The sequence below is a fragment of the Bufo bufo genome, chromosome 3, assembly GCF_905171765.1.
Source record: "Bufo bufo chromosome 3, aBufBuf1.1, whole genome shotgun sequence".
NCBI classification, from domain to species: domain Eukaryota; kingdom Metazoa; phylum Chordata; class Amphibia; order Anura; family Bufonidae; genus Bufo; species Bufo bufo.
The window spans coordinates 632,251,199-632,395,377 of NC_053391.1; the positions used below are offsets into that span (position 1 = coordinate 632,251,199).

The 144,179-nt window shown below is 44.3% G+C and overlaps 1 protein-coding gene and 1 long non-coding RNA gene across 2 annotated transcripts; one reads left to right on the forward strand and one right to left on the reverse strand.

Annotated features, from left to right (window-relative positions):
• Positions 1–19,039: 19,039 nt before the first annotated feature.
• LOC120994145 lies at positions 19,040–40,498 on the reverse strand. The gene is made up of 3 exons (XR_005777335.1): positions 40,403–40,498; positions 26,271–26,276; positions 19,040–19,050 (listed from the first exon to the last, which is right to left on the reverse strand). It is a non-coding gene; the product is annotated as an uncharacterized LOC120994145 (long non-coding RNA).
• On the forward strand, positions 37,427–104,770 carry KATNAL1 (katanin catalytic subunit A1 like 1). Its single transcript, XM_040422599.1, has 10 exons — positions 37,427–37,594; positions 42,887–43,047; positions 61,410–61,575; positions 68,952–69,079; positions 79,306–79,411; positions 81,520–81,678; positions 83,330–83,456; positions 89,472–89,606; positions 101,411–101,537; positions 104,530–104,770. The coding sequence occupies exons 1-10, from the start codon at positions 37,433–37,435 to the stop codon at positions 104,726–104,728; spliced, it is 1,470 nt and encodes a 489-aa protein (XP_040278533.1). The 5' UTR covers positions 37,427–37,432; the 3' UTR covers positions 104,729–104,770.
• The last annotated feature ends 39,409 nt before the right edge of the window (positions 104,771–144,179 follow it).

A 144,179-nucleotide genomic window follows, 5' to 3' on the forward strand; every position in this document is an offset into this window, starting at 1 on the left:
GTTAGACAGATAGATGTATTCAGGGTGGATTGGAGAGGAAAGAGTTTAGTGAGGGGGAGACCAATGAACAGGGAATGGGAAAAATAAGAGTTTTTGTTGTTTCCAGTGTAAGAAAAGGACGAATTCTAGAGATGTTTTTGAGGTGCAGGCGGCATGAACGGATGAGAGGTTGAATATAGGAGGTGAAGGAAAGATCAGTGTTGCACATGACACAGAGACAGAGGGCGTGCTGCCTAGACATTATGGATTGGCTGGCTGAATGGCATTATGGGTGATCTTGCATTCCCAGGCTTCTTAGTTCCAATCTGTAACACATGCAGCCTCTATTTTAGGAAGTTTCTCCTAAACTTTGGACTGAATTCTGCTTTGCATGCTTCGCTTCACTCAACACTAGTCATCAGCACAGAGATGGTAATGAGAACCAAATCTACTGATAGTTTGTCCGATAGTGGTTGTGTAGAGAGAAAAGAAGAGAGGATCTAGGGCTGAACCCTGAGGAACCCCAATAGCAAGAGGAAGAGGATAATTAGAGCCAGCAAATGACACTGTCACGCTCGTCTGTGGGAGGAAAACACCACACCGAGCATAGGAGGGAAAGGGGATACCGGAATAAAGCCTGGAAACTAGGGACGGAAGATAGACACCTCCTAGAGAAGTCCCTAACTCCATTCCTGACAGACTACCAGTATGAACAGGCCCCAAAGGTAGACAAGTTCATACACTGGATAATCCTATCTCTCCCTATAGGACTCTGGAACTAATGTCAGGACTGAGTCTACCAGTTCCTCCAAAGGGAAGAACGAACAGGAGTCTCAAGAGAATGGTCCGCATCCGTGATGTAGGGTGCACACAGCCGGTGCCCGCATATTTTGGACCCGCTGTTTTCGTGCCTCAATACGGCAATGGCCAGACAACGGCTGTGTGCATGAGGCCTTATAATTTATTATAAATATTTTTTATTAAATATTAGTCCTCTTGCACACTATCGTGTGCTGCCCGTTGCTGTATTGCAGCCAGCAAACAGCAGGTCCGCTATATACGGGCACCGGTCCGTGTGCATTTAGCATCACGGATGTGGATCCATTCACTTGAATGGGTCCGCAATCACGGTGCTGTGGAATTGACGGATTATGGACCTATTCAAGTTGAATAGGTCTGGATCCGTCCCAGCTGCCGCACGGACGTTCTCCGTGCATTGGGGACCGCAAATTGCGGTCCCCAATGCACGGAGCAGACGCAGAACATTCGTGTGCATCGGCCCTTTTTTAATAATAATGACCTAAACAGATAATAGGACATCAATATTAAATACAAACATACCTTTTTAAATTTAAGCCTTTGTAAAGTGTAAGAAGGTACCTGGAATCATCGTGGATGGCAGGTATGTGTCACCGAGGTTCCTGGCCTCGGTGAAGTAAGATCCGGTATTTTATGTGTCAGCAGCAGCTATTGCTAACTGACATCTTGAGATTTAGCATGGCTGTCATAGCTGATCCGGGACGGCTCTTACTGAGAGTAGTCAAAGTACTGGGTGGGTGACTATTCCCCATGTTCCAGGCCGGGTTTTGCCAGGCATAAAAACCAGCCAGCACTGCCAGGTGTGTGGATTTACCTCCCTCTGACAGTGGAGCTCAGGAGTCTGTGTGCTGTGAACTGAGGGCTGTGCTGGGATTTGAGGTTTGAGCCGGACTGGAGGACTCGGGCCCCTCTAAAAGCGAACAGGCCGCCTATGTACTTGATGAGGCTGAACTGCTAACAGGGTGTGAATTAAAACCTAGGAAAAAAGGTGACTTTTATTGTTTATAGACTTTTCTTGTGTGTGAACAAACACCAAGCCACCTGCGTTTTGTGATACACCTTATCTGCATTTTGTTATACACCAATGTGTGAATAAACACCGCTGTTTGATTTAAGAACTGTGTACTTTGCCTCTATACTGCATACGCTAGTCCTAACTACCAGAGCGAATCCACACAAAAGATAAAATAGAAACAACATATTAACAATGTAAAAAGTTTTATTAAATTTAAAGATCGTATAATTCCCTCATGAAAGGGCCAGGGGTATTAAAGATAGGGGGATCAGGACGATTCAGACGGGAAGGAGGGGTAACAAGATTAAGCATTTGATCCCTTGATTTTTCGATATAATTAACAACGTGATGTGGCTCCTGAGGCCTTGCAAACTGATTGATCACCAGCGCAAGAGTTGAAATGCACCGTGTTTGCCATTCATCTGGCACATGACGCAAGAAAGGAGCTAGCCCTTATAAAGACAATTCTTCCTTGCTGTCAGATAGATTTCGGTTTAGATATTCGAGTACCATAGTATCTACCTGGCCTAGAAGATCTAAACTGGAATCAATCATGACACGTCGCCCTCGGCTGCCAAATGAACGGTAAACTGGTGCAGCTGCTGCTACTGGGCTGACCTCAGGGATTGGCTCTACAGCTTCTTGATTTATATCTATTTCCTCCGAAGGCTGCAGTGCATGTGAAAAGGATGCTTCCCCCGAGGCCTCCTGGTCTTCATCCTCAACTTCTTTTGCCTTCACTTCAGTGGACGGTCCTTGAGAAGCACCACCTTCTGAGAGGTTGTCAACAGTTCTGTAAAAAAAAATATTAAATTATTTTATATAAAAATTTATTTCAATATTAAAAATATAATATAAAAATTACTTACGTTCTTATTTCCATTATTTGTTTAAGAAATTGCAGCTGTCGCGTGTACATATATAGTTTTTTTTTTTTTTCACTGTCACCGCTCCTCTGCTTAGTGTTAAGTTCCCTGCGGAACTGGTCCCGGCATGTGTACCAGCATTTTTTATTTGTTGTACTGAAAAGATAATAATAATAAAAAAAAATTGATTAGAATTTATTATTATTAATACAAATTTACTAGGCAAAATTTGATTAAAAGCTCCAAGTGAGATTTTGCTCACTTGCACACAATCTATGCTGTTCTGTGACATACGGCCTGCTCACAGACCATGTGTCTCAAAGGGCATACGGTCGTGTGTATGAGGGATGATACAAACATCCTTCTAGTATTAGGGCTCATGCACATGGCTGTTGCACGGCTGTGTCCATATTGCGGCCCGCATACGGCACTCCCTAATGCACAGAATGACCACTTAACGGCCATTTCCTAATAATTGATTCCTAATAATCAATTTAGTGAAAGAGGCCTATTATCAATTAATATCTAAGGGTACTTTCACACTAGCGTTTTTCTTTTCCGGCGCTGAGTTCCGTCCTAGGGGCTCAAATCCGGAAAAGAACCGATCAGTTTTATCCCCATGCATTCTGAATGGAGAGTCAGTCCTTCAGGATGCATCAGGATGTCTAAAGTTCAGTCTTTTTGACTGATCAGGCTTTTCAGAAAAACGTAGCATGCAGTATTTTTACCTCCGGCCAAAAAGCCTGAACACTTTGACTGAACGCCGGATCAGGCCTTTTTCCCATTGACTTGCATTAACGCCGGATCTGGCACTGTGTGTTCAGTCAAAACGGATCCGGCTTTTGCATGTTAAACCCGAAAAATGTGAAAAAAGGGTTAAAGTCCATAAATGGCGGATCCGTTTTTTCCAATGCATTTTTTCATTGTGATCAAAATCCTGATCAGGATTCAAATGTAATCCGTTTTCACACGTTTTTCCAGGTCCGGCGGGCAGTTCCGGTGTCGGAATTGAACGCCGGATTAAAATAACGCTAGTGTGAAAGTAGCCTAAGAAATTTAGAAATATAGAATCAAAAATATGGTTATTAAAGTTAAAAAAAAATTTTTTATAATGTATGCTATGCCAGACATTTTCTGACTAGGCCTCTTGCACAAAATCTATATAATTGACAATATTTACACAAAAGTGAGTTGGCATCAGTCATGAAGAAGCATAGAATATGTGCAAATGAGTACACTATCTATGCTGTTCGGACATATGGGCCACTCACGGAACATAAGGTGTCACGCACACATCTGTGGAGCACGGTGCGTGTAAACCCCGCCTGCCATGCTGCTGAGTGCAGGAGCGCACGGCGTCATAGCACGGCAGGCCGGGTTTATTGCTCCATGGATGTGTGTATGAAGCAATTTAAAATACACATACTTTTTAATAAAATTTAAATACTCACAAATTTTTTCTTTCTTATGCACTGATGCTGAGGTCCATGCAGTGGCAAGTAATTCCTTCCCAACTTCTTCCCACGACCGGTCTTATCTAGTGAGATCATGGTACACCTCAGCTCTGGTGTCCAATAGGGCTGGGCGCTCATGGATGAGCACTATTAGGTTCTCTACATCAAATGATGCCATAATCACCTCTATCTGCTCTTCTTCTAACTTCTGCAATACTTTCCCTGGTTCTGAAGGTCACAGGGGGCAGGCCTATTTTTTTTCTATTTCCTGCGGATCCGGTATTGCGGATGACATTTGCCACCTTCCCGCATGTCATCCACATGCGGGCCACGGACCGCAATTTGCGGCCAAAAGTAGGACGTGCTCTATTTTTTATTTTTTTCGGATCCGCATAACCCAACTGCGGATTCGGACAGCATACTGATTGCTGTCCCCATCTTCTGCGGCCCCATAGAAATGAATGGGTGCGCAATTCTGTTCCGCAAAATGCGGACGTGTGGATGCAGTGTTCCACTTAGTGAGATGCGTGGGCACTCTAAACTGTGTATTTGATATTTGCAATTTATCTACCCTGTATATCCCAATAACAGGTGGTGGTCATTACGTAGACAGAACAGGAAGGAGTTGGAGAGGAGTCAGGAGAGGAGCAGTTCAGCCCTACTCCAAGATGTAGCTGCCTACCTTTCCTCTGGGCCCTGATTAAGCCTGGAGAGGACAGACCAATTAGTCACAGCAGCCCAGCACAAGATAGTAAGTCTAAGTATGAATATAAAGCAAGTCTAGTGAAGATTAGAGCTGAGTCTAGCCAAGGGACTTCACAAGTACCAGTGACCAGGAGGAACTTAAAGGTACCTGGACACAACTGGATGATTAAAGGCCATAATTTCACTAAATGCCTTCAGGGACATAGTGAACCTTAATATTTCAGGAGAGCATCCTGCATCAAATAATGTAACAGAGAATTTGCCTGCCACGAGAGAGAACGCCCTTATTGGATTGCTCAACATAAGTAAGGAAACTATTATATTCAGTACCTGACTGCTAAAGCAAAGACTAGATATAGAGAGAAGAAAACTGCTTAAAGTACATTTACCAAGCCTGTTATAGGATTGCAGTGGATATTATTGGGATTATCAACTTTACCATCTAAATGAACTGTACCAGCTGTCCTGAGACTATTGATTCAGTAAACGTTCCACTGTTTTATTACAACTGACTCCTCATCCTTTCCACTACTCTCAAAATTTGCACCTTACGGGACTGGCGTCACCAATACAAGGGCCCAGCTGCAAAAGCACCTTACACCCATTACCATCAAGGGCACCTCAATTTCCATCTGGCTGGTGTTCCCCGCAACAGAGAGTGCCCCGGACGATTTAGTGCTGTCTTCCCCTTCACTGCACTCCAGCCCAGGGAGGCTCTGCTAACTGTGAGTACAACTACTACCCTCATTCGGCACACCACCGTAAAACTCACTATCCCCTGTGGCCCGGTCGCTGCATGAATGGAGCCTTATAGTTCCTTAGTGTAAACTTATAATGGAGGAAATCTTCTGGCGTATGAGATTTTCTCCACAGATGTTCAGCACTCCTAGAGAATAGATGAAGACATCGAGTTTGAGGTGTGTGACAAGTTTGCTTTCTTCTGTGTTGGGGGCGCTACTTCACCCAGGGGGCTTCTGACTCTGAGTGTATGATTGTAGTGTTTTGCAGGAGAGTGAAGAGATTGGCGACAATGATGACTGTAGAGCGTCTGTAAGTTTCTTAGTGTCAACGGCATGAAGATTTCTGAATATGAGATAAGTAGGAGGGTGTCGGCAATGGCAACAGCTGGGGATCAGTGGAGGGAAGGATTCTTTGTTAATTTTAACATATTCTGCCCTGTTTTTTTAAAATAACAATTCCACCCAGAAAACCCTTTTAAACAATTTTAGCTAATAACACGGGTTTATTTTTATTTTTTAAATGCTACAGCAATATCCATTACCTCAAAACCAGGATTCTACCTAATTCACCACCAAACTGGATACTCAGCAGTTCAGTGCCACCCAGTGGAGAGAAGCGGTGTCATGCAAGGCTATTCACGTTGTCCGAAATTATGCAATAAATGTGAGGAACATCAGGCAAGATTCTTGTCAACATCTTTTAGGGTTAGTTTACAAATGGTATTTTTGGAGTGTTTTTTTTTAATTTATTTATTTTAGATTTGCATAAATTATCAAGTTCCAAATGTTGGAGCAATTTCTTCTCACTTCTCTAGTTAATATTCAAAAAGAGCAGAATGAACAACTGGTAAGAATACTGAATGTAAGAGACAATGGGGTAGATTTTTGTTGGCTGAACTATCGTTAGGTCAAGTTATGCCACATTTTGTTGCAATTTACCTCAAAATCTAGGTGCATACACATCAATAAATGTGGGCCATTGACTTTTAATGTATTAAATACACTGTACTTTAATTGTACTCCTTCAGTTTTGCACTTTTGAGTTCCCAATTATAAAAATGAGTTTTCTTGTATTGTTTTGAGCATATTTTCCCTTCAAAGAAGGTTCAAACACTGCCACGATAAATGAAGAATAATGTGCACACTTTAGAATACCTGGCCTGTCTGCAGTTTCCTAACAACCTATGATTCCTTAGATCTTAAGATCTGAGGACCAGAACTATATTTAATACTGCGTTGTCCATTACAATTCTCTCCAGTTTCTGAACAGAGATGAAAGGGGGATGAAGCATTTGATCAATGCATTTAAAAGAAGTTCCTCCGGTCTGTCATTTCTGGCTTCACATATGCACACACTAAGGCCTCGTGCACACGACCGTTGTTGTGTTCCGTTCCGCAAAATGGGGTTCCGTTGTTCAGTGATCCGTTTCCGTTTTTTGTTTCCGTGTGTCTTCCTTTATTTTTGGAGGATCACCAGACATGAAGGAAAGTTAAAAAAAAATCTAAGACAGGTCTGCCACGCAAATGATAGTAAAAAAGCGGACGCGGACACGGATGACAATCTTGTGTGCCTCCGTGTTTTTTAGCGGTCCCATTGACTTGAATGGGTCCGCAAACCGTTTTCCGCCAAAAAAATAGGACAGTTATATTTTTTTGACGGACTGGAACCACGGATCACGGGCGCGGATGACAAACGGTGCATTAGCCGAGTTTAACGGACCCATTGACAGTCAATGGGTCCGCAGAAAATCACGAAAAACGGAACAACGGACACGGAATAAAACAACGGTCGTGTGCATGAGGCCTTATCCTAAGCACACGTCCTATGTGTTGGTGACACCTGTGAAGAAAATGTACTGTGTCCACCAGTGTAACCCTAGACCTAATAACGGACCATACTCTAGGATGGAATATGAGAGTAAGCTTGAGTAAATTTACGCCAACCGGGGCACAATGCATGGTGGTACAAACATTGGGGGTTACAGGGTCTATTGCAAGGCACAGAGTTTGGCCATTACTACTAGCAATGGACCAGTCTTTCAGTGTAAGCACACAGCATATTGGTTACAGTCTCTCTTAGGGTACACATCGCATATTGGTTACAGTCTCTCTTAGGGTACACATTGCATATTGGTTACAGTCTCTCTTAGGGTACACATCGTATATTGGTTACATCTCTCTTAGGGTACACATCGCATATTGGTTACAGTCTCTCTTAAGGGACACACCACATATTGGTTATGGTCTCTATTAGAAGACACAACGCTTATTGGTTACATTCTCTCTTAGGAAGCACACTGTGTAATGGTTACAGTCTCTCTTAGGGGACACACCGGATATTGGTTATGGTCTCTCTTAGAAGACACACTACTGATTGGTTACATTCTCTCTTAGGGGATACACTGCATACTGTTTACAATCTCTCTTAGGGGACACACCGGATATTCGTTACAACCTCTGTTGGGGTGGCACTGCATATTGGTTACATTCTCTCTTCAAAGGCACAACACTTATTGGTTACATTCTCTCTTAGAGGACACATAGTGTCCAGGAGTAACTCACACTTAGGCCTCATGCACACGAACGTATTTTCATTCCATGTCCATTCTGGATTTTTTTGCGGACCGTATACGGAACCATTCATTTCCGTATGTCTGTATTTCCGTTCCGCAGTTCTCCATGTCGTATTTTTATTCCAGCCCCCTCTCAGCATGTTTTCCGTGCTGCCGCCGTAACTCTGCCTTGCCCCCATTATAGTCAATGGGGCTGGAGCGGTAGTCCGGGGACACGCGTGCACTAGCGGCAGCATGGATCCGACAGGCTGTTCACCCGCCGGAAAAGCCTGCTGGAGTTCCTTGCCGCTAGTGTGAAAGTACCCTAATGCTTCCAGAAACATCTTCAGTTTAGCGTTCTCCTCAAACATGGCAGTCCCAGGTTGACAGGGCAGCAATTCATCTCTCAAGATCAACAGCTTGAGGGCAGCTCATTGGCCGGACCCCTCTCCTCTCTCACAGACTAGGTTGGTTTGCTGCTGCAGCTCACCATCAGCATTGTGCAGCCTGTCGCAGCTACACCTGACACATTGCACAATACTACTTTACAAGCTATGCTCACCACAAGGCGCGAAAAGCTACCTATCAACACAATCCATGTGCTGTTACGCTTCAACATCTGCACCAGTGACCGTTCACAACGGCTTGGCCAAACGTGTATTTAATGGGGAAGGCAGAGGTACATCCGTGAAGCCTGGTTGAGCTGCTGGAATTTTGGCGATTTGGGGATGTTGTGGCAACTTGTGAGTTGTGGTGTGAACTCATAATTCATTTACATTGCTGCGCTGCTACACAGTGGTCATTGGTCAGGTGTTGTGGCCAGGATTGCTGTGTAGACCCAGCTTATGGTGTACGAAATGACAGAAATCAGACCCAAGCAGCTCTTTTTAACTAGTCCAAGTCCAGGAAATTTTGGGCCTTCAGGACCAGACACATTGTACCTCTTTTAGAAGACGGTACTTGAATGGCTATAATTTTTTTCCTAACGTAATTATGCAGAGTTTTCAAAAAGGGCCCTTTCAATACAGTTCAGTCATAAACTATTCAGGATTAGTAGATCACCTTTTGGATAACTTTGTTTATTGCCTTTTTCTTCAACAGTAATACAATAGATGACCATCACCCATGTTATTTGTACACAGCTGATATCTTTTACTGTAATCCTGCCTAATGATAATGAGATGACTGCTCAAAAGTGATCTGTACAGAACAGTAAGTCTCAACATATTATTAGGCTTAGTGATCAGTGTGATCTTTTTAAAATGTAGATAACGACATGGAAAATTAGAAATAACATCACCAACAATTCTTAAACATATGTTTAAAATAAAACCTTGACTTTATACAATAGGTATTTTTTTCTATGAGACATTCCCTTTCCCTTTTTTTTTATCCAAAAGTCATAAATTTTTTTCTGTTGATGTAACTGTTTATTGTTTTTGCATTTTTTTTGTTTAACATACAGTAAAAATAACGATCACTTTTTATACAGTTCGGTACAAATGTTTTCTTTGAGCTTTAGTGCTGTTTCACAATAAAAAGTCATTTTCTTGTTGCCATACTCTGAGCCTTAATTTTATGATATTTCTGTTGACATAGCCCTATGAGGGCCTGGTTGTTTTGTAGGATGAGTTATATGTTGTGATTGGTACTATTTGGGGATAATAAAATATATTTACTGACTCATTTTTTTATTTTTGTGGAAAAAAATCCCCTATCATTTTTTTTTATGTCAAAATGTTGGTGCAATTTTGTTGCCCCTAGTTGCATTTTAAACCATGCAGTTAAAAGTTAGCCTATTAGCAGACTATCCCTCCTTAGTTCCGTCAGCTGACGGATTATGTGAAGCCTTATCTTTGACCTCATAAACACTCAGAAGACCATCCATTGAGAAGACCCTAACAGATTTTTTCTGTGTCCAAGTTTTCTTCCCATTATACCCTATAGATGCTGCCACTCTATAAGCAGAGCACCCCCATTCCAACCACAGACTACTTTTTTTTAGCACATTTTTCAGTTGGAACCCCTTTGAGAAGACCGTACATTGGACAAACACACACTGCAAATCATCTGATCTGTGCTGCATCAACAGACTGGAGTGAGCAGGAGCAGGAGACCTGCGAGGGACCTCAGGGGAGTGGAGGAGAAACATTTCCACAGAGCATCACTGGAGGAGGAAAACGTTGTCGGAGAAGAGGAGGGTGCAGCCAATGTCATGCTGCACTGAGCAGCCTTCACAATTGCTGAAAAAGGGAACCCACAGACCGCCACTGAGGTGTCAAGGTTTTAGCAATAATAGGGGAAAATGGAGTGGCCATGTTGGGGACCAGGAGTGAGAGGAGACCCACGCAGGGACCAAAAATTTTAGGAGTGTAATACTGGAGACCAAAGATGATGGGGCCATCTTGAACTGCGAAAGGGAGTGGATTGAGAAACAGATGGGGCCACCTATGATTGCACGTATAGGATGGGGCAACTTACTGTATGTACAGTATGACAGCTGTTGTATTAGTTCTAGTCTTAGAGTAGTTTCACACTAGCGTTATTCTTTTCCAGTATTGAGTTCCGTCCTAGGGGCTCAATACCGGAAAAAAACGCTTCAGTTTTATCCTAATGCATTCTGAATGGAAATCATCAGGATGCATCAGTTCAGTCCCTCTTACGGTATTTCGATATAGAAGAAAGACAGCTCATCACCTTGTAAATTCGCTTGCACGGGAAGGGATCGCTCCCACTATAAAATCAGAATAAATCCCAGCAGGCGTATCGATTTTTCTTCAATGCTTTATTGATCCATACACAGATTAATCCATACACAGGAGTTGAGGAAGGCTGGACGGGCCGAACCCGTCCTGTGTCTGGATCAATCTGTGTATGGATCAATAAAGCATTGAAGAAAAATCGATACGCCTGCTGGGATTTATTCTGACCTCTTACGGTATTTGGCCGGAGAAAATACTGCAGCATGCTGCGGTATTTTCTCCGGCCAAAATTCCGGAACACTTGCCGGAATGCAAACATTTAATTTCCATTGAAATGTATTAATGCTGGTATCTGCAGACCTTTAAAAATGTGAAAAACATAATAACCAGATAAGTTTTTCCGGATGACACGGGAGAGACGGATACGGAATTTCAATGCATTTGTCAGACGGATCCGCATCCGGATCCGTCTACATACGGATTTCCGGATCCAGCAGGCAGTTCCGGCAATGGAACTGCCTGCCGGATCCTCACAACGCAAGTGTGAAAGTACCCTTAGCCTCCTTCTGTGTGATAGGCTGATGTGATGCCAAGCATAGAAAACATGATTTTTAGCTCTTTCATCATTATTTGTGTTTATACATATTTGCTGACATAAGCATTCTGTATAATTCTATCTTTTAGAGGACCACCCCCACAAAAGACAATTTTTTTCTAGCATAGGGTATGAATTTATTTTGCCGTCCGAACAAGGGACCGCTTGTTAGACAATTGGCACCACATGCGGAAATGCAAACCAAGGGATATGGGACAAGGTATAGAACATAATAAAACCTGGCTGGAAGAAATAGCCTACGGGGAAAACTCTCCAAAAGACCACTTATTGGAGAAGACCTTATCCAGACCAGCAGGGAGCTGACGACTGAGGAACGTGGGGAAGGTGAGCATTTACAGCGGAGGCAATGTGAGGCAGCACTCCATGGGGGTCTCAAGGAGGCATCACTCTGCAGTCTTTAGATGAGGGCATAAGGGAGCACTTAAGAGAGCATCACTGTGAAGGGGCATTTAAGAGGGCATCGTATTCTGTGGGAAGCCACTTAAGGGGGCATCACTGTCAGGGACCTACGTAAGGGTGCATTGCTCTGTGTAGGGGACCACTTAAGGGGGTATCACTCTGTGAGGGGGGCACTAAAGGGACATTACTGTGTGGGACCCATCTAAGAGGACAGCATACTGTAAGAGGATACCACTGTGAGGAGGCACTTAAGAGGGCATCATATTGTGTGGAAGCCACTTAAGGGGTCATCAGTCTGTGAGAAGACATTATGGAAGAAGTGGCCACTTATGGGGGCGTCACTATCTGTGGGGGCCACTTAAGGGAACATCATACTGTGTCCCGGGAACTGAGAGTGCACCACTTTGTGTGTGGACATTTTGGGGCCTCATCCTGTGTCAGGGCATTTAAAGGCTATGTACACCTTTAGGGACAATTTTTTAAAATTATTATTGCATTATACTGATTTTGAGCTAAAAATATATTTTTTTAAATTGGTCTTTATGAAACATTTTGAACTCTCTGGTAGCAGGTTCTGAATTTTCTCTCTGTTCCGTCAGGCAGCTCAGCTGACGGGCTCCTTATCTATGACCTCCTAAACACTCATCATAGCTCAATTCTTGTCTTACTGATAAGAATGTGGCATAAATGTTTATTACCTCTTAGTAATTTAGAGATAAATGGAGTCAAGTAGAACTGGCTTAGTTACCTATAGCAACCAATCAGATTCCTCCTTTCATTTTGGACAGATTCTGATTGGTTGCTATGGGCAACTAAGCCAGTTCTACGTTAAACCAATTTGATAAATGACCACAAAAGTTTATTAGATGACTGGCACAAAGTGAAAATGAAAAGTACGATACACACAGTTAGAAAAACAGTTAACTTTTTGTGACAGAACGGTTCAATATTTTTAATAAAGACCAATTGAAAAAAAGATTTTTAGGCCAAAATAAATAAAATGCAAGCATAAAGATAAATTGCCCTGGAGGTGTACATAGCCTTCAAATGATCATCCTGCTATCATACTGCATAGGAGTACTAAGGGGGCATCATACTGTGTATAACGGAACGCCTAGCACCCCGACCGGGTACTTCCGTCGATAGGTGCTCCTAGTGCTTCCAGAGGACTCCAAGCACTCCACTTGACACCGTCAGCGCTGCAGACCCCACGAACCGCCGAAGTTTGGTTGAGGTCTCGCCGTCTCCTACCCACCCTGGACCTACGACAAGGCTCCAGGCTCCAGTGGGTGAACCTCTCCTAAATCCAGAGACAGGAACCAGGAGCAAGCTCTTACAAGAGCTTATACTCAGGGGAGTATTGTGATATAGCAATCCCCAAGAGTGTAGTTATCCCATTCCCCAAACATGAGCCAAAACTTCATGAAGGTATAAAAACAGGAACTCCCTTTATTTTAACACACAAGCATTTTATACACATCTTCCAACAAGGTTACCACCCACAGGGTTTTGTAAAAACAGCCAATAACCACGTACAATACACTCAGACACTCCCACACAAAATCCTCCCCTCTGCCCGTGATAGAATTACCTCACACTGGGTTGATGCAATCATCACAGGCAGGCGAATACACAATATCCTCTGTCCTGGAGACAACCGAGAAGTAATTCAATTATCTCTCAGGACAAAGGACATCGCCAATACACACAGAGAGACAATGGAACAGACCTCCCTACTCAACGTATACAATGTCCCACCCTTTTCAATACACATAGACATTTAACATCCTAAAATGGCACGAATTAGACCAGGGTTCAAGTTAGTCCAAGTCCTTTGTGAACAAATGAGGCCTGGCTGATGAGAGGGCCCATAATCCTGGGGCAAGAGGCTAGTAGCCAGGCCCCTCCAAAACCCAGTGGCGAGGTTGGTTTCGCCACACTGTGTGAAAAGGCACTAAGAGGCATCATTACTGTCTAGAGGGGGCGACTGAGGGCAACACTATTGTGAGGTGGCACTAAGGGGACATTCTTATTGTGTTGGGGCTCTAAAAGGATTGGGTGGGATTACAGGCTGGTGTTATATCTCCTTAAATTTGTGGCTCGGACCTTCACCCAACGGTAGACCCAGGTATGTGGACCTTTAGAAGAAGTATTTGAGGATCCCTGGATGTTTTATTGCAAAGAATATTCCTATTAGCAGGTATACATTGAGCTTGGACTGGTTTGCCTTGGTTTCTAGGGGTAAGTTGCTAGTACAGTGTATTTTTTGACTTGTGCTTCTGATTATTAGTTCTTACTTGTTACAACATGGATGGCTGCCAAATGCTGAACCTAGAAAATGATCTACTAATGAAGTGTTCAGCGCGGAGAATGCACTGGATGGCAGATATTCAATGCTTCCTAGTGCCGTCTGGGATCTCCAGAGCTACTGGATTCTGTGGTTTGAAGTATTCCATGTAACGCGCTGACTGCAGATGAATCTGTGACGGCATCCAGACTGCCTCACCGCAGAGCTCCGCTTCATATTGATTCATTTGTTCTTCAGAGTCTTAGCTGCCAGCCATCTATAATAGCCGGGCAGGGGTGTTTCTAGCCTTCTTTGAGGTCTGAGTCAACAAGTGAAATGGTGCTCATCCTCCTCCCTCTGAAAAATTGCAGATATTAAAGTTCATGGATATATATTTGCAGTGCTGCCCCCTACAGGTAGGGAAAGGTGTCACCTGAGACAAACCTTTCATCTCACTCACCGATGGACTCTCTCAGGGGTTAATATCATTGATTATTTTGGGGTTACTTAAAGGGGTCATGTCACAAAACATATTCTACATTTTTCAAACCAGCACCTGGATCTGAATACTTTTGTAATTGCATGTACCGTATTTTTCGCTTTATAAGACGCACCTGATGATAAGACGCACCTAGGTTTTTGAGGAGGAAAATAAGAAAAAATATAGCTTTTGAACTAATGGTGGTCTGTGGATGATGTACTGTTATGGGGATCTGTGGATGACACTGTTATGGGGGGGATCTGTGGATGACACTGATGGGGGATCTGTGGATGACACTGAGGGGGGATCTGTGGATGACACTGAGGGGGGATCTGTGCATTACACTGAGGGGGGATCTGTGCATTACACTGAGGGGGGATCTGTGCATGACACTGAGGGGGATCTGTGCATGACACTGAGGGGGGATCTGTGCATGATACTGAGGGGGGATTTGTGGATGACACTGAGGGGGGATCTGTGCATTACACTGAGGGGGGATCTGTGCATGACACTGAGGGGGGATCTGTGGATGATACTGAGGGGGGATCTGTGCATTACACTGAGGGGGGATCTGTGCATGACACTGAGGGGGATCTGTGCATGACACTGAGGGGGGATCTGTGCATGATACTGAGGGGGGATTTGTGGATGACACTGAGGGGGGATCTGTGCATTACACTGAGGGGGGATCTGTGCATGACACTGAGGGGGGATCTGTGCATTACACTGAGGCGGGATCTGTGCATGACACTGAGGGGGGATCTGTGGATGACACTGAGGGGGGATCTGTGCATTACACTGATGGGGGATCTGTGCATTACACTGAGGGGGGATCTGTGCATGACACTGATGGGGGATCTGTGGATGACACTTATGTCATCCACAGATCCCCCATCAGATGCATCAGTGTGGAGGGAGGAGGCGGAGACACTCATGGCGGGGCCCGTGCAGTGACTCTACTCTAATACACCAGGCCCCGCAACTGTTAAACATTCAATCTGATCTATATCTAATAGTATATGCTCTGTACGGCTCTTACTGTAGTACCGTAAGTATAGCGCAGACAGGCATCTCCATCGGTCATGCGCCGCTTGCCGCACCTCCCTCCTCATGCGCCGTCTGCTCCAGCTCCCTCCTCATGCGCCGCCTGCCTGTTCATTCATAAAGTGAGATAAGCAGGCAGGCGGCGCATGACAGAGGGAGCTGGAGCAGACGGGCGCATGAGGAGGGAGGTGCGGCAAGCAGCGCATGACCGATGGAGATGCCGGTCTGCGCTATACTTACGGTACTACAGTAAGAGCCGTACAGAGCATATACTATTAGATATAGATCAGATTGAATGTTTAACAGTTGCGGGGCCCGGTGTATTAGAGTAGAGTCACTGCACCGGGCCCCGCCTCCTCCCTCCACACTGTCACTGTTACTTCGCTGGCCGCGCTGTGCAGAATAGCGGCCAGCGAAGTAATCGCTTTATAAGACGCACGGCCATTTCCCCCCCACTTTTGGGGGGAAAAAAGTGCATCTTATAAAGCGAAAAATACGGTAATTAAAAATGTAGTATAGCCAGTGAGCTATTCAATAAAACGTATCTGTATAGCGCCACCTGCTGTTTGTTCTTTACCTTATTTTCTGTCCGTCTCACTGAGCTGGTCGAACATGCTCAGTTTAAATCTTTTACTGCCACCAACTATATGTTCTATTAGAAGTTGTGGCAGTTAAAGAGAGAGAGAGAGAGCTGCAGCAGAAAGGACACACTCCTGAGCTGCAGCAGAAAGGACACCCCCCCCTGCACGGCAGTAGAAAGGACCCCCCCCCCCCCCTGAGCTGCAGCAGAAAGGACACCCCCCCCTGAGCTGCCAGGCTGAAGATAATCTAGCAGAACAATTGGAGCAGTGAATGGGGAGATCTCTGGATCCATGTGAGGTACAGGGCTGGTTCTAGCTTTGTTAGAAAGGTATTGCTATGTACTATGTGATGTCTGATTTAATTTTTTTACATTTATAATAGGATAACCCTTGTAATAGTGCAAATTTTATTTTTTTGTCTTGAGAATTGTACCAAAAAAATGAGTGCAAACTGGTGCTATGATATAAGAATTTGGTGCAAGTTACTGATGGAAGAGGAGGCACGGATGTGACTACTGGGACAAAGAGATGAGAAGCACTACTGTGACCACTCCAGACAGAAGGTGGCGCTGTGAGTGCTAAGGATAAAGCCTCATTCACACGTCAGTGATTCACGGACGTGTGCTCTACGTGTTCTCCACGGACAGCACACGTCCCCATTCATTTTAATGTGTGTAGTCACACATCCATTTTTTAGCACGGTCCGTGGTTTTAGAACGGAAGCATGCTTAATTGTGTCTGTGTTCATGGATCCATCACGCCCATTATAGTCTATGGGTCCATGACAAACACGGATGCAACACGGCTGCCATCCCTGTTTCATCAGGGTTTCGCAGACCATTAGAAGGAGAGGCTATAAAAATTCATTTTCAGCTGTGCAGTGTACGTGAAATACGGATGACTCACGGAAGGCAAAAAACGGACACGCGGACCAAACAGGGATCCTTCACGGACATCTTCACAGATGCATCACTGACCATCTTATCACGGATTTCATCACGGACACATAAGGGAGGCTGAAGTGACTACTGCGAAAAGGGAATCACTGCTGGACACTGCCACGGTTACTGCTTGGGTAAGTACACACATGGCACTCGCATGTTGACCGGATTTCTCTGACTGTCCCATTCATGTGAATGGAGCTTGTAAAAAAACCATGTGCTTGCTGCTGAAATAACCTCAATCACATGATTACTGCAACACATCTGCTGTGTGAATATGCCCTTTAAGGTATGTGTGGGGGGGGGGGCTGCAAATGAGGCATAGATTCAGGTGCAAAGATGTGGCCGACCTGCGTGTCTGTTTAGCTATCAAGACCAAGTGCCGTATATGTACGGTGATTGGTGCTGGGCTTTAATCCTTTGAGGACACGGCGACTTTCCGTTTTTGTTACTCCCTGCCTTCACAAAGCCTTAACTTTTTTATTTTTCCGTTCATAACTGTATGAGGGCTTGTTTTTTTTTTTGTACTTTCTAATATCCCTATTTACTATTGCTTACAATGTAGTGGGAGGCTGGAAAATAAAATTCTAAATGGGGTGGAATTGGAAAAAAATGCAATTCCACCAGTTTTATGTGTTTTTTTTTTTACAGTGTTCCCCATGTGGTAAAACTGACCTGTGCCCTTCATTCTCCAGGACAGTGCAATATCATATTTATATTGTTTTTATCATGTATCAATACTTTAAAAACAATAGAAACTTTGGAAAATAATTATTTTTTCATTGTATCGTCGTATTCTGATGCCCATAACTTAGTTGTTTTTTAATGCGGGCACATATGAACATGGGACCAACAACACAGATGTCTTTTGCCAAGCGCACATGTAACAGGTCAGCCGGTGTCATAGGCGCAAACCTGCTGACAGATGTGTCACTTCAGCAAATAGCATTCATCATGTAGAGGAAGTTAATACCAGGCTCTTACTAATGTATCGTGATTGTCCATATTGCCTCCTTTGCTGGCTGGATTAGTTTTTCCCCCATATTATACACTGCTCGTTTCCATTTGCAATCCAGCAGCAGTGGTCGTGCTTACACACTATAGGAAAAGGCGGTGGCCTACGTGAGCTCCCACAGTCCCGGCCACCAGAGAGGCTGGGGCTTTTTCTTATGTTGTGCAAGTACAACCACCACTGCTGGATTGCAGGGTGGTCTGTAACCATGGAAACGAGCAGTGTATAATGTGATGGAGAAATGAATCCAGCCAGCAAAGGAGACAATATGGACAATCACAATACATTAGTAAGTGCCTTGTATTAACTTTCTCTATATGATAAATGCCACTTGCTGGAGTGAGACAACCCCTTTCATTAAGGGGTTAAGTAAGTTTTCTTTAGGAAATCATCTGCTCCGGGGGTTAGTTGTTAAAGGGACATCACTGATATGATTAGGTGCCAGTTAGTGGCAGATGGTATGACACATGTCGGCACTGTATCAAATTTTATATGAACAGATATAATTAAAGGGTTTGTCCAGGATTAGACAAACAAGGCTGCTTTATTCCACACACCTGTCCATGGTCTGGTATTGCAGTTTATCTCCATCGAAGTGAATTCTAATACCGAACACAACCTGTCGGTAAGGCCTCATCACACGATCATTCTGTTTTTTCCGGTCCGCAAATTGCGGATCCGCAAAACACGGAAGCCGCCCGTGTGCCTTCCGTAATTTGCGGAACGGTACAGGCGGCCCATTGTAGAAATGCCTATTCTTGTCTGCAAAACGGACAAGAATAGGACATATTATATTTTTTTTCCGGGGCTACGTAACGGAGCAACGGATGCGGACAGCACACGGAGTCTGTCCGCATCTTTTGTGGCCCCATTGAGGTGAATGGGTCCGCACCCGAGCCGCAAAAACTGCGGCTCGGATGCAGACCAGAACAACGGTCGTGTGCATGAGGCCTAAGAGTGGTTCTGTTTATGAAAGAAAGCGGCCATCTTTTTCTAGTGCTGGACAACCCCTTTAAGATGATTCATATTTTCCAACTCAAGAGGTAGGGATTGACCGATTATCGGAGTTACCGATATTATCGGGCGATATTCATGATTTTTAAAGTTACCGGTATCGGCATCTAACCTTGCCGATATGCTGATAATGCGTCCAGTGCTGCTGTCAGCGCACCATGTTCCCTCAGCAGCGCAGAGGAGAAGGAGTCACTCTCTCCCTCCCCCCTGTGCTGCGCTGCCAATGAGAGACAGGAGGAGGAGGGGCGGACGCACTGCGCCACCAATGATAATTAACGTCTAACGGACAAGAATAGGACATGCTATATTTTTTTTGCTGGGTTACGTAACGGAGCAACGGATGCGGACAGCACACGGAGTGGTGTCCACATCTTTTGCGGCCCCATTGAAATGAATGGGTCCGCACCCGAGCCTATGGTCATGTGCATGAGGCCTAATCCTGGGGCTCTGATCAGTTACCATGGCAGCCAGGACGCTACTGAAGCCCTGGCTGCCATGGTAATCTTCCTGCTGCTGTGTTCACTATGCACAGGGCAGAGAGTGGGAGAGTGGAGAGTGTGAGGTCCTATTCACCCTAATAGAGCTCTGTCAGGGTGAATAGGACAAAGGATGAAAAGATCCCAGGTTCTAGCCCCTAAGGGGGAAATAGTTATTAAATAAAAAAATAAAAAATAAAAAAAGTTTAACAAAACACACCAAGTATAAATCACCCCCTTTCCCAATTTTACCTATAAAATATATAAACAATAAATAAATAAACATATCACATATTGCCACATCCAAAAAGTCCAAACTATTAATATATATTTAAAAAAATCTCCTATTTGGTGAACGCCATAACGGAAATTTTTTTTTTCAAAAATGAAAATGCACAGAATATCGGTATAAGTTATCGGCTATTGGCCTGAAAGTTCACAGGTTATTAGTATCGGCTCTAAAAAAATCTATATCGGTCGATCCCTATCATGAAGTGCTTAGGAGGGAGCAATCTGTACCTATGTCCCTCAGCCCAGCACTAGTGATCTCAGCGCCCCCTGGAGGACGCAGCAGTAGCTGCAGGATAAGACGCTCCTCCTCCAGCTCTGTGCCCTGCATCCGCCCGCAGCCATGACAACGCCGCAAACACAACATGGTAACGGCTGAGGCGGGGAACCTATCACGCTGAAAATAAAGAGCTGGGCTGGACCCCTAAACCCGGGCGGGAGACCCCCGCTGTACCGGCCATTAGTCCGCCTGAACGCTGCTGGCATCACCCAGTGCCATACAATCAGCTGTATCACTTACCCCCTGAATCGGGCGCGCAAGGCATGCCGGGGTATGTAGTTTGTTCCTTACTGGTGGAGTAAGGAACCAATAGGTGCAGAACTACAAGTCCCAAGATCCCAGGTCTCTTTCAGGGATTCTCCATCCTTATCCCTCTGTTCATTTATCCCTATTGTAGTGGATACACTGGATCAACCACCCAGGCTGGAATAAAAGGGCGAGCACTGGAAGGTGAGTGAGGTGGTCGGCCCGAGGAGCAGGCGGCCATGATCATGTAACATGGGGTGTGAGGGGCTTATTATACGGGGCCTGGTGCTCTCAGTAATGTGTCTGCCTAAAGTCTGTGTTATTCCCTTTGTAATGCTGCAGTGTATTATAATTGTATCTAGAAAAGTAGCTCTGCAACTTGTAGTCCTCCAGCTAAAGGGGTACTACAACTCCTAGCATGCTCTGCCTGTGGCTGGCGTCTTCCAGTGCAACACACACCTATAATGCAGGGATGGGTGCTAGCCGTGGCGGGTTTCCATGGTAGTCACCCACCCGCCACATCCCAGCTGATCAATATACAGTGGGGCAATGGGGTTATTCAATGCAAAGTTTTATCGTCAGCCTAACCACTGGTTAGAATGGGAAATTCCTGGTGTTACTGGAGTACCCCTTTAAGGGAAGTGCGGTTTGGTAAAATTGTGTGACAGTGGGAATTGACATGATTTAAAGAGCATAACCGCGACGTGAGACTCCATTCGCAGGATATCCCTGCGCCCAGGCCCTCTCAGGTTGGAGTCGTAGCGGAGGTTTGGTAATTGTGCTTTATTTTATGTCGAGAAATTGTCTTTTTTTTTTTTTTTTGTACAAATGACAACAGGAAGTGCGGCCATGTTGGCTTTCTGTTTGAAGTGGTATGTACAGCTCGACAAATGTGGCGTATCCCTGCCGTAAATGTCTGGTAGGGCACGTCCCACCCCAGAGACGCCCATCTGTCTTGAGAACAAAGCCTGGTCTCTCGGGAAGCTGTGAACGGGAGTTCCAGAAAATAGTCAAAGGTGGGACCCGGAGCTGCCGGGCGGTTTATCCTGTGGACATGCCAGAAATGTCGAGATGAGAGAATACCCCTTTACGGAGTCTACGAAGATGAGCAGAGTCAGCCAAACCCTCCGATTTCATAGATACCAGTAATGTGAAAGGGGTTCTCCGCCGTTATTTTTTTTACTGATGATCTATGATTTGGATAGTTCATCAGCATCTGATCAGTGGGGGTCCCGAGTGTCATCTGCGCCCAGGCCACGTGCCACAGCCGTGACGCCACTGGCCTGTGGAAGCAGCGAGAAGGCCGCGGTGCTACTGTGAGCGCTGGTGCCCTCTCAAACAGCTGAAAGGCAGGAATCCCGGGTGGCGGAGCCGTGACAATCAGATGCTGGTGACCTATTCAGAAGATAGATCATCAGTAAGAAAAAGGCGGAGAACCCCTTTAAGGGTGGAGTACTCTATCTCTCTCTCTGTGGTGCTAAGCTAGAAGAGGGAAGGCACCCTGATGGAGGTCAGGTCACACCGTGCTGTAGAATCATCCGACCAATTTATTAAAAGGGTTTTCTGGGATTAGAATATGGATGACCTGTCCTCAGGATAGGTCATCAATATGTGAACGGTGGCGCTCCGACCCCACATAGTAATGGGATCCAGCAGGGATCTGGTGGCTTTCTAGTATAAATGTTAGCTTTTAGCCAGACACTTTTACGCCGGAAAGCCGGCATGCAGTACTTTTAGTCTGGCTGCCTCTCGGCGTGCGCTGCCGTGCTGCCGCCGGAACTCCGCCCCCATTATAGTCAATGGGGACGAAGCGGCAGTCCGGGGACACACGTGAACTAGCGTCAGGACGGATTCGACAGGTTGTTCACCTGCTGGAGTCCCCTGCCGCTAGTGTGAAACTAGCCTAAGACTTGTAACGTCCTAAAAAATAAACTGACATTTACAAAATTAGGCTACATGCACGCGAACGATGTTTGTTTCCGTGTCCGTTCCGTTTTTTTCGGCGGATAGGATGCGGTCCCATTCATTTCAATGGGTCCGCAAAAAATGCGGACAGCACACCGTGTGTTGTCCGTTCCGTAACCCCGCAAAAAAAAATAGAACATGTCCTATTCTTGTCCGTTTTAGGCATTGTTACAATGGATCCGCAAAAAAAATAAAACGATGGCATACGGATGGAATTTTTTTTTTTGCGGATCCGCAATTTGCAGACCGCAAAACACATACGGTCGTGTGCATGTAGCCTTATGACAACATAAAGTAGACATATGAGAAATGTTAAGTAATAACTATATTTTAGAAGGTATTACTATCCTTCTTAAAAGCAGTTTCATATTCCAAATTTCCAAATTCTTTTGGGCAATTTAGAATTTTTTTTTTTTTATAAAAAAAAGATAACTTATCGACTCAAATTTACCAGTAAGGCTACTTTCACACCTGCGTTAGGTGCGGATCCGTCTGGTATCTGCACAGACGGATCCGCACCTATAATGCAAACTCTTGTATCCGTTCAGAACGGATCAGTTTGCATTACCATGAACAAAAAACAAAATTTTTTGACTAACACTGAAAGTCAATGGGAGGCGGATCCATTTTCAATTGCACCATATTGCGTCAGTGAAAACGGACCCTTCCCATTGACTTGCATTGTAATTCAGGACGGATCCGTTTGGCTCCGCATCGTCAGGCGGACATCAAAACGCTGCAAGCAGCATTTTGGTGTCCGCCTCCAGAGCGGAATGAGGCGGAACGGAAGCAAACTGATGCATTCTGAGCGGATCCTTATCCATTCAGAATGCATTGGGGCTGAACTGATCCGTTTTGGGACGCTTGTGAGAGCCCTGAAACGGATCTCACAGGCGGACCCAGAAACGCCAGCGTGAAAGTAGCCTAACTTGAAGTATGACCTGTCAAGAGAAAACAATCTCAGAATTGGTTGGATGAGTTAAAACATTCCAAAGATATTATCACATAACGTGACACATGTCAGATTTCCAAAATTTGGCCTCAGTCCTGAAGGGGTTAAAGAAGTTATCGAGATGCTTTGCGATCCCAGGCAGCCGCCACTTCTGGGATCATGTACCCAATGTATGTACATTGGGTATGTGATCCGAGCCTGGGATTACAACCAGCAGGACAAGCATGAGTCTGAATCTTTTGCCAAAGCGCTTGCGAGAGATTCAGACTCGCACATGTGCAGCGGGTTCTGACCCCAGGCTGGGATGACCAGTGTGCGTCACGTGATTTTGGAACTGGTGGCTGCGCGGAATTTTTTTTGCAGGGCAAAGGAACGGACATACTGATGTGGACAGCACACACCGTTCAGCTTTCCATTCTTATGATCCATCAGAAGAAGAGAGAGAAAAAAAAAAACAGGATCCTGTTGCATCAGTTGTTGGCTGTTTAAATCATTTTCGTCTGAGATCCGTTTTTTATTTTAGACCGGAAAAAAAAGAACTTCATGCTTTGTTTCCATCCCAAAAAAAACTGATCTGAGATGGAAATGGCTCAAATGGATGACAACTGATGTAACAGGATCCTTTTTTTTCTTTCTCTCTCTCTCTCTTCTTCTGACGGATCAGAAGAACGGAAAGCTAAACAGTGGTGTGAATGCAGCCTAAAAAAAATTTTATGTTAAAAATCTCTATATCCCATAAAAAAATGTTGCAAAAATGATTTTGGTAGTCTAACAAATAAAAAATTTAACCTGTTAAACCATCACCAAGTCATGAAAAATTTGTCTGGTCATTAAAAAGGTTTTCCAAGATCTTAATACTGATGGCCTGTCTTTTGGATAGGTGATCAGTATCTGATCGGTGGGGGTCCGACACCCGGGACCCCCATGATCAGCTGTTTTGAGAAGGCATTGGTGCTCCCGTGCCTTCTCACAGCTTACCAATTACAGCGCCGTACATTTTATAGCAGTTGTTCTTGGTATCCCGGCTCAGCCCCATTCACTTCTATGGAGCTGAGCTGCGCCTAGGCCTCGTGACCGATGAACGTGTCATCACTCGGCCTAGGGAAAGCTGAGAAAAAGCCACGGTGCTACTGCAAGTGCCGGCGCCTTCTCAAACAGCTGATTGGTTGGGGTCCCGGTTGTCGAACCCCACCAGTTAGATACCGATGACCCATCCAGAGGACAGGTCATCCAGTATTCAAATCTCAGAAAACCCCTTTGTAACGGACCGTTTCAGCAGACAAGGGGTTAAAATTCGTTTAGGCGATATGCCCCTTTCTGAGAGACAGGCACAGCTACTGCAGAACACCAAACTCCCGAACTGGATACAAAATAGCACTCCAAACTGGAACCTCACGAATAGCTGCTGGCAGACGAACAGGAATAAGCTTACACTCCTGGCAATCAGTCTCTAACAGCATACAGTGGATCCCCCCCCAATAACGAGACAAGGCTCCGTGTTGAGGGTCAAGCAGTGGTCTGACTGTACTTCAAGTACAGCCTCTTTTATTCACAAAAAACAAACATAGTACTGCCCACAGGGTTTTGAAATACAACCAATCAGTATATTACAACACATACAATGTAAGTACAGCAACCAATCGTTCAAACGCCGATCAGCCGGTAAAGGAACAATCACTCGTTAGTCGGCTGATTTACATCTTTTATCAGGATGATAGATGTATAATAATCGTCGGCACGTCTCCCTGTGTAATCAGGAATGTGCTGCCGATAGTCAATAGAACTGACCGTGGTAGTGATCATTCCTCCCCCATTCACTTTGCATTAGCCAATGCAAATGAGCGCCGATCTACATTTTTCGCAGCCCCTTGAACTGTGACGATGCAGCGGGCCGGACCAGTAGAAGTTTGTGCTCCTCTGCTTTAGTTGGTTTTTAAGGCGAGTGCCATTGAGTACCAAATGGGGGATGACCCACAGCTCTGTACTACTTTCTGATACGTCCTCCCGTCACCAAGACCTAGTTACTGACAGCAACAATAGAGAAAAGGAGTAAAACTCATAGGCTGCTCATTTCTTCTCTTGCGCTTTGGGCAGATTTCGGTGTGCCGAGACTTCTAGCGTCTTGACTCCAGTTCCGAGCCAGAACGCTATAATCCGTGCCTTACATGAAGAACATGGTGAGGCGGACATCAGTCATATCAGAGCTCAGCGATGGGGCCTTTTCTTGCGGCTAAATGGTTGCCCCATGACGGAAACGTTAGGATTTCAATTATTCAGTGCAGTGATAGAAACAGATCCAGCTTCTCTAACCCCCGTAAATCTGGAAGCCATGTATGTTCAGCCATACATCTCCAGTACACCTCAGCCGTTATGGTGACTGGCCCGTTATGTCATTTGTGGGTGGGCTGTACCTGTCAGAGCACAGTTTAAAAAAAGATCAGGACGGGCCAAAACTCATCCATTAAATTGGTTTTCCGGGACTAAAATATTTGGTCCTCCTGCTGATCCGCTGGTACTCTGTGAGCCCTGCAGCCTCTTTCCAAGGCCTTTGGTGTCACATCCATCGGTCACATGGCGTAGGGACAGTTCAGACCCATTCAAGTGAGTGGGGCTGCGCTGCAATACCAAGTACAGCCACTATGTAATGTAGGGCGCTGTGCTTGGTGAGCTGAGAGGAGGCGCTGCAGCCTCTTCAAACAGCTGATCCATGGCGGTGCCCAGTGTTGGAACCCCACCAATCAGATATTGATGACCTATCCGGAGGGTAAGTCTTCAATATTTTACTCCTGGAAAACCCCTTTAATCTTTATGCATCAATATAAGTAAGTTAAAAAGAACAGCTGAGATTCTTTCTACGGGGGCCTCCCCTTCCATGTGCATCGCCACTGCCTGTGTGCCGACCGCTGGAATCTTACTACCATTGTCAGAGCCCGAACTGCTCTTAAAGAGGTATAAGCTATTCAGAATCTGCACTCAAATCCGCAGGTGTTTACAGGGAAATCCTTGCGGACAATCCACATCGATTGGTGCGGATTTTCCTCTTCTCATTGAAGTGAATGGAGAAAATCCGGTTAGGAAAAATAAAATAAATTGACATGCTACGGATTTTAAAATCCACAACAGGTTAAAATCTGCACAGAAAAAAAATCTGCATCGCGTGCGTGAGAATTTCAATGGTAAATCCACACGCAATCCTGATCGTGTTCATTTAGCCTTATACTTTTACTACTATGCTAGGCGGATTCTCTACTGCTGTTTTGGAGGCAGGTACTATGCTACTTTCCATAGTACCCACCTCCAAAATGGCCTGCGGCAATGCTACAGACCACTCATCTGTGCCAGTGACTTCACCGGTCACATTGCTAGGCAGGAGTCTCCACCTAGCATAGTGAGGAGAATCCCGGTATGTCACCGGCAGTAAACAAACAGTCCTTGCGCTGTGCAATGCAACACAAGGCATGGGGGAGCATCAGATCAAGGGAATGCTCCAGTGCTCCACTCATGTGTAGTAAGAGGGAAGAATAGCTTATATCCGGGTTCAGCCCCGAACCCCAGAGAACCCCTTTGAGTGACACTCTGTCTCAGAGAGAAGGGTCCTTTGTGAAGGTCCCTTCTCTCATGTCCCTTTGCCCTACAGGGCATGTGTACAGGGGTGGTCAAACCCACTAATATCCTATTGCTGCGTATGGTAGGTCTGGACCAATCTCCAGCTTCACTTGGAAGCCTTTTCCAAATGTATCCAACAAGCAATGACAAACCGTAGGGCTTGGTCCGCACTAGAACCGCAGATTTACTGGCTGGGGTTCCGTGGCGAGTCAAAGAACCGCTCTTGTTGGTAACTACACTTTCCACCCAAAATGGATTTTGTAAACTAGACAACACCTTAAGGCTAAGTTCACACAAACGTGTGTGATCCGTGGCCGTATTGCGGCCCGCAAATCGCGGGCCGCAATACACGGCCACATTTCCGTGTGCATTCCGCATCACGGATGCGGACCCATTCACTTCAATGGGTCCGCAAATCCGGAATCGCGGAACGGCCGCACGGGACGGGACCCCTCGGAAGCACTACGGAGTGCTTCCGTGGGGTTACGTCCCGTACTTCCGTTCCGCAAAAAGATAGGACATGTTCTATCTTTTAGCAGAATGGGCGGATCGCGGACCCATTAAAGTGAATGGGTCCGCGATCCGATGCGGCTGCCCCACGGCCAGCGATCGTGCATTGTGGCCCGCAATTTGTGGGCCGAAGCACGGGCACGGGTCACACACTTTCGTGTGAACTCGGCCTAAGCGATATGAAAGGTTGGGTAACATTGGGCAGGTTGTACTTTTTTGGCCTACACACAAGTGACCACCCAACTGATGGCTCAAACATCTGTTGTTGGTGACCTCAGATATTCGGTAGAGGTAGAGAAAAGTTGCACCAGATGGTAACTTTGGCGTGTTGGCACAGGTTTCATCCTATAGAAGAAACTGGCTCTTTGATTTGATGTAGGGAATTTTTTTGTTGTTTGTTTTCTATTTTTTATTTATTTTTATTGATTTAATGGTGAACAGAAAAATAATTTTACAAGACTCAAAATTGTATGAAATTGCTTTGTAAACCTTTTGTGCGACTTTTACTCAGTACCTCTTGTTTTTCACCTGAAGATCTTCCGTTCAGCATGATAGAGTCAGAAGTAACGACGGGAAGCGGAGGCGTATCCCACAAGCTCTTATGATCTTTTCATCATATAATACAATTTTCCTGTTTCTTTTAATATTTCGAGTAGATTACGTTTCGATTGACATCAGTCTCTTAAGAAAGAAACCTGGTTTTTACCCTTTCATCTTGGACTCCTACGCGTCGTATACAGAGCAGCGTCCTCTAATTGAGGAAGTGGGGAGGAAAAATAGAAATCTGCTTTTAGCTTGCCAAAAACGAGACGGAGGAGAGCACTTAGAAGGAACATTTATTATGTAGTTCTTCTTGTAAGGAACCCAAATGTAGATTTGCAGGTTTTGTCTGTCAGTGTTTTTGTTCAGGAAGACTCACATTTTATAAAACTAGAACACAGAATAAGGTCTAGTTCACACGACCGTATGGCTTATATTGTTTTTTGCGGTCCGTTTTTCACGGATCCGTTGTTCCGTTTTTGAGTTCCGTTGTGTTTCCGTTTCCTTTCCGTTTTTCCGTATGCCATGTACAGTATACAGTAATTACATAGAAAAAATTGGGCTGGCCATAACATTTTCAATAAATGTTTCAGAAAAAACGGAACGGAACCGGAAGACATACGGATGCATTTCCGTATGTGTTCAGGTTTTTTTTTTTGTGGACCCATTGACTTGAATGGAGCCACGACCCGTGATTTACGGCCAAATATAGGACAAGCTCTATCTTTCAACGGAACGGAAAAACGGAAATACGGAAACGGAATGCATACGGAACACATTCCGGTTTTTTTTGCGGAACCATTGAAATGAATGGTTCCGTATATGGAACACAAAAAACAGCCCGTACACTTGCAAGAAAACCGTTCGTGTGAACTAGGCCTAATGCAGCGCCTGTTCCTCCGCGTCTCTATTATTATTCAGCTCATGATCTTCGAGATCCTCATTATTTGGTGTCGTCAAATTGATTTCAACTCCTACATGTGAATAATGTTCCTTCTAGCTTTTCAGTGCACGTCTGGACAGATATTGACCAGGTTTAGGAGCCGGCAGAGGGATGCTGTAAGGCTAGGTACAGTGTCCAGCACATAAGGATGTGTGACTGTGGCCTTACGCCTGACTTGCGCCTCTTTCACACATCTGTGGTCCTCTCAGAACGCTTACGTATCCGTTGATTTTAATGCGTTTATTCACACACCATTAAAGCATGCCCTATTTTTTGGCGTGATTATGGATCCCTCACGCATATTATTGTCTATGGGTCTATGAAAACCAAGGACACAACATGGATGCCATCAGATCGTTGCTTGCTAGGAGATGTTCTGGAAACCAATTTTCAGCCTAGCAGTATATATTGAATGCAGAAGACACACACAGGGCAAAAAATGGACACACACACACACACCGGACATGGATTCTTCATGGACGAACCACTGACCGTCTTCTCCCAGATGTCATCATGGACACTGGGAAAGGACTCTTTCACATGGGCGTTGCGGGAAAATGCACGATTTTTCCGCGCGAGTGCAAAGCGGTTTAATGTGTTTTGCACGCGCGTGAGAAAAATCGGCATGTTTGGTACCCAGACCCGAACCCGGACTTCTTCACAGAAGTTCGGTTTTGGCACCTCGCGCATTGCACCGGCACGGAATAGTCGCCCGTGTGAAAGGGGCCAAAGAGTTCTTTTGCTCTTCCCCAATTTCAGGATACAGCGTTGTGGTAGTCACAGCAGTGCCCCTTCTTCTAGCAGTAAAGTCTAGAATATCCACCGCTCTGCTCCATACTTCTCCAGTAGTTACAGCAGGCAACCCCCACTTCCCCTGTAGTCAAAGCAAGCCTCCTCTCTTCCATCAGTAACCAAAGCAAGGCAAGACTAGACAGAGCCCAACTTAGAGCCTGACTAAAAGATATCTGATTACGCCCAACTTTTACGCTTTCAAGTTTAATTGTCTTATTAGGTGAGGAACATCTTCCCAGTACATGTCCAAAATTGCTTAAGTAAAGTCACTTATGTTTGGGCATGGTAACAATCGCTCTGTTGGATTTCCTTGCCATCCAGGGTGATCTCAAAAGCCTTTATTGGCACTGAAGTTCTAAGACAATACTTTTCTTGTAGCACTTTTATGTTATGAAGTGTATGGGCAGCTCTGTGACTGCCACATCTGAATGGCCGCTGCTATGGCTAGACCTTTATGTTGTGTGTGGTCACTGCTACCCATGGCATAATTACATAGGCTTACCAACCAGTGACTGGGCACTACTATGTGGTTGGTGCTTCACTGAGCCCACCCGTGATATTACTTTTGTGGGGACACCTTCTCAATGAGCACTGCTGTGTGACTGTATCCATATTGTGGGCACCGCCATAGAGCTTGTCCCATGTATATATAATCACCCCCTCCAACATACAGTCCCATGTAAAGACCAACACTCCATTCCCTCCAGGATAGGGTTAATAAGCCCCTGGGAGGGGTCTGGGATGAAGGTAATTATAGCCAAGTGATTAATGGGGTTGTCCGCTTAATTTATATTGAGGTCATCAATATCAGATGGGCAGAGGTCTGACTCCTGACACCCCTGCCGATCAGCTGTTTGAAGAGTAAACGGCGCTTGTTTACCTGCTCGCCATTTTGCGGAACGGGTGCGGATCCAGTCATTTTCAATGGGGCAGCAAAAGATGCGGACAGCGCACAATGGCAATAGCAGACAAGAATAGGCATTTTCTATTATAGTGCCGGCCATGTGCGGTCCGCAAAATGCAGAACGCACATGGCTGGTGTCTGTGTTTTGCGGATCCGCAATTTGCGGACCGCAAAACACTTGCTGACGTGTGAATGGACCCCTTGGCTACACTTTTTTTCACTTATGCCTTTCTTTTAACCCCTTAGTGACCAGCCTGTTTTGGGCCTTACTGACCAAGCGTTTTTCTTTTTTCATCGTCGCGTTCCAAGAGCTATAACTTTTTTATTTTTCCGTCTATATAGCTTTGAGGGCTTGTTTTTTGCGGGCAAGTTGTAGTTGGGGTACACATAACTTTTTGATTAACTTTTATTAACTCTTTCTGGGAGGGAGATGTGAAAAACAGCAATACAGCCACTGCGTTTTTTACGTTATAAATTTTACGGCGTTCATTTTTCGGTATAAACAACATAATTGTTTTATTCTCTGGGTCAGTATGATTACAGTGATGCCAAATACATCTATTTTATTTTTTATTTTTTTTACATTTTACTACTTTTTTTCAAAAAATGATATGATTTTTTTTTATTGAATAAATGAGTCTTTTTTTTTAATTTATTTTTTAACTTTTTTTTACCACAATGGGGACTATAAGGCCCCTTTCACACAGGCGAGTATTCCGCGCAGATGCAATGCGTGAGGTGAACGCATTGCACCCGCACTGAATCCTGACCCATTCATTTCTATGGGGCTGTGCACACGAGCGGTTATTTTCACGCATCACTTGTTGAAATGAATGGGGTTGCGTGAAAACCGCAAGCATCCGCAAGCAAATGCGGATACGGTGTGATTTTCAAGCACGGTTGCTAGGTGACGATCGGGATGGGGACCAGATCATTATTATTTCCCCTTATAGCATGGTTATAAGGGAAAATAATAGCATTCCTAATACAGAATGCAAAGTAAAATAGGGCTGGAGGGGTTAAAAAAAAATAAAAAAATAATTTAACTCACCTTAATCCACTTGTTCACGCAGCCCGGCTTCTCTTCTGTCTTCATCTGTGAGCAATAGGACCTTTGATGACGTCACTACGTTTATCACCATGATCCATCCATCGTAACGTGACTGCAATTGCGTACCTACTCTCGCGGGTTTGCTGCAATGCACTGGGACGCATCCGGACCTAATCCGGACACGCTCGTCTGCAAGGGGCCTAACAGACAGCTTTTAGTGCATTGCATTTTAATGGCAATGCTATTCTGACTCTGGCGCAGCCTGCTGGAAATTACTGAAGGCTGGTCAGACCCCAGGCAACCTTCACACATATTGACACCCCGCAATTGCATTTGCGGGGTGCCGCTGGGAGACAGAGGGAGTCCGCTCCCTCTGTTAGCACTTTACATGCGGCGGAAGCCATTGCCCGCGGCATGTAAAGTGTTAAACAGCCCGGATCGGCACTCCTGCCGGTCTGGGCTGTTAGAGCAGGGCCGCGGCTCTCATGCAGCGCTTAGACTGGGCCGCCGTAAAAAAAAAAGCGGCGGCCCAGCCTAAGGCCCCTTAGTGACCGCCGTAAAAACACGTATGGGTGGTCACTAAGGGGTTAAACGGACATTAAAAACGCACACATTCAATTGTATGGGGGCAGTCAGTGAAAAAACAACAAGATAGAATATGTTCTATTTTTTGACCGTTATTTTCTGTTATTCACTGGCCGTCAAAAAAAAAAACTGCCATGAGAATAACCCCATAGACTACCATTGGTCTTAAAACAGACGTGTGATGGCCGTTAAAAAAACGTCCATCACATGTCTGTTTTTGTCGTGTGCATGTAGCCTGAGGCTAAAAACGGACACCCTGTCAGTTTTTCATTCCATTTTTCAACCATTCGTGTATCCATTTTCTGTCCGTCTGTCCGCTTTTAACGGCTGTTTTGCATCAGTTTTTCATGGCCATTAAAATATATATTTTTTTAAATAAAGATGCCAACCCCTGCGGTGCCCTCAGTACACATAATGTCTTCCCATAATGGGCCCCAGCAGTAATACTGTCCCTCTTAGTGGCTCCAGCAGTAATAGTGTCTCTCATTGTGGCCCCTAACATTTATAATGTCCCCCATAGTGGCCCCAGCAGTAATAATGTCCCTCATAGTGGCCCCCAGCAATAATAATGTCCCTCATAGTGGCCCCCAGCAATAATAATGATGTCCCTCATAGTGGCCCCAGCAGTAATAATGTCTCCCATAGTGTACCCCAGCTTAAGTAATTTCTCTCATAGTGGCCCCTAACATTTATAATGTCTCCCATAGTGGTCCCAAGAATTAGTAATTGGTAGGCGTCTATGACACTTGTACAGTCATTATTGAGATCTCTCGTTGAACTCCACTGATCTGATATCGATGACCTACTGTATCTTGAGGATACAAAAGAGAGTTAGACCAGCACCTCATAAATATGTATAAAGGGAGTTCAGGTTCACGCTAACATGGCTGCAGTTCAAAGGCAAACAAGGACTACGTACAAGTAGCAGCACAACTGCTTTATGCACAGAAATACAAGCAAACATTGAAAACATGAATAAATGTAAACTGCATTACTGCTGTACTTACTATATGAAAAGTAGAAGCTCTTTGCCTATATTTTTGATCAAGATTATGTCGGGCCCATCTACCAGCGACAAGGTGGCTTCTATCAGACAGAACCTACTCTAACAGTCTTGCCTCTCCTGGGCTTTTGGCCTACAAAATTCAGGGTAATGTAAGATCCAGCTATTTGATACTCTGATTAAAAGCACTAGGTAAATGGGCGGGAGTGCACGATCTATATAGGGGAAGCAACTCGCCCCCAATTGTACAATGCAAAAAAGAGTTAGACCACCACCTCCAAACTATGTATAAGAGGAGTTCAGGCGCATGCACCTGAGGATAGGCAATCGGTAGCTAAGTTGCAAAAACTCCTTTAAGGTTACATGTAGGGATGTTTTTGGAGGTTTGACTAGGCTTGCATGTTAACAGAGTTATCCCTTTATTATAGTAAAAATGAAAATCATCATATAGTACATGACAATCTCTACCAAAGCTAGAACCAGCCCTGTACCTCACATGGGTCCAGAGATCTCCCCATTCATTGCTCTGCCAGATTATATCAAGCTTGTAGCTCAGAGGGGGTGTCTTTTCGGCTGCAGCTCAGGGGGCGTGTCTCAGCTCTCCCTATCACAGCTCAGGAAGCAGTTGAAGGATGAAACTGAGCATGTGCGGCGATCTCAGTGAGCAGGTCAAAGAAATAAGAAAAAGAACAAACAGCAGGTGGTGCTATACAAATACATTTTATTGAATAACTCGGCGGCTATGCAAAATTTTTAATTACATGCAATTACAAAAGTATTGAAATCCAGGTCCTGGTTTAAAAGCTGTAGAATAGTTTTTTGTGGAACAACCCCTTTAAAAAATTCAGAACAACAAGCACAATGCATATTCCTATTTTTCTTCATGAAAAGTTTGGAGTTTTTTTTTTTTAAATCCTTACAAAACACATTTCAGGTATTTCAGAAATCCAACGATGAAAAGCAGCTGAAGAGCCAGCACCAAAATAAAGGACAGTTTTCAGGCTTGGGCCTACATAGCACGAGTGAGATAGCTGGTATTGGTGTAAAACCTTCACTTCTTGACACCTAAAATTGACTTTTTCCTCGGTTTAGTAGGGTGTCATCTTTAGTACAAGACCCCATAAATGTAAAGGCCGACATTTCATAACCAGTCAAACTAATCTTAGATGAACTATCAGAACTCCTTCATAGACGTAGCTAATGCTAGTGCCGTAATTTTACAGTATGGTGTACCGCTTTTAGGTGTTTAAATACTGCATGTTCATCATGATATATATTTACACCGACATAAAGTTCAGTCGCTCCAGGCGGTATTATTTATCCACATTACTCAGAAACCGTTGCTCACGCCCACATGATTGCACATTCATTTTTTGTGTGCTCTGCAATCAACTATCCGTATCAAGAATGAATATAGTTTTTGGAGAGGAGGATCAGGAGGCTGAGGAGGAGGTTTTTCCAGATGTTGACATTTTTCATACTGAGATGTTAGATTTCTTCTTCTCATGGGATAGGTTTCTGAATCAATAGACCAGCAGCAGGGTGAGTTAATATTCAGATGAATGTTAATAACATAAAGAAATGCGTTGGTTGCTATCTAATCAGAATGAAGAAGGCTATAGACATCGCAGAATACAGCCCAATACGTAACCAAATCCAACACAACAGATGGTGTGAAAGTTCTTGGATGAGACCCCAGTGAAGGACAACTAAGTCAATTGGTCCGAATGGGTCTAATTACCCAAAACATGCTAGTTCTGTTATAATTGATGTAATAGGCTGGACCTCCTAAGGATGGGTATGCTCAGTCTATGCGGCGTCCGCATTTCCTGAACAGACCACAGCATCATATAATTACAGTACAGTAGCCCCGAGCCCAGGCGAGAACTCACAGCATCTTAGATCAGTGTGATACATTGAGTTCAAGTCAGACAAGCTGCAGTCGTTCGGAGAAATGCAGCGTCACACCAAACATGCTCATCTAAAACCGGCCTTCCAGCCCTGAAGAAAATGAAGACCCATATCTTACCAGAATTCTCGCATAATTTGCATTTTCTTTTTGGTGCAAATCCATTTGATTTATGACAAACAGGAAGGATAGTTCTACCTTGTAGACGCTTTTGAGAAGACGCTTTTGAGAAGTCCTATATACTCCTAAAATGCATCAGATTTTTCTAACTTGGGCCAACTAAAATTGACTTGTAATGAGAAATGTCTAACTTCATACAAGATACACCGCATTTATCACGCAGTGTGGGCAACTGTGATAAAATGAGATTCTTGTGACTGTCTGGTCTAAGCTTGCATGGTCCGGTAGACAACATTGGTAAATGTTGGCCATTTCATTGATGCTCTCTGAACTACAACAGTGGAGCTGAAGACACTCAGCTTTGGGCTGAGTCAGAGACAGTAGACTCTTCAACTCCAGCTCTCCAGCTTCAAAATAAAAATCTGATATATATATTATAGTGTCAATATTGTATAATTTATTAAATGCAAAGTGTGACAAATACCATACCCCGCCGGACGTCAACTACGTCGAGCTCACGAGATACGGTATGGTCACTGGTTACCAAGACATGACGTTACGCACTCCCAGAGGAGCTGGTAAGGTCAGCTTGGTAAAGTTTACACAGACTCCTCCTGTCCACACGGGCACAGAGAGGCAGCAAGCTGACAAGCGGAGAGAGCCTTTTCACTGCCCCAGTGAAACAGTGCTTCCTCAGCCTTCTCGTTTGATATAAGCCCGGTATGGTAACGGGATTATATAGGGTGAGAAACCAACCTGCGATAGCTTATAACTAGGCCGAAACACGGACGTGGGGATTCGTGATCGAGATACGAGACACCACAAGATTAGATTATATATTTAACCGCCTTAAGGGCACACTAGACAATACACTATACACAAAGAATATATACAGTGGTCTGAGCTTACGAATACAGGTAGTATAGTACAAACAGGATTACACAAGTCAGTTACCGGGTAGATTAATGTTCCTTTGGGTTATGATGGTGGAATAGTCCTTGGCTGCGGTCACGTGGGGGCAGTGATGTCAGCAATTTCCAGGTCTCTCCAAACACATGGCACGATGTGACCCCCTTTCAGAAAAAGACACGCTCTTTTGCTGGCACAAGCCTTTTAACCTGTAGCCGGCCCCTCTCCTCCCGACCTCTGGGAGGGCTCCACCCCCCTCTGCTGGACTGGCAGCAAATGACCCACAAAACCCTTTTTAGGGTTCATAGCTCCAGACCAGAAGGTTACAGGGAGATGGTTCTGGGAACAATCGATCCGGCTACCAGTAGAGTCCAAGCATGGTACAGTTATTTGGTTTCTGTGGGGAGATATGTATATCTCCCTTCCCTGGCCTCCCACCACCACACTAAGACCACGGGCCTGTTCATCGTGGCCACAGGGACACAAATATGTAGCTGGTTTGTGCCTGTGATGGCCGGGCGATTCATAATTCCTTATAAATAGCCGGTTCCATGCTGTCTGCTAGATTTGATTGAACTGGGGAATGGACTAGACCTCCTGCTGAGAGATTCTTCCTGTCACATCATCTTGGTTCCTTGCTGACTGGTTGAGGTGTGAATTCGTACGCATGTGGCCTCCTTGAAGCCAGAACCCCTGTGGAGTTCACTACCTCCGCTATCTGACAAGCAGAGGGTTGAAGTGAGAACTTATTTTGCATGTACACTGACAAAGGTGAATCAGATGAAAATCATTGCTGCCAGTAAATAATGATCCATATTCCTCACACAAAGCTTATCGTATAATTATTCATTCAAATTTAGAAACCTTTTTTTTGTTCAGAGGTTGTGTTGTATTGGTTGGAGTGTGGAAAATTTAAGTCCGAGTCAGGACCGAACCAATACGAACACATAAAACCCAAGGATCAGTGTAATTATCTCGTATGTCCCCAAAATTGATGTGACTTGTAGTGTTATTGGTCATATTTATGTGTTGTCAAAATGAAAATGATCTCCTTATTTTATTATTATTATATCGTTTTTGTTTTATTAAATTATTATATTATGAATGTGCATATCTATCCATTTTATTCCCCATAGGTTCACAAAAATGAATTTGGCTGAGATGTGCGATAACGCTAAAAAAGGCAGAGAATACGCTCTTCTTGGAAATTATGACTCGTCCATGGTTTATTACCAGGGAGTAATTCAGCAAATTCAAAAACACTTTCAGAATATTAGGGATCCAGTGGTGAAGGTCAAGTGGCAGCAGGTAAGTGCTACTCCTACGCTCTCGTGTGCTGTTATCTATGGGGATTTCACCAACACTGTATTTTAAAGGGACATCATACCCATAGAGAAGTAGGATTTACCGTCAGTTTATATAATTACAGCTTCATTTTGCATACGTAAAATTCATTATTTATAAGGGAATCTCTATCCTGGAGCTACATGTAATATAATTAGTGGAAAAAACATTTTACATCTCTCCCAATGAGGGAAAGTAAAATTATTATTATTTTTTTTACACTAAGCCACACATCTAACGCCACCCAATGCCTATATACATGCGCCCAATTTCACCTAGTCCCCTTAGTGCCCCCACACAGTAGTTATGCCCCATTAGTGCCCCCAAAGAGTTCCTACATAGTATGCACCTTTACAATAATGTTGCCCCTTTACAGTAGTGCTGCCCCTGTAGTGTTAATAAAAGAGTAAGCATCTGCAGCAGTAGGAGTGATGCAGTGATGTCATCGCGCCTGCTCGGCTGTGTAGAAAGAGCGCACAGGCCAGGAATCATTCCCCGGCCTGTGCGCTCTTTCTACACAGCCCAGCAGGCGCGATGACGTCACCACATCGTGCTTGCTGCTGTGGAGAGCGCAGACTGGTAAATGTTGGAGCAGGAAGCTGTCTGCTCCCTGCTTTACCGTTGCATTCAACTGTATCTGCGTCCTTAGGACGACTCTCTGACATGTGCTCCTTATTGAGTAGGCCCTGGTGCTCGGCTCACACTGGAGCTGTGCGAGTAAAAAGATATCCAGGCGGCACTCGCCAATCGGTGCAATCTTCTTTTATTTCTTCCAGGACTGGGTACATCAAGGCTGAATACATCAAAGCTGGATACATAAAAGCTGAATGCATGAGTGGCTTGGGACGGACATACATACGAAGCAGTGGTAAGACTTGCGGCGACGGCCGTTTGGCGCCTCAGCGCTTCACCTGGCCAATAGTCTAGCAGCGCTACTGCGCTAGCTATTTAGGTGTCGGCTCCCATGACTCACATATGTGACGTCACCGGCGGCGCGAAAACCCGGCGTTCGCACGTGACGTCCCCTTGGAGCTGACATCACACCCAGTGTTTTAAAACAAAACATTCAAAACATAAAACCACCTTCAAGACGTGAACGAAACTATAAGAACACTCCCAGATCTGTTTTATCATTTAAAGGGATTCTGTCACTAAGTTTTAGGCTATAGAGCTGCGGACATGCACGGCTAGATCGCCGCTAGCATGTCTGCAATATACCGGTCCTATAGGGCTGTGTGCTTTTATTTTCTTTAAAAAAGGATTTTAGAGATATGTAAATTAGTTGTGGCTGGTGCCCAGCCACCCCCGCCTGTGAAGGAGCCCAGCACCGCCTATGTCCTCCGAATCTCCTCCGAATCTCCTCCTTTCGTCACCGATAGATTGCCGTAATCTCGCGAGCTCCTTCCCTGAGGCTGATGCCAGCACAGGGAAGGAACACTATACCGGCACTGCGCATGCGCGAGCTCGCGGCAATCTATCGGTGACGAAAGGAGGAGATTCGGAGGACATAGGCGGTGCTGGGCTCCTTCACAGGCGGGCGTGGCTGGGCACCAGGAAGGTTCGTACAGCCCCTTGGGCACCTACAAGACTAATTTACATATCTCTTAAATCCTTTTTTAAAGAAAATAAAAGAACACAGCCCTGTAGGACCGGTATATTGCGGACATGCTAGCGGCGATCTAGCCGTGCATGTCCTCAGCTCTATAGCCTAAAACTTGGTGACGGAATCCCTTCAAATGATAAAACAGATCTGGGAGTGTTCTTAAAGGTTTCGTTCACGTCTTGAAGGTGGTTTTATGTTTTGAATGTTTTGTTTTAAAACACTGGGTGTGATGTCGGCTCCAAGGGGACATCACGTGCAGCCGCCGGTGACGTCACATATGTGAGTCATGGGAGCCGACACCTAAATAGCTAGCGCAGTAGCGCTGCTAGAATATTGGCCAGATGAAGCGCTGAGGCGCGAAACGGCCGTCGCTGCAAGTCTTACCACTGCTTCATATGTGAGTCTGTCCCAAGCCATTCATGTATCCAGTTTTGATGTATTCAGCATTGATGTACCCAGTCCTGGGAGAAATAAAAGAAGATTGCACCGATTGGTGAGTGCCGCCTGGATATCTTTTTACTCGCTTGGAATGTCTTTGCTGTGGGCTGAGCACCGCCAGGTTGCAGTGTTAAACATCCTGTATGCAATAGTGACATTATCCTGAATTGAATGTGGAGAGTTACGTGTAGTGCCACTCAATCTGCTTCTCCTTACTCGTCATATCACACTAGAGCTGTTCCATGCAGATGTTAGCAAGACAACTGGGTCAATTCAAGAAAGTGCCCCATCTTTCTGCTTAGGGTCTCTGTCACCAGTTTACACTGTCCTCAGATGGAGCAGAATAAAACTGGTGGCAGATTCTCTTTATAAATGGACCCAAATCCATTCTTACTTTTACAGATTTATGTTGTCAAGATACTTGTAGAAGTGCTAGTCACGTGGAGATGGAAGCCGGGGAGCTCATCATTGTGATAGAGTTGGAGGGAAGGGGATATCACTAGAAACATTACCTCGGGCTTTCTTATAGAGTTCTTTAAGTCATTATTTTGATCACTGGTCCGTGAAGTCTCCATTACATTTTCCACCCTTGTTTATGATGAATTGCTTGTCAGTGAATTTATATACTGTTTATACCAGAGGAAACGGGTGCATTTTAGTATTGGTCTGGTTATAGGGCGTCTGTCATCAGTTTTGAACATGTAGAAGTGCCGAGAGCGCTATGTAGTTACTGGGGAGAGCGGTACAAACATAACTTTTGTGGAGCTTTTATTTTCAGAAGCAGTGAGAATATGAAGTTTTGTTCTGCCAGATTCTGCTCCTGCAAGAGCCCAGAATAGGAGGTGTTCTATTTTTTTGGAGGGCTGTGGGACAAACATAAAGATGCAGACAGCACACAGTGTGCCGTCTTCATCTTTTGCTGCCCTATTGAAATGAATGGGTCCCCATCCGATCTGCAAAAAATACAGATCGGATGTGGACTGCAAATATGGTTGTGTGAATGCCCCCTCATACAGAGGTTCACAGTGAAGCTCCATCTCCTGGACACTTGGAGGAGCAGAATCTGCCAGAAGAAGACTTACAGCGCTGGGAGATTCTTAAAACATGGCGCCCACTCGCGCGTGCTGCAGGCGCCATAGCCGCCGGGTTCTGCTGTTTCAAACAATTGTAGACATTTAAGCCTTCAGATGCTGTGGTTAAGTGCGACCACGGCATCTAAATAGCAAAAAAACACTTCCAGATTAAGACCCAGTGTATTAGAGCTGCAGTTCCTATGTTGGCCAGTAGATGGCAGGCCAACATAGGATATCAGCAAATTCAGCTTGTACTGTCATTTTATGGGAATACAGTATAATCTGTATATTGTAGCCTACTAGAACGAGTTAAAAAAAAAAAAAAAAAAATAGAAAAATTTAAATCACCCCCCCTTTCCCTAGAATAAAAAAATAAATACATAAACAATAAAAAATCTAAATATAATGGGCATCGCCGCATCCTAAAATACCTGTACCGTTAAAATATAAAAATATTTATTCCATACAGCAAATGGCGTAATGGAAAAAAATATCAAAATGGCTGATTTACCATTTTTTCATCTCTTCTCTTACCCCCAAAAATGGAATAAAATGTGATTTTAAAAAGTCACACACCCCCCAAAATGGTATCAATAAAAACGACAGCTCTTCACGCAAAAAATTAGCCACCAGACAGCTCAGTAGACATAACTATAAAAAAAGTTATGGGGGTCAGAATATGGCGATGTAAAAAAAAATATATATATATTTTTTCAAGGTTTTTAGTATTAAAACAAAAAACCTACACATGTGGTAACGTAATCGCACTGACCCAGAGAATAATGGGCACAGGTCAGTTTTTCCACATAGAGAATGCCGTAGGGACAAAACCCATAAAACTGTGGTGGAATTGTGTTTTTTTTTTTTGTTTTTTTTTATTCCACCCTATTTAGATTATTTTTCTCTCCCTCTCACTACATTGTATGCCATATTAAATGTGTACAACTTGTCCCACAAAAAACAAACCTCATAGGCTATGCAAACGGAAAAATAAAAAAGTTATGGCTGTGGGAAAAAGGGGAAGAAAAGCAAAAACGATATCCAATGGGTTAAGGGATGTCTTAGGCTGCGTTCACACGAGCGTGTCCGGATTAGTTCCGGATGCGTCCCGGTGTGTTGCGGCAAACCCGCGCGAGTAGGAATGCAATTGCAGTCAGTTTTGACTGCGATTGCGTTCCGATGTTCAGTTTTTATCGCGCGGGTGCAATGTGTTTTGCATGCGCGTGATAAAAAACCGACTGTGGTACCCAGACCCGAACTTCTTCACAGAAGTTCAGGTTTGGGATCGGGGCTGTGTAGATGTTATTATTTTCCCTTATAACATGGTTATAAGGGAAAATAATAGCATTCTGAAAACAGAATGCTTAGTACAAGGTCAATTGAGGGTTAAAAATAATAAAAAAAATTAACTCACCTTCTCCTCTTGTTCGCGTAGTTCTCCCGGTCTTTAGTTCTTTAAAAGATAAACTATGGGCTAAAGGACCTTTGGTGACGTCAGATCACATGCTCCAATCACATGGTACATCACCGCGGTAATGGACCATGTGATTGGAGCATGTGATCTGACGTCACCAAAGGTCCTTTAGCCCATAGTTTATCTTTTAAAGAACTAAAGACCGGGAGAACTACGCGAACAAGAGAAGAAGGTGAGTTAATTTTTTTTAAAATTATTTTTAACCCTCAATTGACCTTGTACTAAGCATTCTGTTTTCAGAATGCTATTATTTTCCCTTATAACCATGTTATAAGGGAAAATAATACAGTGAATAGACTGTCACCTAGCAACCATGCGTGAAAATCGCACCGCATCCGCACTTGCTTGCGGATGCTTGCGATTTTCACGCAACCCCATTTACTTCTATGGGGCCTGCGTTGCGTGAAAAACGCAGAATATAGAGCATGCTGCGATTTTCACGCAACGCACAAGTGATGCGTGAAAATCACTGCTCATCTGAACAGCCCCATAGAAATGAATGGGTCAGGATTCAGTGCGGGTGCTATGCGTTCACCTACCGCATTGCACCCGCGCGGAATACTCGCCCGTGTGAACGCAGCCTTACAGGTATGTAGAGAACATGGCTACTACGTTGCTGATAACTACAATAAATCCGTTTTTCTACACTGTGTCCCTCACCGTCGCAGGTGTGCCAAGAGCTGGTGGAAGAATATGAGCAAGTCAAGACTATTGTAAATACTTTAGAATCCTTCAAAATTGAAAAGCCGGCCGAATTTCCTGTCGCCTTTCAAGACGAACCTGTGAAGGACCCAGCTGTCTGGCCGCCTCCTGTTCCAGCAGAGCACAGGTGTGTATATAATGGGCTGGAAATCACAGTCTTCACATGACATCCGCCAGGCTGCACTTAACCTTTCAGCCTCTGCGACAACCACCTGCAAGGACGTATTTATTCATTGGTGACATTTTTATTTCTGTCAATATTTTCTGCTTAAAGTTTGAATTCATTATGGACTATCCTCAAGATAGGCCGTCTATATTGGAGCACCTCCGCCGATCAGCTGTTTCATAGTAGTGCCGGAACTACACATCTCCATCCTTGAGTAACCATTAGTGCTTCTCCTGGTGAAGTGAACCGGAACAGCGCTGCGGTCACAGCCTCCGTCCACTGCACTATAGAGCTAGGGTGTGGGATGTCGGACCCTTGCTCATTTGATATTCATGGCCTATCTTAAGGATAGGCTGTCAGTTTTAGAATTCTGGACAACCCCTTTAAATATCGTATGAGCATGCAGATCGATCACGTTAAAGCAGGAGGTGCTAAGCAGATTAAAGCGGTTATCCCATGACTAATGTAAAAAATGAAGATCATACAGTACATGACGCCCTCTTTCACGCCCTGTACCTCACATGGATCTAGAGAGCTCCCCACTCATTGCTCTGCTAGATTTATACCAGGCTGACCGCTCAAGGGGAGTGTCTTATCTGCTGCAGCTCAGGAGGCATGTCCATGCTCTCCCTATCACAGCTCAGGAGGCGTGTCCATGCTCTCCCTATCACAGCTCAGGAGGCAGTTGAAGTATGAAACTGTGCATGTGTGGCCATCTCAGTGAGCAGGACAAAGAAATAAGAAAAAGAGCAAACAGCAGGTGGCGCTGTACAGATACATTTTATTGAATAGCTCAGTGGCCATACAAAATTTTAAATTACGTGCAATTACAAAAGTCTTCAGACCCAGGTGCTGGTTTTAAAAATGTAGAATGTTTTTCGTGGCACAACCCCTTTAATATTTTTTGGGGAAAAGAGTGAGGCGCCATTTTATGTAGACTGCCATTTTACATCCTTTGCCCACGTTTATTATTATGGTTTCATTTGAATACTGGCGTAATTTGTGCCAGAATTTGGTGTGTCTCATTGTAGATATATTTATGAAGCAAGTAAGTCAAAAAGAATAATCCTCTTTGCCTTGTTGGGAAAGGAGCGTGGCTTTCTGGGAAAGGGGGAGTGGCTTAAAATGCACCATTTCCACCAGAATTTGTCAAAAAAATTTAAGCATAAAGTTAGACAAAAGTGTCTAGCCGTGAGCCAAATGCTATTGGGATATAAGTAGCGCATCTTTAGACCAATATGTGCAGGAGTGAGATCTTTCAAATTTAATAAGAGGTGCATGTGTCCTAATAGATTTGGGGGAGATTTATCAAACTGGTGTAAAGGAACTCTGGCTTAGTTGCCCATAGCAACCAATCAGATTCCTCCTTTATTTTCCAAAAGAGCTGTGCAAAATGAAGGGTGGAACCTGATTGGTTGCTATGGGTAACTAAGCCAGTTCTAATTTACACCAGTTTGATAAATGACCCCCTTGGTGCGTCAGGAAATCCTAATCTACTCCAGCTATGCAGTGGTGTTGATTTAGGCTACATGCACATGACCGTATGTTTCCGCAAAATTGCGGATCCCCTGATGCACCCCTAGAGTAGAAACTCCATAAAAGTTACCCCATCTAACTACACCCCTCAAGGTAATGGTATTCAAAACTGATTTTACAAACTTTGTTAACCCTTTAGGTGTTCCACAAGAATTAATGGAAAATAGAGCTATTATTTCAAAATGTCACTTTTTTTTGGCAGTTTTTCCATTTTAATATTTTTTTTCCAGTTTCAAAGCAAGGGTTAACAGCCAAACAAAACTCAATATTTATGGCTCTGATTCTGTAGTTTACAGAAACACCCCATATGTGGTCGTAAACCCGCTGTACGAGCACACGGCAGGGCGCAGAAGGAAAGGAATGCCATACGGTTTTTGGAAGGCAGATTTTGCTGGACTGGTTTTTTGACACCATGTCCCATTTGAAGCCCCGCTGATGCACACCTAGAGTAGAAACTCCAAAAAAGTGACCCCATTTTAGAAACTACAGGATAGAGTGGCAGTATTGTTGGTACTAGTTTAGGGTAAATATGATTTTTGGTTGCTCTATATTACACTTTTTGTGAGGCAAGGTAACAAGAAATATCTGTTTTGGCTCAGTTTTTGTTGTTGTTGTTATTTACAACATTCATCTGACAGGTTAGATCATGTGGTATTTTTATAGAGCAGGTTGCCACGGACGCGGCGATGCCTAATATGTATACTATTTTTTCCCCCCTCGCCTATGACAGCACCCATGGATAGCATCCGCCCCCTTCCTCAGGACAGGAAACAGGAAGCACAGCTTCTTCAAAAGGGAGGTACAACCCCCAACATGCCAGTTCTGTTTCCTGTCCTAAGGGACAGGGTGGATGCACAGCATTAAGAGACGGAGCTGCGGGAGCCCCTTGGTTTTGTTACCCGTGGGAGGAGGGCCTACCCGAGCGGCGTAAGCCTTCCTTGGAAGCCACTGCTGAAGCCTGGACCTCTGGACTCCCCCTCGTTCCGGTCACTCCCCCGTCGGGGCCGCCCTGTGTGTCCCCAGCGCGGCGAACCGCTGCGGCCGTGCTGTATGTTCGGCTGCGGTTGGCGTTCGCGTGGAGCGCGACGCCATCACTTCCGGGTAGGTCAGGCCGGCGCTGACGTCATTAGTTGGCGCCGGATCCTGGCCTCCGGATTCTGCAGTGGGAGGAGGCGTGGCCTTGGGCCGGAAGAGGAGGGTGCCGGTTCGCGCCCGGCAAGTTCAAATCCAGCCAGCTCTCACTACAGGCTGGTGTTTTGGCCTGCAGTGACCTCCATAGATGAAAGCCAGTGGCAGAAAATGGAGCCCACACAGCGCGCAGAACCCACTGAAACCACCAACGATTCCTTGGTACCGGTGGGGGTAAGAGGGGTGAATGCCCTGTTTTCTTTCATTCATTTCAGATCTTGATGGGAGTCTTTTGTTTATTTTATATGTTTAGACTTCCAAAGAGAAAAGGGGGTCAAGGTCCAAGGAACGGGGCTGTGCTATTTGCAAAGGAAAGCTACCGTCCGGTTGGGGTAAACCTGCCTGCCAGGCCTGCGTAAGCAAATTGCTGGAGGATGAGGCCCCTTCTCTCTTGTCAAGCCTAAAAAAGATTATCAAGGATGAGGTTAAAGAATCAGTGAAGAAGTCCTTGAGTAATCTACTTGAAGATCGCCCTTGCACTTCCACTGCCGTCTCTAATCCCGCTTCAAGTGATCAGGAGTTGTTATCGGGATTAGAGGAGGAAGGAGAACTTCCGTCCTCGGATCACTCCCAGGATGAGCAACTGGCAGGGAGACCTCTGTTCCTTCCAGAGAACATTAATTCCCTAGTTGGGATTGTCAGGGCAACTATGGGGCTTGACGATCAGGCAGAACCCCAGTCCATGAGAGATTCCATGTTTGAGGGCTTAGGGCCTAGGAGGCTGAAGTGTTTTGATCTACATGAAAACATAACTTCAGTAATTAAGAGTGAATGGAGTAGGCCAGATAGAAAATTTTTTGTGCCGTCTGCCTTAAAAAGGAAGTATCCCTTCGAAGACAAAGCCTCAGCTGACTGGGATAGAGCCCCGAAGCTAGATGCTCCGGTAGCAAAAATCTCTAAGAAAGCAGCACTCCCGTTTGAAGACTCGGGTACTCTGAAGGATCCAATGGACAGAAGAGCCGAGGTTTATTTAAAAAAGAACTGGGAGGCAACAGCTGGCTCATTCAGGCCCGCTATAGCCGCCACTTCTGTTGCTAGGTCTTTGAAGGTGTGGATGAAAGAAATGGAAGAGCAAATAAGGATGGGAGCGCCCGTGGAACAATTGCTCTCGTCATTTCCAACTCTGTATAGCGCCATGGACTTTTTAGCAGATGCCTCAGTGGACTCCCTGAAGCTGTCAGCGAGAGCCGCAGCTCTTTCAAATTCTGCCCGCAGGGCGATTTGGTTAAAGGATTGGAAGGGAGATGCAGGTTCAAAGGCGAAATTGTGTGCTATTCCCTGTCAGGGAGAATTCCTCTTCGGGCCCACGTTGGACGATCTGCTGGAAAAGGCTTCTGACAGAAAGAAGGGTTTCCCTTCTATGTATCAGCAGCCCCCTAAGAAGCCCTTTCGTTCTCAGGCATCCAGATTTAACTTCAAGAGAAGAGAAACCCCTAGACAATCTGGTAACGCGGCTAGAAGAAACAAGGGGTTTCTTTTTTCAGGGGGAGAGGCCTCTAAAAAACCTCCACAATGACGCCAGACCCCCGGTTGGAGGTCGCCTCTCCCTCTTCACAGAGCAGTGGCGGAAGATCTCGAACAGCCCTTGGATTCTTTCAATCATTTCAGAGGGCTATTGCCTGAACTTCCTAAGAACTCCTCCAGAGAGATTCGTTTTGACGGACTATCGCTCCAGCCCAGAGAAGCTAGAAGCATTAAGTCTGGAGATTTCGGATTTACTGAAGAAAAGGGTCCTGCAGGAGGTCCCAGCTCAAGAGAGGGAGACGGGATACTATTCAACGCTTTTCCTTGTAAAAAAGCCAAATGGCACCTTCCGTGCTATAATAAATCTGAGGTTGCTCAACAAATACCTGGTGTACGAGAGGTTTCGTATGGAGACTATCAGTTCCATAATCCCAAATTTATTTCCAGGCTGCTACATGGCGACCCTGGATCTCAGGGACGCTTATTACCACGTTCCAATCCATCCCAGTCACCAGAGGTATCTAAGAGTAGCAGTTCAGTTCCCGGACAGACTCCTTCATGTACAGTTTCGGGCCCTGCCGTTTGGGTTGTCTCAGGCACCCAGGCTTTTCACAAAGATCGTAGCAGAGATGATGGCTCATCTGAGGGAGAAGGACCTGATTGTCATTCCCTATCTAGACGATTTCCTCCTTCTCTCTCGAGAACCAGATCAATTAATCAATCAGATTTCCTGGTTCAGGGAGGTGCTGGTGAAGTTGGGTTGGGAGTTAAATCTCCAGAAATCCAATCTTGTGCCAAGCCAGATATGCACCTTTCTGGGGCTACTCCTCGACTCCCAGAAGCAAACATGTTTTCTTCCAGCGCGGAAGATTTCTCTGCTAGTCTCCAGGGTTCAGGACATGGTAGCCCGCCACTCCATCTCTTTAAGAGAGGCTATGTCAGTTCTAGGCCTAATGACGGCCGCAATCCCGGGGGTGGAATGGGCCCACTTCCATTCGAGGTCACTTCAATTGCAGATCCTGGGGGTTTGGGACAAAGATCCCCAATCCTTGGATTCTCTCTTTTTCCTTTCAACCCAAACGTTAAACGATCTAGAATGGTGGACGGTACCTTCCAACCTTCAAAAAGGAGTCCCTTGGTCAAGGAAGGATTCCCTTACTCTGACTACAGATGCAAGCCCTTGGGGTTGGGGAGCTCACACAGATTCTCTACTTCTGCAGGGGCAGTGGAATCAGGAGATAGTTCCCAAATCTCACAATTTCAAGGAGCTTCTAGCGATCCTCATGGCCTTGAAGAGGAGCCTCCACCTCTTAAAAGGCAGAAATATTTTGGTCTACTCAGACAACATGACGGCAGTAGCTCATATCAATCGTCAGGGGGGGACCAGATCTCCAGACCTAATGTCCCTCTCCAAAGAGATTTTCGGGTTAGCAGAGATTTTCCTTCCATCAATCAGAGCAGTACACTTAAAGGGAAAGGAGAATGTGACGGCGGATTTTTTGAGCAGGCATTGTGTTCGACAGGGGGAATGGTCCCTGAATCAGCAGGTCTTCAGCGACATTGTGGCTCTTTGGGGTCTCCCGGTGGTAGATCTCTTTGCCACAAGGGGAAACAGAAAAGTGAAAAGTTTCTTCTCTCTGTCCCCATCAGAGCGGCCCACGGCAGTGGACGCATTGGCCCAATCATGGAGAGTAGGCCTCCTGTACGCCTTCCCTCCTATAAAACTACTCCCAAGGGTCCTGAGGAAGATTCGGGAGGAGAAGGCCCTAGTAATTACTATAGCCCCCTTTTGGCCCAGGAGGGTCTGGTTTTCCTGGCTAAGGAGGATGTCAGTAGCGGATCCCTGGGTACTTCCTGTCTTCCCGGGGCTACTAGTGCAGGGGCCGATACTTCATCCAGAATTAGAGAGCCTGCACTTGACAGCTTGGCTGTTGAGAGGCGGATCCTAGAGATGAAGGGTCTCTCTGGGGAAGTGATAAACACCCTCTTGTCCAGTAGGAAAGCTGTCACTTCTAAAATCTATTTGAGGGTTTGGAGGGCCTTCCTTAGATTTGCAGATAAGCCAGTTAATGTCTTGGAGCCCCCTGAATTACCTCTAGTCCTTAACTTCCTCCAGGAGGGCTGGAATAAAAAACTAAGGCCTAGTACTTTGAAGGTTCATATCTCTGCCTTAAGTGCTCTCTTTGAGTATAAGTTAGCAGACCACCCCTGGATTAAAAGATTTGTAATTGCAATTTCTAAACTTGCTCCCGTCCAGAAGTCTAGAGTTCCCCCCTGGGATCTAAATTTAGTCTTGTCTGCCTTAACCAGGGATCCCTTTGAGCCTATTGAGGATATCTCATTGAAGATCCTAACCTATAAATTAGTTTTTTTGCTAGCCATTACTTCAGCTAGAAGAGTGAGTGAGATATCGGCCTTCTCAATCGAGAGACCATACCTTAATATTTTAGAAGATAGGGTTATTTTATCTCCTGACCCTGCCTTCCTTCCAAAGGTTTCATCATCCTTTCACCGGTCTCAAGATATAGTTTTGCCTTCCTTCTGTTCCTCACCCAGGAATCAGAAGGAAAGGGAATTCCACTGCCTTGATGTTAGAAGGTGTCTAATTCAATACCTTTCTGCCACTCAGGACTGGAGGTCGTCCTCTAAACTGGTGGTTTCCTTTCAGGGACAGAAGAAGGGCTCCCCTGCTTCCTCTCAGTCCATTGCCAGATATATAAAGCAAGCCATTTATCTTGCATATTCCTCTAAAGGGGTTCCTCCTCCTGCCGGGTTTGGAGCGCACTCAACAAGAGCGGTGTCTACAACCTGGGCAGAAAGAGCTTCCGCTTCTATTGACCAGATTTGTAGAGCTGCTACGTGGAGCTCTTCTCATACCTTCTTTAAGCACTATAGACTGCAGCTTCCTTCACAGGAAGGTTTAGGGTTTGGGCGTAAAGTCCTCCAAGCAGTTGTCCCACCCTAGATAATCTCGCCTAGGTATCCATGGGTGCTGTCATAGGCGAGGGGGGAAATATAGGATTACACTTACCGGTAATCGTTTTTCCTTGAGCCTATGACAGCACCCGCCTAATTCCCTCCCAAATAAGAAAATAATAATAAAAAAAAAAAAAAAAAAATATATATATATTTATATATATAGAGATGTACGTGTGTGTTTACATATACTTCTATATACACACGGATATAAGCATTTGTTCTGTTGTAGATTTGTTGCGGTGTAGTCTGTTTTTTTGTCTCCTTAGTTCTTGGAATAGGACTGGCATGTTGGGGGTTGTACCTCCCTTTTGAAGAAGCTGTGCTTCCTGTTTCCTGTCCTGAGGAAGGGGGCGGATGCTATCCATGGGTGCTGTCATAGGCTCAAGGAAAAACGATTACCGGTAAGTGTAATCCTATATTTTTATTTATGTAAGTTTTACACAATGATTTCATTTTTGAAACAAAAAAAAATCATGTTTTAGTGTCTCCATAGTCTGAGAGCCATAGTTTTTTCAGTTTTTGGGCGATAATCTTAGGTAGGGTCTCATTTTTTGCGGGATGAGATGATTGTTTGATTGGCACTATTTTGGGGTGCGTATGACTTTTTGATCGCTTGCTATTACTCTTTTTGTGATGTAAGGTGACAAAAAATGGCTTTTTTTACACCATTTTTATTTTTATTTTTTTACGGTATTCACCTGAGGGGTTATATTTTTATAGAGCAAGTTATTACGGATGCGGCGATACCTAATATGTATACTTTTTTTTATTTATGTAAGTTTTACACAATAATATCATTTTTGAAAAAAATTAATAAAATCATGTTTTAGTGTCTCCATAGTCTGAGAGCCATAGTTTTTTCACTTTTTGGGCGGTTGTCTTAGGTAGGGTATCATTTTTGCGGAATGAGATGACGGTTATATGTGGTATTTTTATAGAGCAGATTCTTACGGACGCGGCGATACCTAATATGTAAATTTTTTTTTTACGTTTAACATAAAGCATTTTTGAAACAAAAAAATCATGTTTTAGTCTGAGAGCCATCGTTTTTTTTATTTTTTGGGCCATGGTCTCATGTAGGGGCTCATTGTTTGCGGGATGAGGTGACGGTTTGATTGGTACTATTTTGGTGTACATATGACTTTTTTGATCACTTATTACCTTTTTTGGGAAGTAAGGTGGGCAAAATTTCAATTTCATCATAGTTTTTATTTTTATTTTTTTATGGCGTTCATGCGGGGAAAGTAACATGATAGTTTTATAGATCTGGTCGTTACAGACCCGGTGATATCAAACATGTTTAGGGAATTTTTTTTTCACTTTTTTTTTTTTTTACCCAGACCCACTTGGTTGTTGAAGATCCAGTGTACTGTACTGTATTTTCATTTTACAAATACAAAGTCTGATTAGACTTCTGCCTTTAGCAGAAGTCTGATCAGCACCATGGACAGCCTCTGATCAGCACCATGGACAGCCGGACGCCTGTGAAGGCGTCCGGTTGCCATGGTAACCATCACTCACTGCCACAGCAGAGCAGTGGGTGATAGGGAGGGAGGGTGGCCCCCTCCCTCTCCCATCGGGGGCTGAAAAGGCACCTGCCCGCCCCCCCCAGCACCACCCTGATGATCGCGCGGCCCTCCCGCCCGCACTGCCGCTACGCTCGCACCCCCCCTAATGCGCCCGCCGGCACATAACACAGAGGGCTGTAGGGGGGTTAAACATAAAATGAAGGCATTTTGACGTTTCTGATCAGAAACCTCCCAAAAGTGCTGCAAACCGCAGGTCACCGATACGGGGGGGGGGGTAAAGGGGGGTCACAGGACCCCCTTGGGCATTGACCCTGGGTGCCTGCTGATTTATTTCAGCAGGCATCGGGTTCCGATCACCGGCCGGCGAGCGGCGGTGATCGGAAATACATAGGACGTACCGGTACGTCCTGTGTCCTTAAGGACCGGGACATCAGGGCGTACCGGTACGCCCTATGTCCTAAACAGGTTAAGGCTGTATTACACCTAGCAATTTTTGTGTCAGATGATTAGCGATCATCTTGCAGTGTAATACTACCACACTTAAAAAATCATTGTTTGCAGACGGCAGATTGTACTGTCTAATTGCGATCTGCTGCCCGCAAACCACTAGACAGCATGGGGATGAGTGATGGCATGTAATAGCAGCGGTGTCCTCTGCTAGCTTGCTGACGATTGCAGGGAGGGAACGCTTTCCTCCCGGGAATCGCTTGCTCAGTCGGCCTCTGTAATACAGGCTTTAGTCCAGAAGATGGAGTGACTCCATGACAACTTTCCCTGTATGAGTGAGTCTGCAGAGAACTTGAAGTTTATTCTCTTAAGATCTTTGCATTGTGCAATTCCTCCGTTATTCCTCAATGAAATTAATGAATAAATTGGATACTGAGTGTGATCTCTTAACAGGAACCTCTCTGATTTGAGTAGTCTGTCACTTACAGTCATGTGAAAAAATTAGGACACCCTTTGAAAGCATGTGGTTTTTTGTAACATTTTTAATAAATGGTTATTTCATCTCCGTTTCAACAATACAGAGAGATTAAAGTAATCCAACTAAACAAAGAAAACTGAAGAAAAGTCTTTTCAAGATCTTCTGTAAATGTCATTCTACAAAAATGCCTATTCTAACTGAGGAAAAAGATAGGACACCCTCACATGTATTCCCTCTTAAATTGGCTCAGATCTCACACAGGTATATCACACCAGGTGCACATAATTAGTAGATCGTTACTCTGCATGTTGAATGAGGCTTGCCCTATTTAAACCTCAGACATTTAGTTTGGTGTGCTCCTGACTGTTGAAGTGAGAGTGAGCACCATGGTGAGAGCAAAAGAGCTGTCAGAGGACTTCAGAAAAAAGATTGTAGCAGCCTATGAGTCTGGGAAGGGATTTAAAAAGATCTCAAAAGATTTTGAAATCAGCCATTCCACTGTCCGGAAGATAGTCTACAAGTGGAGGGCTTTCAAAACAACTGCCAACATGCCCAGGACTGGTCGCCCCAGCAAGTTCACCCCAAGAGCAGACCGCAAGATGCTAAAAGAGGTATCCAAAAACCCTAAAGTGTCATCTCGAGAACTACAGCAGGCTCTGGCTACTGTTGATGTAGAAGTACATGCCTCTACAATCAGAAAGAGACTGTACAAGTTTAACTTGCATGGGAGGTGTGCAAGGAGGAAACCTTTGCTTTCCAAGAGAAACATCGAGGCCAGACTGACATTTGCCAGCGATAAAGTTGACAAAGACCAGGACTTCTGGAATAATGTTCTTTGGACAGATGAGTCCAAAATTGAATTATTTGGACACAACAGCAGAGGACATGTTTGGCGTAAACCAAACACAGCATTCCAAGAAAAGAACCTCATACCAACTGTGAAGCATGGAGGTGGAAGTGTCATGGTTTGGGGCTGCTTTGCTGCAGCAGGACCTGGTCAGCTCACCATCATAGAATCCACGATGAATTCTACTGTGTATCAGAAGGTGCTTGAAGAACATGTGAGACCATCAGTTAGAAAATTAAAGCTGAAGCGGAACTGGACCATGCAACATGACAATGACCCAAAACATACTAGTAAATCAACCAAAGATTGGCTGAAAAAGAAGAAATGGAGAGTCCTGGAATGGCCAAGTCAAAGTCCAGATTTGAATCCCATTGAGATGCTGTGGGGTGACTTGAAAAGGGCTGTACGTGCAAGAAACCCCTCAAACATCTCACAGCTGAAAAAGTTCTGCATTGAGGAGTGGGGTAAAATTTCCTCAGACCGATGTCGAAGACTGGTAGATGGCTACAAGAACCGTCTCACTGCAGTTATTTCAGCCAAAGGAGGTAACACTCGCTATTAGGGGCAAGGGTGTCCTATCTTTTTCCTCAGTTAGAATAGGCATTTTTGTAGAATGACATTTACAGAAGATCTTGAAAAGACTTTTCTTCAGTTTTCTTTGTTTAGTCGGATTACTTTAATCTCTCTGTATTGTTGAAACGGAGATGAAATAACCATTTATTAAAAATGTTACAAAAAACCACATGCTTTCAAAGGGTGTCCTAATTTTTTCACAAGACTGTATGTGTTAGGGTCCATTCACATGTACATACGGCCTCCATGCCCGTGTTTCGGACCGCAAATAGTGGTCTGCAATACATGGGCATCGGCTGTGTGAACTCCATTTTGCAGTGCGGACCAATTGACTTGAATGGTTCCGCGAATCCTCAAAAGATAGGACATGTCTTATCTTTTTCTGTGCTGAGGCACGAACCCGAAAGCCCACAGAAAAGCTTTTGAGTGTCTCTGTGGGCTTCCGATCCGTGACTCCGCTCCACAAAAGATAGGACATGTTCTATTCTTTGCTGTATCTTGCGGATCGCGGACCCATTCAAGTCAATAGGTCTGCATCTGTGATACAGAGTTCACACGGCTGGTGCCCATGTATTGCGGACCTACTGTTTGCTGTCTACAACACTAGCACAGGGTCATACGTTCATGTGAGTGGACCATTAGGCCCCTTTCACACGAGCGAGTATTCCACGCGGGTGCAATGCGTGATGCGAACACATTGCGCCCGCACGGAATCCGGACCCTTTCATTTCAATGGGGCTGTGTACTTGTGCGTTGGTTTTCACGCATCACTTGTGCGTTGCGTGAAAATCGCAGCATGTTCTATATTCAGCGATTTTCATGCAACGCTGGCCCCATAGAAGTGAATGGGGCTGCGTGAAAATCGCACTTGCGTGCGGATGCGATGCGTTTTTCACGAATGGCTGCTAAGAGATATTGTTTGTAAACATTCTGTTTTTTTATCACGCGTGTACAAAACGCATAAAATCGCATTGCACCCGCGCGATAAAAAATTACTTTGTTTGCGAAATTGTGCATTTTTCACTGAACGCATTCGCAACGCATCCGGACCTAATCCGCACACGCTCGTCTGCAAGGGGCCTTAATGTGTACCTGTTTTAGGAGCACAATATATATAATATATGATCGCTCCCCCCTTCCCCCCCAGCCACTGATTCACAGGTTTCTCTATATTACTTTACATAGGGAGAAGTCTGTCAATCAACGGCTGGAGGTGGGGAGAGCATGCATATCATTGGATTCCTTGCTTCTTAAAAATGGGTGCATATTAACACATAAGTGACAGGCTGCTGAGATCAGAGAGGGCAGCACAAAGAGTTTTGTCCAATCCTTTACTCCTTGATCAGTGAGGGTCCGACACCCTGCACCCTCGCCAATCAGCAGTCCTGCAGTATCTCTGGTGCTGGGAATACACAGCTCCATCCATTGTGCAGTGGATGGAACTGGTTCACTTCAGTGGGAGCAGGCCTGCAGCGACCAGCTCTGTTCACTGCACAACGGATGGCGTGAATGTGTAGTTCTGGCATCGGAGCTACTGCAGAACAGCTGATCGATGGGAGTGCGGGGTGTCGGACCCTCGCCGATCAGTGTCAGACTGTGCATGGACATTCCCTTTACCAAGGGAAATGGTAATACCTAGTCATCAGTTTATTCCTAAATATTCAGGAGGAATACCAGAGGAACAGTACAGGATTCCCCAGGATGGTCATTCGATGAGGACGTATTTAATAACTCGGATATATCTTGAGAGGTGACAGGTTCTTTTTAGATGTGACACATCGATAATATACAGCCCCAATTCCGACAAAGTTGACACACTGGAAGATGGAAATAAATGGAAATAGAAACAGAATGATTTGCAAATCTCACAGACCCATATTTTATTTCACAATAGATCATAGAAAACACATATCTTATGTAAAGTTTACATATTTTACAATTTCATGCAAAAAATGTACTCCTTTAGAACTTGATGGAACGTATCTATAAATATAAAGAAGTTGGGACAGGGCCATGTCTACCATTGTGTAGCATCCCCTCTTCTTTTAACAGCCGTCTGTAAACGTCTGGTAAGTGAGGAGACCACTTGCTGTTGTCCCATGCTTGTGTTATGTAGGATTCTAGCTGCTGAACCGTTCTGGGTCTTCTTTGCCGGATTTTTTTGTTTTGTGAAGCGGCAAATATTTTCTATTGGTGAAAGTTGAGGATTTCCGGCTCTTGTTCTGCAGAGCCGTGCTGTTGTGATGGATGCAGTATGTGCTTTAGCATTGTCTTGCTGAAACATGCAAGTCCTTCACTAAAAGGGACACTGGATGGGAGCATATGTCGTTCTAAAACCTCTATCTACCGTTCAACCCCGTACCATTAGAGATGCAGGCTTCTGAACTGTGCATTGATAGCAAGCTGGATGGTCCCTCTCCTCTTAAGTCCACAGGCCACGGCATCTGTGGTTTCCAAAAAAGAATTAAAAATTTAGATTAACCTGACCACAGAACGTTTTTCCATTTTGCCTCAGTCCGTTTTAAATGAGCTTTGGCCCACAGAAGACGGCAGCGTTTCTGAATTGTGTTGACATATGGCTTCTTCTTTGCATGATACAGCTTTAACTTGCCTTTGTGGATTGCAGGGTGAACTGTGTTCAGACTATGATTTCTGTAAGTGTTCCTGAGCCTGTGTAGTGATTTCCAGTACAGAATCATGCCACACGAGTCACCTGCCGAGCATCCAATATTAACCGTCACCTTTGTCCCCTCCACACATCAATTTCTCCAGATCCTCTAAATCTTTTGATGAGATTGTGTACTGTAGATGGTGGGATATTCAAAGTCTTCGCAATTTTACGTTCTTTTTTGACCTAGTTGCAAATTGCTCCTCTGGCTGTTTTTTATTAGTACCACTTACTTTTCTAGCCTTTTGGTGCCTCGTCCTAACTTTTTTGAAATGCGATGCTGCCATCAAGTTCTAAAGAAGTTCATCGTTTTCATGAAATGGTAAAACTTCTGACTTTCTACATCTGTTCTGTGTTCTATGTGAATAAAATATGGGTCTATGAGATTTACAAATCAACGCATTGTGTTTCAATTACATTTTACACAGCGTCCTGACTTTTTTTGGAACGAGGGGTTTGTATTTTATCATAATATAGATTAGTGGCTCCTCACGGATATCGTTGCCCAGATGCGTCGTATTTTCCCGGCAGTCCATTCAGTAGGATCATACGTCAGAAGAACCTTCGATTTGTTTGACCTTGTAGTAAATACCGCAAGTCAGTGAAATTCTAGCACGCTCTTGTTTACCGAGGACGTTGCGTTCCCAGGTATATTTCCAAGAAGTGACTGGCTGTGGTGGTGAAGTCAGATCAATACTTTCTATTTTCTCCCCAGACGGACCCTTTTCCAGCAGCTCTGCTGTGTGGGGATATTTTTATGAATTGTCTATCGGTTAGCCTCCTAATTCCTGAAATGTCTGGTACTGACGGATGCTGTCTTCGGCGATATGATGCTGCAGTCTGCCACTTTTACATTTTACAGCGCTGAGTTTTTGTGATGTTATGACACAGACAAATCTAATAGTCTCTTGTGAAAACATAATTTGACACCACGCCAGTGGAAGAATTACTGCGAAGACAACATTTTCTCGTTTGTATACATTTATTTGACAGACGGATAAAGTCACATTTCTCTTTATTGGGTTATTACAGTCATTGCTTTCTTTAAGGAAATGTTACATGATAAAGAGGAGATGTGTTCTGCTACCCTTCTTTTACTGTTACAGTAATGTCTCTACACTGTAGCAGTTCTCTCCAATACCAGGATATTTACTTTCCCTACAATTGTTGGGGTCCTTTTCCGCAAGAAGATTTTGACGCTTGTTAAAGGCAACCTGTCGCCAAAAAATCGCCTATTGAGCTGTTAAGAGTACCTTATAGTGCTACATAGTTGTGTCCTATAGCACTTTTTCGTCCTTTTCCTGCATTTATTGGCACTTAGAAATCGATGTTTTAATCAGCCGCTGCCCCGTGTTTCAAGTCAGGCTTGAAGTCAAGGGGGCAGCGGCCTAGGCGTCTCCAATCCTGCTTTTCCGGCCTCTCGCCGCCTTGATTGACATGCCGCATCTCAGTGCCGGGACCGCGCTCTCAGCCCGCATGCGCAGTAAAGGGATTCTGTAGCGTGATCCCGGCTCGTACACTCAGCCGGCTTCAGAATCACTACTGCGCATGCGCCCGCCAGCCTTACATACTCGTGCCCGCGCCCGTCATCTTCTCTTCCTGCGCATACAGAGGTACTCTTAACAGCTCAATAGGCGATTTTTTGGTCGACAGGTTCTAGGATTTTACTAATGTTGGCTAGGACATAAATATCTGATCGGCATGGGGTCAGACACCCTGCACCCCCCAATCAGCTGTTCCCCAGTGGCTCCAGCACCAGAAGGTGGCGGAAGAACTACACGGCTCCTTCCGTTGCGTCGTGGACAGAACTGGTAACTGCGGGAGCAGCTCTGCAGTAACCAGTTCCATTCATTACACAATAGACAGAGTTGTGTAGTTCTGGTGTCGACTTCCAGCTCCGGAGCCAATCCAGAATCGGGGGGAGGTGTTGGACCTGGGCTGATCAAATATTGATGACCTAGACTGAGGATAGGCCAACGTTAGTGAAATCCTGGAATACCTCTTTAAAGAGGACCTTTCATTGGTTTGAGTATTATAAATTGGTATGCCTACCAGATAGGTCAACGTCTCCACATCTAAATGCTTTTTTAAATTTTTTTAAATGGTGCTCTGTGGGACCCTGTGCCCCACACTATTTTTGGCACCTCATATGTTGATCTCTGCCGTCGTACAGGGAGGAGGGGACGCCAGGGTTTCTCAGGGGGCGTCTCCTTTTGCAGTGGACCACATCACAACCAGGGAGAAAGTGAGCTGTTTTTTCTCTCTGGCTGTAACTAGCTCCGCTGCAATCACAGGCACAGAGAAGGAGACACCCACTGAGGAACCCTGGCGTCGCCTCCTCCCTGTACAACGGTAGAAATTAACATATGAGGCGGCAAAAATTGGCGGCACTTTAAAAAAAAAAAAAAAAAAAGCATTTACATGTGGAGTTGTTCACCAATGAAGTGTCCTTTACTTGTGCTCCTCATTGTGAGTATGGGGATGAACAATTGGTAATATATTCATGTTGGTAGCACATCCCTTGTTTACACAGGGCGACACGCTGCCGACAAATTATAATATTTGGTGCTGCTTCAAAGATGTGATCGCCCAATAAATAATCATTTGTCGGGTGATCAGCGGCAATGATGGGGAACGCTATTCCACATCCGTATAATAGGGACCTTAGGCTATCTTAAGTCTCTGCATTGGAGGTGGATTTTGGGAGTACTCCCCAGTCTATACCTTTGACACATGACACCGTGTAAGCATTCAGTGGCATACGTCAGCCATTGGCTACAAAGCAAAAAATAAAAACACTTTAAACTGTGCAGTAGAGGTATGGCACCAAATACCACCCTGAAGGGCACTGTTTTGGTGTCTGTCAGGAGCCTTTGCCCGAGCAGTCATTGAATGTGGTTTGAGCACCACAATGGTAAGTGTGTATCCACTTTACCTCTCCTCTATGATGTCCGTACACTCATGTAGGGGATATGGAAAGAATTACCTGCTGTCCTGATAGGACATCTTGCCAAATGTTTTATATGCTGTCCTTGCTTTTATAAACCTGATAAATTTTTATCATGTACCATGTTTTTCAATCCATAAGACACATCTGACCATAAGAAGCACATAGGTTTTAGAGGCGGAAAATAATAATACATTTTTTTAAAAAATATTTCTATATATATATATATATATATATATATATATATATATATATATATATATAATTTTTTTATATTTCTATTTTTTTTTTTTTATCAGACCCACTATCTTCATCAGACCTCAGATCAGACCCCCAGTCTTCATCATACCTCAGATCAGGCCCCCAATCTTCATCAGACCTCGGTTCACATGAAAAAGAAACAAAACAATCTCTCCTGATCCGAACAGCACCATCACTTGGGAGATCCAGCATCTTCCTGCAGTGCTGCACTGTGACTGGTGTCACACACTACGTCTTGTCGCTGTATGCTGTCAGCACCCAGCACGCCACCCAGAGAAGAACAAGGAGCGATATGTAATACTAGTGCTAGCAGCGCTACATCACTGCTCCCCGCACCTCCTGTGTACTAATGAGTGCCTCCATAACGGAAGTGTTTATTAGTATTCACTTTATAAGACGCACTGCCATTTCCACCACACTTTGGGGGAAAAGTGTGTCTTATAAAGCGAAAAATACAATACTTCTATCATTTTGCATGCTTGTTTGCTTTTTGATAGATTTCTGGATATGTTGGGAATCGGGTGCCAGCAGATGCCCCTCAAAATGCAAAATATATGTAGAAGAAGATCCCAGCATCAGCGGAGGGTTTTGATATCTATTTCTGCTTATTTATAACAAATTGTGTATAATAAAGTGCGAGATTAGGGAGGAACAATTTCCCTTATTAAGCATGTTTGAAACTGATTAAACGTTCTGCCAAAACCTCACACAGTTTGTATGTCTAAGGGCACTTTCACACTTGCGTTTTTCTTTTCCGGCATAGAGTTTCGTCCTAGGGGCTCTATACTGGAAAAGAACTGATCGGTTTTATCCCCATGCATTCTGAATGGAGAGCAATCCGTTCAGGATGCATCAGGATGTCTTCAGTTCAGTCTTATTGACTGATCAGGAAAAAGATAAAACCGCAGCATGCTACGGTTTTATCTCCGGCCCAAAAAAACTGGATTCAGAATTTTTTTTCCATAGGAATGTATTAATGCCGGATCCGTCCTTCCGGTCTGCGCATGTGCAGACCGAAAAAATAAATGCCAGGTCCGTTTTTTTCCGGCACTGATCCGGCATTTCAATGCATTTTTCTGACTGATCAGGCATTTTTCAGACGGATCAGGATCTGGATCAGTCTTACAAATGCCATCAGTTGGCATACGTTTTGACGGAACTGCTTGCCGGATCACTCTGCCGCTAGTGTGAAAGTAGCCTAAGCAACAAAATACAGTATATCAAGACCCTCCTGTGATCATCTAGTAAAATATTTCGAGTTTTCAGGATTGACTCTCTGCTGGTCAGGTGTACAGCAGAAGTGGAAGTTACATAGATGTTGACTCTTTCTTTTCATCCAGTAGCGTCACAAAAAATGTAAAGCTTAGAGTTTAGTTGAATTTATGTTTTCCTTTTATGTTTAACAGGGCTCCTCCTCAGCTCCGAAGACCTATTAGAGATGTAAAGATTTTACGTAAAGAATCTCCAGGAAACCAACCACACGGCCCTGTTGGCAGAGCCCACCCCATATCAAAAAATGACAAAGCTTCAAACCGCGAAAGAGATGTCCGAGGAAGAGCGAAGGAGGACAAGGTAGAGAATTCCATTTGTCAAGTGAAACAAAAAGAACGTTTTTACCCTCTTCCCACACCATCTTCTCAGATGCTGTGATAACGTTCGGGAGGGGTCTGTTTGCATCCCTTGAAAGTAGTGGTATCACAAGTTCTATGTACTAGATCAGGAATCGGCAACCCTTTGGCAATCCAGCTGTTCTGAAACGACAACTCCCAGAATCCTTCTTTCAATTCTTTGGGAGTCACAAGAGCAGCCAAGAAAGTGTACATGCTGGGAGTCGTAGTTTTACAGCAGCTGGAGTGCCGACGGTTGCTGATCCCTGTACTAGATGTTGGTGGTGGATGCGTCTTTAGGTTGAACTTGTAATTTATTGGAGATTCGGTCCTCCGGTTGCAGGAAGCTGATGAAAGTCATGAGAGACTACTATATTTGCATCCCACTGAAGAGGACATGAAGGCGGAGCATTGTATGCGTGCCCTATCAGAATAACTGTGACTATTCCCAGTGATGGTGATTGGTTGAGAGTAGTTGATTGACAGGCCACACCTTTCAATGCTCCACCCTCATGTCTTTTTCAGTTGAATGCTAGCCCTGTATACTGTGTTGAACCTATGAAAATATCCCACATTTACATGAACAAATATATCTGTCCTGAGCCCAGTCTGCTGTGCTGATTTCAAATATATTGAACTGGTTATTTTTGTTTCTCACTTTTATACCAGTTACCCAGAAAACAATTGAACTGCGGCATGTCTTTTTCCAGCTCCTAGAAACCAAGTTCATTTCTCTGTTAACCTTTCCGTCTATTTTTTAGCTAATTTTGCATTGCAATGGTTGTTATTGTTGTCTGCGGAGGACGGTAGTCACATTTCCAGTTGGTGGAAAAGTAGAAATCCTGTTCTGCAGAGCTTCTCGTGCTGTGAGGCAGGCTGCACTACTGAGACTCGCTGTCACTCCCACAGTGATAACTTAGAAGAAGCCATTGTCTGCTCATGGCATACTTCTGTACTGTGTATAGTGTAGTCCGCTGCAGCCGTGTGGTCTAATCAATGATGCCGCTGAGCTAATAAACATAGGAAAGAGCAGTAACTTGGAGCATATTGCTTTGTGCATCTCTCCCGCCTAATAGCAGGTAGTTCACACTGTCTGCAGGGTCTGTATGTCATCGGGCGATCCTGGTATCCGTAGTGTGATACATCCGGCACTGCATCATGGTTACCTTAGGGTATATTCATACGGCCGTGGAACTTTGGTGTGGACACCTGTGCTGAAATTTCGCCAGTGGCTGTGTGGCTTCTACCTCCTATTCAGATGAGGATCGCGGAGCGAAGGCTTTAAGGGGTTATCCAAGACTATAAAATGCCCCCCCCCCCCCCCCACATATTGCAGGCCCCTTACAATGAATATACTTACCTGGCTCCCCGCGCCGCTCCTGGTCCCCGTGCGTGGATGAAAATATCCGGTGTCGGAGGGGAGAAGCCAATAGCACGCGGGACGGGGACGAGCCTCCCTAGCGTCACCCACGATGCTAGGGAGGCTCGTCCCCGTCTGCCATTGGCTGCCCCCCCCCCCCCCCCGACAAGAATAGGACATGTTCTATTTTTTTTTCGGGGCAGCGGAATGGACTTAAAAAAACCACAGTAGTGTGCATGAGCCTTAATACTGATACTTATCCTTTATGTTAAGGAAGTCACTTCTTGGCTGACATGGGAATAACCCACAATATGCACTGGCCTGGAGAGGCGGAATTCGGAAACAGCAGTGAACGGAAACTGCTCAAACAAGTTGGAAACAGTATAGCTTCCTGGGCTATGCGATTTGCATAGCTCTTATTCGCTGCTATGGGATACATGAAAACATACGTAGCTCCATCCACTACGCCGTTTCCGTAACTCTGGCCATCCTGGGACGGTGCTTAATGCAGGTCAAGTACAAAACTATGTCAAGTGCAAAAAAATATTTTTTGCATTTTTATTTTACATTGAAGGGTTATTCCAGGATTAGGTCCCTTTTTTAATTCGGACCCCTAGCATGTGGTACCTAAAGAAGGAATCCTGCTCGCTGCCACTCACGTCTGTTTGGTCTCCAAATCGTTTAACTCTGGTGGGGTACTGATTGGGTGACATGCTCCACTGCAACCAATGACTGGCCTCAGCTATGACATATCTCCAAGCGATATGTCAGTGCTGGGTCACATGCGCCTCTGCAACCAATGACTGTCCTCAGCTGTGATGGGTCCCCATGCGGTATGTCACTTCTGAGTCACATGCCATTAGGGGACCCATCACAGCTGAAGCCAGTCATGGGCTGCAGCAGAATGCACAGGACCCCGTCCTTAGCCTGGCAGGAAGTCGGGGACCGAAAGATCGCCTACCAGAGAGTGGGAAGCAGGCGAGTGTGATTGCATTAGGTACCCCACACATGAGGCCTACTTAAAAGGGGCCCTATCCTGTAGTAGGCACTATCCCATCACCGCCAGTCTATAACTGAGCCCATGTTTTATTGTGCTTCCCCTGAAGCGGTCGCAGTTGGGCTACCTGTTGAGTATTATATACAGCTATAAATAATTATACTAGTGAAGCTAAATTGCTTGTTTGCTTTGCTATATATTTTTTTCTTTTATGAAGTACAAAAAGGAATGATTTCCCCTATGCACGCAAGATGACTGTAAAAACAAAAGCGCCGGTCTGCAGCTTGTGTGGCTTTTTTTCCGAAGGTTTTGAGGGCTGCTCATTAGCGTGTGTGGCCGGCAAAGTGATTGAACAGCAGGTTTGCTTAGCAACCAACCACAAGTGTCAGCAGAAGTGCGGCAGACGGCACCGCCGCTCGCATCATTTTCAGATCCCGCATAAGGGAGTCTATCCTGTGGGGTTTGGCTTATCGTTTTATTATTGTCTAGGCAAGTGTAGGCATGATTTAACCCTCTGCATCCTCCAGGGGGTATGAAATAGAGAGAAATGGGTCTTTCTGAATGATGCAGTATGTTCCTTATCTCGAGATACTAATTTAAAATGCACTTTTAAAAAAAAAAAGGACTCTGATGAGGCGGCTGTGCGAGCACGGATTCTGAATTCTACTAGCTAGAGAATTTATATGACATAGTTCTGTTTTATCTGATGTCGGGAACAGTAACCTACCTGTAATCAGTTACACCAGGTGAGTACATGGGTATAGGGTACATGGGTCCAATCTGCATCCATGTAGAATAGGGGTAGTAAAAAATGCACTGCAGATATATATACACACACACACACACACACTGTATATATTAAAGAGTGATTGTTTTCAACCTAAAATCAAATAAATCCAACAAATTGAAAATAACACTTGAATATTCCGTTATGCCTGGCGCTATAATATTAGAACAGCAGGCCTTTAAACCTTAGAGGACCGGGAGATTTTCCGTTTTTGCATTTTCGCCTTTCACTCCCCGCCTTCCCAGAGTCATAACTTTTGCCGCTATCCGTGTTTTGCGGATCCGCAAAACACACACGGATGTGTGAATAGACCCTTAAGAAAATGAAATAATTTGTAAAAATAAGCTGCACACGATGCACTGTCACTGGAATTTACTTTGTGGTATTTCTTAGAATTGGACAGTTGAGGGCGCCGCTGTTTCTTTTCTCGCCGTGCAGTCTGACTGAACGCAGCGTCTCCATCTGCTTTTCAGAAAATCAAGTGTAAAAGGCACTTGACATTAGAGTATACTCGGCTTATATCTGCAAATACAGAGGAACCGCAGCGGGATGGAGAACTCCTTATGCAGTGATCACGGAAGGAGGTGCCCCGCAATATAACCGACAAGTTGCTCACCATATTTTTACCAATCTAATCATACAAAACATAATTATGAAATGTTAATAATTTGAACCAATATTCAATTCTGGGGTTTCCTGAGGCCAAAAAACCCGAGGCCATAAATACGTAACTGGGTTTTTGAAGGGTTATGACAGATATGGATTTGAATATTACCCTTTCCTTTGTCCTTCATAGATAACTCGATTAGATAGGCTGGAGAGCAGCTGGGAATACCACCCAGTCACGCATAGGCTGTGGTGGGTCATAGCTGAACTGCATTTCTAGCCATTTCCTGCTGTGTAGCAGGAAGTGGAGTGCTGCAGTGGACCAGGTTGGAACAGCATCAGTGGGGGATTTGGCAATGTTTATTTTTTTTTAACCATTAGATGGCCATGAGACATCGCTTTTTTTTTTCGTGCTGGAATACCCCTTTAAAGAGGACCTTTCACCGATTATTACCCTATGAACTAAGTATACAGACATGTAGAGCGGTGCCCGGGGATCTCACTGCACTTACTATTATCCCTGGGCGCCGCTCCGTTCTCCTGCTATGTCCTCCGGTATCTCCGCTCACTAAGTTATGGTAGGCGGAGTCTGCCCTTGTTCTTCTGTAGCGCTGGCCAATCGCATTGCAGAGCTCACAGCCTGGGAGAAAAGAACCTCCCAGGCTGTGAGCTCTGCGCTGCGATTGGCCAGCGCTAGAGCAGAACAAGGGCAGACTCCGCCTACCATAACTTAGTGACTGGAATCTCCGCCTACCATAACTTAGTGAGCGGAGATACCGGAGGGCATAGCAGGAGAACGCTCTACATGTCTGTATACTTAGTTCATAGTGTAATCGGCGAAAGGTCCTCTTTAAGTCACTTCAGAGTCTCAGTGTATTCCTATGTTTTGCAAGTTCAGCCTGTCCCCCTTGCTTGTTTGTAGGTTTCTCCCAGTGAAGTCTGACCAGAAGGAGGCAGTGGAGAGCAGTGTGAAGCTGTGTCTCATAGGATACACTGGAGATTCTGCACACACAGATAGTATAGACAGGCAGTATGCATCAGGCAAAGATTTATATCTCTGCAGCTTATTATTGCATGATATCACCTATTACATTACTATACTCCTCTGCCTTAAATGGGGCAGAAGTGGTATTTTAAGCAGAACTCTACGCATTTGTGGGCGGAGGAGGGTGTAGTTTGTTGGTAGGTGAGGCATATTAGAGCTAAGAATTTGTTGTCCTACAGTTTACAGAAAGTCGAGACTGACGTTCTGTCTACACAAGGGGCATGCTCTGGGGATCTCATGACACAGATGCCCATAATGATAGGGTACTAAATATATGGGTACAACCAAGCTGGGATGAAACAAACCATACTGCTAGAATATTGCTGGGGAGTTAGCGTAACATGTCCAAAGTCACAGTGAAGGACATTATTGGAAATTAAATAAAGGCAAATGACATTTGTATAGAACTCCCTGGGATATGCTGGAATATTGAGCATGAGGTCTGTGGGCATGTGGCCAGCTGTAACACTGCTCCTAGACATGGTTAATGGAGCGTGCAGTACAGGGCGGCACATTCGCAGTGTCCAGGTGTTAGGTGGGCCGAGTGGATGAATGTCAATAACTTAACCGAGCGCTGAGCTGGTTTATTGCATTGCCACTTAATCGTTTTTGTTTTTGCTGGCTGTTACTCTGTACATTAATAACGTATTTAATGGAAGGAGTCCATTCTGTTGCTGGCAGACTCTTAATGAATAGCATGTATTCATTATGCAGCAAGAAGTAATGTAGCCACAAGTATTCTGTAGATCCCAGAGAAAGTCATTTATATCTATAGAACGTTCCCAGGAGGACCGTACACTTCAGATTTCTGACTTTTCTGTTTCATTTCATCTTTTTCATTTAACCTGCACAGTTCACAGCAGTGGCCTAGATGTACTAATCCTATAGATGTGTGAGTGCAGACCGGCCGTCTAGACCTGCACAGGGAGCGCACATGTGGTGCAGAGACTGACACTTCTCTGATTCCATACCAACTATTCTTTGGCTTACTTTGAAACAGAAATTAAAGGGTTATCCAACTCCTGAAATGCCCGGGCCCCTCACACACAAGGCACTTACCTCGCCCCCCGACACCCGCTTCACTTCTGACACCCGCTGCATTTTTCCGTTGCATGGATGAAAACATCCGGCATCGGGGAGGTTGGCATGGGCTGGTGGGTTTGTTTGGGTGGGGGGGGGGCATCCAATAGCAAGCGGTGACGGGGACAAGCCTCCCTTGCATTGCAGGTGACACTAGGGAGGCTTGTCCCTGTCACCAACAGCCATTGGCTGCCCCCCCCACCCCCCCGATGGCGGATGTTTTCATCTGCGCGTCAGGGAGATGCAGCGACGGGTGTCAGAAGCAACGCGGGTGTCAGGGAGCAAGGTAAGAACACTGTGTGTGAGCGGCCCCGACATATTGAGGCCATTTCAGGGGTCAGATAACACCTTTAATTCCAGAATTGTGGGGCGATTTTGGCATAAAATGATGCATCTTAGGTCCTCTCCCTTTCCCATGAAGTCACGCCCGTTTCAGCTAAGGCGATTTTCTCTCTTACGTTGTTGTTTTCCGGGGTTGAGATCCGGCAGAGGATTCTCAAACAGCTGCACACAGAGGATATAACATAGGCATGGTGAGGTCGGAATGACTGCTATAGTTACACATGTGCATAAGCTTATATTTGAATTAACCCCTTCCCGTTCGAAACCATGTAAATGAATGCCTACTGGCAGCGACCCTGTGACAGAAGCCTGTTTAGTGCAGTTTTTGTAGCACTGGAAGGATTAGGATGTTGCCATTGGAAGGATTAGGATGTTGCTTTCATAGCTCAGTTTAACACTGTACATCGGTCACATGGCCTAGTTGTAGTACCAAGCACAACCACTATATGATGTACGGCACTGTCCTTGGAAAACTGCTGGGAACCTGCACCACAACAGAGCTCCGGTGACCAGTGGCTCCCTGCCATAGATGATCGGTGGAGGTGTCAGGATTTGGACCCCACCGATGTGATAATGATGACCTATCCTGAGGATAAGTCATCATTATCTTTTCCAGGATAACCCCTTTAAGTTATTATACCCTTTGTGCTATTTTATTCATAACCAGTGTTACAAGTATCTCTATAGATGGGCATAAAGTTGTGGAAAAGACAGACATTTTTTGAAAATAAGCTTTTTTTTGTTGTTGTTGCTCATTTAAAGGCACTTATCAGTCCTAGGCCTAAGCCAATGTTTGTACCAAAATCACTCTGAACTATTAAATTATAGCTATTTTTTGTCATTTAGTCATTTTCTTTTAACAATGTAATATCTTCCTCTTGCTTTGCCGCTTTTTTTTTTTTAAGGTGTTTTTGTGTAATTTGCACAGTTTTGTGGTGTATTGTTCAAATGCTTCTGTTTTTTAGAGGCAGTAAATACTGAGATCTATCTTTGCAGTTTGTGGTTTTTCTTCATGTATTGGTAGGTAGTGTACTTTTAGTAGCATAGTATGGATATGTCACCCTCATGAATGGCTTTTTGATTGTTGGTTCCCAAGACGCAATATAATTCTACTTGTTTTTTAGGGTCGAAAAAATCAGCAAGATGTGGTTGGGGAAAACGAGCTGAAGAAGTTTGATGGCGCTGGATATGACAAAGATCTTGTGGAAGCGTTAGAGCGTGACATCATCTCTAGGAATCCCAATGTCCATTGGTATGTACAGAATAAGTAATATTACTGTGAATGTGATGTGCCAGATTCTTGATGTTGCCGGGTAATTTTTTTAACTTAATAAGTCCATCTTTGCTCGCATTTACTTAAAGGGATTCTTTGACCTTGGGGACGACAACCCCTGGGTTCCTCCCTTTTCCTCCATTCCTGGACACTTCTAGTTCCTGGAGGACCAGGAAGGAACTTGGTTGCGTGACTGCTGCGACCAGTCTTAAGCCTCCGCAAACACAGCGGCTTGAATGGTAGATCAGTGCTGTGACGTGGCGTTTAAGTCACTGTGACAGCGTTTTTTTATGCAGAGTTAAGCTGATCGGCAGGCTCCCAATAGTCATACCCTATGCACCTGTTATCAGCTCTTGAACCATTGCCCCCATCAGATATATCTGGGCCCCATAGGAGCAAAGGGTCAGGTCCCAAGAAGATCTCATTATTTCCATCAACCTCCATACATTCGGTGGACAATTAAGGAAAACTTCTGAAGCACAGCGACCCACTGATTTCACAATGAAAGAGAATAATGTGATGCCCGTATACCCTTTCAGGTGGGCTCCAAACAACAGTACCACTGGTTGGTTAAAGTTATTATCTGTGGGTAATAAAGTGGGATTTATATTGGGAAACTTTCTTTTTTACTCGGCCATTTCTCATGTTGCCATACAACCAAATCGAAATGGTACTCTGTTCTAATACATTTGACCGGAGGTGGTCATTCCACATCCACACCATCTGATCACATTAGCAATCCTGTATAGAATAGTAAAAATAGTATCATCTGACTATTGGGTGTCCCTTTATATAATTTATTATCATTCAGCAACTCTGAGCTTTGAAGTTTAGCTGTTTTGTATGTACATGAAGAACACTGTATGTGGCAGTTGTGTGACCTGTATATGGTTTCTTCATCAGTCTGTCCTTCTTCAGGCTCCCATTCTAATTGTTATTAGACCCCTCTCTAGTAGCTATAGCCTGTAATATTATTACACTCCAGAAATACATCCAGGCCCCTCTTGAATTCCTTTATTGTACTCGCCATCACCACCTCCTCAGGCAGAGAGTTCCATAGTCTCACTGCTCTTACCGTAAAGAATCCTCTTCCATGTTTGTGTACAAACCTTCTTTCCTCCAGACGCAGAGGATGTCCCCTCGTTACAGTCACAGCCCTGGGGATAAATAGATGATGGGATAGATCTCTGTACTGACCCCTGATATATTTATACATATTAATTAGATCTCCCCTCAGTCGTCTTTTTTCTAAAGTGAATAACCCTAATTTTGTAATCTTTCAGGGTACTGTAGTTGCCCCATTCCAGTTATTACTTTAGTTGCCCTCCTCTGAACCCTCTCCAGCTCTGCCTTGTTCACAGGAGCCCAGAACTGTACACAGTACTCCATGTGTGGTCTGACTAGTGATTTATAAAGTGGTAGGAATATGTTCTCATCACGGGCATCTATGCCCCTTTTGATGCAACTCGTTATCTTATTTGCCTTGGCAGCAGCTGCCCAACACTGGTTTCTACAGCTTAGATTGCTGTTCACTAAAATTCCTGGGTCCTTTTCCATGACAGTGTTAGCCAGTGCTTTGCCATTTAGTATGTACGGGTGACTTGCATTATTCCTTTCCATTTGCATAACATTACATTTTTCAGTGTTAAACCTCATCTACCACTTATCTGCCCAAGCCTCCAATCTATCCAGATCCCTCTGTAGCAGTATACTGTCCTCTTCAGTGTCAATTACTTTACACAGTTTAGTGTCATCTGCAAAAATGTTATATTTTATTGTGTTAGCCTTCTACAAGATCATTAATAAATATATTGAAGAGAATAGGGCCCAATACTGACCCCTGAGGTACTCCACTAATGACAGTGATGCCATCTGAGTGTGTACCGTTAATAACCCTCTGTTTTTGGACCCTTTTTGAATATTGGCACCACATTTGCTATGCGCCAATCCTGTGGAACACTCCCTGTCAGTATAGTCCTTAAATGTCAGAAATAAGGGTCTGGCTATGACATTTCTTCTTTTTTTAGGAACCTGGTGTGTATGCCATCTGGTCCTGGCGCTTTGTCTATTTTAATCTTTTTGAGACGCCGCTGTACTTCTTCCTGGGTCAGACAGGACACTTTTAATGGGGAATTTACTTTTATTCTGCATTTCATCTGACAGTTTATTTTCTTCAGTGAATACAGTGGGGGGAAAAAATGGAATAGCTTTGCTTTCTCCCCATCACTCTCTGCAACTCCCCCCTCATTACTCTTTAAAGGGCCGACACCTTCAGATTTATACTTTTTACCATTTATATAATTGAAGAACATTTTAGGGTTAGTTTTACTCTCTTTGGCAATTAATCTCTCGGTCTCTAGTTTGGCTGCTTTTATTTGTTTTTTACATATTCAATTTTTTTCCTTTACAGTTTTTCCGTGCTTCCGTGCTACCTTCCTGTTTTAGTAATTTAAATACTTTCTTTTTGTCATTTATTGCTTTCTTTGCATTTCTTTCTTTTTATCCACATTGGTTTTATCTTGTTCCTTAACCTTTTATTCCCGTAAGGTATGTACCTCTCACAGTTAGATTTTAGGATACTTTTGAGGACTTTGTCCCAGTTAGTTAGGCCCATGGCCTCTCTTAGTTGGCTAAATCTAAATCTTTTGAATGACAATTGGAAGGTTATTACTTTTTGGTTACTATTTCCCAGGTGTCCACCAACCTGCACATCTGTTCTGTCAGGTCTATTGGTTAATACTAAGTCCAGTATGGCCGTCCCTCTAGTCGGGTCCTGAACCAGTTGGGAGAGGTAATTGTCTTTGGTTATTGCCAAGAACCTGTTTCCTTTATGAGATGTATAGTTTCAGTTTCCCAGTTTATATCTGGGTAGTTGAAGTCCCCCCATAATAACCACCTCATTATGATTTGCCTCCTCCTCTATCTCGTTTAGTAGTAGATTTTCTGTGGTATATTAGGTGGTTTATAATAAATTCCTATTAGTATTTTGTTATTGTTTTTGCTGCCATGTATTTCTACCCACAGTGATTCCACATGTTCATGTCCCTCACTTATATCTTCCCGGACTGTGGGCTTTAGACAGGACTTTACATAAAGGCAGACCCCTCCCCCTCTCCGGTTTTGGCAATCCTTTCTAAACAGACAGTAACCCTGTACATTAACTGCCCAGTCATATCTATCATCCAGCCATGTCTCAGTTATTCCCACTGTCATAGTCCTCCTCACACATCACTAATTCCAGTTCCCCAGTTTTATTAGTCAGGCTTCTGGCATTAGTATACATACATTTGAGAGGTTTCTGTATATTTTTTACCCTACACCTTTTCTTCTGAACTGTTCTAGTTCCTCCTTCCATTCCTCCCCCAGTCCCACTACCTCGCCCCCAGTCTCTATCTGCACTATCTTCCCCTTCTATAGTGTAATTACCCTCCCCCCAGTCCCTAGTTTAAACCCTCCTCCAACCTTCTAGCCATCTTCTCCCCCAACACAGCTGCCCCTTCCCCATTGAGGTGCAGCCCATCCCTACGATAGAGCCTGTAGCCGAGAGAGAAGTCGGCCCAGTTCTCCAGGAACCCAAACCCCTCCTTCCTACACCAGTTCTTGAGCCACTCGTTAACTTCCCTAATCTCCCGCTGCCTTTCTTATGTGGCTCATGGTACAGGTAGTATTTTGGAAAACACTACCTTTGAGGTCCTTGCCCTAAGGTTGTTACCTAAATCCATAATATCATTTTTAAGGACGCTCCACCTACCTCTAACTTTGTCATTGGTTCCGATATGGACCATGACTGCTGGATCTTCTCCAGCCCCTCCCAGTAATCTGTCAACCCGATCCGTGATGTGTCAAACTCGACCGCCAGGAAGACAACACACCATTAGACGATCCCGGTCTTTGTGACAGATTGCCCTATTTGTACCCTAATAATTGAGTCTCCCACTACAAGCACCTGTCTGCCCTGCCCTGCTCTACTGGTCCCCTGCTTACTGGAGCTGGCATTCCCCTGACTGGCAGAGGAAGGGTCGGGCTGCAGCAGTGCTGTCCCTGGACTGACATTCCCCTCATCTGCCAACCTTGCAAACTTATTGGGGTGTGTCAGATCAGGGCTAGCCTCCCTGGCACTCTTCCCTCTACTCCGCTTTCTAAATGTTATCCAGCTACCTCACTTTCCTCAGCCTCCTCGCTACCACCCTCCCCCACATCTACCCCATAGAGTGCTTGCTCAGTGAGCAGCAAACTCTTTTCCAAATTGTCAACGCTTCTCAGTGTTGAAACTCGCCCCGGTTAGATACACGATTCCAAACAGGCAACTTGCTTACATTTTGAACAAAGATATGCACCCTCAAACGGCTGTTCCAGGACTGCATACATTATACAAGATGTGCACTGGACTGCACAATAATGGAACACATACTAATGGGGATTACGCAAGAAAAGAGAAAAAATACAATATAGTGCAGTGATAAAAATCTAACTTACTGTAGTCCCCTCCTAAAGTCCCTAAATCTGAAGTCACGTAATCAAGTCACACACTTAATACAAACACACATTTGAAATCAAACACGCGAACGCTCACAAGCTCACGTTGTTTGTCTGCTTGTATAAATGGAGCCCTCAAACCAGACAGTTTTTTTCCTCTGGATTTTAACATGTGATTTTTATATATATATATATATAATATAATTTTTGCAAGAAAAAGTATGTGAACCCTTTGGAATGATATGGATTTCTGCACAAATTGGTCATAAAATGTGATCTGATCTTCATCTAAGTCACAACAATAGACAATCACAGTCTGCTTAAACTAATAACACAGAATTAAATGTTACCATGTTTTTATTGAACACACCATGTAAACATTCACAGTGCAGGTGGAAAAAGTATGTGAACCCTTGGATTTAATAACTGGTTGAACCTCCTTTTGGCAGCAATAACTTCAACCAAATGTTTCCTGTAGTTGCAGATCAGACGTGCACAACGGTCAGGAGTAATTCTTGACCATTCCTCTTTACAGAACTGTTTCAGTTAATCAATATTCTTGGGATGTCTGGTGTGAAGCACTTTCTTGAGGTCATGCCACAGCATCTTAATTGGTTTGAGGTCAGGACTCTGACTGGGCCACTCCAGAAGGCGTATTTTCTTCTGTTTAAGCCATTCTGTTGTTGATTTACTTCTATGCTTTGGGTCGTTGTCCTGTTGCAACACCCATCTTCTGTTGAGCTTCAGCTGGTGGACAGATGGCCTTAAGTTCTCCTGCAAAATGTCTTGATAAACTTGGGAATTCATTGTTTCTTCGATGATAGCAATCCGTCTAGGCCCTGACGCAGCAAAGCAGCCCCAAACCATGATGCCCCCACCACCATACTTCACAGTTGGGATGAGGTTTTGATGTTGGTGTGCTGTGCCGCTTTTTCTCCACACATAGTGTTGTGTGTTTCTTCCAAACAACTCAACTTTGGTTTCATCTGTCCACAGAATATTTTGCCAGTACTGCTGTGGAACATCCAGGTGCTCTTGTGCAAACTGTAAACGTGCAGCAATGTTTTGTTTGGACAGCAGTGGCTTCCTCTGTGGTATCCTCTTATGAAATCTATTCTTGTTTAGTGTTTTACGTATCGTAGATTCGCTAACAGGCATGTTAGCATATGCCAGAGACTTTTGTAAGTCTTTAGCTGACACTCTAGGATTCTTCTTCACCTCATTGAGCAGTCTGCGCTGTGCTCTTGCATTCATCTTTACACGATGGCCACTTCTAGGGAGAGTAGCAGCAGTGCTGAACTTTCTCCATTTATAGACAATTTGTCTTACCGTGGACCGATGAACAGCAAGGCTTTTGGAGATACTTTTATAACCCTTTCCAGCTTTATGCAAGTCAACAATTCTTAATCGTAGGTCTTCTGAGAGCTCTTTTGTGCGAGGCATCATTCACATCAGGCAATGCTTCTTGTGAAAAGCAAACCCAGAACTGGTGTGTGTCTTTTATAGGGCAGGGCAGCTGTAACCAACACCTCCAATCTCATCTCATTGATTGGACTCCAGTTGGCTGACACCTCACTCCAATTAGCTCTTGGAGATGTCATTAGTCTAGGGGTTCACATACTTCTTCCACCTGCACTGTAAATGTTTACATGGTGTGTTCAATAAAAACATGGTAACATTTAATTCTTTGTGTGTTATTAGTTTAAGCAGACTGTGATTGTCTATTGTTGTGACTTAGATCAAGATCAGATCACATTTTATGACCAATTTGTGCAGAAATCCATATCATTCCAAAGGGTTCACATACTTTTTCTTGCAAGTGTGTGTGTGTGTATGTGTGTATATATATATATATATATATATATATATATAATGTAAATTGTACTGGGAATTGATATTGATAACCTATCCTCAGGATAGGTCATCAATATCGCTTCGCGAGGGTCCCAGACCAAGGGCTCCAGTGAGTACCACGCCATACATTGTATAGTGGCTGTACTTGGTATTGTAGCTCAGCCCCATTGACTTGAATGTGACTAAGCTGCACCTAGGCCATGTTACTGTTGCACATTGACATCATTGGCCTAGGAAGAGGCCTAAGCTGTCATGGAGTGCAGCAGCCTCTTCGAACAGCTGATCGGCGTTATTCACGGGAGTCGGACCCCCACTGATCAGATATTGATGACCCATCCCAAGTATAAGTCATCAATATCAATTCCCGGAGAACCCTTTAACTGAGATATGTTTCCATTTTCTTCCTTATATGCTGATTTAATATTTATTTTTTATGACCCCATAAGCTCATCTTCCTCTTCTTTGCCCATCTTCCTTACTTAGCTGGTTATTGGTAGTCAGCCATGCTTATTTTTTCCTTCGGGTTTATATTCCAGCATGAGAAAAGTGGCCCTGACATTTTATTATATCTGCCCAAAGTGAAATAAAGAAAATGAATGCGGCATGAATTGCGGCTTCCTGTAAAGCGGTTATGTTGAGCGCTGAATGCACTGATGCAGGAAAATCCACGCTCTTTAGAAATATACTTTTGGAAATTGTTACTGACTTAAGTGATTAACGTCTAAACAAAGCAGAGCTGCACTTAAGCCCGCAGAATCCTCCACCTAGCCGGGAATTTATATTTTCGTCTCTTGAAATGTAATATGGTATTTAGAATAAAGCAGAATTTAGGGCTAAAATGCTTTTGTTTGTTCATAAGGGAATTTCTTGATATTCTTAATGAAAGATAACATGACAATTGGAAAACGAAACTTCAAATATCAGCTTTGGCGCCTACATTAGAGCCACACATCGGAGAAAGATAGAAATTCTGTTCTGATTATTTTCTTAAATGGGTTCGTTTACCCACACATTTCAAACTCACTTGTCTGTTTATTTGGAGGACTTTCTTTCCTTTCTGTGGGTGAAGCTCATCTCTAGCTCTCACTTTACATACTTAAAGGGATTCTGTCAGCTAGTTTGAGCCTATAGACCAGGCATGCTCAAACTGCGGACCTCCAGCTGTTGTAAAACTACAACTCCCACAATGCCCTGCTGCAGGCTAATAGCTGTAGGCTGTTTGGGCATGCTGTGAGTTGTAGTTTTGCAACAGCTGGAGGGCCACAGGTTGAGCATGCCTGCTATAGAGCCTATAGAGCTGTGGACATGTGCTGCTAGATCGGCACTAACACGTCCACAATATACATTTTCCATAGCTGTGAGTGCTTTTATTCAGTAAAAAAAACCGATTTTATATATATGAAATGAGGTAAGTAATGAGCCCAAGGGGCTGTTACCAACATTTCAGGAGCCCAGCCATGCCCACTGTGAAAGAGCCTAGGACCCCCCACATCCTCCGAAGAGCCGTAATCTCGCGCATGCGCAAGTATGCCGCATGTGAGTGCCAGCATGGTGTTCCTTCCCTGTGCTGTCATTAGCCTCAGGGAACGAACTGCGCATGCGCTAGCTGGCATGCGCGAGATTACAGCGCTTTAACTGTGTGACATCAGGAGAGCAAGGAGGAGATTCAGAGGATGCAGGCGGTGGTGGGCTCCTTCACAGTAGACGTGGCTGGGCTCCTGAAATGTTGGTAACAGCCCCTTGGGCTCCTTACTTGCCTCATTTGTATATATAAAGTCAGGTCCATAAATATTGGGACATCGACACAATTCTAAGATGTTTGTCTCTATACACCACAACAATGGATTTGAAATGAAGGGCGCACTGTGCATGCGCAACCGCCCTCCATTCATTTTTTATGGGACCAGTAAAAATAGCCGAGCCTATGGAAGTGAATGGGAACGGTGGCCGGTCAGGCGCCGTGCGCTTCCATTCACTTCTATGGGGAGCGCCCTTGGTGGTGGCTGGACCGGAGTCCTCCAGCCACCACTTTGCATGGCTCCGTTCCCGATATAGGTATGGGTCCCATCCTAGCGATATGCCCCCATTGTCTGTGATGAGACAACCCCTTTAACTATGGGGGGACGCTGAAACTACAGTTCTATATGTTGTGTAGTGGAAAAAGCTGGTTACTGCAGCTCTGTTCCAATTTACTTAAAGAGGCTGTCCGAGTTCAGAGCTGAACCCGGACATATCCCCCTTTTTCATCCAGGCAGCCCCTCCGGGCAAGGGAGAGCATCGGAGCATGGACTGCTCTAAAGCTCCACTCAAAGGAGCTGCCTGGGCGAAGAAGGGGATATGTCCGGATTCAGCTGTGAACCCCTTTAAATCAGAACAGCACTACAGTAACCAGCTCCGTCCACTGCATAACAGACGAGGCTGTGTAGTTCTGGTATTGAAGCTACCGCAGAACAGCTGATGAGCGGAGGTGCATGGTGTGGGACTTTCACCGGTCATATAGTGAAGGCCTACAATGTGGATAGGCCTTCACTTGTAAAGTATTGGATGACCCTTGTAAGGCCCTTTTACATGACCCGAAGATTGGGCCAATTATCGGGAACGAACATTTCATGAATGCTGATTCGCAATAATTGACCCGTGTAAATGTGCTGCAGATCATGCAGCAGACAAGCTAAATGCTCATTTGTTGGCTTATCCTTTGTGTATACGCTAATAAAATAATCATTTGTTGGTACCCAATCTCCTCGTGTGAACAGATATGTTCTGCCGACAAACAATGAATCTGTACAGGGATGAATGATCATGGTTCATTCCTAATAATTGTGAAAAGTGAAGTAAAGGTAGGACGTATAGTGGCCCTGATATTTCTTAAATCCTGTATTTAATTTTAATAGGTTTAAAGGGATATATCCACAGAATAGGCCATAAATGTCTGCTAGATGCTGGTTCCACATCAGACCTCCAACCCATGGAAGAAACCGTTCCAGTCACCTCTCTATTTAAGGGGTTTTCCAGTGCTAACATAGACCTCACCTCCCAGAGTGGCTGACCCACGGTGGTGACCATACTTATTTGGTCACTGCTGCTGGGTCTCTGTCGCTCCCAGTTCTGCTATTCCTATCCATGCTGCACTTACATCAACATCCGTCAATGGAGGGATACGTGTGTGTGTGTGTGTGTGTGTGTGTGTGTGTATATATATATATATATATATATATATATATATATATATAATTTATATCTGTAATAGGTACCATATTTTTCACCCTATATGAAACACCTGCCTATAAGACACACCTAGAATTTAGAGATGCTCCGCATATCCACACTCTTCTAGTCCAGCCTGCCGCATGCTGTGCTGTGACCCAAAGCTCACAGCACGCTGACGTCCTCACTCTGTGCGCAGTAACAGCATAGCGAGCAGCCGAGGATCATAATGGAAGCGTTCATTAGTATTTTCCCCATAAGATGCACTGACATTTCCCCCCCCACTGGGGGGGGGGGGGGCGTCTTATAGGGCGAAACTGTTTTCTGATGTCACATTCCCTTAAATGATTGTTGCTCTTTATATTATGAGGTGTGTATATTAACCTGTACGTAGTTTCGTCATTCCATGGAACCTTGTTTTCTTTCTTTTTGTTGGATTTTTAAGAACATAAGTGAAAAAACATATTGTGCAAGGTTTTTCTTTTCATTTCTTTTAACTTAAAAACGGTGCATTCTTGAGTGGCTCTCGAGGATCAAGGGTTGTCTTAAAGAAAGTGCATTTTGATACTTTTTCTCTTTCTCCTTTCATTACCTCTTCATGTTTCAATGTCCGTTCTCATTATTTCAACAACGTCCCGCTTATTCTCTCATTACTTGTCCCTCATTAGGGAAGACATTGCTGATCTGGAAGAGGCAAAGAAATTATTACGAGAAGCTGTAGTCCTTCCTATGTGGATGCCAGATTTTTTCAAGGGGATCAGAAGACCATGGAAAGTAAGAAAAAGAAATAAGACAATAAATGGGTTGTCCAAGATAAATGCAAACTACAGTGGCAGTAAATGTCATAAAATAACAAAAAAAAAGGTCATGCTCACCCTCTTTTCGCTCCTGCTGCTTCCAGTGTAGTGCTTTGTTCCTCCAGGCTGGTGTTTTTTTTCCTGGCTGCAGCAGTGACATCTCATACACATCACATCACCGCTGCAGCCAGTCATTGTCCTCAGCAGTGATGTCCCGTATACTGCTGAGGCCAGTGATTGGCCTTATGGTAACCTATGTGCATAGAACGTCACTGTTGCAGCCAGTAATATGATGTCAGCACTGCAGGACAGGATCGCAGTGGTGGAAAGGGAGAAGACGGTAAGTATGACCTTGAAGTTATTTTGTGATAGTTACTGCTGCTGCCAGAGTTTTTGATTATCTTGAACAACTCCTTATATTATATAATTGTAGAATTTTTTTCTCATCTGGAGATGAATCCTCAGACTTCCCAAATCATTACCTGGGTCCTGGAATACAGAGATCTTGTGGTATCTGACTGTCTGCCTCTTGTGGTATTTTTTTTGTACAGATTTCATAAATCAGCTGACAGTGTATTTAGTGCCCTGGAGCAGGGGTACTGTAAAGTCTGGACATTTGTCTATTTCTACTATGTTTCACCTGAAAGATTTAACTTGCACTGTTTAATACGGTGTAACTGCATTTTATATTTATGTTGTGATATACAGGTGAAACTCAAAAAATTTGAATATTGTGCAAAGTTCATTTATTTCAGTAATGCAACTTAAAAGATGAAACTAACATATGAGACTCATCACATGCAAAGCGAGATATTTCAAGCCATTATTTGTTATAATTTGGATGATTATGGCTTACAGCTTATGAAACCCCAAAGTCACAATTTTGAGGTCCCCTTTGCTCAGGGGGTATGGATTAATTATCTGACTAGAGTGTGACACTTTGAGCCTAGAATAATGAACCTTTTCACAAATGTCTAATTCTAAGCTGCATTAATGCAATTCCTTTTAATTTGCATTACTGAAATAAATGGACATTTGCACGATATTCAGATTTTTCGAGTTTTACCTGTATATCCTGTTTATTTGCACTGTATTTGCAAGGCTCTGTGGAAAGGGTTAATGCATACTGAGAGACTTTTGAGAATTTGCATAAGAAGCTGGCAATTTTCCACAGCTACCATAGGTTTTAAAGAAGCATGTTTTGGAGTGAAAAAGTCAGACTTGTTTACCACCAAAACCAGATAGACTGACCTTTTGGATGTCTGGTTTAGCTCTGTTATTATGTCTGGAAAGACTGCTGTGCCATTGCCATTGAGTATCATTTAAGCTCTAATGTAAGTCTATGAGAGACGGAAAATGTTACAATGTATCTGTTTGTGCTGAGCTTCTCCACTTCACCCCTCCTCCCACTAGAAGGTTCCAGTCTAGCTAGAAACTGTATATAAGGAGAGCAGTCAGAGCCCCTAGTGTTCTGCAGTTAGGGACCAGTGCTTGGAGGGGAGACTCATGCCAGCCTGCATTAATGACCAAAAGAAGACGCTGAGATGGGGATGCTGAGCCACAGACTATGAGGTCACCAGCCCTGTGACCAAGTAGCCACCCAGACTACTAAGCTACCTACCGTGGACCTCCATTCTTTGACCAGGGTACCAGTCTTCTGAGAGAGAGAGGGACAGCTAGCTCAGGCCCTTCCTCAGCATCAAACCCTTCTTCTGCCAGGGAGGAGACTGGAGAAACCAGCCCAGTGCCTCACCTGTATTATTTTCGCATCTTAATTCCTCCAGTAAAGAAGCACACTGGTTAACTGCAGACCCGGACTCTTTGGACTTATTTGCCATTGGGGTGCACCACGCCTTACCATTGTTTCCGCAGAGCAGCAACACTTGGTGACACCTCGACGGTGTCTGGGGGACAAAGCGTAGCGTTGGGGCCACCCCAAACCTGCCCACTGCATGCTTATGTTTCTCTTAGAAGTAATCTGAACGAAAAGTGACCTAAAAATGACCAAATACAACATACCCGTAATATTTATTGTAGGAAAAAGTACTACAAAATGTAATGTGTTTTTATTCTTTATTTCTTTAGGGTGTTTTAATGGTTGGACCACCTGGTACTGGTAAGACCATGCTCGCTAAAGCTGTGGCTACAGAATGTGGAACAACATTTTTTAATGTTTCCTCGTCAACCTTAACATCGAAATACAGGGGAGAGTCTGAAAAGTTGGTGCGCTTATTATTTGAAATGGTAGGTTTCTTTAGTAGTTTATTTCATACTGTGTTGGTGCAACTGTGATGTCTAAATAAGATGATCAGATTTCTTCCCAAACCTTTCAGTTCATTAGTCTTAGGGATGAAACAGACCATCAAACCCAATTCAATGGCTGAACTGTAGCTGAGCCATGTATCGCCCCTACACCAAGTTGTACCTTAGGCATGACAGTATTTTGCCTGAAGTGTTCATTTAAATAAGTCCTTGAGATATTTATTTTCACGAATGTCGAAGATATAGAACCTGTCTGAATTAAGCTTGCTTGAAAACTGACTAAGTCTTGGAACCATTGGACAGTGATGTGTAATAGCGTAAGAAACCCTAAAAACGTCAGGTTTACCTTAGCCAGCATGGTGAGGCTCCTCTCTGTGCCCATGGGTATTATCTTCTACTGTTCATGCACTGAAGGCATTCAGCGTATGAGCAGATGCCAGCAATATAATCTTCTCGATCTGTAACTCTGCTGAAGGCTTTTAGTGCCTTTGCAGTAGAGGATGCTGGCGTCTTTTTGGGAAGCTATGGACATCACGGTTTCTTTACAGTACATCTATGTATCACCAATGGACACCAGGGAGTTTCACCATGTGGGATACGGTAAGCCCTGAAGTGGTTTTAGTGTTTCCCATGACACTTCATGTCAGTGTATGGCATTTCTGAAATTTGCGCAGGAATGCACCCTTTAAAGCAAAACAATCACACAGAAAGTGTAACCTGATCTTATCAGACTGCATGTTACAAGCAGAAGGAACTGAGCAGATTGATGTTGATTCTGAGATAAGGAGTCCAGTGGGCGGTCTCACTCATAGATTAACAGCAATTGCTGAGAAGGACCTCCCACTGGACTTCTACATTTGGGGAGAGTTACTGGGAGAATACCTGGCATAGATACTGCACTGCCCAGAGTGTAAATCCCTAGAGTAAGCTCTGTACAGACACTGAGTGTGCGGGGGAATGCTTGGATATTTGATCTACAAGATAAGTAAAGTATAATTTGCAAGGTTGTGGTGATCCTAAACTTTATACTAAATATAGACCATAGTAATAATTCTTACAGATGTTAAACCTAACTTGCTTTGCTGTGCGCCCTTTTCTGCTCTTGTTCCTCCTAATTATCTTCTATGATGAATCCACTGAAGAAGTGATACATGGCTTATGACTTATTAAAGGGGTTGTCCCCTATCCTCTGGATAGGTCATCAGTATCTGATCGGTGGAGGTTCGACACCCGGGACCCCCGCGATCCGCTGTTCTGAGACAGCACAGCTTACCAAGCTTATCGTACATTGTATAGCGGCTGTGCTTAGTATTGCACTCAGCCCCATTTACTTGCATGGAACGGAGCTGCTCCTAGGCCACGTGACACTGGCCTAGGAAAAGCAGAGGGAAGGCCGCAGCGCTCACAGGAGCCCCGCTGACTTCCCAAAAAGCTGATTAGTGGGGGTTCCGGGTATCGGACCCCCACCAATCAGGTACTGATGACCTAGTCATCAGTCATAAAATTTCAGAGAACCCCTTTAATCTTTACTTGAAAATGGAGTTTCTAGTCTTGTTAACATTGGAAAGACATGTTTTTATACCCTCATATAGTCTTGTATAATTTTTATTTTGTGTCATTTCCTTCACCATAGGCACGATTTTATGCTCCCACTACCATTTTTATTGATGAAATTGACTCGATCTGCAGCCGTAGAGGAACGTCAGATGAACATGAAGCCAGTCGAAGAGTCAAGTCAGAACTGCTCATCCAAATGGATGGTATGATGCATCTAAACAAGTTTTTATAAGATCTATACACTGGGGTGCTGATGTTCAAGGACAAACTGAAGGGGATGCAGCGTTACACCAGTGCTGTGGCCCCCTTCATTATTACGATTGAAGAGAGTCCTGAAAATTGGATCCTAGTGGTATGCCACCACTTTATAAGGTGGAAATACCCCTTTAAAGGGAATTTATTGTCATTATTATTATTTAAAGGCTATGTACACCTAAAATACTGAGAGGTCATAAACACTTATTTAAGCCACATTCTTATCAGTATGAGTGTTTATAATGTCAGAGAGCAGAGATAAGGAGTCCGTCTGCTCCCCAGATGACGGGAAAAAAAGAAAATCCACCGGCTGCTACTAGAGCATCTCCGTTATGTACAGAAAAAAGGGCTCCATATTTTCAATAAAGACCAATTGAAAAAAATATATATTTTTGCTCAAAATTAGTACAATACAATAACAAAAAAATGGCCCCAAAGGTGTTCGTAGCCTTTAACCCCTTAAGGACACAGCCTTTTTACACCTTAGGACCAGGCCATTTTTTGCAAATCTGACCAGAGTCCCTTTAAGTGCTGATAACTTTAAAACGCTTTGACTTATCCAGGCCGTTCTGAGATTGTTTTTTCGTCACATATTGTACTTCATGACACTGGTAAAATGAAGTCAAAAAAATTATTTTTTTTGCACCAAAAAATACCTAATTTAACAAAAATTTGGAAAAATTTGCAAATGTCAAAGTTTCAGTTTCTCTACTTCTGTAATACATAGTAATACCCCCCAAAATTGTGATGACTTTACATTCCCCATATGTCTACTTCATGTTTGAATTGTTTTGGGAATGATATTTTATTTTTTGGGGATGTTATAAGGCTTAGAAGTTTAGAAGCAAATCTTGAAATTTTTCAGAAATTTACAAAAACACAATTTTTAGGGACCAGTTCAGGTCTCAAGTCACTTTGCGAGGCTTACATAATAGAAACCACCCAAAAATGACCTCATCTAAGAAACTACACCCCTCAAGGTATTCAAAACTGATTTTGCATACGTTGTTAACCCTTTAGGTGTTGCACAAGAGTTATTGGCAAATGGGGATGAAATTTGAGAATTTCATTTTTTTGTCTAATTTTCCATTTTAACCCATTTTTTCCACTAACAAAGCAAGGGTTAACAGCCAAACAAGATTGTATCTTTATTGCCCTGACTCTGTCGTTTACAGAAACACCCAATATGTGGCTGTAAACTACTGTACGGCCACACAGCGGGGCATAGAGTGAAAGGTGCGCCGTTTGGCTTTTGGAAGGCAGATTTTGCTGGACTGTTTTTTTGACACCATGTCCCATTTGAAGCCCCCTGATGCACCCCTAGAGTAGAAACTCCATAAAAGTGACCCCATCTAAGAAACTACACCCCTCAAGGTATTCAAAACTGATTTTACAAACGTTGTTAACCCTTTAGGTGTTGCACAAGATTTAATGGAAAATAGAGATACAATTTCAAAATTTCACTTTTTTGGCAGATTTTCCATTTTAATATTTTTTTTCCAGTTACAAAGCAAGGGTTAACAGTCAAACAAAACTCATTATTTATGGCCCTGATTCTGTAGTTTACAGAAACACCCCATATGTGGTTGTAAACTGCTGTACGGGCACACGGCAGGGCGCAGAAGGAAAGGAATGCCATACGGTTTTTGGAAGGCAGATTTTGCTGGACTGGTTTTTTTGACACCATGTCCCATTTGAAGCCCCCCTGATGCACCCCTAGAGTAGAAACTCCAGAAAAGTGACCCCATTTTAGAAACTACGGGATAGGGTGGCAGTTTTGTTGGTACTAGTTTAGGGTACATATGATGTTTGGTTGCTCTATATTACACTTTTTGTGCGGCAAGGTAACAAGAAATAGCTTTTTTGGCATCGTTTTTTTTTTTGTTATTTACACCATTCATCTGACAGGTTAGATCATGTGGTAATTTCATAGAGCAGGTTGTCACGGACGCGGCGATACCTAATATGTATACAATTTTTTTAATTTATGTAAGTTTTACCCAATGATTTCATTTTTAAAACAAAAAAAAGTTTTAGTGTCTCCATAGTCTAAGAGCCATAGTTTTTTCAGTTTTTGGGCGATTATCTTAAGTAGGGTCTCATTTTTTGCGGGATGAGATGACGGTTTGATTGGCACTATTTTGGGGTGCATATGACTTTTTGATCGCTTGCTATTACACTTTTTGTGACGTAAGATGACACAAAATGGCTTTTTTTACACCGTTTTTATTTTTATTTTTTTACGGTGGTCACCTGAGGGGTTAGGTCATGTGATATTTTTATAGAGCCGGTCGATACGGACGCGGCGATACCTAATATGTATACTTTTTTTTTATTTATGTAAGTTTTACACAATGATTTCATTTTTGAAACAAAAAAAATGATGTTTTAGTGTTTCCATAGTCTAAGAGCCATAGTTTTTTCAGTTTTTGGGCGATTATCTTAAGTAGGGTCTCATTTTTTGCGGGATGAGATGACGGTTTGATTGTTACAATTTTGGCGTACATGCGACTTTTTTGATCACTTTTATTACCTTTTTTTGGGAAGTAAGGTGGGCAAAATTTCAATTTCATCATAGTTTTTTATTTTTTATTTTTATGGCGTTCACCGTTCGGGTAAAGTAACATGACCTTTTTATAGATCAGGTCGTTACGGACGCGGCGATACCAAACATGTGTAGGGAATTTTATTTTTTTAATTTTTAATCAGTGATAAATGTGTTTTTTGATTTTTACTTTTTTTTCACTTTTTTTACTTTTTTTTTGACCCAGACCCACTTGGTTCTTGAAGATCCAGTGGGTCTGATGTCTGTATAATACAGTACAGTACAATATATATTGTTCTGTACTGTATTTTACTTACACTGAACAGATCTATGCTTTCAGCATAGATCTGTTCAGCACCATGGACAGCAGGACGCCAGAGCAGGCGTCCTGTTGCCATGGGAACCTTCCCCGTCTGCTCAGAACTTCGCAGACGGGGAAGGGTGAGCACGGGGCTGCGGGGGGCTGTCTGGGGGCTCTCTCCCTCTCCATCGGGGGGCTGCAAAGGCACAGCAGCCCCCCGATCGGAGAGGGAGGGAGCTCCCTCTTACTGTTAACTTTTTCCATACAGCGGTCCGTACGGACCGCTGTATGGAAAGGGTTAAACAGCTGACATCGCATCACCGATGTCAGCCGTTTATACCAGGGTGCCAGCAATGTGCTGGCACCCTGGTATACCCACTTTACACCAACGATTATGCAATGGGAGGCGGGCGGGGGATCGCGATCCCGCCTGCCGCACCGCCCGCCTCCCGCACCGCCCCCACCGCCCGCAACACCCCCCCTGCACCTCCCACCGGGCTAAAATCATTCAGAGGTGCAGGGGGGGGTGATAAATATATATTTCCGCCACACTAAAGTTTCTGATCGCCGCGGTCAGGGACCGCAGCGATCAGAAACTGCAGAAAGCGCAACAAACCGCAGGTCTGAATTGACCTGCGGCTTGTTGCGATCGCGGACATCAGGGGGTCACGGGACCCCCCCGCGCATTTAGCCGAGGTGCCTGCTCAATGATTTGAGCAGGCACCTTGTTCCGATCACAGCCGGCCGCACGGCAGTGATCGGAACAACACATGACGTACCGGTACGTCATGTGTCCTTAAGGACTCGGGAAACATGCCGTACCGATACGTCATGTGTCCTTAAGGGGTTAAATCAAGTGTTTATTATGAACATGTTTTTGTGATTAATGACTGCCTTGACAATACAGGTCTCTAAAGCCCACAACAGCTGACTGTCTGGTTCCCCGCTGCCAGAATCTTCGGGGACCCTGGAGAGAAACTTCTGTTTTTGCTCTTCTCACATACACATCCCCCAGTGAGCACAGCGTATAAAGTAACGGGCTTTTGGTCCTAGTGGTCGTGTCACTGGTCACATGATCCCTGGGACGCTGTGCAGCCCCAGTTAAAGTGGGAAAGTTTGGTACAAAAAAATATATACAAAAATACCTCAAATTGGACATGAAATATATTAGAATTTATAATGACAAACAAAGATAAGTCTGTTTTAGGGTAATACTATATTATTACCAGGAAAGAATTAAATTGTGAAAAAACATATTTTTTACTATTAATCAGACTAACACTGAAATTACGAATAAGAGGTGTGAAGTTTGAGGAAAATGGTTTTGTGAGATGGTGCTACCGCTAGCAGGGACAGACGACGTATCCTTAATATTGTTAGGCAAGCAAAGCAGGAAAGGGAGGTGGATGTTATTGTCCATCTTGGGACAAATGATCTGGCTTGCAATGAGATTCCAAAGGTGAAGGAATCTTTTCACACACTTGGTAAATGATATACTGGAGGTTGCATCAACTGTTTCATTCTCTGCAGTTTTGCCTGTGCAAAACCTTCAGCATGACCGACAGATGCGCATTAAGGAATTCAATGTATAACTTGGTGAATGGTGTCTGAACCAAGGGTTTGGCTTTGTGTCTCATGTTAGCTCTTGTTGGAATGGAAAAGAACTGTACAAGAAAGATGGTTTGCACGAATGTCCTCAGTGCAAACCATCAAAGTATTTGCTAAGGAGCATTTAAACTAGGAAAGGGGGGCAAAAGAGTGATAATCCAGCAGTCCAACTGCCCCCGGAACAATGCCAGAAGATGCCAGTAGCACATAGGTTAAGAAATGTCAAGCTCAGAGTCTTGTCTACAAATGCTCGCAGTTTAGGGAATAAGATCAATGAACTTGAGTCTATAATGGCATCTGAGAATATAGATTTAGCGGCTGTTACTGAGACACGGTTGTCACGGTCATATTGGTGTTTGACCGTGACGCGGTTGCCATGCAGACTGGTTGCCAGGGGCAACGTGTAGTTTGTGGTTTTCACGTGCACTTCCCCTTTAAGTTGTGCCTCCCTGCTCTTTGGTGAGAAAGGGGTTAATCTTCTGGGTAGTGGGGATTAAAGAGGACCTTTCACCGATCCTGACATTGTGAACTAAGTATCATGACATATACAGCGGCGCCCAGGGATCTCACTGCACTTACTATTATCCCTGGGCGCCCCTCCGTTCTCCCGTTATGTCCTCCGGTATGTTCGGGGACTTGGTTAGAGTAGGCGGAGTCTGCCCTTGTTCTGCTGGGCGTCTCCTTCTCCTAGGCTGTAGCGCTGGCCAATCGCAGCGCAGAGCTCACAGCCTGGGAGTTTTTTTTCTCCCAGGCTGTGAGCTCTGCGATGCGATTGGCCAGCACTACAGCCTAGGAGAAGGAGGCGCCCAGCAGAACAAGGGCAGACTCCGCCTACTATACCCAAGTCCCCGGACATAACGGGAGAACGCTGGCGCTACTGAGATGGTTCTCTTTCCTTGGGAGATACCTCTTTGGATATTCCAGTCTCTGAAGAACAGGAGTCCTTCCTGATACTTTCTGTATGCCCTCGGGTGGGCTTCTAGTCATTTTCATATAGATCTGGAAAAGAAAGAAACTATATAGGTTCATTTAAAAGAACTTGGACTTTATAATAGAGTTGGCATTTTGCACAGGACTAAAGTGCCTAGATGTAGTTCTGCTTTTTGTGTGATATAAAAGAATTTTCGGAGTATTTCCTTTAATAAGTTTTCATTGCCCTTAGTCTGAGAGCAGTAGAGACAGTTATATAAATAACCTGTCTCCCTCGGCTGAGCAATGTACAACAGTAGTTATTTTATGTAAAGCCCTCCAGCATCAGACTTCAAAACCACTGTGCACAGATGCCATTTGAGAAATTGCCTGGGACAGTTTGTTTTATGAATATATACTTGGATGAACTAGCAGAGCAGTGGTGTGAAAGCAGAGCTCCTGTGATTGATGGCAGGTGGTCTCAGAATTCTAAGTCTACAGAGCAAAGTGCGGTTTTAATAAAGATCATGGTTCCTCCATTGTCAAACCCCTTTTCGATTTTCTTCTGCTAACTACATAATGCACGTTTTAATATTGCAGGGGTTGGAGGCGCCCTGGAAAATGACGATCCTTTAAAAATGGTTATGGTTCTGGCTGCTACCAATTTCCCATGGGACATCGATGAGGCTTTACGGAGAAGATTAGAAAAGAGGATCTATATAGCATTACCTACAGGTATTCAGATATTCATAAATATCATGAGGGCAGGTGCAATTCTCATAAAGGGCAACTAAACCCAAAAATGTATGCATAATACTTATATAAATAGGCAGCGCCTATGTCCACCTGCAGAAGGGATGCTTAGGTCTGCTCTATTAAAGGGAACCCGTTGCCTGTTTTGGGGCCACTAAACCACGCATTTGGGGTTTAGGGTCCTAACTCCCAGCTGTATAATGGCATGCTGATGGTTAATTAGCTCAAACCAGGGGACAGGTTCCCTTTCAAATTCCTGGACAGCTGCATAAACAAACTAGCGAGTTTCACAATCTATTAGGGAATTGCTGATTATGCTGGCATTTAAATGTAAAATTGAGCATCAAATATATATATATATATATATATATATATATATATATATATATATATAGTTTTATACATAAACTCCTCGACATTAAAATTGCAACGCCAACAAGGACAAGCCATAAGGTTATGCAAATCAAGGAAGTAACAGTTGTCGCTATGATCTGCAAACTATCACATTTTCAAGCACCTAGCTCCAATCTGTGGCATGTGCAGAAAAGACAGAGTGAAAGCAAAGTTTTTTTAGCCACATGAAACCTCAAAAATTACATCAACTCTTCTGTGGGATGATTGTGCAATGCCTCCTGTTCGTTGACATGCCAGTTATCACCAATTGTCACAAAAGGACGTAATATTTCAACTGAGAGACCTTGGTTTATCACTCCAGCAAATCACTATGTGCCTAGTCTGAGATGTTGGCACCGGTCATAGTTGCGTGTCCCAGTGGTTGGAACAACAATGACGAACTGAAATGACAGCAAGAGATGCACAGAGACGAACCTCTGCACAAGCGATTTGTCAGATAAGAAAAACTGAGTGTAGTGATCCAAGTGAAATTAGATGTGACATCCCAAGACTAGGGTGCCAAACACTGTCTACACAAACCATCAGAAGGTGTTTGTATGACATCCGGCTACAAGCCATACATCCAGCTACAGGTGTTCCATTGGCCTGATGCCACTGTTCTCAAAGGCTATCATGGTGCACACCAAGACTGCAATGGAGGCGGGAATGAAGGTCTATCCTCTTCAGCGATGGAGACCACATGAGCAACTCCATGAAGAGGTCATCAAAAGGGAACGTCACACTGTTGACAGACCCCTCTAGTCTACATTTCAGATACACTAACAGCTCGACAGCTTGGTTGTAGAAACAGTGGTACCGCCATTTCTCCAAAGTGTTCCAGGAGCTGTTTATCATCAGGCCAACACTAGGCCACATGCTGCTTGTGCTACTGTGAGCAGCCTGTGGGGCCTAAATCTGCTACCATGGCCTGCAGAGTCTCTGAACTTGTCTCCCATCAGTCACTTCTGGGACGTCATTTGTCAGCAATTGCAAATGGAGCTGCCAGCATCAAATCTTGATAATTTGGATTTCCAAGTGCATTTAGTGGTAGAACATTCCTCAGACAACAATTAAAGGGGTTGTCCGGGTTCATAGCTGAACCCGGACATACCTCTATTTTCACCCAGGCAGCCCCCTGTCTTGAGCATCAGAGCCCCCTGACTTGAGCATCAGAGCCCCCTGACTGGAGTTCATGCTCCAATGCTCTCCTTTGCCCTGTGCAAAGGCATTTTTTTGAGATCCGGTGACGAACCGGGCTCTCCATAGGGCTGCCAGGAAGCCTGGTGACGTCACCGGCACTGATGGGCGGGCTTTAGTGCTGCCCTAGCTTGTAAAACGGCTAGGGCAGTGCTAAAGCACTCCCATCAGAGCCGGTGACGTCACCGGACACACTGCCGGGCGGAAGTGTGTGATTGTAAACAAAAGAGCCCTTGCCCTGCACGATTTAGCGCAGGGCAAAGGAGCGCATCGGAGCATGAACTGCTCGATGCTCAAGTCAGGGTGACTGCTGGGGTGAAATTATGGCTATGTCCGGCGGGTTCAGCTCTGAACCCGGACAACCCCTTTAATAACCTCATTAATAGCATACCAGGACATGTAAGTGCATGTATTTCTGTCTGTGACGCTCAGACTAGATACTGAATAAATCCAGATGTTTTGAATATTGCGTTTCCATTTTTTGTATCATTTGCATATCATTAACATGTCTGTCTGTGATGTCCATAATTCCACATCATTACCTTCTTGGTGTTCCAATTTAAATGTTGAGGAGTAAAATTAAAATAAATATATATAATATACACTGCTCAAAAAAATAAAGGGAACACTTAAACAACACAATGTAACTCCAAGTCAATCACACTTCTGTGAAATCAAACTGTCCACTTAGGAAGCAACACTGAGTGACAATCAATTTCACATGCTGTTGTGCAAATGGGATAGACAACAGGTGGAAATTTTAGGCAATTAGCAAGACACCCCCAATAAAGGAGTGGTTCTGCAGGTGGTGAGCCCAGACCACTTCTCAGTTCCTATGCTTCCTGGCTGATGTTTTGGTCACTTTTGAATGCTGGCGGTGCTTTCACTCTAGTGGTAGCATGAGACGGAGTCTACAACCCACACAAGTGGCTCACGTAGTGCAGCTTATCCAGGATGGCACATGAATGCTAGCTGTGGCAAGAAGGTTTGCTGTGTCTGTCAGCGTAGTGTCCAGAGCATGGAGGCGCTACCAGGAGACAGGCCAGTACATCAGGAGACGTGGAGGAGGCCGTAGGAGGGCAACAACCCAGCAGCAGGACCGCTACCTCCGCCTTTGTGCAAGGAGGAACAGGAGGAGCACTGCCAGAGCCCTGCAAAATGACCTCCAGCAGGCCACAAATGTGCATGTGTCTGCTCAAACGGTCAGAAACAGACTCCATGAGGGTGATATGAGGGCCCGACGTCCACAGGTGGGGGTTGTGCTTACAGCCCAACACCGTGCAGGACGTTTGGCATTTGCCAGAGAACACCAAGATTGGCAAATTCGCCACTGGCGCCCTGTGCTCTTCACAGATGAAAGCAGGTTCACACTGAGCACATGTGACAGACGTGACAGAGTCTGGAGACGCCATGGAGAACGTTCTGCTGCCTGCAACATCCTCCAGTATGACCGGTTTGGCATTGGGTCAGTAATGGTGTGGGGTGACATTTCTTTGGAGGGCCGCACAGCCCTCCATGTGCTCGCCAGAGGTAGCCTGACTGCCATTAGGTACCGAGATGAGATCCTCAGACCCCTTGTGAGACCATATGCCGGTGCGGTTGGCCCTGGGTTCCTCCTAATGCAAGACAATGCTAGACCTCATGTGGCTGGAGTGTGTCAGCAGTTCCTGCAAGACGAAGGCATTGATGCTATGGACTGGCCCGCCCGTTCCCCAGACCTGAATCCAATTGAGCACATCTGGGACATCATGTCTCGCTCTATCCACCAACGTCACGTTGCACCACAGACTGTCCAGGAGTTGGCAGATGCTTTAATCCAGGTCTGGGAGGAGATCCCTCAGGAGACCGTCCGCCACCTCATCAGGAGCATGCACAGGCGTTGTAGGGAGGTCATACAGGCACGTGGAGGCCACACACACTACTGAGCCTCATTTTGACTTGTTTTAAGGACATTACATCAAAGTTGGATCAGCCTGTAGTGTGTTTTTCCACTTTAATTTTGAGTGTGACTCCAAATCCAGACCTCCATGGGTTGAAAAATTTGATTTCCATTTTTTTATTTTTGTGTGATTTTGTTGTCAGCACATTCAACTATGTAAAGAACAAAGTATTTCAGAAGAATATTTAATTAACTCAGATCTAGGATGTGTTTTTTTTGTGTTCCCTTTATTTTTTTGAGCAGTGTATATCCTTCGCATCTGCTTCAAGGCTATACCACTATGTTACTATTCCTCTCTCAGTATTCCCATTTGTTCAGTTTGCTTGACCCAGCTCTTTTTCTGCGGGTTCCTGGGGGTGGTTCGTGACAGAGTGATTCAGTTTTATTTGTTCTTTGGTTCACTGTGTCATGCTCCACCCTCTCAGGCACAAGGCTAAAGATTACACAGTGTATCAGATGTGAAAGGAGTGTTCCTTTAAAGGGGTTGTAACAAGTTTAGAAGTATCCCCTATCCACATGAAAGGGGATACTAACTGATCGCTGGGGGACTCATTCTCAAGCTAATGGACCAGCAGGGTGGGCATGTGCCCTGCCGCTCCATTCATTCTCTACTCTGTACTCCGCCTTACCTGGCGCTCCATCAGATCGGGGGAATGGGACCCCCTGTTCTTTGGATGAATTGGGGTTCCGGCAGGCATATCCCCAGCGATCTGTTAGTTATCCCCTATCCTGTTAATAGGGGATAACTTGTACACTTGGTACAACCCCTTTTTAAAAGGCATCTGTCAGCAGTTTTGCACCTATGACACTGGCTGACCTGTTACATTTTCACTTGGCAGCTGAAGGCATCTGTGTTGGTCCCATTTTCATATGTGTCTACATTGCTGAAAATAATGATGTTTTAATATATGCAAATGAGTCTCTAGGAGCAACGGGGGCGTTGCTGTTACTCCTAGAGGCTCTGCTTTCTTTGCAACTATGCGTCCTCTGCACTTTGATTAACAGGGCCAGGCAGTGATAACGTCATCTCACCTGGCCCTGTCAAAGAGCAGAGGGTGCAGCAGTTGCAAAGAAAGCAGAGCCTCTAGGTGTAACAGTAACACCCCCATTGCTCCTAGAGGCTCATTTGCATATATTAAAACTTCATTTTTCTCAGCAATGCGGGCACATATGAACATGAGACCAGCACAGATGCCTTCAGCTGCCAAGCGCACATGTAACAGGTCAGACAGTTTCATCGGTACAAATCTGCCGACAGCCCTTTAAGCCAACTTGTAACAAAGAAGTTTTCTAGAATAATTGCAAAGAAAAAAATAGGGGGGGTCAGTCAGCACATCCCAATGCGCAGGTGCACGTTGCTGTGGTTGAAAACACAAAGTAAAAAATACAATGCAATAGCTCTCTGCAAACCAAATAAAGTACAAAAAAGTATTCTAAAGCTAATGCTACGCTTATTATGTAAATTAGAGATGCTTGGCAAATACATTTTGTACAAAATTATTTTGGCCCGTCTGCCACACGTCAAGGCGATCTCTGTAAGACAGGAACCTAACACTAAGTTCTACCTGTTATGTGCCATGACGGCTACCATACAATTCAGGGAGTGTAGGTTCCACATGCATGCTGGGCCCACCTTAAAGGAGTTTTCTCATCTCCGACAATGGGGGCATATCGCTAGGATATGCCTCCATTGTCCTATTGGTGTGGGTCCCACCGCTGGGACCTGCACCTATATCGAGAACGGAGCCCCGAAAGTGAAGGAGAGCGCACTGCGCATGCGCAGCCGCTCTCCATTCATTTCTAAGGGGGCCACCGAAAATAGCCGAGCTCGGCTATTGCCCTCTCCTCATAGAAATGAATGGGAGCATGGGCCGCACATGCGCTGCATGCTCCCATTCACTTCTATGGGAGAGGCGAGGATTAGCGCTTGGTGGTGGACGGATCCGGGGAAATCTGGGGTCCTCCAGCCACAGTGCTCCCATCGGTGGGACCCGCACCTATCAGACAATGGGGGCATATCCTAGCGATATGCCCCCATTGTCTAAGATGGGAATACCCCTTTAAGGACAAAAATTAAGGTGGGCCCAGCATGCATGTGGAACCTACACTCCCTGAATTGTATGGTAGCCGTCATGGCACATAACAGGTAGAATTTAGTGTTAGGTTCCCATCTAAGGCTCCATTCACACGTCCGTGGTGTGTTGCGGATCCGCAACACACCCGCCCGGCACCCCTATAGAAATGCCAATTCTTGTCCGCAAGTTGCGGACAAGAATAGGACATGTTCTATCTTTTGCGGAGCTGCTGACCTGAAGATCGGGGCCGCGCTCCGCAAGTGCAGATGCTGACAGCACACTGTGTGCTGTCCGCATCCATTCCGTCCCCATAGAGAATGAATGGGTCCGCACCCGTTCCGCAAATTTGCGGAACGGATGCAGACCCATTTGCGGACGTGTGAATGGAGCCTTACAGAGATCGCCTTGACAAAATAATTTTGTACAAATCGTACCGTATTTGCCAAGCATCTCTAATTTACATAATAAGCATAGCATTAGAATACTTTTTTTATACTTTATTTTGTTTGCAGAAGGCTGTTGCATTGTATTTTTTACTTTCTAGAATAATGTCTTATCCCCAGTCACAGGTCTATATTTTTTCTGTCAGACTTTAAGAATTTTTCTGTCTCATTTGCAGCAAATGAATTACTTGTCAGTGCGCGGGCGAGATATTTGTTGTATACTCCATTGTATGGAAAGCGGTGCGGAATATGAAAAACATCTTTATCAAGCGTTAAAATACCACGTTAACCCTGTCTGTTCTCATCACCTGCACTAGCTTCATTTGTACTAAACGTCGGATAAAATATAGTGTAGTTATGTATCTATATGTCCACCTAAGATTAAAGTGATAGAGGAGTTGCTTCCATATCTGACTTTTTCCCAGTTTCTTTGGACCTCTGTGTTAGGCTACTTTCACACTAGCGTTTTCAATTCCGCTATTGAGATCCATCATAGGATCTCAATAGCGGAGGAAAACGCTTTAGTTTTTGTCCTCATTCATTGTCAATGGGGACCAAACTCAACTGAACAAAACTGAGTGCTCCAGAATGCGTTCCGTTTGGTTGCGTCCCCATGCAAGCAGCGTTTTTCTGTCTGTGCACCACTGTATGTGGTGCGGAGCAAGACGGATCAGTCCTGACACACAATATAAGTCAATGGGGACGGATCAGTTTTCTCTGACACAATAGAAAACGGATCCGTCCCCCATTGACTTTCGATGGAGTTCATGACGGATCCGTCATGGCTATATAAGACATAATACAACCGGATCCATTCATGACGGATGCAGACGGTTGTATTATTGTAACGGAACCGTTTTTGCAGATCCAGGACAGATCCACAAAAAACACTAGTGTGAAAGTAGCCTTAGTTTGGGGGTTGGTGTTTTAGTGGGACCTTTTTTTTAGGAAATAAAGAAGTGTCAGCCATTTTTCAAGTCGTGGAAAGGCTAAATCCATCATCTCTATTCATACAAATACTCCCCCTTCAAGATCGGAAAAAACAAAACCGGTATTAAATTAATCTGTATATTTAAAAAAAACAACATATCATTAAATAGATGGCATGACTTTCAATCATTTACCAAAATCATTAATTCACTTCTGAGCAGGGGGGTGTCTTCCAGCTGTTCTGGTAGCTTCTTCAGTTGCATAGACATAGACCAAGATGTTTTGTGGCTGCTTGAAATTTAGCTACTGGTTTCGGTTTTTAATTTTGCTGTGATTTCCTGCTGTGTTAAAGGCTGAGGGAGCTGCTTCCTCAAAGTGGAACCGTCATGTTTTCATAAAAAAATCAATTTTAGCATATGTTACTGCTGCAGCAGCATTATGCATAAAGCAATCTTTAGTTTCTTCACATACCACTGTTTTCCTTGAGTTTTCCCTTAGTTACGGCTGTTTAAACATTTACAGTATGAGGACCTTCTCAAGATGGCTCCTCTGCCAGTTCTCTGAGGCCAAAGCTGCTTTCCCTCACTACCCATACACACTTGCTGTAGACAGCAGCTCCCTGCCAGCCAATCAGATTGGATTACTAAGAGACACGCCTCCTCACTCTGAAGCCTAATGCAGACATGCAGTGTGAAGGACCGCCCCTCCGTCTTCCTGTCTTCTTAGCCGGAGACTGATGAGCCCTAGCAACTGTCTTTTAAGGGAGCAGTGGAAAGGGACAGGGGACATTAATGAAAGCTGTTTTTATAAGGTAATTACAGATCATTTGACAATCATTGACAGACTAACTCAGGTATACATGCCTAGCTCTAATAAACTAGCAAAGAAAAAAATATTATATATATGACCATTACACTTAAAAAAAAGTTTTCATATATGCAAATGAGGCTCCAGGAGCAATGGGGGCATGGCCATTACACCTAGAGGATGAAAACATCATCATGCCTGGCCCTAGTAATCAAAGTGCAGGGGGTGCGGCAGTAGCAGAGAGCAGAGCCTCTAGGTGTAACGGCAACGCCCCTGTTGCTCTTAGAAGCTCATTTGCATACATTAAAACATAATTTTTTTTTCAGCATTGTGGGCACATGGAGCAACACAGATGCCTTCAGCTGCCAAGTGCACATGTAACAGGTACAAATCTGCTAACAGATGCCCTTTAAGGTTCTTAAGATTTTTGCCCCAAGTGATGCATCTTTGGCCACACCCACTTTCTGCGAAACCCTAAATGAGCCAAACTGCTCCATTTTGTGTCACTTTTTAGACAGATTTTTGGCCCAGATACATCAGCAAATCTGGGCTTTTGTCCTTAAAAAGATTTGGGGGGACATTTATTATGAACTACACACCACTTTTTGGCATATTAAAGTCCCAGATTATGTTGCAATGGTTATTTACAGCAAAAATCTGCGACTTTTTGTTCGTCACGCCACTTTTCCCGACTGCCAAGAAAATGGGGCGTGGCATTGGCAGGAAAGATGGCAGGTCGGGTGGCCTGTCTCATTTATCATTTTCCATGTCAGTTTTTGGCATGGAAAATGACTTAAATCTACAGCAGCAAGGGAGCTGGCGTAGATTTTAGTATGTCACACGGCCTGCTAGAGGAAGCGCCAAAGTTACATAGAGGCCTGCGCCTCAACATAACTTTGGCGCACACCCGCCGGTAGCACAGAAAAACTAAGACTGGCGTCTAATTCTTAAGAAATGTCCCCCTTGATCTTTTTCATTCCACTATTTCATATACAAGAGTTGTTCATCCCCGGTAGTCGTTATCTTCAGGGAACGACCGCTCCTCTTGACATACAGTTAATAAAGTAGATGAAGCAAAGGAAGTCAACAAAGGATTGCAAGTGTTCAAAGTAGAAATATATCTATATGTAAATATAACGAGCAGCATCGGAAGGCAGGCTTCCCAAAGGATAGTCTGACATAAGGTGATTTGCCTTTCACAGGCGTTAATGCATCTGTAATTCCTTTTAAATATTTACAAGCACTGACAGGCAACTTTAATCCCAACATCATTTCACCATCACCGGGAGCTGCCGATGACGGTTAAGAACATAAGTTACCACGTTTTTTTTCACGCAAAGGAACAGATCATTGTAATCAGATCATTGTAATTCACCGATGGCTGGTCCCTGTGACTGCGCTGTCTGGACTCGAGCTGCATCAGAATGCAGAAGTCTCTTCTCTCCCATTACTAAAATTTCATCACATACGTCAAACTGTTTCATGGCTGCCTGCAATACAAACGGGCAATAACCCGATGAGTAAAGTTAGTTGCAAATAGAAGTTGTTATATCAGATATTCCCTTTGAAGGGAGTCTGTCTGCAGATTTGACCATGCTATACTGCTGACAGCATTAGACGGGGCCTAGGGAGAGCATTACACGACTTCATTAATCACTAACTTCGGCTCATCGGAGCCCATACAGTCCAATACTTTACGGAGATGAATCTCCTGTACCAAATTATTCTGAAGTTTTGAACGAAGCGACTTCGGATTAAGCATCCGAAGCTCGCTTCGCCTAACTCTAATTACAAACATGCCTTTTGTAAAGCTTTTAATATCAGGAGTAGTGTGAATGTGAACTTTTATTCTGCCGGGTTCTGGGAGTGGAGCTTCACTGTCAAGTGCTTTCTGCTCTTTGCATTTAGCTTCTTCACAGCCCCTCCCCTATGATCTGAATGACAGCGGTAGTATCCCATCAGGAGACAGCTACAGCTGTCACTCAGAACAGAAAGGAAGAGCTGTGAAGCAGCTTAATGCAGAGTGCACTTCACAGTGAAGCCCCTCCTCCTGTGTGTTGCAAGAGCAGAACCTGGCAGAATAAACATTAATATTCACACTACTACAGGTAAGAAAAGCTTCACAATAAGTATGTTTGCACCGCTCTCCCCTGCCCCTCCTGGGTTTAGAAACCCAATTTAGACTGGCTTATTGGCTTAATAAACCAATGACTTCTATTTACTGGTGGGTTTTCCAGTTTGCAGTTGCTCTAATGCAGGCAAGTCCCCTGATCGATCCCTTTTCTATCGCTTAGAGCAGAGACCTGCATCCTGCATCTATTTTTTTCAGTAGGGACTGCATATAGTTTACTTGATTTCAATACAGCACTCCACCCGATGGTGCTAGCTAATCATCAATCCTTCCTTTCCCCACCACAATCCTCTGTTTTTGGGGAACACATAGTATGAGAGACGGCTTAAATAGACTGGTCTGTCCCTTTAAATTGAAAGAGACTGGATATTTTCATAGGTTATTGTGATGTACTGTGTGTTGCCCTCTTGATACAACGGTACCTCTCTGGCGGTGCTGCTATCCCGCCAACTATCCAGACACAAAACATTACCGAGGACCTTATTAATCCTCTTTCTCATAATAATCTTTTGGTTCAAGGGCATTTCCTTCCAGACTGGAATAGAAGTATGAATTATGGGATTGTTGCTGCGTCTGGAACAGTTGTGATCATTGTACGGGCTGCATGTAAAGTGGATGTGTTTCCAGTGAGGACTTGGCTGAAGTATATGATTTTTTTCTAGCCTTTCCTGGGAAGTGATGTCATTAGATCAGATTTATTCATACATGTATTTTCTGCTCCCCGTTGCTGGGAGAACTTATTACTTAGCACATATAAAAATGAATTACAAGGAACATAAGGTGAGTTTTCAAGGTCTTTAAAAGTGGTCTTTAAAAAACTAAATCCATTTTCAAGGGTAATACCGAGAAATGTATAAGCTATTCGAACGGCAATGTCAAATACTTTCTAAAATAGTATGTTTTGTACTGCAAAAATGTGTCCTTTAACGGGAACCTGTCACCTCCTAAAAACATCCCAAGCTGGCAGCAGTACCTGAGAGTAGCCGGCAGCATGTTTGTAACGATCCTTTTCTTCCTGCAGGTAGTTAAGCAGAAGCTGTAAAAACGTTCTTTAATCCCCTGCCCGGCGCGCTTCTCTAGTCAGGCTTGAAGTCACGGGGGCAGCGGCCTCCTTGCTTCAAGTCGCGGTAACCACGCCCCCTTCGCCGTGACTGACAGCCGGCTGTTCGGCAAAGGCAGCCAAAACTCTCGTGCATAAGCGAAGGGGCACGGAAGGGGGCGTGGTTACCGTGCCTCTAATGGGATCCTGCAGCCGCTTTCGACATAAATGCTGGGTTTTAGCCGGACAAATAGGCTTTCGTCCGGCTGATAGCCAGCATTTATGCTGGATCATCTCTGACGGAGATGTGAACGCAGCCTTACACCAGGCAGTGGTGGGGGAGGGTTTGTGCACCAACCAGTTGCATTACAGAAAGACAGTTTGTGAGAAGAAGAGGAAACAGTCTGGTCTCTAGCAAAATATATAACATTTAAAAAAAAATAATTATGCATTTCCTACATGTAGAGTATATTGAAACCAATATTTTGTCCCCATTCTGATAATTGCCAATTGTTGCTTTATCACTGCTGAAAGGACCAGAACAGACCCGACACGTGACGCAGCCAGCTACCTAGTTAGCCATCGGTGACTGTTTCTGTGCTGATTTTTATTATACATTGCACATATGTTCCGCTAAATCTGCCATGATGGCGTGGAGTAGCATTTTATCAGAATTTGACACCTGCCAGCCTAGTGGAATCTCACGATAATTTGTATTTAATTGATTTAATCCTGGCAGATTTTAGACTTTGCTTATGTTCTCAGTTCTTCGGGGAACTCGTTCTATTATTAATCGCTGCAAATGTAAGTCTGCTCCCTCTCTGTGTCACAGCTAATGGAAGAGCTGAGCTGCTGAAAATAAATCTCCGAGAAGTTGAGCTGGACCCAGCGGTAAACCTGGAGGAGATTGCAGAGAAGATTGAGGGATACTCTGGCGCAGACATCACCAATGTTTGCAGGTACCTCAGCCCTAATGTTACACTGCGGCGTTACAAATAAAAAGGGTTAAAGAAATGAAATACGAAATGTTCTTGCTGTTTTTATCTCTTGTCTCATTCTCTGTTATTCCGCTTTTCTTAAAGGTATAATCTCCTCGGGTAAAAACCTTAACCTTTCTTAAATAATTTAGCAATCTGTTAGCTGTCTTAAGGAAATCTGCTTGTGCAATTAATCAACCGCTTTCCTCTCCTTAGAAATGTAATTACAGATTTAATATCTGGGGGGGGGAAGTATTTTTCGATTGTCTACTTAATTACTTTTAGCAGCGCTCCTCTCTAAAAATTAAGTGAATTCGTTTCCTAGAAACCTTGAAGCGGTGTCACAAATGCAGCAATTTGTCTGACGAATGCCTGTAGTCACTGAGGGGTTAATTGCTGCTAGTTTTTTGTTTTTGTTTTTTTAAATAGATTTATCAGATTAGCACTGTCTTGTGAAATTTGCATTTTTATAGGGACAGATAGAATTTGTAGCTCTGATGTCATCGTAGAGGCGTTTCCTTTTGCAGCATTCCGGCCCACTATAGTTGCCATGACGGTAGAGTTCAGGGGGTTAGCAGCCTCCACACTCCAACTGTTGTAGAAGTACAACTCTCATCGTGCACACTTGCTCGGCTGTACTTGGAACGCCCCATAGAAGTGAATAGAGCATGCTGGGAGTATTCGTTTTCCAACAGCTGGAATGCCGGAGCTTGATGGCCTCTGAAGTAGGTTGTCAGCTTGAGCCTTCAGGACATATGTGCAAGATGTGAATGAAAGTATACAATTTATTTAATGCACATGGTACCCTTTAAAGGGGACCTGTCAGCTGCACTATGCTGCCCGCTGATGCTGCTCGCTGTCCCTACCCTCCCCCGCCTCCAGACAACAAATGACAGGCATAGGAAAGAGACTTGTCACTCATCATATGGAGGTGGGGGAAGGCGGCGACGGCGAGCAGCGTCGGACTCCTCTCCCACTGCAGGATCGGGAGGTCACTACTGTAAAAGTACCGACTGCCACCACAGAAGTGACAGACCACTGAAATCAGCAGGGCTGTCACTACACTATACCTCCCTGGGTGAGGTTCCCTGTAAACATCATTTTACAGTATTTAATGAATTCCATACAGATCGTAAGTTTCTTAATAAATTGTATAGTTTATCTTGTACTGGTACAAAGTTACAGCCTGTCTTAATGGCCAGAACTGCATTCACAATTCTGTAGGCTTCAGAGCTGAAATCGCTATTCCTTGCTGAATCATAGTCCTTACACAAGGCACAGCACAGAAAACTGACGTTAGAAAAACATGACCATAAGGGCTCATGCACACAAACGTCCGTTCGTCCCGTTTTTTTGGCGGACCGTATACGGAACCATTCATTTCAATGGATGTCATCCGTATTTTTTGTTGATCCGTTTTTTGCGGACCGCAAAATACATACGGTCGTGTACATGAGCCCTTTCAGGAGTGCTGCTAAACTGCAAAGCTGGTGTCTGACAACAAGCTTGTTGACTGTTTCCTATAGCAACCAGCTGAATTTTGAATGCATTTTTACATATTTGGTATCAACATCATCAACCTGTAATATAATAAGACCATACAGAAAAAAAATTGCAGCGTTTTTACCATTCAGTCTTCAAAAAATTATAGACCAATACAGTACAGACCAAAAGTTTGGACACACCTTCTCATTCAAAGAGTTTTCTTTATTTTCATGACTATGAAAATTGTAGATTCACACTGAAGGCATCAAAACTATGAATTAACACATGTGGAATTATATACATAACAAACAAGTGTGAAACAACTGAAAATATGTCATATTCTAGGTTCTTCAAAATAGCCACCTTTTGCTTTGATTACTGCTTTGCACACTCTTGGCATTCTCTTGCTGAGCTTCAAGAGGTAGTCCCCTGAAATGGTTTTCACTTCACAGGTGTGCTGTGTCAGCTTTAATAAGTGGGATTTCTTGCCTTATAAATGGGGTTGGGACCATCAGTGGCGTTGAGGAGAAGTCAGGTAGATACACAGCTGATAGTCCTACTGAATAGACTGTTAGAATTTGTATTATGGAAAGAAAAAAGCAGCTAAGTAAAGAAAAACGAGTGGTCAGTCAGTCAGCCGAAAAATTGGGAAAACTTTGAAAGTAAGGGCTATTTGACCATGAAGGAGAGTGATGGGGTGCTGCGCCAGATGACCTGGCCTCCACAGTCACTGGACCTGAACCCAATCGAGATGGTTTGGGGTGAGCTGGACCGCAGAGTGAAGGCAAAAGGGCCAACAAGTGCTAAGCATCTCTGGGAACTCCTTCAAGACTGTTGGAAGACCATTTCAGGGGACTACCTCTTGAAGTTCATCAAGAGAATGCCAAGAGTGTGCAAAGCAGTAATCAAAGCAAAAGGTGGCTACTTTGAAGAACCTAGAATATGACATATTTTCAGTTGTTTCACACTTGTTTGTTATGTATATAATTCCACATGTGTTAATTCATAGTTTTGATGCCTTCATAGTCATGAAAATAAAGAAAACTCTTTGAATGAGAAGGTGTGTCCAAACTTTGGTCTGTACTGTATATACCAAAACGGTGCCAATAGAAGCATTTTTCTTGTAAAAACGGCCAGCCCTCATACAGCTGCGTCAACATAAAAATAATGGAGAAGTTATGGCTCTTGAAAAGTGGCGATCACAGTCTTCTGAAGGCCCAAACTATTCCAGTCCTTAAGGGGTTAAACTGCACTGATTGCTATCATCATCAGGGTAATTTTTTTCCAAAAACCACACAATCACTCCATTATAATTAATGCAGCCCCCAGCTCAGGCCGATCAGAGATGTGTTGGCGTGGTGCTTTTCCAGTGCCGCTGCTTTTTTGTTCATTTGATCGGTGGGAGTTGAACATTGACGGCACATGCTAAAAATATGTCTTCAGTGTCTTTGAGATTTCTCACACTGTTTTGGTTGATTATGTTTTTCAGGGATGCCTCCATGATGGCCATGCGCCGACGTATCCAGGGCTTAACACCAGAACAAATCCGTGCTTTGTCTAAGGATGAGCTACAGATGCCAGTGACGATGGCAGACTTTGAGTTGGCACTAAAGAAAATCTCAAAGTCTGTTTCTGCTTCAGACTTGGAGAAATATGAGAAGTGGATGAGTGAATTTGGTTCTGCTTAGCAAACCTTCTCTCGTGTATAGCATTGGAACGTTTTCAAACTCTATAAGTTATACAATTCCCAGCGGTTTTTACCAACTCCAGACACATTGACTTGGTGCCCTGCATCAACTACAGCCAATCCTCATAAGGTCCAGCTCTACCTTTCCTTTCCATTCTTTTACGGGAAAAGGATATAGTTCTTCTCAATTAAATGTATCTGATCCAACAGTTAGCTGCTTTAAGGTTCATTCCCTGTGACACTTTGAACATTTACCTATCCAAGTGAAGAAGTCTACTTTGTGACCATAACCCATCATTTGCAAGAAATACCCACGTTTCCACATTACAACCTCCTGCTAAAAATCTCTCGGGCAATCTTATTATCACTAACCTTATTAACTGTAATAAGTTGCACTGTGCAAAGTGCACTTAGAAAGGTACTTCTCTGGTCCAACTTTTAAATTTGTTATACCCCAAATTTCAGGCCTGCATGAATGTAACACTCAGTCTCAGTATCAGGCCTTGCCCTGAGGGATAGTTAGCACATCTTCCTCCAATTTGTGATATCCTGCAGTTTTTTCCCACCGGTTCACCATATTGTAGCTTCAGCCATATGAACCAGAAATATATAAATAATGGGGCACATGTACAAAGGCTTTAGGCTACTTTCACACTAGCGTTTTAGTTTTCCGGTATTGAGATCCGTCATAGGGGCTCAATAACGGGAAAAAACGCCTTAGTTTTGTCCCCATTCATTGTCAATGAGGGCAAAACTGAACAGAACAAAAAGCTCCAAAATGCATTCCGATCCGTTTAGTTGCGTTCCCATACCTGAGAGCAAACCGCAACATGTTGTAGTTTGCTTTCCATCCTGGGATGCGGAGCAAGACTGATCCGGCATGACCCCCAATGCAAGTCAATGGGGACGGATGCCACAATAGAAAACTGATCCGCCCCCCATTGACTTTCAGTGGAGTCCATGACGGATCCGTCTTGGCTATGTTAAAGATAATACAACCGGATCCGTTCATAACGAATGCAGACGGTTGTATTATCAGTAACGGAAGTGTTTTTGCTAAACCCTGCCGGATCCAGTAAAAACATTAGTGTGAAAGTAGCCTTATGCCAGTTTTCTGGTGTAGAAAAGTTGCAACTTCTTTGTGCAAACAGTATTTTGCCCGGCACTTTACTGGGTGGGGTCTGCCATTTTGCACCCCCGATAAGATGTTTAAAGAGGCTGCGGCGCTCTAGTAAGTGCCGCTACCTTTTCCGAGGCCACATTTATAGGTCATATGGCCTGTTTCCAGCGCAGACCCATTGAAGTGAAGGGGCCTGGTCTGCAATACTAAGCACAGCCACTATACAATGTACGGCGCTGTGCTTGGTGAGCTGTGAGGAGGCCACAGTGCTAACGGAGCTTCCATTTCTTGTCAAACTGTTTATCGGAGGTGGTGCTTCATGTCGGACCTCCACTGATCAGATATTGATGACCTGTCCTAAAGATAGGCCATCAATATTGTACCCCTTTATGAGATGTGTACCTCGTAATAATAAATTTGAGGCGTCTTACTCCAACCGACTTTCTAGAAAGACTGCCGATATAAAATGCCAGCCTTTAGCAGGTGTCCCAGTATAACAATGTACAAGTAGTGCCATATCTTTATAATACTTTTGGATCCTTGGGTGTTACTTTAAGTTAGCTGTGAGTGGCAGAGGCAGATGGTCGTGTCGGGACACAGCCTATACTACAGAAATAATAGTGATGTAAAACCATATCATCTGCCATGTGCAAAAAAAACTGATAGATTTGCCCATGGGAACTTTTTTTTTACTTTTGCAGAAGTGTTTCTAGCGTAACATTTGAATTGCTCCTAATGTAAGATTCCTGTCAAGGTTTTATTGCTCAAATGCATAAAAAAAAATAATAATAACGAAGAAACTTTGCAATCGGTTTTGTAAGTATCCTACAGTTTTGTGTCTACAACTTCAGCGCAGAACTATGTGTCTCTATAGTTACCTCTACAAAATGAAACCTATGTAGTCTGATCCTGCAGTCACGCGTCAGGCCCTTCCGTCTTTCCACCTGCTCCCTGTTCTGCAGGTTAGAAAGAAGAGGCGCACATGACTGCAGGATCAGACTATAGAGTCTGTAACCATGTTTACACATAGGTTTACAGTATACAGAAGACAATATGCCTTATTGTTTGCTGTACATGCCTTGGAAAAATAGTTACGAAAAGTTCCATAGCCTTTAACCATATAGGAAGGCCAGTCAAAAATGATCCGCACTTTGGCTGTAGAATTTATTTTAATCAACTTTTAGAAAAGGCAAATACATAATTTTTTGACATAATCTCCCTGCTTTTCAATACACTTTGTCCATCTGTCAACAAGCTTTCGTCTTCCCTCATTAAAAAATATTTTAGGCTGAGCTGCAAGCCATGAATGCACCGCTGTTTTCACCTCTTCATCAGAAGTGAATCTTCGTCCTCATAGGGCCATAAAATTCACTGTCGCTCATCTGTCCGACAGAATCAGCCCACTTGCATGCTCAATGTTGGTCGTGGACACGTCCTTCGTGGCTGACACCGGTGCGACCTTCCTTGAGCTTCTCTATCCATTCATACACACTTCTTGACACTTTCTCCATACTGTGCACACCGTCTTCAATAAGTATCCGCACCAGACACGCCCTCAGACTATAAAGAACCAATCGCTGCACGCTGCTCTTTTTTTTTGTGTGTAAATCACAAGTTGGGCAGCCATTGCTTCTCATAAATGAACTGATGTAACGCATTCAAGCCTGCACAGCAGTGACTGGGGAGATTATGGTGAAAAATGATGCATTTGTCTTCTTCTGAAAGTTGATTAAAAGTAAATCCTACAGCTAGAGTGCGGATAATTTTTGACTCCCCCCTCCTTCCTTCTTATCATCTGCTCCATCAAGCCATGTAAAGGGGCCTTCGACCACAAAGCATAACATTTGCTCCACCTGGATCAGTTTTAAATGGCTGTTGCACATCTGTTATTTACTAGAGCTGGCATTTATTTGACAATTTCATATAGTATAACATACCAGTCCTATTTTTACATGACTGTTTCTACTAATGACACAACTCCTCTTACAGCTCCTTATGCGAGTGTGTACTATACCTGTATCATCACCATTTTTTTAGTATCTCTATGTCTACGTGAATGTAGCATCCACCCCCCCCCCCCAATGCAATAGAAAGCTACTTAGGAATACAATTAGATCATGTTTCACGCCTGTTGTGATCCATTATGCAATTTGAACCTCCGTGGCAAAGAGAAGGCAATAATTCAGTTTGCTGTGCTCAAATCCTTCCAGTTGTAAAGATATTACAAGCATAATTACATTTCTGTCTGTTTGGTAAACTCGTGCCACTAATCCAATTATAATAGCGTTCTTGCAAAATTTGAGATGAGGATGTTCTGCGCTGGCAGAGGTTTTTTTCCTGACTACGTTCCCTCTATAAGAATCTCATGGAAAATACTGACCATTGCTTTGTACATTTTTAACCATTTGCTCCTTTCTAAAGGTATGTTTACACGAGGCGATGATTGGTACGATTGAGCGACGAACGAGTCGTTTCTTGTTGTAGTAAACAATGGCCCTTTAGATGCGCGACTGTCGTTCGCGGAACCGTTATTTCGATCGCGTATTCCATAGTTTCTGAAGCAGACTGTTGCATTTACAGAAAGCGAAATTTGAGTGGCGTGCAGTGAACGACTCCGATTTACATATATGAGATCGTTAATGTCCAACGAAGATTTTTGTGTCCACACAAACGATCGAACTATCGAGAAATCTACTGATTGTTGGTTGTCGCTCTATCGTTTATTGCTTTTACACTGCTCGATAATCGTTCGGTTTTGCTTGATTTACTGATAATTTACACGATAATCGGCTTGGAATATGATTTATATATCAGGCCAATGATCTTCACATTTTTAGGGAATTTATACAGTGTACCCCTAAAGAGCGCTTTGAGTGAAGGGAGAGGATACTGTAAACCATATATCAACTGAGGGACATCTCATTCTATGACTTGCTAGAAAAAATGACCAGGACTTAAAAGGGGTTGTTCCATCTTGGACATTGGGGGCAAATCGCTAGAATATGCCCACAGTGCAGGTCCCACCTCTGAGACCCGCACCTATCCTTAGAAAGGTGCCTGTAAAGTTCAGGAGGGTGCACCGTGCATGCGTGGCCACCCTCCATTCATTTCTATGGGACTGTGAACCACTCGGCTATATTGAAATTAATGGGACGTAGACCGTGCAAGCGCAGCCACCGCTCCATTCACTTCTATGGAGCTTACGGAAATAGCCGAGCCAGCGCATGGCTATTTGCAGCAGTCCTATAGAAATGAATGGAGGGTGATAAGTCACTGGAAGAAGTGTCTGGTAGGGCTCTCTTCCTGACTGAGAACACCTGCTTCGAGCGTAGCATGCATGTGTGTGGAGGTTGGGAGAGACCTGTTCAGCCAACAGTTCCCTTGTGTATGGTCAGCCTTACTGTAATCATCCAAGAAAAAAGGGGCCTGATTTTTCATTTTATATATATATATATATATATATATATATATATATATACTATTGAGAAGCGACATTCTAGTTTTGCATCCAGTCTAAGCAATCTTCTGTCTGTTAGCCAGACAGACAGGATACAGCTGTGTATGGCGTCTGCCTGACAGCAGAGATATTGAAAACTGTACAAAATTGAAATGTATAATAAAAATTTGTATCATTTTAATTATGCAACACAAGATGGCTTCCACCGCTGGGTAGGTCATCTCACCACTATAATATTTGTGATAACCACAGGAACAAGTACTGTAATATTATACTTGGTACTACTATTATTTTTACCTAGGGAAACATGGGGGATATTTCTTTTATTTCTAACCTCAACTGTGTAAAATAATATTTATTGAGCAGATGGAAATCTCACAATGTGCTGGTAAATGCTGATGTTTTATTATTTTACCTTGAATTAATAATAAAAGTACATTAATAATTGCAGCTTTGTTTTATTTTATCCATTTGCAATCCATTAAATCTCTTAAAATGTCTCCTATGTCATTGAGCTGGAGCTGCCATATTGTCTTTTTAGTGCCATCTGACAAGCCCAGATAATGCCCAGGCTTCTTTTAAGCCATGGGGGCATTCACACTACTGTATCCATTTTGCAATCCACAAATCGCAGATCTGCAAAATACGGATGCAGGCCCCATTGAAAGAATGCCTATTTTTGTCTGCAAAATGGAGAAGAATAGGACATGTTCTATAATTAGCGGATTGCTCGCACGGATGACATCCGTGTGTTGTCCACATTTTTTGCGGCTCCACAGGAATGAATGGGTCTGTGTGCAATTCACAAAAAAATGTGGATCGGACGTGGACCGAAAATACAGTGGTGTGAATGTGTAGTGCCCTGGAGTAGGGGTACTGTGAAGTCTGGACATTTGTGGACATTTTCCCCTGTTTCTCCTATACAAAGTTAAAACTTCTTACTTTATTTCTCTTGAAAGGGTTAACATGCACAGTTTATTACTGTGTAACTGCATTTTATATGTGTGATGTGATATATATCCTTGTCACAATCAGTGTGGCGGAAAAACTCCACACGAAACACAGGAGGGAAGGGGAACAGTAACTAGGCCTGGAAACTAGGGAAGGAACAGGTCACCTCCTACACAACCCTAATCCGGGCCCTAACTACCTATCATTATGAATAGACCTTAAAGGTAGGAATATTCATTTGCTGGATACCTAGGCCCTTATATCCCTATAAGGCCCTGGAATGAGGTTAGGACCAGAGACAACCCATTCCTCCCCAGATGGACGAATGGAAGTCTCTGTCTCAGGCACAGAAACAAACAGGGAATATAACAAACACAAAACAATAAGAAAAGACAAGACTTATCTGAAAGCAGAAAACTGGCAACTCCAGAAACACCACAGAGTACAACCGACCAGCTAGTGAGAAGGCAGGAAGAAAATCTATAAACCACACCTCCAAGAGTGAGAAGCGGCTACTTATGGGAAAGGCAAATCACCAAAAAGCAACACCTGAAGCAAGGGGTGTGGCATTCACCAAAACACAGACACAATAAGATCCACAGGGAACTTGTCAATTTAGCCAACGATTTGCCAGTCTCTCCGATCTCCTGGTACCTGCCACGGGAACGTCCGTGACAATCCTGTTCATTTGCATCGTATTGGCAAGGCTCTGTGGAAAGGGTTAATGAATACTGAGAGACTTTTGGGACTTTGCATAAGAAGCTGGTAATTTTCCACAACTGCCATAGGGTGTAAAGAAGCATGTTTTGGAGGGAAAAAGCTAGACATTGTTTACCACCCAACCCAGACAGCCTGAACTTTTGAATGTCTGGTTTTAGTTCTGTTATTATGTTTGGAAACTTGTTTTTTGTCTGGAAAAACTGCTGTGTCATTGCCAATGAGTATCATTGAAGCTCTAATGTATGAGAGACGGAAAGTGTTATAATGTATCTGTTTGTGCTACGCCATTCCACTCCCTCCCACTAGAAGTTTCCAGTCTAGCTAGAAATGATATATAAAAAGAGCAGTCAGAGCCCCTAGTGTTCTGCAGTTAGGGACCAGTGCTTGGAGGGGAGAGTCATGCCAGCCTGTATGAGTGAACAGAAGAAGACGCTGAGCCACAGATCATGGGTCACCAGCCCTGTGACCAAGAAGCCACCCTGCACTACAGACCGTGGATCTCCAGCCATTGGCCAAGGTACCAGCCTTCTGAGAGAGAGGGACAGGTAGCTCAGGCCTTTCCTCAGCATCAAACCCTTCTTCTTCCAGGGAGGAGACTGGAGAAGCCAGCCCAATGCCTCGCCTGTATTGTTTTGCACCCGAATCCCTCCACTAAAAAGCACCCTGGTTAGGCTACTTTCACACTTGCATTCAGAGCGGGTCCGTCTGGTATCTGCACAGACGGATCCGCTCCTATAATGCAAACACTTAGATCCGTTCAGAATGGATCCGTTTGCATTACCATGAACAGAAAAAGAAAAAAAAAAAAGATTATTATTAGTATTTTTTTTTTTTGTTCATGATAATGCAAACGGATCCGTTTTGAATTTACATTGAAAGTCAATGGGGGACGGATCCGTTTGAAAATTGCACCATACTGTGTCAATTTCAAACGGATCCGTCCCCATTGACTTACATTGTAAGTCTGGACGGATCCGTTTGCCTCCGCACGGCCAGGCGGACACCCGAACGCTGCAAGCAGCGTTCAGGTGTCCGTCTGCTGAGCGGAGCGGAGGACAAACGCTGCCAGACTGATGCATTCTGAGCGGATCCGCCTCCACTCAGAATGCATTAGGACTGGACGGATCCGTTCGGGGCCGCTTGTGAGAGCCTTCAAACGGAGCTCACAAGCGGACACCCGAATGCTAGTGTGAAAGTAGCCTAACTGCAGACCCTGACTCTATGGACTTATTTCCCATTGGAGTGCACCACGCCTTGCCATCGCTTCCGGAGAGCAGCAACACATGGTGACATCTTGACCTTTATCAAGGTCGCCAGTGTTGATATTCCCTATGCGCTTAATTTATGACGAGACATGCACTTCATCATCACTTGCGTGGTCTTTTCAGCATAGGGGGTTGATAAATCTCCCTCCATGTTTATTTTCTGTTAAACGTAATAATTTTTACTGAAATGTTAGAAAAAGGATGTGTTTAATGAATACATAGGCTTCAATAGACAAAAAGATAAAAGTGCTCATGTTTGTCTAGTTTACCTTCCTGTCTGTTTTTTTTTTTAACTGGATCAGAAAGTGCAGATACAGCATCTGCACTTTACCATCCAGCAAAAAAAAAATAATGTTGCTTATTCTTTTGCAATCTGCCTGAAAAATCAGTTTGAAAGTAATGAGGATCCGTTAAATGGATTGCATATACTAGTATCCTTTTTTCCATCCATTTAACGGGTCCTTAAAAAAAAATCCTGAGACACCCCTTGGCCAAAAATTCTACCAATTACAGGTCATGTAATCCAAACTACATCCTTTTGCTATATTTGCCTTTTTTCCAGATAGAAATGTAAAAAACTAGATCTTGGAGAACCTCGTTAAGGCTACTTTCAGACTTGCGTTGTTAATTCTGGTATTGAGATTTGGCAGAGGATCTCAATTCCGGAATTTAAAAAAATTGATCCGTTTTGATTTTGCACATCAGGATGCATCTGTTCCGTTAGGATGCGGTTGTTTGAAATCAAAACGGAAAAAAAAACGATCTGTCACTAAATACATTTTTAGGCTCTATTGACTTACATTGTTTTCAGTGCGGATCCTTTTTGGTTTCCATTTTTATGACCAGACACAAAACCGCAGCTTGCAGCATTTGTGTCCGGTCACAAAATGGAATACTGACGGAAAGGAAGACATCCTGATGCATCCTGAACGGATCTCTTTCCATTCAGAATGCATGAGGACTAAACGGAAATGTTTTTTTCCGGTATTGAGACCCTCTGCCGGTTCTCAGTACCGGAAAACAACGCAAGTGTGAAAGTAGCCTAACTTTAATTGAATCCATGTGAATGGACTTCTGCAGCCCTCACATGAAATTTTAAGAAATCTGCTACATGTGAATATACGCTAACTGATGATTTTCTGTGACGTGCCCAAAGTTTTGGATGAAACCGTCCAGATCAAATTAGCGATTGATTGAATGTGAGCAGCAGATTTCTTGCCCAGTAGTTCAGTGACTTACAAATGAAATATGGCAGTCGCAGCTGATTTTCTCTGACCTCTGCCACAATTATGAGATTTAATTTGCAGTGTTATCATAAAGCAAAGCAGTCTTGTTAAAGCTGTCACATACGGTTTGCGGGAACGCTTAATTATGCTTCACTGAATCCCTGATTGTCGTTGTTCCCTGTGTAACAGTACATTTCATTCCCGGGACATTAAGCATCTTGTGGCGGAATACAAGGAGAGATGTAGCTTGTGTTTAATACTGTGGGCTCTATGTTGCTTAGGCCTTCTATAGGAGATCAACTTGAACAAGATCTGGATCATGTGTATTCCACTAGTGATATTTACAGGGTTATTCCTTCCTATCTAATAATGTTACGGCAGGACATGCCATAAAACGTATGATTGGTGGGCCGACTGGAAACTTAGAATGGCCCTGGAAAAAAACCTAAAAGTGACCCCAGGTTGTAGGCAAGTTCAAATTGACAGAAGGCGGGAGAACATAAGTAGGCAAGGCCAACACAAGCCAAAAGTAGGCAGAAACAACAGAAAGAGGCGGGGCCAGCAATACCATAGTGCAGCACGAAATACCGCTCCAGCAGAACCATGTACCACAGTGCAACATAACATACTGCATATGGCCATAATGCGGATGGTAATACAGTTGAATTCAGGAGGACCACTCTGGCCGCTGATCAGGTGCATAAATACCTGATGCTCTTGGCATTAATTAATGCTGAGAGCAGCAGATCATTATGTACCTGGCCAGAGGCTGTGAGGAGGGCTCAGGTGCACCCTGGGCATCGGCCAACCGGGAAATTTCCCTGTATGATATATGGCCCCTGGGTTCTGACATTTGGGACCCTGCCGATCACATAACCAAAAGTACCATGGACCTTTAGGCTTATACCGGTGAATATCTCTGTGTTGTAGTTTCATGCATGGCATGAGAGGATCTGTGCCCGGAAAATCTGTGAGGGAGCAGCTGTGCTCAACCATTGCTTCAGCTTTTGTATTCTGTGGATCTGAGGTAGAGGACCATTAATATTATTAGTTCATAGACTGGACACCCCATGTTCAGGATCCTCATTTTTTAACCAGAGGAGGAGGAGCTGCAGAGATCCACAGCTCAGGTGGGAGAATCTGTCCACATGACAACTATTAGTCGTGTACTCAACGAATCTGGCCAATATGGAAGAGTGGCAAGAAGAAAGCCATTTGTGAAAGCAAGCCATAAGAAGTCCCATTTGTAGTTTGCACAAGTCATGTAGGGGACACACCAAACATGTGGAGAAGGTGCTCTGATCAGATGAGACGAAAGTTGAACTTTTTGGCCCAAATGCAAAACTGCTATGTATGTTGGAAAACTAATCCTGCACATCACCCTGAACATACCATCCTCACCGTGAAACATGGTGGAGGCAGTGTCATGCTGTGGGGATGTTTTTCTTCAGAGGGGACAGAGAAGCTGGTCAGACTTGATGGGAAGACGGATGGAGCTAAATAGCGTGCAATCCTGGAGGAAATGTGGGGGATTCAGTCAGCACAACCCTGTATGCAGGTGCACATCGCTATGGCGAAATACATAAACAAACTCAAAAACACAAATGCAATAGCACTCTGCAACCAGCACTCTGCCCTGCCTCTATGCTGGATGCTGAATGAGGCATTGATGTACATTTTGGCCAAAGCGTAATAAGCCCCTCACCACGTCAAGGTCGCCTCCATGAGTGGTCCCTAACACTAGTTCCTACCCGTTTAGGGAGCGCAGGCACAGCATGCAGGCCAGGCACACTCTGCCTCATTCAGCATCCAGCATAGAGGCAGGGCAGAGTGCTGGTTGCAGAGTGCTATTGCATTTGTGTTTTTGCGTTTGTATATGTGCACCTGCATACAGGGTTGTGCTGACTGAATACCCCACATTTTTTCTTTTGTAGTATATATTGGAGGCGTGGCGATCTCCATGCAGTCATACACACCTGACCAGTTAGTCTGCCCTGGAGGCTGGTTTTAAAGTCAGTATAAAACTGAGTCTACTTTTATAGTTCCTACCAGTAGCCATTTGGCTCCAGGAGAAGTATATAGTGGGCTCAGCATGCATGTTGGTACTTGCATCCCTGGATCCGATGAAAGCTGTCACGGCACCGGACGGGGTTAAAAGCAGAGTGTGCCTGGCGTGCATGCTGTGCCTGGAAAAATACCAGAGTTATCTCACAAGGCTGACAATCCACTATTAGAGAAATACTGAAAATAAATCCCTTATGTATAGCACTAAAACAACTTGTTATACATGATAATGCTCCTGAGAAGCTGGCGACTATTGACCTTGTGATCAATGAGAAGAAATTGCCCTGTGCGCATAATTTAAAAATTATATCCTTAAGGCAAAGGATCTGTGAGGAACAAGGTTAATAGGCTGGTTTTACATAACTTGCAAAATAATAATTTTAATGACAGTTTTCTTAGCATGCATAAAAAAGGTCCATGAGCAAAAAAAAAGTGTGCTATTATGTCTATAATCAAATGTGGTAGACGGAAAGTGATAAACTCTCCTCAATCTGGATGGGGCAGCAATGTATGGTTCAGGATCATGTCATGTAACTAGATCTTTTACCATTGTCCTTTTGTAATGGGTATAATCATCATGAATCCATGTCAAAAATATCCTGGATACACTGGCTGACTTAACCCTTTTAGTATGTGTATATTGTAATCATTACCTCACTAATTGATATTTTGTCCCCCATGGTCCCCAACCCTTATCCAGCTTGTAACTTCAGGAAACATATTCATATAGAAGATGGAATTGGTATTATCAATCACCTGGTCCCATAATCTATAGAGTTTTGGTGGCCGGGGTGCAAGTAGGTTCCTATCTAAAAAAGCTCATTTTACCGTCATAAATGGGCCAGTTTATTTTGATCGAGGTATTTGTGAAATATTTATAGTAATATTCATTTCTATAATGAATATAGTATAGTAAACATTTCTAATTCATATATTCCATGTTTGCTGTTGATTTGTGTTTACTTTTGTATTTCAGCCAAAGGGTAGATACACCTAGACATTTATTTTATTTTATAAGATGTACTGACTAACTTCGTTTTTGCATTGTGGATGTGGAGGTATGGCTGCTTCCACTTCGGTCTTACACCTTATCTACCCATCTGTCCATGACTGTTTTTAGTTAGACCATATATCTGGATCCTACTTTCCCTTGATTCAGTTGAAACCTATAGGCACAAGAACAGGTAAGTCATCTTGGTGTAGGGTCCCATGTAAGTCATGGTGGATGGGCACATTAATTTTGATCAAACTGTTTGCAAAGTGCCTCATACTCATTTATATAGTGAATATAGCATTAGCACAAATTATCATCCATTTATTTAATGCTTGCAGAGCGCTATTACATCTTTTGTTTGCTTTTAGCTTATTCTGGTCACCTGTAACGACAGGTACACTTTAAATGTTATTGATTGGACAATAACCAATTGAGATTGAAGGTAGACTAAACTAGAAAGCAGTGTTGGAATAGATTTCAAAGCGGTAACTGATGCTTGATCTGAGAATGCACTCAGATCCTCCCTCCATTTTTTTTCAGACTTATGAGGGTATACATCTTATACATCCTTAAGTATTCGTTTACAGAGTTTACAGTGCACCAGCAATATATAGTGTTAGAAGCTATGACAGTAAAAAGGCTTCAGCAGAAAGGACACACTCCCTGAGCTGCTAGCCTGAAGACCATCCAGCAGAGCAATTGGAGCAATGAATGGGGAGTTCTCTAGATCCATGTTAGGTACAGGGCAGCTTTGTTAGAAAGAGATTGTCATGTACTATACGATGTCTGATTTTATTTTTATTTTTCATTAATTATATCATTATACTACTTTAAGGAGGTTCTCTGGTCCCAAAATGATTTTATAATCTGGCCAGAATACCACAAACACTGCATGCTTTTTCCCCATATACCTATTTTTCATGTTAGCACTTTCCTAGCTTTGTTCTGGGCATCACTGCATGCTAACAAGATGTTTACATGGAGAACTTCCTGTTTACATCACCATCATGCTGAGAATTCTAACCAATCCTAGCATACTTTTCTCTGTTATGTTTCACAGGGCTTGATCTGCCTTAGTAACATGGAGAGAGGAGGTGTAGGGGGCATGACTGGCAGAGAGAGAGAGAGAGTGTGTGGCTAGTGCAGCAGGTCCCGGGAAACATTACAGAGCAAGGCATGTTGGGTTTGATTTACAAACCCAGCAAGAAGCTGAGGAAAACAGGAAGTTCTCCATGTAAACTAAGCTGAGCACGCATGTGCATGAGGCAGAAAAAGGAGATAGCTGTTGGCCGAACAGGCATTTAACTGACAGGTATCGCATGTGTATGGCCAGCCTTATAGTATTCCCATATTTTCCAAAACAAGAGTCAAGTAGGGTAATTTTAGAACGGCAAGTTTTGAGTTGTCCAGATTCAACCTTTTTAATGTATGTTGTACTCCTGGACAGCAACTACTGCTCCATTGTGAATTATACTTTTTATTAGTTTTAGAAAAGACATACATTGTTATCATTAAAGAAACACAAGTGGCTGCATAGTTAACACCATACATAATCATGTTGGCGACGTTGGTAAAACATATACGTGCCACAATGAAATACTGGACAAAAATAAAAAATAACTAACAATACATCATAAAAAGAACATAAAAACATACTAACATACGACAGACGTACAGTGCAATTATTGGGGTACATTTGCACAGGCATATTTTTCCAGATATACGCCCATGTGCAAGACCTCGATTACACAGATATAATATACTTAATTGTATCAAACAGGGTATGGTACTGCGAGCGGTGAAGCTCTCCATATGCCCCATTCCCTCTCAAACCTCGCAGCAGCCTCCTCAGTTCCCGCCAGCACACGCTCATATATATAAGTAGAGTTTAACCTTCGGATAACCTCCGTTAGGCAAGGAACATACCGTGATTTCCAATTTTTAACTATGGCCAGTTTGGTTGAAAGGAAAAGGTGTCCCAGAACCACCCTCCTCTCACATGGTATCTCAACCAGATCAATCCATAAGAGAGCTAATGAGGGGGATGGCGGGAGCTGGCATCCCAGCAAATCCGAGGTGAGAGAGAATGTAGCCCTCCAAATATCTTGCAGCCTCGGACAGGACCATAGAATGTGATACAATGTGCCCCTATCGCCACATCCCCGCCAGCATAAACATGAGAGATCCGGAAATATATGACTCAGGCGATCTGGTGTATAATACCACCTTAATATGGTCTTCATCAGAGACTCATAGTGGAGAGCACATCTAATATTTTTTTTATACAGGAAAAGGCTACCGACCACTGTTCATCAGTGAACACCAACTCCAAATCTCCTTCCCATGCAAGCAGCGGGGTCGTTTTAACAAATAATCCCTTATCCCCCATCATCATATACAGAGGCCGCAGTCGTGTGCATTGTGGCGAAGCCAATGCCCACAGACTAAACACTTCCCGATTGCACACCAGATTAAACGGACAGTTAGTTTTAAAAAAATGTCTAATACACAAATATTTATAAAAATCTGTGTGTGGAATCAGGAACTGCCCATGAAGATATTCAAAGGGGCAAAGGGTATCCGAAATAAATAGTTTGGAGAGAAGGTCCAATCCGCCCCGTGTCCAAGACGACACCGAGATATTCGGAATAAGAAAATTAAGTACAGTCGCTGGGGCACTGGGCGGGAAGGATCCCGACTCCAAAGTACACAATTTATGAAATCGGACCCAACTTTTCAAGGCCATGAATACTAACGACGGGAGGGGTGGCCAAATAAATGTCGGGTGCAGAGCTGCAAGCAAGAGAGCTTTTAAATTACTACCAGGGGATAATATTGCTTCTATATGTACCCACTGTTTCGCATAATTACCTACCCACCATTCCCTTAACTGTGATACCTGCGAAGCCAGGAAGTACTCATAGATATTCGGAAGACCCAATCCCCCTTGGAGTTTAGGTCTCTGCATTATTGAAGTTGCTATTCTCGGTTTATGTCGTTTCCAAATTAGGGCATTAATCAATTTAGAGCACTTCTGAAAGAAACTACTTGGGGGTATAATGGGTAATGTCTTAAATATGTACAGGAGTCTTGGGAGGGTGAACATCTGGAATGATGCAATACGACCCACCCAAGACACCTCATATTTAACCAATTTATCAAGGTCCTTCTCTAAGAGCCCTAACAATGGGACATAGTTTACTACAAACAGCCTCTTAAATGATGCTGTAAGCTTTATACCCAAATAGTTAATTTGGTTGTTTTGCCAATCCAACTCAAAAGTATCCTTCAGCTTCTTCATCTGCATAGGAGGGATATTTATTGGGAGAGCCTGAGATTTAAGAGCATTTAGTTTATAGAATGAGAGATCTCCAAATCGGGTTATAACATCCATGGCAGCTATTAAAGACGTTTGAGGAGTTGACAACGTCAAAATGATGTCGTCTGCATATAGACTGATTTTGTGTTCTATACTCCCTATATCAACTCCTTTCACGTCTGGGCACTGGCGAAGAGCCTGAGCCAGGGGCTCTATAGTCAAAACAAATATCAAGGGGGACAGGGGGCAACCCTGGCGGGTACCATTGCTAATATCGAAAGGGTCTGAGAGTGCCCCATTGACCCATACTCTGGCACTTGGTTGGGTATAAAGTGCCCTGATAGCCGCCAGGATCGCCCCCGTAAATCCCATCCTCCCCAGCACCGAGAAGGCGAACCGCCAATTAATGCGGTCAAACGCCTTCTCGGCGTCTAGGGTAGCCAAAAGCGTTGGAATTTTTCCCCTCTGGACATAGTCCAGGATATTTAATGTCCGCCTGGTATTATCTTGCAGCTGCCTACCTCTTACAAATCCAACCTGGTCCATATGGACAAGAGCAGTAATACAGGGAGCCAGACGGCTTGCCAACACTTTTGCGTAGATTTTTGCATCTGTATTTAGCAATGATATCGGACGGTAACCCCTTACATCATCCGAAAGAAGGTCCGTTTTGGGAATGGTGACTATCCTCGCCTCCAGCATCTCTTTTGGAGAACGACCGGTACTCACCATTTCCCTAAAAATCTGACATAAATAAGGGGAAAGCTCTCTTTGAAATAACTTATAATATGTATTTGAGAAGCCGTCTGGCCCTGGTGCTTTATTATTCGGTAGTGTCATAATAGCTTCGAGAATTTCCTGCTCTGTCACTGCTCCATTGTAAACGGATAAGAAACCAAGGATTAATGAGCTCTCTCTATCTATTTTTACTCTATTATATCTTTCTATTATAGTTTCTGATTCCACCTAACATCAGGTGCATTTACATTTTCTACGCTTCCTTAAATCCTCGATCACCAATAGCTTCATTATGAGAATATTTAGCAATGGCCCCTGGCAAATCATTCTGTGTCACACTAGGATGTAATTAATCAAAATTGAAAAAAAATATTATAATCAAATCACAGCTCAATGTTTTTTCTTCTAAAGCTTATTTTAGCATAATTCCTCTGCTTTGTTATTTCAAGGATCACATATTTCAGGAAACGCTCAATATATGTGAATTGTTGCTAGGGGCAGAGAGCAAGTGATCATTTATGTGTGTGCTTCAGAAATTGTGAGCTTGTTGTTGTAGCTTAAAAACCTTTATTCAGTGTTGCATTCTGCTTGATTTATTGCATATCCAGCAGGTTTTAATAACATTACACGAAGTGAGAGATGTAATATATATTCTATTATCTATCTATATATTCTATCTATCTCTGTATATATATCCAGTGCGTTCAGAAAGTCTTTAGACCCTTTCACTTTTTGACATTTTGTTATGTTGTGGTCTTGTGCTTAAATAATAAAATAGAAAAATTATTTTTCACCCCATCTGTCTGCACTCCATTCCCCCATAATGAGGAAGTGAAAACAGAATTTTTGAAATTTTTGCAAATGTATTAAAAAGGAAAAAACTAAATTTTGCATAGACATATGTATTCAGACCATTTTCTATGACCCCTGAAATTTAGCTCTGGGGGCCTCCCATTTCTTTTGATCATCTTTGAGATGTTTCTACACCTTGATTGGCATCCACCTGTGGGAAATTCAGTTGATTGGACATGGTTTGGAAAGACATAGCCCTATCTGTATAAAGTCTCACAGCTGACAATGCATATCAGAGCAAAAACCAAGGCATGAGGAGGAAAAAACTGCTTGCAGAGATCAGAGACTGGATTCTATGAAGCCACAGATCTGACCTCCATAATTATTAAATGGAAGAAGTTTGGAACAACCAGGACTGTTCCTAGAGCTAGCCTCCCCACCGAACTGAGTAATCAGTAGAGAAGGGCCTTTGTAAGAGAAGTGACCAAGAAACCAATGGTCGCTTTGGTTAAGCTCCAAAGATTCTGTGTGCAGATGGGAGTAACTTCCAGAAGGTCAACCGTTACTGGTCCTAATTGTAAGTTTCATGTCTGGAGGAAGCCAGGCACTGCTCATCATCTACCCAATATCACCCCCTACAGTGAAGCAAGATGGTGGCAGATGGTAGTCCAAGTTGAGGGAAAACTGAATGGTCCAGTGTGCCCTGGACTTCAGACTGGGCTAAAGGTCAGGGCTGGGAACGACAGGTAGGCAGAGGTAGACCACCGCCTAAGGCACCACCTAATTTCAGGCTGGTGGGGGGGGGGGGGGGGGGGGGGGGGGGGCGATATTTACTTGATCACCAACCCTGCATTGTTAGTTTCAATCCACATGCTCCTTCTGATTGCGAACTGGCCGTAGTGCTCCAGTTCTGCACTGTCTGCACATATCTCCATTGTTATACTAGAAGCTGAATTCACAAGGACAGGCTGCAAACGCAGGCATGGAGGAAAGGGCAGGCCTTGAAGAAGAAGAAGAAGAGGAAAGCTAGCCAATTATCACCTCCCCATTAGACTAATGGAAGCATTCACTGTTCAGTGTCAATGAATCAGTAACACTGACCAATGAGCGCTCCCTCAGTCTGTGGATGGAAGTGCTTATAGGCCAGAATTCTTCTCCTCCTTCATGGCCCACCCCTTTACCATGCCTGAGCGTGGAACTTCGGTCCTAGCAAATTCAGCCTCTATTGCAAGGAAGGAAAGATGTGCAGGACCACCCCTGACTGGAGCACTTTGGCCCGTCTGCTGATCAGTGCATGGATGTCCTTTACAGCTTTCCCTCAACTGCCCTCCCCTTACACTCAAGAGAAATTTTTTCTCCCTCACTCCATGCAGACCTGGTAATGTCATAGGACCTGGTGCATCTCCAGCACCCTGACAATCAAGAAGCTGACCACTTCCTGCAGCACACTGCTATCTCCTGCATGACACTCGGCTCCACAGATGGAAAGGAGAAAGACAAGACAGACATGGGAGATATGACACATGAAGCAGTGGGAGTTGCCTCCTATATGGTCATATGTTTAGGAGTACTGTTTAACTGATTGTGAGTTGCCATGACAGCCAAGGTCCTAACAAAGACCTTAGGCATGCTATGACTTTATGTCTATTAAGCACGTCTAATAGATTGTCTGTCACTATTGCAATTAGTTCATAACTTTATTGTGAAGATTCAAACATCCAAAGAACGATCCAAATGTAAATGGTATAATCGATTCTGGGAACTCTACTAAATAAATAAACTGGATGTTTTGTCCGTGTATTTTTCTGTGGCCCAGATGTGTCTTTGTTTATGTGGTGCATGGAGGCGATGGGGGTGCCATTTGCTGTATCTGCCTAGGGCAAAAAAATTCCTTGTCCTGGCCCTGCTGAAGGTCCATCTTTCAACAAGACAATACCCTAAGCATATAGCCATAAGCAATACCCTAAGAAAACACAGGATTGGCTTTAGGACAACTCTGTGAATGTCCGTGAGTGGCCCAGCCAGAGCATTGATTTGAACCCAAACGGAAATCTTTGAAGGTCCCCATCCAACCTGACAGAGCTTGAGAGGATCTGCAGAGAAGGATGGATTATAATTAGAAATGAGCGAATTTCTCAAAAATTCGATTCGGACAGTTCGAATTTTTTTTAAATATTTGGTTCGAACTTATTTGCGGCGAATCGCGTAAATAAAAGGCTATTTCCTGGCTGCAGAGAGCCTTTATAGTGGTGTAGAACACTGTGCCTTGCAGTAATAAGCATAGGGAGTCTGCTGTGGTAGTGAAATAATACTGCTCTTAGAATCACTGCACACTTCATGGGGCCAAAACTGACCAAACTATGAACTCAGCCTTACAGGTCAATGTTAGCGTCAAGAAGTGCACTCCTTTTACACCATCATCAGCTGATTCCACATAGATGTTTACAGAACCTGTTCTATTAAACACTTATACAAGTAGACCCCCCCGACAGAGTGGAGAGGGTGTCAGGAGTAAGTTTGTGTTGACGTAACTGATTATTTTGCCATTCCTCTGATCCCTCACAACAAAAAACGGATCCTGTCTGTTGAGCATCCGCCTTCACTCGGTCAGCATTTGGTCAGTAATCCATCAGCATTGCTAATGCCCAAAAAAACTGGAGTGGATCCAAAACAGAGATGACATGCGAATGGAATATCTGCATGTCTTCTGTGTTTTGTACCCACTCCTGCTTTTGGCTACCAAATCATAAGCCAATTCTGATGGGACCATACAGGCCTTCGAGCTGCTGCACAGATAGGATCCATTGTGCGTCTCATTTTTCCTTCCTTCTGACAGATCAGAAGAAGGGTCAAATAAATGATGATGTCAGCCAGGCCGAAAGGCAAAATTGTGGCCCAGAAGTCCACAGAGTGGCCCTATGACATAGTGGTGAGGTGGAAGCAGCATGAGAAGACCACAGAGTGGCCCAATGGCAGAGTCTGGAGGTGGTGGCAGCATCAGGGGGAGGCCACAGAGTGGCACAATGACATGTGGAGGTGGCGGCAGCATCAGGAGACCACAGAGTGGCACTTTGACAGAGTGTGGAGGGTGTGGCAGCAGCAGCATCAGTAGGAGGCCAGTAGGAGACCATAGTTGCTGGTGTTGCAGTCCCTCCCTTTCCAAGTGATGGACTCTGCACCTTTCAGAGAACTGATGACTTTTGCCGAGCCGAAGTGGAGAGTCCCAAGCCATAATTTCTTTGCCAAAAAGGCAGTACCAGCCCTGCACACACATGCAGAACAGAAGGTGGGCCAGTCCTTGAGCCTGTCGGTGTCTGCCAAAGTGCACGGCAGTGCCGACGTGTGGAGCTGTAACTACGGTCAAGGACAATACATGTCCTTTACAGCCCACTGGGTGAATGTGGTTCCTGCACAGCCACACAGCAACTTAATCCAGGTGACGCCGCTTCCGTCTCCACGTTATCACGCCGTTGGTCCTGCGACAATGTCCGCCTCTGCCTCCTCATCCTCCACCGTGTCCCCAGCCTCCACTGCAGGGACAATTCACAGTGCCCCTCCAGCATACCACATGTGAAGGGCACAGCGGTGTCACGCTGTTCTGCACCTAGTTTGCCTGGGCGAACTGAGTCACACAGGGGAGGAACTGCTCCGTGTCCTTCATCAAGAAATTGAATCCTGGCTTTCTCCGCGACAACTAAAAATCTGAACCATGGTGACCGACAAGGAGGGCTGAGCCTTGCGCCCTGCATGGCACATGTGTTCAATCTGGTTGTCAAGCGGTTCCTGAAGTCTTCCACCCATCGGCAAGACATCCTAAAAATCACCAGAAAACATTGCATGCACTTCAGCCACTCGTACACCGCAAAGCACATCCTCCTTGAGCTGCAATGGCAGAACGGCATCCCCCAACATAGGCTGATATGCAACGTTTCCACCTGTTGGAATGCCACCCTCCATATGTTGGGCCAACTATACGAACAGAGAAAGTCCATACACAATTTCTTGAGGATCCAAGCAGACAGGAGTACTCCACTGTGTAACTTCGATGTCAGCCAGTGGCAGCTCATGCGTGACACCTGCCGTTTGCTCAGGCCCTTTGAGGAGGCCACGTTATTTGTCAGTCGCCAGGACTACGGGATGAACAACGTAATTTCACTGCTTTATGTCCTGGGCTATGAGGAAGACGAGGCAGAGGACCCAGACACACCGTGGCCCGATGCATGCTCACTTGCTTGCGTAGTGACAGCCGAATTGTCACTATTCGGCAGAGGCATGACTTCTGGCTCTCCACCTTAGGATTTCCACCCACCAATGCCTGATGCATCAGACTAGATCAGGCATGGCCAACCTGCGGCTCTCCAGCTGTTGTGAAACTCCCACCATGCTCTGCTGTAGGCTGATAGCTGTTGGTAGTCCGGGCATGCTGGGAGTTGTAGTTTTTCAACAGCTGGAGAGCCACACTATGTCATCTTGCCACTCTGTAGTCTCCTGATGCTGCTGTCACCTCCACACTATGTCACCTTGCCACTCTGTGGTCTCCTGATGCTGCTGCCACATCCACACTATGTCACCTTGCCACTCTGTGGTCTCCTGATGCTGCTGCCACCTCCACACTGTCATTGTGCCCCTCTGTGGCCTCATGATGCTGCTGCTGCCACATCCACACTGTCATTGTGTCACCTAAAGGACATGGCTGTAAAGGACATGTATTGTCCTTGACTGTAGTTACAGCTCCACACGTCGGCACTGCCGTGCACTTTGGCAGACACCGACAGGCTCAAGGACTGGCCCACCTTCTGTTCTGCATGTGTGTGCAGGGCTGGTACTGCCTTTTTGGCAAAGAAATTATGGCTTGGGACTCTCCACTTCGGCTCGGCACAAGTCATCAGTTCTCTGAAAGGTGCAGAGTCCATCACTTGGAAAGGGAGGGACTGCAACACCAGCAACTATGGTCTCCTACTGGCCTCCTACTGATGCTGCTGCTGCCACCCCCTCCACACTCTGTCAAAGTGCCACTCTGTGGTCTCCTGATGCTGCCGCCACCTCCACACTGTCATTGTGCCGCTCTGTGGCCTCCTGATGCTGCCGCCACCTCCACAGTGTCATTGTGCCACTCTGTGGCCTCCTCCTGAAAGAGAGGGACTGCAACACCAGCAACTTGGACAGGAGAACATTCAGGTTCTGCGCCGTTGGATGAGTGCACACATACTGTTGTCTCTTGGCAATCGCTTCGGTGATCGATTGCTGATGGAATGACTGATGAGGAGTAGGAGGAGGAGGAGCAGGAGCATCAGGACCAGCAGATGATGGGAAGGACAGACAGTTCCCTTCTGCTGAAGTGGTGGAGCCTTGACTGCCTGAAACTGGGTGTGTGCCACTGGGTGATGTAGTGGTTGCTGCCGCAGGCTGGACCACCACATCGGAGCCGCGGTTCTCCCAGGCCACTTTATGGTGACGCTGCACATGTTGATGCAGAGCCGTGGTGCCAACATTGGCACCCTGGCCCCGCTTCACCTTCTGCCCACAGATTCTACATATGGCCATGTTCGCCTCTTTCAGCGGCTTAACAAAAAACTGCCACACTGCCGAGTAGGTGATTGTACCCCCAACACTACGCACTGACTGACTGCTACCGCCACTGCTTCCGTGAACCTGTGCACCACTACTTTCATGGCAGGTAGGCTCCTGTGAAGTGGGTAGTCTACCCCGGGCACGTTTGGCTACCAACCTCCCACTGCTGCCATCCTGCTGACTCCCGGCCACGCTAGCGACTTGCTGGCTCCGCCGCTGCCTCACGGGCAAGCTGCCACCCTCTTCTCCCGATGATGAAGCCCCTAATTCACCCAGCTCCCAAGTGCAATCAGCTACATCATCATCATCGAGTACTGCCTGCACGTCTCTGATGTCCTCTTCAACGGTCTCTGGGTCAGGAGCCTCACCGCTCGCAAGACCAGCTCCTTTTGTTTTCCCACTAATACACACCAAAAAGGGCTGTAATTTTCTCACTTCACCACACAACGGCAAATACTTTTTTTGTACCACTAATACACGCAAAAAAGGGCTTTAGAACATATAACTGAACTACTGAACGGCAAATATATTTTTCTTTTGCCACTAATACACGACATATAAGAGGCTTTAGAACATATAACTGCACCGCTGAACGGCAAATATATTTTTCTTTTGCCACTAATACATGACAAAAAGGTCTTTAGAACATATAACTGCGCCGCTGGATGGCAAATATATTTTTCATTTTTCCACATACTGTATACACTCCAGAACAGCCTTTAGAACATATAACTGCGCCGCTGAACGGCAAATATAGAACATATAACTGAACTGCTGAACGGCAAATATATTTTTCTTTTGCCACTAATACACGACATATAAGAGGCTTTAGAACATATAACTGCACCGCTGAACGGCAAATATATTTTTCTTTTGCCACTAATACACAATAAAAAGGGCTTTAGAACATATAACTGCACCGCTAAACTGCAAATATATTTTTCTTTTGCCACTAATGCACTACAAAAAGGGCTTTAGAACATATAACTGCACCGCTTAACGGCAAATAGGCCCTTATTTTTTTCGACTTGTACACTCCACAAAAGGCTTTAGAACATATAAATGCACCGCTGAATGGCAAATATATTTTTCTTTTGCCACTAATACCCGACAAAAAGGGCTTTAGAACATATAACTGCACTGCTAAACGGCAAATACATTTTTCTTTTTCCACTAATACACGACAAAAAGGGCTTTAGAACATATAACTGCACCGCTGAACGGCAAATATTGTAAAATGGCAATTTGGATCCCCAGTCAGTGCAGCAAGGTGTATTAGGATTGTTTCTATTACCCAGGCTGTAAACTCCCCTACTGAACCATGTTCTACATAAATGCTGTGGAATGATTACTCCCTATCCTTTCCCTACACCTTGAATAATCTTTCCCTGAACTTGTAAATCATTTTTTAAGCACAATTAAGTCTTTCCTAGCTTTGTCCCTAGCGCCTGCTGATGTCTCTCCCTGCACTAAGTACACTGGAAAATAGCAGAATCCAAGATGGCTGAGGCTATTTATAGAGCTGTGACATCACAGGACTGGCTGCTGATTGGCTGCATGCATGGCATTCTGGGTGATCGCTCATTCCCAGAGTTCCTTGCTCCATGTTCTCACACGTGCAGCAGCCATTTTAAGAAAAAATGCGGATTTGGAGTGAATCGAATTTTTCCCGAAATTCGGATCGAATTCCACTTCATTAACTTCGATTCGCTCATCTCGAGTAAAGAGTCTGAATACTTATGTCAATGCAATATTTTAGTTTTTCCATTTCAATAACTTAGCAAAGATTTTGAACATTATGGGGTATTAAGAGCAGAATGATGGGGAAAAACGTGATTTTTTTTTTTACGTAACAAAGTGAGAAAAAAGTGAGAAATACCAAGATGACCCTACAAGTCTGACAATCCAGTATTAAAGGGGTTTTCGGGGACTTAGATATTGATGACCTATTCTCAGGAAAAGTCATTAATATCAGAATGGCGGTGGTCTGACACACGGCAAATCCCCTTTTTTGGGCAGTTGCCTGCACCAGAAACTATACAGTTTATGGAAAGCACTGTCCACTGTGTAGAAAGGGGAGCTGAGCTGCAGGACCCCGGCATGGCCCCTATACTGTGGATCAAGCCTTCTACTTCCACATCTGTCCACTGTATAGTTCCTGTGCAAGTAGCTGCCCAAAACAGCTAATCAGTAGAAGTGCTGGGTGTCAGATCCCCATTGATCCGATATTGATAAACATTGATAAACATCCCGAGGACCCGTTATCAGTATCCCAGTCCCAGAAAACCGTTTTAATAGCAAAAATGGCCCCAAATGATTTATTTGTAATTCCTTGCATTACCATGGAAATAGGATTGGAAGAGCATTCATTCTATGGTTAATCAGAGGAAAGATACCATGAGAAGTATGAAGTACATATAATTTAACTGCAAAATCCATAGCTAATAAAACGCCTAACTCTTATCTGTTTGAAGGCCCAGGTCATGGTAAAATCCGGCAGAAAAGTAGGCTTTGACCAGGCAGAGAAAACTTTTTTAAAATATGGTTCCATAATATGGCAATGTGTACAAGCCCTTAGGCTGCTGATGTAGGTTGGAATGGCAAAATATAGTAGCACACTGTTGGGGCATATTACTACTCCTAATCCGTTTGTATAGTGTATTTTTCCGAACTTTTTTGTGTTTTCAGTTGGGGGTGTGAAAGATATCATCACATTGGGCAGTATGGTAACTTCTGTGGTGTGAGACATCGCTCACTCAGACTATTTGTCACGCTGGACAGGATACAAGATACAACAGAAATCCACAAACTAGTGTCTAGGCCAGAAGCTGGGGATAAAGGTCACCTCCTTACAAATCCCTACCAGCTCTCCCTAGACTTCTGTGCCCACATTCAGACCCTAGAGGTGGAAATAAACGTGCCCCCGTGCCTAAGGCTGAAGATTCCCTAAAATCCCTAAGATGGTGACAGGGGGAAAGAGACAGCTTGCTTCCTCAGACCTGGAGGAGGCAGGCATCTCTCTAACAGCCTAGACAGAACACACACAAGAAAACAAAACCAACTTATCTTGTCACAGAGCAGATACAGCAAATCCTTCTTTCCTTCCTTCCTTCCTTCCTTCCACTGAGCAAAATAGAAGCTATAACCCGCACAGGACACTGGGAAGGGGCGTAATTTAAACTCATACAAACGACCCCACCCAGTGCACCTGAAGGGAGGCGGATACAGCTCAACTCCAAAACAAAAACCAAAAACTACACACGTGCTGCTAACCTGGCAGACCTCCGCACATAACCTGAACAGGGCATGACAGTACCCCCCCTTCTACGGGTGACCTCCGGACACCCTGGCCCAACTTTATACGGGTGGAATCTGTGAAAAGCCCTCACCAGTCGGCTTGCACTAACATCCACAGCCGGAACCCACATCCTCTCCTCAGGGCCGTATCCCCTCCAGTGTACCAGGTACTGAAGGGAACCCCGAAGAACCCGTGAGTCGAGAACCCTAGAGATATCGAACTCTAAATTTCCATCAACCAGAACAGGGGGAGGAGGATCCTCCAGATCTACGGAAGATCCAGACGAAACACTACTGGATCGATCACCGTAGATATTTTGTAAGGTCCAAAAAATCTTGGACCCAGTTTCCAAGATGGTACTTTCAGTTTAATATTTTTAGTAGATAACCACACCAGATCACCCACACACAGGTCCGCACCAGTCATACGTCTCTTATCAGCCATTCGCTTGTACCTCTCACCCATCCTCTCCAAATTCACTTGAATCTTCCGCCAGATAGAGGACAAGGCAGAAGAAAACCTCTCCTCCTCTGGCATCCCAGAGGAACTAGTCTCAGAAAAGGTACCAAACTGAGGATGAAAACCGTATGCGCCAAAAAATGGCGACTTACCTGTGGATTCCTGCCTATGGTTATTCAAAGCAAACTCTGCTAGTGATAAGAATGAGGACCAGTCCTCCTGGTTTTCAGCCACAAAGCACCTCAAGTAGGTCTCCAGGTTTTGATTAGTACGCTCTGTCTGTCTAATCGACTGTGGATGAAAAGCCGAAGAGAACGAAAGTTGGATACCAAGGCGAGAGCAGAACGCCCTCCAAAATCTGGAAACAAACTGCGTGCCCCTATCAGAAACCACATCTGAGGGAATGCCATGTAATTTCACAATGTTATCCACAAAAACCTGAGCAAGAGTCTTAGCATTGGGCAGACTAGCTAACGATACAAAGTGAGCCATTTTACTGAAACGGTCAACAACCACCAAAATCACAGTTTTCCCAGAGGAACTCAGCAGATCAGTAACAAAGTCCATAGACAAGTGCGTCCAAGGACGAGATGGAATAGACAAAGGAAGAAGTGAACCAGAAGGTCGAGTGTGAGCAACCTTTGCCCGTGCACAGGTCTCACAAGCTGCTATGTAATCCTCAACACTCTTACGTAACCCAGGCCACCAGAACCTCCGATAAATCAGATCAAAGGTGGACTTGCCACCAGTATGTCCCGCAAGGACAGTATCGTGATGTTCCTTGAATACCTTGTATCGCAATCCAGCAGGAACAAACAACCTACCTGGGGGACAAGAATCCGGAGCTTCCTCCTGGGCTCCCAATACCTCCATCTCCAACTCGGGGTACAGAGCGGAAACAACCACCCCATCAGCCAAAATCGGAGCAGGATCCTCTGAATCACCTCCCCCAGGAAAACTACGAGACAATGCATCCGCCTTGACGTTTTTAACCCCCGGGCGAAAAGTAACCACAAAGTTGAAGCTAGTAAAGAACAGTGACCATCTAACCTTTCTAGGATTCAGACGCTTGGCAGTTTGCAGGTAAGCCAAGTTCTTATGATCAGTATATACCGTAACAGGATGGAGTCACTGGATGGAGGGGGCCTCCATCCAGTGACTCCATTCCTCAAAGGCCAATTTGATGGCCAGCAATTCCCTATCTCTTACATCTCCTACAGAGATGAACCCTGCGACAACACTGCTCCAACCCCCACCTCTGATGCATCCACCTCCACAACGAATGGCTGAGACACATCGGGCTGCATCAGAATGGGAGCAGACGCAAAACATTCCTTAATAGCCGAAAAGGCCTGCAATGCCTCATCCGACCAGACAGAGACGTCGACGCATTTCTTAGTCATATCGGTCATATGGTAACTTCTGTGGTGTGAGACATCGCTCACTCAGACTATTTGTCACGCTGGACAGGATACAAGATACAACAGAAATCCACAAACTAGTGTCTAGGCCAGAAGCTGGGGATAAAGGTCACCTCCTTAAAAATCCCTACCAGCTCTCCCTAGACTTCTGTGCCCATGTTCAGACCCTAGAGATGGGAATAGACGTGCCCCCATGCCTAAGGCTGAAGATTCCCTAAAGTCTCTAAGATGGTGACAGGGGAAAGAGACCTGGAGGAGGCAGGCGTCTCTCTAACAGCCTAGACAGAACACACACAAGAAAACAAAACCAACTTATCTTGTCACAGAGCAGATACAGCAAATCCTTCTTTCTTTCTTTCCTTCCTTCCTTCCACTGAGCAAGATAGAAGCTATAACCCGCACAGGACACTGGGAAGGGGCGTAATTTAAACTCATACAAACGACCCCACCCAGTGCACCTGAAGGGAGGAGGATACAGCTCAACTCCAAAACAAAAACAAAAAACTACACACGTGCTGCTAACCTGGCAGACCTCCCCACATAATCTTAGCAGGGCATGACACTATTGCTGAGGGATCAGTCAGGCACTACGGCTATGTTAAGGGCATATTTAATCATAGTGAGAAAGTAGGTTACAAAAAAATTTACATTGTGGAAGGACTGTGATTACTAAAAGTGCTGCAAAAATAGTGAAACAGATGGCAAGTTTGGGGCACGCAAAAGAAGATGTTTGTTGGAATAACAGCTGCTAGCTGCAGCCAGTATTGTCAGCTGAGGACCTCCTCATCCCTTCTATGCTTTCTATACACTAAGTTTTTTTCAACTCGTCATCATAATTTCAGTCTATAAGGGATATAGATTTGTCTGATGTTTTTGCTGCTGAGGAGGACCCACCCCAGGCAAAACGTTGATAGATTAGTAGAAGTCAAAGGTCAGAAACAAGTCATGCCTGCCACATTCTCTTGGAAAGGGAAAGATGTTATGACTTAGAATTTCAGAGATAAGGGTTACCATAAGTAATGGTGACACTAGTAGCGGCAGACGCAGCACTGGCTGTGATTATGTCACGGCCATGCCCATGACCGTGACTCCTTTACCGCATGCGGTTGCCTGCGGTTTTGTATGGGCGTTCAACCACGGGTGAGGGCCGCTTGTCTGTGGCCTCACTTGTGGTTGCCGCGGGCAACCAGTGTTGTTTTTAGCAGCAGAGCAGCCTGAGCGTCGCTAGGTAGCTTGCTGCCCTGGCATGCGGTCACACCTAGCAACCTTTTGTTAGGTGTGTGAGTTATGTGCACGTTTGTATGCACTTTTGTATGTCTGTGTGCACTCTGTTTTGTGTGTGGTGTGCACTGACATTTTCCCTTCACTGTGGTTGCCTGTGGCAACGTTTGGTTGTATGTGTACATGTGGTGGCAGTGTCCCGGCCTTCGGGCTGACTCCCAGGACACGCTTGCCACCCATGTCGTTGCCTGCGGCAACAGCCACAGTGTGTTTGTAGTTTTGACACTTCCCTTTTAAGTTATGTTTTCCCTTCTGTGGTATTGGAAGGGTTAACTCCCTTTCTGTGTGTCTGAGTCACGGGGTGTGTCTGACTGTTGGGTGTGGCCTCTTGGCCCTATAAAGCCTCAGTTGTAGGCAGTAGCCAGAGAGGGTGTTTCAGCCATGCTGGCTGTAGACATCCTCCTGGTTACTTACCAACTGCCAGTGGGGGCCGACCTTCTGGTCATAAGCTTATATATGTCCTTTGGTGTCTGGAAGATGTGTTTGCTTTATGTTGTTTTATTGCACCTGTGGTCCTGGGTTCCCGTGTGTTGTATGTTTGTGTGCTGAGTCCTGCTGTCTGTGGGCAGTACACCCACATGGGTTCCAGGCTTGGTTGTCTGTGGCAGGTCAGTGTGATGTTTGTGGCAAGCACCTGCCACTGCCACAGGTTGCACTTGTTCTCCCTTCCTTGCAGCTTGGCCAGTTAGACTCCTGTTCCTCCGTATCCAGAAGGAACAGGATGTCTTACTCTGACTCCTAGCCTAGGGACCGGCGGAGGGCGAGTAGGGATCCGAGGTTCCTGCGCATGGGTCCTCCTACCTTCAAGGTCGGCCCATGCAGGTAGGAGTTAGGGTCAGGTTAGGGACGCTGTTAGGAGGTGACCTGCTCCCTAATCCTGTTCGTCCTGGTCAAGCGGCGACCATCATCCTCCGGCACACGGCTGAGGGTTTCCCCCATCCCCAGCCGTGACAGATTATGGCCCTACATGTTCAACATGAAAGAAAAGATCAAAAGTAGTGGTCAGTCCTCTCTGCTTTATCTGCCTGTGGTGAAGGGCAGTACCAAAATCGAAGGGAAAGATGAAGAGAAGGACCAGTCCTTGGAACCAGGTGTGAGTGAGGAGACAAGAGAATAGGGCGATGGTGGTTCCTCACCTGTCTTTGGCCATCTTTGTCACATGAACATTGTGCCTTACTGTTCCCTTTTCCTAACAAAACCACAACCTACCTTAGTTTTCATCTTACGGTCTGAGACCATTGCATCATTTTTTACATGTATTTCTGCCATTTTCTTCTCTTCTGGTGTTTTTGTAATATCATTACTCTTGTTTAAGTTTTTTATTTTTACACTAATGTCAGCTAACTTAATTTGAATGAAGGTCCCTACCATGGTTTGAAGAACCACTGCTGTGTTTTATGAAATATCTTAAGGCAATTGTATAAATACCAATAAATACCATAGAGGCATCCCATGCAGCTGTTATAGGGTCCTTGGGTTGATGGGCCCAGTCCTGGTTGGTTCAAGCTACTATTATTAGGTGGCAAGAATCTCTGTGAAACTGTGTTGCTACCAAACAGAGAGGGGTGGGGGGTGTTGATTTTGGCTAAATAATCATGGAAAGGGCATGGAGTGGGAACACACACTTGGTCCTTGTGTTCTGGATGGCCCAACTTGATCTTTGCTATGGGACTCCACCTGGGTGCACCACTGGTTTAAAGGGTTTGGCCTAGGCACAACATTTACTACCTATTCACATCTATTGCATTGGATTGGGTCCAATACATACAGTTTATGGTATTCCAACCTTGCAATTCACCTCTGGTCTTTAGTCTTTCTATAACCAATTTTTCCTAATAGTCTTTACTGAATGTTCATTGATATCCTGGTTATGTTTATAGTACACAGTTTCCATAATTGTGCTGTGTAATTGGATGGCAGTTTTATATGGAAATGAAGTGCAATTACGTTACATTTATACATTTATATTTAATATGTGGACAGAATTGTTCCTCTGCGCACGTATGTCTTCCTTTGCCGCTTGACAGAACAATTTATATTTCTTTCTGTGCAGATTCCGCTCAGTGTAATTTTCTTACAGACATTAAAGCTACACTTCTATTTAAGTGCCGGCAAAATGGTAATTTACCAATAAGACTGTTATACTTTCACTCGCAATAGAATATTATTGAGTTTATAATATTTCCTGTGTGCAGAGCATTTTGTCTTAAAAATATTTTATTCTTAAGGAAAGTTAAAGTGTAGGTCCTTAACCCTTTCAAGACCGGGTGATTTTCAGTTTTTTCGTTTTCATTTTCTAATTCCAGCCCTCCCAAAGCCATAACTTTTTATTTTTTCATTCTCATAGCCATATGAAGGCTTGTTTTTTGAAGGACAAGATGCAATTTCTAATCACACAATTTACATTTGCATACAAAGTGGTGGGAAATGGGAATAAAAAATCCAAATGGGGTGGAATTATACAGGAATTATAAAAAAAAAAAACACCATTCTGCCACAGTTTTATGGATTTTTTTTTTTTTACACCGTTTCCTATGCAGTAAAACTGATCCGTTACTTTTATTCTCCGGTCAGTACAATTACAACTATAACACATATGGATAGTTTTTTCTGTGTTTTAAAAAGACATTTTTCTTCTTTGCACTGCCATATTCTGATCCCATATAACTTTTTAACTTTTATGTGTACTGAGCTGTTTGAGGACTCATTTTTTTTGTGGGGCGATCTGTACTTTTTGATCACTTTTTATAAAAAATTTTGTGGAAGGTGAAACGACCAAAAAATGGCGAATCTGCTATTTTGCCTTTTTGACATTTCACCATTTCCCATATGAGTAAAAATTTTTATATTTTAATGGTATGGGCATTTTTGCACACTGCGATATCCATGATATTAATATTTATGTATTTTTATTTTAATTTTGGTGAAAGGGGGGTGATTTGAATTTTTATACATATTTTTTATATTTTTTAAAACCTTTTTATTTTTTATTTTTTTTACAATTTCTAATAGTTCCCCTAGGGAACTATAACAAGCAATCAATAGATTGCTTTTCTCATAGACTCCAACGCACACTGCATCTGACTCCCCGATCCTCGCCAGAGCACGGCCAAGAGCACTCGCTCCCGGTCTTTAACTTCCCAGATGCCGTGGTTAAAGGTATGCAATCAACATTTTAGCATTGTATTTTAATTTTAATTTTGGGGAAAGAGGGCTGATTTGAATTTTAAGATATATATTTATTAAAACTTTTTTAATTTTTTTTTTTACACTTTTTAATAGTTCCCCTATTAGATTGCTTTTCTCATATACTCCAATGCATTAGCATTAGTTCCATAGGAACTAACATGCAGCAGTCCTGGACCACTCCTGAGTACAGAGACTGCCGCTGTCACACAAGAAAACACACAGAAGGAAATAAACCAGAGTCTAGGCCTCAAAGCTAAGAAAGAGGGATGGTGACCTCCTAGGAATCTCTAGACCTCTCCCTGACTCCTGCCAGTATGAGTAGACCATGAAGGTGGAAAAACTCATACACCGTAACCTAGGCCCTGGAGACCCTGGAATCCCTAGGAACGGTGGCAGGGAAGGAGACTACTGGTTCTTTCCCAGGTGAAGGACCCAGCATCTCCCTGAGGCCTAGATACACAACACACAAGTGTCACAACAAAATGCACAACAAAAGCACTTATCTTTAAAGAGGGAATGGAGAAGCAGGTGATCAGGTGATCCACAGGAACAACACACTAGCTCAAAAAACACCAAGCAGGAAATATCAACCGCATGGTAAGCAGTGTGAGAGTGAACTAAATAGAGCCTCAGTAATGACCATAGGCAACACCTGACAAGGGGTGTGGTCATCGCTAAACAACAAACTGCAAGGGGAGAACAGAGACTGTCAGATAGCCTTACATGCTGCCAATATTCCTGATCTTCTCACCTCTGTCATGGGAGGGGCCGTGACAGCCACACACTGCATCCAGCTCCCCTGATCCTTGTCAGGGTGGTGCCAGAGCGCGGCCAGGAGTGCTCGCGCCTGTTCTTTTACTTCCCAGATTCTGTGGTCACATTTCACCATGACATCTGAGGGGTTAAATGTATGTGATTGACGTTATATTAGTCACGGGTGCCTGATGTTTAAAACCACAATTTTTAAATGCCCAACAGCCAACGTAACTTTATGTGGGGCGGTCAGGAAGGTGCTAAAAGGGCTAAAATACATCTAGGTTGAAAAACTGAGATTGAAAAGTAAGAGAAACTTAGGGGGTCATTTACTATTCTGAAATACGCCTAAATTAGGAGTATTTCTGGCGCAGATGACAACGCAACAGTTAGTTGCGCCGCTATCTGCGACTTCACACTGCTTATGCCAGGTCTAACATTGTGGGTGTGGTGTGGGCGGGGAATGGCTGGCACCTCCCTCTTCATAAGTTCGGCGGGACCACTACCAGCGCAGGGGTTTTATTTTTACTTAATCTTAATAAATCTGCCTCTTAGTTTTTTAGTGGCTTTTTTTTGCACTTATGTTTTTTTCTGTTGCATCCGGGGTTTTTTTTATGTGTTTTTTTTTGTGGTAAAAATGCCAGCTTTTTGTCTTTTTGCTTCTTTTCAAAAACCAAAGCATGCTGGGGCTTTGGGTGTTTTTCAGACATTTGGCCAACACCTTCTCTATATGGAAAACAAACACCATAAAAAAAAATAGTTGTAAGCCACGCTGTATGCAAAAAACACCATAAAAATGCCATAAAAATTGCCAGTGGCGATAAAAACCACTAGTCATTATTCTCGCTTTTTTCAGGTTTAAAATATGCCAGATCCAAACTCGTGTGTTTAAGGACTGTTATTACAAGATCCAAGTTGTACAGTTGATAATTTGGCACTAGTAAAATTTCATACAGAATCTAGCTCCTCCTTATTATGTATATTATTGCTTGTAGGGGATAATTTTTGGTTACAGAAAGGAAGCACCAAAGTCCTGATATGTCTAACCAAAACATTCTCAAAACTGTGCCGTAAGATATTAGTCGTCACCATATTTTGGAAGATTCCAGTTCTTTATACACTCCTCTGGATAGGTCATTAGTATCTGATTGGTGGAGGTCTGACACCCAGGACCTCCTCCGTTCAGCTGTTCGAGAAGGTACCACCGCTCCTGTGAACATCGCATCTTAGGCTACTTTCACACTTATGTTTTGGCTTTCCGTTTGTGATATCCGTTCAGGGCTCTCACAAGCGGTCCAAAACGGATCGGTTTTGCCCTAATAAATTCTGAATGGAAAATGATCTGGTCAGAATGCATCAGTTTGCCTGACGAAGCGGAGCCAAACGGATCCGTCCTGGCACACAATGTAAGTCAATGGGGATGGATCCATTTTCTCTGACACAATCTGGCACAATAGAAAACGGATCCGTCCCCCATTGACTTTCAATGGTGTTCAAGACAGATCCGTCATGGCTATAGAAGACATAATACAACCGAATCCGTTCATGACGGATGCATGCGTTTGTATTATTGTAACGGAATCGTTTTTGCAGATCCATGACGGATCCGCAAAAAAAGCTAGTGTGAAAGTAGCCTTACCAAGCACAGTGCCGTACATTGTATAGCAGCTGTGCTTGGTATCGTGCTCAGCCTTATTCACTTGAATGGGGTGGAGCTGCTCCTAGGCCACGCAGGTTTTGCCAACCATCCAGAAATTTCTGGACAGTCCTTAAAAATGGGTGACTTTTTTCCTGTGCCCGTAAAAAAAATTGATGTATTCAGATTTTTTTGAGGCTGGAGGTTCTTGACTAGATTATTTTGGCGGTAATTCTTATCATTGTACAGCTCACGCAATGCTGGTAATGCGTTCTTATCTGTATATTGAGCTATAGACATGTATTACTTAAAATCTTTATAATTCATTATGGTTTTACAATTTGCCTGTAAAAAATGTTGCCTGTCTGTGATTTTGGGATAAGTTGTCCAGAAAAAAGGCAAATTTAGGTTGGCAACCCTGAGGCCACGTGACCAATGAACGTGACGTCACTGGCCTACCTAAGCTGCAAGAAGGCCGCGGTGCTTACAGGAGTGTTGGGTGTCTTCTCAAACAGCTGATCGGCGGGAGTCCTGGGTGTTTTTGGCCCCCACCGATCAGATACTGTTGACCTATCCAGAGTGAACCAATCGAAAGAGGCCACCATTATGTGGTGAGTGGTCTATGCATTTTAAAAAGCCTTATGTTCATGTTTATAAATTATGCTTAGCAGCAACAGATTCATGCATATCATGTGTATGTGCGAACCTTGTCTTTTTTCTTGTCTTTTTCTCTGCAGTTGGTGAATAAATAAATCTAAGATCTGTCGCTTGTGAAGTTACTTATAAAATAATGAGGAAATGCAGGTACTAGCAACATTTAGCCACAAGAGGGCGCAATTAATAAATTATACAAGTACTGTAAATCATGTACAAAACACAGAGGAATGTTTACATATTTGGGTCAAAGTATGCTACTCAAGTTATCATAAAGGCTTATTCTCTTCTCAGACATTTTTCACATATTGTTAGGATATGCCATCAATATCAGATAGGTGTGGGTCCCACTTCTGGGACCCACTCCTATCTCCGAAGTAAAGGGAGAGCATCCATGCATGTGCGGCCATCTTCCGTTCACTGCTATGGGAGTTCCAAACATAGCCGAGTGCTAGCTTGGCTATTTCTGACAGTGCCATAGCGGTGAATGGAGAGTTGGCCAAGCATGTATGGTGCGCTTTTCATTTACCGCTATGGGACTTCCAAAAATAGATGAACACACTTACTCAGCAATTTTTTAAACTCTTTTAGCAGAGAATGGAGAGCACCCTGCGCATGCACTGTATGCTCTCCTTTATTTCAGGGGCCCCGCTCTGGAGATAGGAGCGGATCTCTGACGTGGAGCCCGCAGCTTTCTGACAATGATGGCATATCCTGGATATGCCATCAGTGTCAGAGATGAGAACACCTCTTTAGGTTTATTAATACAGCTCCATGTCAATTTCTGATGGTCATGAGTTAAATCATTTTATGACCTATGACCATAGATGTTTTTGATCTGAGCAAAATTTCACCTTTTGGAATGCTGTATTTTTTTCCCAGTCTACTTTTTTGATGGGAGGTGTTTTTTTTTTTTTTTTTACTATTTTGCATTCTGTTAATTTTGTTTTTATTTGTATATGGTACTATATTATAAATTATTAAAGGGGTTGGCCACCATAAGTATAAAAAACAATAAAGTGCCCCAGACAATAACTAAAGCTAAGAGGAATTTGTATCATGACAGATATACTGTATATATATAATTTTTCTACTGCATTCGGCATAGCATGCTCCCATTAATGAGAGGCTGTGTGGGCGGAGCAGCTGCAAAGTGAAAGTAAAAATCCCAGCATGCATCACAGCAAAGCGTCTCCAGGGGAGCAGTCACATGACATCTCTGCCTACTTGTGATGCCATAGTGACAACAGCACATTAGGTGTCATTCCATCAGTGCTTTAGCATACCTCCCAACTTTAGAATAGAAGGAAGAGGGACACTACGTGCCCAAGGCTACTTTCACACTTGTGTTTTTTGCGGATCCGTCATGGATCTTTAAAAACGGTTCTGTTACCATAATATAACCGCATGCATCCGTCATAAACGGATCCATTTGTATTAGGTCTTCTATAACCATAACGGATCCATCTTAAACACCATTGAAAGTGAATGGGGGACGGATCCGTTTTCTATTGTGCCAGAGAAAACTGATCCGTCCCCATTGACTTACATTGTGTGCCAGGACCGTATCCGTTCGGCTCAGTTTCATCAGGCGGACAGCGTTTTGGTGTCCGCCTCCAAAGCGCAATGGTGACTGATCGGAGGCAAACTGATGCATTCTGAGTGTATCCTTTTCCATTCAGAATGCATTAGGGCAAAACTGATCCATTTTTGACATACCTCCCCCGTACCAGGACCGCCACTGAAATCCGGGACTGTCCTGCCGGATACTGGAAGGAGGTATGGCTTTAGGCCTCATGCACATGACCATAGCCTGCCTGTGCCTGTATTGTGGCCAGCGAACAGGGGGTCTGCAATATACAGGCACCAGCCGTGTGCGCACCGTATCAAGTGATGGGTCTGAAATCCGAAAGATACGGTGTGGTCTGGAATGGAAGCGCAGATCGGAAACCTATGGAGTGCATCCATGGGTTTTCTGTCCATGCCTCCGCACTGCGAAAAAGTACTGTCAGATGCAGATTGCAGACCCCATTTAAATGAATGGGTTCATGTCTGCAGACAGTGGACACACTGTCAGCGGCCATGCATTGCAATGTATACACACACACACACACATGTGTGTGTAAATATATGTATATAAATATGTATATATACATGTGTATGTATATTCATATATATATATATATATATGTATTAAGGCATTTGCCTGGATTTGTGGGAGGGGCTGAGGTCCGCCTCCAGCCTATTTAGGGCACCCCCCTTACCTGGCTCCTGCACCGTCTGAGGTCTGAGCTTTGTGAGAGGAAGTCGCTTGTTGGAGTTCTGAGGAATTTTCCTGCGAGCCGCTGATTTTCTGAGAGCCTTTTTCGTCGCCGTCTGGTTCTGGTTTTGGAGCATTGCTGTTCTTTTCCCAGCTTCACTCGGTTCACTGTGGGTCGCGTTTGCCCGTCAAACTGTGAGTTATTTCGTACGGGTCAGCAGGGCCTCACGGTTGCCCCAGTACCGGTTCATCTCATTTCATCAAGGCGCACTAATGTCACGGTTTCATACAAGTCACCATCATTCATTTCTGTCACACCTGTTCATGCGTTCTCATTTACGATTTGCCCCATCATTCTGGTCATACACTCTGGCAGCATGCGGCAATGGTTCCTGGGTTAAAACCCCCTTTTTCTGTTGTTCTGTCACACGCGGCATTCATGTCACGGCTGCCCAGTCACCAGCAGCTCATTTCTCAGGCCCTCTGTCATCTCCCCACAGGACCGTCACGCCGGCCAGCACCTGCTAATCTCAGCCCACTACCCGGTCTGGTTCACCCCAAACGAACATTCATCATGTACAACACAGGGGCAGCTGCGGTGCACCCCCCCCCCCATTCATTTCACTTTCACTAGCGATCGTCCCCTCCCCGTCGCCTCCTGCCTGTTGCCGCTCCTCCTGCCGCGCGGCCGATGGCGCCCGACGGCGCCCGACCGCGTCCTGGGGCCTGGTCTGCGCATGCGCGGCCGGGGTTCTGCGCATGCGCGGCGATTTCGTCGGCGCATGCGCAGTGTCCCGACGACTCCGGACACAGGTGTTCAAATACATAGATTCTTCCCAGGCTCCATGTCACCCCCCCCCGGTCAATTACGGGCGCAGTCACGGGGGCCAGCGGCGGTGCACCGCACACCCCCCCCCCCTCTCCCATTCATTTACCTGCACTGGGCTCACCGCGGCCGAAACATCCCCTCACCACCTCCTGCCTGGTTACCGCTCCCCCTGCCGCGCGGCCGGTGGCGCCCGGCCGCGTCCTTGGTGACTGGTCTGCGCATGCGCGGCCGGGGTTCTGCGCATGCGCGGCGATTCCGTCGGCGCATGCGCGGTGTCCCGGCGGCCGTGCGCGCAGCACTTGTGTTCGGGGGGCCGCCGTCGGACAGCAGGGGAGGCCTCCCAGCATGCCCCTCTAGTTACACACTCCCCAGGAGCCCCAATAAAAACAAGGAACGCATCAACACCCATGTCATAAACAGGGAAATCATGAGCAGGCCCTCTTGTCCGAAATCATGCATGATCTCACCAATGCTCTGCTGGCCAGAGGGGCATAGACTTCCCATCCGCACTCAGCTACAAGTGACTGTCTCAAAAAAAAAAAAAAGGGGTCGTCACCTTTTCACAACCATGTTCCACCCTGGGGATAGGTCATTGAAAAAAAAATAAATAAATAACCATTTACAAATTGTTGCATCGTATTCAATGAACGAGTGGAAATTGCGGGGGCACGGTCCAGATATGTTCCAAATTGCAGGCGCGCACTTCCGCCTGGCCAGGGCCACGGCACGCACTGGTCTCGTTCACACCAGGCGCTAGCTATCATTTCATGTCATAACCGCCATGATCCTTCCGGTCATGCATATGTACCACATGCATTTACACTTTTCATCACACTTTGTTATGTTTACCCTCCCCCTTATTTTTAGGCGGTCAACCTATACTGTTTTACACTACCGTGTATCCGGAGAATATTTTCTTGGTACCAGGTACGTTCACCTGCTCATTTACCAAAATCTACCTTACATTTCGGATGGTCCCGTTAGGGTCAGCGTGCTGGCTTTAGGGGCACGATCATCCCACTAGGTACCTCCCCCCCCTCTTCGGCTTCGCCGGCAGTTAGTGGTCCCGCGAGGCCGACACCCCGCCTCAAACGTACGGAGGCACCTGCCCAACGCGCCACCTCGTTAGTAAGCCGCCTCGCATGTTGCATAGAGAGGGCCTCACCTGTCACTCCCTTCCCCTAGTCCTATCTTACAGTCACCGAGAGGCCAACGCTCCTGCCACTACCACGAGTGGCCTCATTACCCCCTCGCGCCAAATCATAGGTAGAGCCTCTCAAAGCCGCTTGGCAATTAGCAGGGCCTCACCTGTCACCATGCAAGTGTAATTTTTTCGCCATTTGGCCTAGCTAGCCAGCACGGTCCTGCGTGGCCTCAAATTAATCAAACTTTTTTATTGTAGTATGTCGCTGGATGGGTTGGGAAACCTCTCCCTACCAGGCACCCCTGCTAGAT

Coding starts and splice junctions, on each gene's coding strand:
- KATNAL1 (XM_040422599.1), top strand. CDS start 37,433: ATGAATTTGGCTGAGATGTGCGATAACGCTAAAAAAGGCAGAGAATAC. Junction 69,080..79,305: donor AGGAATCCCAATGTCCATTG/GTATGTACAGAA, acceptor GTCCCTCATTAG/GGAAGACATTGCTGATCTGG. Junction 79,412..81,519: donor GGATCAGAAGACCATGGAAA/GTAAGAAAAAGA, acceptor TTATTTCTTTAG/GGTGTTTTAATGGTTGGACC.